The sequence below is a fragment of the Serinus canaria genome, chromosome 3 (assembly GCF_022539315.1).
Source record: "Serinus canaria isolate serCan28SL12 chromosome 3, serCan2020, whole genome shotgun sequence".
Taxonomy (NCBI): domain Eukaryota; kingdom Metazoa; phylum Chordata; class Aves; order Passeriformes; family Fringillidae; genus Serinus; species Serinus canaria.
Window position 1 is genome coordinate 106858857 of NC_066316.1, and position 144179 is coordinate 107003035.

The window sequence follows — 144179 nt, forward strand, 5'->3', positions numbered from 1 at the left end:
TTCCAGCCAAACATTCTTTGGCAGGTCTAAGTGAAAAAAGAAACAGTGAAGTTTTCAGAAACCTCCTTTAAAGAGAGATCTCTACCAGAAAAAAAGGAAAAAAAATTAAATTGCCTTAGCATATTAAAAAGCACTAAAAATTTTAGGAGTGAATCCTGACTTCATTGAACTCTCTGGCAAAATTCCAGCTTGTTTCAATGAGACAAAAGTATTTGTTGTAAACTCTCTGATCTTGGAAGATTTTGGCTGATGGAAGTAACTGCAGATGATCTAATTTGGACAAGGAACAATCAATTAAATCATGAGGGATGTCACAATGATCAGCTTCCCACTGAAGAAAACAGTCTTATCCTGAAAGATACCAAAAATCATTTGTTCTCCTAACTCAGGCCTCTTCTCTGAGCTTGTCAAGGCTGAGATTCAGCTCCAGCTTCAGACATCTCCATGTTGGCACAATTGGGTGGATTCCTGAAAGTGTTTAAATTGTTAAGAGGATCAGAGGGAGCCTGGTCAAGCAGCCTGCAAAGCAATTTGACTCATGCTACACTCAGTGTCATGATTCTGTTCCCAGTCACTCAGGGAGGAAAGCTGCTCCTCTGGAGGGAAATTTATCCCACTGATTTTCAGACAAGATGGGCTGTGCTCCCCATTTGACTCTTCATTGACCACAGAGGGGGCCCAGAAAATGAAAATAATTGGCTTAGACCTCCGAATTGTCTTTCAAATAAAAGAATTGTGTAACAGAAGGGCTTTTGCAAATGTTTGTAGCAGGCTGGTGTGTCAATCAAATTGATCCCAAATCATTACAGACATCTACTTTACTCCAGGAGCTTCTTGGAAGACAGAGGATGGTGATGGGATAAAACAGCCCAGGGAAAAAATTCTGGCTAGGAAAAGAAAAGTCAGAAAACAAGTGGCAATGAAACTTTGGGATCAATAATGATGCCCATGTACCATCAGCACCATGTAACATCAGATCCTTCAGCATAAAAATATACATTAAAGCATTTTCCCCTCTTGACATGAGGCACTTTTTTTGACTGACTCCTACTTAGGCATGAATTCTTAGTGTGCTTCAGAAGGGAAGGTGGCTGAAAATAGAATCATTGCTGTTTTAAAAATAGGAAAGCTCTTAAAAATAGGACGCTACAGCTTGAAAAAATAGTATTTTTATAAGTAAAGGCTACTGTGAGAAAGGCAATTCCAGGAGTCTAGCATTCACAAACTAGAAAAGGACAGGGATGTAGTGTAAAAAAGCTATTTTAGAACTGGAGATAAGGAAAAAAATGTAAATTAGATAAATGCTTAGCTCGCCATTGGAAAGCAGGACAGATATTTGTGTCCTTTTGGTGACTATACCTAAGTGTTGCCTGATATCCATCAGGAGCTGTGCACACTTGCCAGAGTCAGGCAGGACCACAATGCCCTTAGTGCCAAACTTTCCCCTTCTGAAGGTACAGTTAAGAAATTTGGAAGTTGTCAAATACCCTGAGGGACTGGAGAGTAGAAATTATGGAGGCAACATGGCAAGATTGGCACCTCTGCAAGCAGGAGCAGCATGAAACCCTAAAGAGAAGAGACTGTAAAGCTGCCAAATTATTATCCACAACCTCCTTACCAGGGCTGCACATCTCACACTAGAAATTCAGTCCCTCAGTGGGAAGGGAAGTCTTCTTGTTAAAACCAAAAATGTTACCTTCTAAATCCTAAAGGCAGAGCTAATGTTCCCTGGGTGAAAGCTCACAGGAAGCCTCTATGAGGGGTTACAGAAGCAGGAAATTTAGACTGAAGGTAAAACATAAATGCAGGTGGTCAAACTGGAGAAGGAGCAGCTTTGCAAATGTTGATGTCAGATGATGAAGAAGGAAGGAATTTCTGTATAGACACTGCCATGCATTTTATAAATGAAATTGAACTAGATGGTCAAAATGCTGCTACATGTACTCAGCACCCAAAAATTTATCAGCGTTCTACCCTGGGAACTGAGTCTGTGAATGTTATTAATTGGCTACAAATAGCTGTGGTCTCTGCTTTTCATGGATTCCTGCTTATTACAACAGGAGAAAGCATCAGTTAGGCTAATGAAAGGTATGGTCTTCAGGGGTCTCTGGATAGAGAAATTATCAATTCTTCTAAAACTGTACACCCTTGAGATACTGGAAAATCTTTGTAGTTTCTTCCAGGGAGAACATATTTCTTGAGTCATTAGCAAACTATAGACAGTGACTTTTCACAAGATCCACAATTTAAGAAAAGCTTGATAAAGGCTTTATTTTTTTTCTTCTTTTTTTTTTTTTTTTTTTTTTTTTTTTTTTTTTTTTTTATCGGAAACACTACAAAACATTGTGGCAAGAATGAATATAATTTGCCTGTTGCACTGGGTCAGTTTTTTGAGGAACCATATCTGACCAATCCCAGAACCTTGTGTCTTCATGAAGAAGTAAATTGATGCAAATTAACAGCGTGCTCTGTTTACATTCTATTTTAAAATTTCATTACTGGGCACGTGGTTAGGGTGATAATTCCCCATAAGATACCTGGTACTACCAGGTTGCTCTCTTATTTGTTCCCTGGCACAGCAGATGAATTATTAGCATCCACAGAGAGGCTGTAATTCTGCAGTGACATCTTGCTCCATGCCCTTCATGCATGTAGGAGGACATGCTCCAGAGCAAAGGAGGAAATAGATCCCCTGTCCTTCCAACTGCCAGGACTTTTCCCACTTCTTTACCCACTCTGATCCATCCATGAACCTTGCTGCAGCCCCATCACCTGTGTGCTCTAAGACCTGCCCTACTTTGTTTGGAGCCTGTGGTGGTGTGAGGCTGGGAATACCCACAGAACTGTAAATTCAGTACCAAAATTTGCCTAAGGGATAATGTCAGTGCAATACAGTGCTGTGACAGGATAATGGTCTCCTGGCACAATAAAACTGCCAAAAAGAAGCCAAGCAGTTTATGGATAATAAATGTCAAACGGAGGTAGATGTTTATTTTCAGAACATCACAAGCCTATTATCCTGTCAGACCCTCCTGTTTCGATTTCTTTATTTCTGTTACTGTAAATGAATAAAGAAAAGTAAGAAACAAGGTGTCCTGCAGGCCAATCACAAGCTGGTTCAGCCTGAAGTCTCCAATAAGACTTTGGTTTACTTCAACTTACATATTTTGATCAGCTGCCTTGCTCTGTTTCACTGACACGTGAGCTTCAGTCAGACAGGAATCCCCCCATCCCTTCCAGGGGTGTTTGTGTTTCAGTCTTGTATGTCTCAATAACTTTTAGTCCTGTTAATTTTCATTCCAGTGAAGGGGGGCACATGTGGCATTCACATTTTCTGGAAAAGTCCCTTTACCCGGGATTTTTCTCCTGGGAAGCTGAGAAGCCTCAGAGGAAAATTAAAACAATAATTATCTCATTTGCTTCTCCTCTGTTTTGCTCATGTGGAATGTGTTTGGAGATTGTTTGCCCACAGGTGATTGTTTCATTGGTTTCTGCTGTGAGTTGTTTTTACTCTTTGGCCAATCAGGATAAAGCTGTGTTGGGGTTCTGGAGAGAGTTATGAGTTTTCATTATTATCTTTTTAGCCTTCTGTAAGTATCCTTTCTGCATTCTTTAATATAGTATGGTTTAGTATTCTTTAATATTGTACAGTATCATAAAATAATAAATTAGCCTTCTGAGAACATGGAGTCAGATTCATTGTTCCTTCCTCTGTCGGGGGGGGAACGTGAATACAATAGGCACATAGAGGGGAAACAAGGAGAAAACATCTGTCCCCCTGTCACACTGCTGGCAGCTGAATCAGCTTGGCAGAGATGAGCATTAAATGGTCTTTAGAGGGGGTCGATGAGGGTTGTGGGCAGAGTCAAACAGGATGTGTTTATGTGGGTATGATCACCCTGAGCTTCTAGAAGTGGATAGTGAGTATCTCCACTTATGTCCATATTGAAAATAGATGTGGATTGAGGAAACCCAAAGTCATCTTTTATCATAGAATCACAGAAATCACAGAATGCTCTCAGTTGGAAGAGACCTTAAAATTCCAAATCCCCTGGTGGCAGGAAACCTTCCACTGGACCAGGTTGCTCCAAGCAATATCCAACCTGGCCTTGGACACTTCCAGGGATGGGGCACCCACAACTCTGGGCAACCTGTGCCAGTGCTTCACCACGCTCATAGTAAAGAATTTTTTTGACATATGTTCCTTCAGATGAGCATTTTGCACTCTTTACTCATTTTTGTTGTTGTTTTTATTGATGGTTACGCTAAAAATTTGTCAATTTTTAATTATCTGTGTATTAATATTTTATATTGGTGTTTACCAATTAAATAGTTACTACATTACTATTATTTTTTTATTATTATTAATCAATAAGTATGGTACTGGTAAAAACAATCTGTGCCCCAAAAGATGGCACAGTCTGTTGCTGAATAAAAAAAGGAAGTAGAAGAGGAGCTGGTTGTACTTTTATTTGCTGCTGCCTATAACAAAACTCAGGGCTGCTGTAGTGGGCAGGGTGTCATGAACAAGCCATGGCAGCGTGGGTCTGGAGAGTGAATATAAAGGCAAGCAAGCAGGAGTACCTGAAATGGGGTGAAAAGGGTGTTTCCAATGGAAAATACACTGAAGTAAAGACCATCATGCGAGAAGAATGCTGGGGTGACATTTGATCTCACAAACATTATTTATTTTGTGTGCAGCTTTCCATTCACCATCTAAGTAAAGTCAAAAGGCCTCCAGAAAAAAAAAGCAGCATGACTAAGGGAGCTCTTGGCAGTTTTCCTGTGCAGAGAATACCAAGGGCACAATATTAACCTTCAGACTTCACCCTGGTCCCTTTCTTTTCCTTCACTGGTTTTCCTGAGATTGTTCCACCTTCTCTTGGGGGAAGGGCACTGTGTTAAGCTTTTTTTACTCTCCTTCTTTCTTTATGGCTGACAGAAAAACATCCAAGACAAAATCCCTCCACAGAGTAGTGATCTGGACATAAGCCCTTATATTCCATGGACAGCAGTCTGGACTTCAGCACATGTATTGGCTAGGAATGACAGAACATCCAAGGATCAGTATTTGAAAACAGCACTTCCAGAGGCAAGGTGAATCTGGGCACCAAGGGAAAGGGAGGAGGGTCATGATAAGGCTGTTTCAGGATTATCTCATAGTAGATGGATGCAGTTCTTTGTGCTTGCTGTGACTCTTAATAGCATCTGTCCACAGAGCCTTGTTAATTAACATTGATACAGAAAGGGAACAGATTTACTGAAACATTCCATAATTTCTGCCCATGGGGACCCTTCTGTGTCCTTCCTGACTGGGTTTTTCTTCCCAGTTGCAGGGAGTGATGTCTTTGGTAAACAGCCTGGATGAATGATGGCACCTGGCAGCACGAGTGACACTTACACTCTCTAAGAGTGAGGTCCTCTCACCTGATTCAACCACCTTTACACAGGCACGTAGTGACAGGACAAGAGGGAAGAGCTTTAAGCATAGACGGCAGGTTTAGATTAGATTTTAGAAAAAACCTTTTACTGTAGAGGATGGCAGGGTGCCCAGTGAAGCTGTGGCTGCCTCTGGATCCCTGGAAGTGTGCAAGACCAGGTTGGATGGGGCTTGGAGCAACCTGGGATAGTGGAAGCTGTCTCTGCCCATGGCAGGGGGTGGAATGAGGTGAGCTCTAAGGTCCTTTCCAGCCCAAACCACTCTGTGATTCTCTGATCTGAAGGTCAGGGGTCTGGTCTAAACAAACCGTCAAGGAGCCATCAATAGTAACTGGGGGCAGAGAGTCACATCCAAAGGCTGCTTCCTCCCCACCTAAAAAGAGTTAAAAGCCTAAGATGAACCCTCTCGGTTGAAGATGTCTTTTTGATGATTATTAAGGGACCTACCTAAACTGGTAAGACTAGGCACATATTTTTAACAGCCAAAGTTATGTGAGCTGTAGCCCATCCCATAAATGAATTTCATGACTTCCTATCATGTATTATTTTAATACTGCAAGACAAAACACACTCTGCAAACTAAAATCAGAGGAAAAATGAATAGGTGATAAAATTATGAAAGTTAATGATATCAGATGAAATGATGGGATTTTCAATTATGTTTTTATTTCAACATTAACAGTCCTTAATATTTAATTTTAAATTCTGACACGTCTGTTAATCCACTTAAAATAAGTTGGGACTGATATATTATTACTTCCACTTATATAAATAATTTAAACTAATTTCAAGAAGTTTAGGGTTCTTACCAAAGTTATAAAAATGTGAAATCGTTTAAACTGTGAAAAGCACTGAGCAAGTAGCAGGAAGTTGGAATTTAGGAATCAAAAAAGTGGGAAATTCTTTATTTCTGTCTGGAAGGATGACATTTGTTATGGTGATGCTGTGATAGAATCTTATGGAGTTCTAAAATTATCTGTTCAATTTATTTGTACATATTAAAGTTTAGCTTCATCACAGATGCAAATCATGTCATTAAAAGCTCTCCAACCCTGCTTATGCATCTAGGACATAGAAGATAATTTTATTTAACTAATAAAAATGATTTTTAAAACCCTTGGTTTCTGTACTTTAATTAAATTCCTGGATTCATGTGTGAGTAATTTGGCACCTATTATGTAGAGGGAGGGGAAGTTAATTACATCTTTAGAAAAAAGAAAATCTATCATTCACACTTTTTTCAGCAAAACAGACACAAAAATACCCAGAGAACCCAAACAAGGATATTCTGTGTTATTCTGTATATTTTGTTATGTAAATGCATACAGATAAAAAATATCCAATATTTGCAAAAGTATGTCCCAGATTCTACCAACCACTGAAGGTGAACATAAGAATAGATAGATAGATAGATAGATAGATAGATAGATAGATAGATAGATAGATAGATAGATAGATAGATAGACAGACAGATAGATATGTTAAAAGTATTTATTCCTTTCTCTTTGTGCTTTCGGGAAAAAAACTCACCGTCCACGCTTTCCCTTTTTTCATCTCTGAGGAGGATAAGTTTGGAGAAATATGATCTGCTCCAAAGCTGAAGAGTTTTGCATCCACAGTTGAAGACAAGGAATATTAGGAATGTCATAGCAGGCTCCTAAAACCTTCTGCTGATGGAGGTTGGGCCCCTTCTCCACGTGGTTGGTGCCAGCACTTGCCTGTTCTGTGTTAGAAGGTCTTGGTGCAATGTCCAACAACCTGCTTAAAGAAGTTTTATGTTATCCCAGTCAGCAAGGTCTTCCAAACACACTAATTCTTTTTTTTATATCTGCTTTCCATGTAGTTGAAAAAGATCATTGTGTCCCCTTTGTTCATTGCTTTTGCATACATTTTCTGCAAGGAATATCCTCAGAGGGACCAGTGCTGTTCCAAGAAGATAGAAATTAGGTAAAGCATGAAGAACTGAGAAGTTTGCAAAGGGGAGATGGTTCTGGATTAGGGACAAACCCTTGGGAAGGAGGAGTGTGATTTTGGTGGTGAGACACAGCACAGGCTGCCCAGGGAAGCTGGGGATGCCTCATCCCTGGGAGTGCTCAAGCCCAGGCTGAACAGGGCTTGAAGAAGCCTGGGAGAGTGGAAGGTGTCCCTGCCCATGGCAGGAAGGTGGAACTGGATGATCTTTAAGGCCACTTCCAACCTAAACCTTTCATGGTTCTGTGATAATTCTGTGATTCTCAGAGTATCACATCAAATTCAGTAACTTGGTCCTAATATCCAAAGTGCTTCATGATCTTGGCATGGCATTCCTCAAAGACAAATTAATTCATCTCCTCTTGGCAAGACATAGCCATTTACAAAAAAAGACAGGGCAATCAGGTTGACTTATAGCAGAGCTCTGTGCAATTAGTTTACTGAAATTCTACTCCATAATCCCTCCCCATGGGAGAGTGTGTCACTGAAATCAGCTCAGCAAAGATAAAAGAGGTTCTTCATGGGTTTCATTGACCAATTCACCAGAGATACTTAATTTCGTGGGAGATAGAAACAGAAATATTTGAACAGAGGTAAATTTGCTTGTGAAAAATTTTGTTTATCTTTTATTGTAATTTAATTAAAAGCCATTGATAGCAAATCATGAGGTTTCTGCTGCAACAAGTTGCTCAGGCAATTGTTTTCCTGCTGATGATAAAAGAATATTGAAGTCAAATCCAATAATTAAACTCAGCAAAGAACATCAGAGGAAGATTATTTACTGAGGCATCAATTCATGGTTTGTTGAGGTATGACATCTCATGACAGAACTTGCTTGTTGTGAAGTCTGTCTGATGCATTTTGAGGCTGTTTCTTGGATAAATGGCATGAGAGAAGTGGGCACTGATTCCTGAAACTTGCTGTCATGCAGACAGGATTCTGCAAGGGAGACAGAAAGAGGATTGCAATGACAGAGTTCTCTACAGCTCAGGGAAAGTGCAGAGGCTGTGATTATTTATGGCCCCTTTGGGATGGGAGTAGAAGATGACAGTCACATTATACCAACCCTGACTTATCTTGTGTCCTTATGGCTTCTCATGAAGAAGCAATGGAAATGGTCCTTCAACAAATAAAGCAGAGGTGACCTTTTCAGTACAAAAATAGAAATCAAAGTTTAGAGTACACTATAACACAGCACCAAGGCAGGATCTTTCAAACAGCAACTTATCCTCGAGCTGCTCACTCAGAATTAAAATCTCAAATCTGGACCACACTTGCTGAAATCAAGTCTGTTTCTGGTTCATCTCTTTATAACTTCCAGCAACACTGATGTTAAACCAAATCAGGCCTTAAGGTGTAAGCAACAGGATTAAGTGACATGACTTGGAGACACATTCCATATGATGTTGGACTGTTTTGGAAAATACCCTAGTTTCGTTTTTGAAACATGCTCAAGTTGTGGTGAAGTGAAAACTCATTCTCCCTATTTGATCATAATCATAATTCAAACTACTTGGCTATACTAGACCAAAGAAGAGTCTTGACAAATCTGCCACAGTACATCCATTTGGAAAATGAGCCCATGCATGATAAGTACTTTCAGACAGTCATTTTCCAACCAGTTTTCCATCCATTTACTTTAGAATTATCATGACCATCTTTCTCTAGTTTGTTATTTATGATAAAATGGCATTAGACAATATTAGCACCACCCTATATTCTAATAGTTAGCAACTGCTTTTACATGTATTGAAGCCTGCTGCAGAAGCAACTGACCCTTTTTTTTCTTTACAAAACCACATTTCTGCTCATTTCCTTCTGTGAGCTTTCAGATAGCTATTGTTCCATTACCTCTGGTTGACTGGTCAGTGGCATTTGGCTTACTGTTCCTCCTTTTTCTTTTTAAAAACCTTTACTTTATTTGCTTTATCCTATCTTATGAGACCTCCATGACATCTTGGAGTTCACAGATACCAGACCAAAATTCCAAGATATTTTTTGATTTGCTATCTGGGAATCCAATTTAAATTCATCAAAGTGTTCTCAGAACCTCTTCTACTTTTGTTCTGCTTTAATTTGCATTCCTCTGCTTCTGGCATCACTTTTTTAGCCATGTGATTTGATCACACCTCAACCTCTTGTTGAAAATAGCAGCAAAAATGTTATCAAATATTTATAATACCCTGATGAAGAGTCAAGAGGATCCAGTCTAAAAAAAAGTTAATTAACGTGATGTAGCACAGTGTTCATTCCCTCATGGAATGACCTAAACCATCACACACCTGAGGTCTTTGGTGAGGGTTAGGATCCATCAAAGGCAGAAGAAATTGCTTAAAGGAGACAATTTTAGAGAACCACTAAATGGAAGTGGAGAAGGAGGGGCGAAAGCAGAGGGGGATTCATTTGTGTAATGGGGGAGGCTGCAGTGACAGTGTCAAACTTTCAAGGAATAGGTGAGGTTTGTGTCAGGTCAGAATTGCCTGATGATCTCCCTGTTCTGCACTAATTCTGACATTTCAAGGTTAACAGGTTCATTTGGAACTGGGGCTTTTTAATTCTGCAGTTGCTACCTCTCTCCTTTCCTCTGTATTCCTTCCATTCCTCCCATCAAAGCTGTCTGAAATTACACCTCTGACACAGTTACTGAACACAATCACAAAAAAAAAGAGAGGCTCTGTAAAATACAGGAAAATTTACATACAGGCCAAAGTATCTTGAGTGCCCAAGAGTTTCTAGAGGAATGCTTTCCAAAACACAGAATCCAGGGGACGTTCCAAAGGGTGGGAAGCCTTGTCAATAATATGTGTCAATAATAAACAACAAATAATATCTCCTGGGAAAGCCACAGCAGCATCAATAACTGAACTCATTGGGGGAGGGGGGAGGGAAGGCAAAATTAATGAAGTCTAAATAAGTAAGAGGGAATGTAATTAATTAATACTAGTCACCAATATTTTACAGAAAACATCTCACAAAACAAATACAATTTAAATTTTTGATGATTTTCCAAGGGTAGCTAATTAAGGTAATAACAAAGCTGTAATCTATTTAGAGTTCAGTCTGATGTTTGACGTTTTGCTGCATAACATTTAGATTAAAAAATTGGCTGCACATCATATTTATAAGGCAAATCATAGGAGATTAAGAAGAGGGTAATGCACAAACCTGCAAGAGGATTTGTCAAGATGGGAAACTGATGGAGAGAAGATGCTCTTAGTAGGGTTCTGCACAGGATCTTGCTTGGTCTGGTGCTATCCCGTGTTTCTGGAAGGCTGGTTGCAATTGCCATTGGCTGGACTCAATGATCTTAGTGGTTTTTTCAGTCTTAATGACTCTTTAATTGTTCTTACATATCTTTTCCTTAGGAGGGATCCAGTTTTCCTGGGTTGTCTCTCTAACCAACATTTTGGTATTTTTGGCTCCTGTCAGAGCAGCCCTACAGTAAGCACCTAAGTTCCCAGGCAAGATGTGATGACAGGTGACTTGAAACCCTTGTAACAATCCACTTTATTTTATTTAGGTGATTGAATCTAGGCAGGAAAGATTTCTCCTTGGAGGCCTCCAGAGCACCCTCTCTCCACCGACCCTTTCAGGAATTTCAGCTCCTCTTTTGGGAGGAGTTTGACCCTGAGTCAGATAAACTGGATCATGTCCCCCTGGATCACTTGGCCTATATAAATTTACAGTCCCAACTGACAGGGAAATCTGTATCATTCACTCAGCCTTTCTTGCTTTTAAATTCAGTAAATTAGTCCAGTGCAACAAAAACCCGATACCATGCACGGGAATCACCTTTACTCTCTGTAGAGCATGTGGTGTGTCAAGAGTTAAGTGCATCCAGAGTTTTCATTAAGGACAAAATATGACCTGAATTAAATTCTTGCTTTGCCAGGAATTTAGGGCATGAAAATTGAATTTCCAGCTGGTGTAAGTGGAGACAAAATCACAGTTCCTGGTTTTATGAAGAAATAACAGTCTTTCCTTTTTCTAACACTCTGCTTTTCTTTTCTCTTTACCTATGTCTTAGTTCCAGTCATTCATAATCCACTCTTCTATTTTTCTATTTTATAGCTATCCCACAGGAATAATGTAAAATATAACCAATCAGTATTTGTAAAGCACTTTGAGGCTATCAGGTGGAGGAAGTGTATAAATGCAAATTGTTACTATGCTCTTACATTGCTGCCAAGGGACCTGCAAACAGAATCAGGTCCCCATATATTCACATATACACAGGCTTAGTCACATCTGTGAAAGCCTCAGAAGATACAAGCTGAGGAAGCATAAGAGGATAGAAGTTTAATAAAATATGGGAAAAGGTCGTTCAGGGATTGTTTGTGAGTTCAAGACTGAATCACTCTTCTGTCACAGATTTTTGCTCCATTTTGCTCCTAGCATTGTCCTCAATACCTGCTTTTGGGATATTATTTCTGTGTTGTCTGTACTGGTGTAATCTCATACAGCTTTTATGAAGCAATCCTCGTGACTGTGGTTAGACATTCACTTAGTGAAAAGTAGATCTCACAGGATGAGACAAATTATGGCCAAGTGCTTCTTGTCACTGACTGTACATTGTGGGGGGCAGACCCAGACAACTCTCCCAGATGCTGGCATCGACATTTGATTAGGCAGATCCCATCCTATAATTACCTCTGTCAGTAGATTTAACACTGCCAGGGAACATTCCCAAGCACTGGAATGAAATCATGTCTATTCTTCAGTTTTAGAATGGTGCCTGGAATTATTCTGGCCTGAAACAACCAACACTTTCCCAATGCATTCCTGAGAGTGGCTCAGGATCCAGCACCATCCAGGGACCATTCCAAGTGGTTGGTTTGGATGCAGCTACCCTGTTCCAGAGACAGGGATATTTCATGGCTATAGACACTCACGGGCTGTGCCAGCTGGACCCAGAGTTAGAAACTGGACCCTGGCACTTGGTTTACTAGGGGAGTTGTACCCACAGCTCAACACAACTGTGACTGGGAGCATTCAGTGGTTCACAAAAATGTGTCCTGATGTCCAAAGCTAACAGAACATTTAGTGCCCTAGTGGATCAGAGCCTTTTCAGTACAACTCTATGGGAACAATGTGGCAAAGGCAGGAACAAGACCATATTCCCTGCAGGCAGCTTTCAAATGCTTCACGCTCCTGCAACCACAGTCACACTGGGTGTGGGTTGGTTTTTTGATTGCTTTCTTCTTTTCCTGTTTGTGTTCCTGGGGTTTTGTTTGTTGTTGTTGTTGCTTTTGGATTGTTTATTTGTTTGCTCTTTGTTAGTTTTGGCGTTGTTTAGTATTTTTGGTTTTGGTATGGGTTTGTTGATCTGGGTTTTTTTCAAATGATGCATTACTCTGTAAAAGACAGAAAGAAAGAAGCTGTGCTGATACATTTTGCACGGACTCATGACCATGTAGGTTTGCTATTCATTAAACAATTTCTCTGGCTCCCTGTTATAAATATCTTAAAGCAATGCAGCTTTTAGGAGTAATAAAGTACTTTAACTTCAGCCTCCTTTCCTAGGTAATAAGTTAATTAGTTTCCGTATTCTTTTTTACCTCTTAGTGAAACCTCATGATGTCTAATAGCTGACAATATCACAAGTTGAGTTATTGCATATCTCTTGATTTCATGTCAGTCTAAAGGAGAAAAGTCCTGGATCTGGCTGCTCTTTGCTCCTCCTCATCAGTTTCTCTCACCACACTCATCTCTGTCCTCACAGGGTTCACAGCAAAGGCCACCTCAGGCCACCTCCAAACAGCAGACTGAGAGGACAGAATTAGCAGAGGCAGCTGCAATAAAGGAGAAGCAAGAGGCCTCTTAGGAGGATGTTCTATGAAGGTGATCTCTTCTAGAAGAGCTGTGGTATTGCCTTTCAATCCTGATCCACTGTTGCAAACAGAAAATAACAGTGCTGTGATCAGGACATCACCCTCTGATCTGGGCTAAGGACAGCACTGCCCTCCATCCTCCATAAGGAGGTGAAATAGCTCAAGGCAAGCATCCAACATGTCAGACCAAGAATTAAATCCATCTATTTTCTTACTGGGATTCCTGTGCTTAGGAGAGGATTTCACCTTCCTCTGGATCCACAGCATTAAAAATACATTGCAGTACTTTCCCCAGCAGGTTTGACAACTCACAGCACAGATTTGGTGTCTGTGTAAAGCCCTCACAGAGGATGTGGGGAGCAGGAGTAATTGACAGAGCCACAGATCTCCATCTAGGGATGGGTTGTAGCAGACACTTTTGTCTTCAAAGTACTTTTCCAAATAGGCAGAGACATGAGAATCAAGTCATATGGTGACAGAAGAAATGAATATTCATTGTTTGCCTTTTATGATAGTAGGAAGCACAGCAGCAAGAGCTGAAAAGATGGGGTTTAATTGTTGCAGAAGTGATAAGGAACACACGTGGGAATGCATTCATTTGATTTTTTCACTCCTATGAGGGAGCTTCCTCAGTCATTTCCATTTTCTCCAGATGAATCAATATTTTCTCTCTAATAAAAGAAAACAAAGCCACAACTTAACCTCCCACCCACACAGAACATATTACTTAACTGCCTGCTGCTCCCAGCTATCTTCACAAGCTGTATTCCTGCAGCATTTTAATTTTTCAGTCCTCTTAAGAAATATCATAACATTACATTATGCATTTTATGGTGCTCTTACTTGTTACAGATCTTGCAGTTCTTTTCTAACACTGAGAGCTTTTATCAGGTTACAGGGTGAATTAGCTGTATAAGCTTAGAAAATGGCAAGATGGATTTGAAACTACAAAAAAATCTAAACAGCAGAAAAACCTGTCTATATCTTCCTAATAAATTTTCAAGATATCTTCTAATTTGTCATTAAAACCCTCAAATTTAATAAGATTTTCAGAATTAATCAAGGGGGGAAAATTACTCAAAGCATGCTCCCAAAAGCTGGATCGACAAGTTTTTCATTTCAGAACTAAATTTGTAGGAGGGACAAAACAATCATCTCAATGCAGAAAAAAGCACTGTGTTTGCACACAATATTTTTCAAAATGTGTTTCATATGTGAAAGAATTGGTCACCTTTATTCAACAAATATTAACCCTTTGAAACCCTGTCTTGACATTCTTTTCTTATGTGAGCAAGATGTTAGCAACTTCCCCAATCACTCTGCAGCTCTTTAAGGAAATAAAACCCAGCTGTGGGAATAAAATTTCCACAATAAATCTAAATACTTGAAAATATATCAATACATAATCCAGTACTTGTTTCCTCCCACACCAGAGATTCAAAGGCTCTTTAGCTTTTACCTATTACCACTACAGCCTCTGTGCCTCTTCTGACAGCCTGGCTGTCCAGACTATTCAGCAGAGTCTGTTGTTTCTGTATAAAATCTCCAGGGCCAATGGGTGCAGGTTTCTGCTCCTGCACGGACTGACATTCTCCCTAAAAGGCACCTCAGTGTTTCATTCCCTCCCCTTCTTCAGGTTTTCTCAGCTGTTTTCAAGACAAACACATAGCACAGAAACAAAACAGCCAATTCAACCACAGTACCCACAGGATTTGCTTTGAGTTATTTTCCCTGAAGGGTCACCCCTGTTCTTTCTCCTTTATCCCCTGCTCTCACCCCCAGTAGGATAAACAAATCTCCTCTGTCCCCCCCATCCCTGCTCTCCCTGAGCAGCACTGGCCCTGCTGTTCAATGAAGTTTAGAACTGAAACCAGGATTCCTAAGGGATTTTTTCTTATGATCCATATTTCTAAAACTAAACTCTATAGCACATAAGAGTTTTTCTTTCCCAGTTTGAGGTAGAAAATCATAAAAGTGTATGAGCATGAACTATTTGGTCTGAAGTATGTTTTACTTGCTCTAATGTTCACTGTCTCGAATGTTATTCTGAATTATCCCTTTGCAATATTTTTTCACTATTTAATGTCTTTTTATACCATTAATTTTTACTATATCCACCCAGCTATTAAACCATAACAACTTAAAATTACTATGTCAATAGGAACTTTTGTGCCTTAACCCGTTTTTGAATCTCCATATGGCAATCTGGCTCCTGGGCACCCAATATACCTTTTTTCAGGACCTAATCAGACCACTTTTGCCAACCCCTCAAGCCTGTTCATAATTCTTATTTAAACTATTGTGTCTCAGTAGCTCTTTGATCTGAACACAGTCCACCAGTGCAGCCCCATCAGAGAATCAGAGGGACTGTTCCAGTCCTCCTTGCTTTAGGTTACCCTGAAAATAAATTTGGTTTGCTTTGACTTTCTGCTCTTTTCCAAAGCTTTTTCCAAAACTATGTCTACTTTGCCTTGTGCTCTAATCCCATTATTTTCTTTGTGCTGGATCATTTGTTTCCAAAGTTGTCTCCTTTCTGGGAATAGGCAACTTCAATAATTTTCCTCAGACAGACCTGCACCTTTTCCAAGATGAATATTCTCAAATATTTTGGAGCATTTTTAGTTTCTCTCTGTGTTTTGCTATTTCTCTGAGCTCCAGACTCTGTGAACCATCACTCAGCTCCCCCAGCTAACATCCTGACATGTCTGTTATTCCATTTTAAAGAGGATTCATTGGATGACACCAGGGAGGATATAAATATCAGCATATCCCAGCACTGTTCTCAGAAAAGGTGCTGATGCCCTGCTTGTTTCTGAGACATACTTCAAGCTGACTTTTTAGATCCTCCATGGATTTTGCCATTTGGGATGACCAATATAATGCACTGTTCACTTCATCATCCACGTTACCTGCGAGGTAACACTTGCAGGCACCTTCATGTCAGCAGTATCTGGGCTTAAAACCAGCCTGAATTTGAAAGGCACAATGTGCTTTCAGCACCCATTCAAGTACCTAAAAATTAAGCCAGTTTTACTGGCACTAATGCTGGATACATGTTGTTACTGTGTACTCCCAGGGACAGGCAGGACCAGCTGGCAGTGCCCTTTGTCACTATTCTTAACCTTCCTGCTCAAGAAGGAAGCAGCACAGTCCCACCTGTCCCTGCACAGCTTTCTTTGCCCCCTCTTTGTCTGCTCTGTGTTTCAGCCATGCCATGCTGGAATGCTCCACTGCAGAATCCTGGCTATGATTGTCCTGGTCTTGTCCTGGTGTGGTTCAACACCTCGAGAAGCTGCAGTAAAAAATCATCCTTTGCCATATCTTATTCAGGCACTAGAGAGACATGCCTGTCCCAGGGTGGTCCAGTCAATTTGTGCTGGGTTCCTGAACTGTTCCTGTGGTCACTGCCTGTAATGAATCATCTCGACTGCTGCCTGCAACCTAACAGGTCAATGGGGAATGGCTTTTAGCTGAAAAGGTGCAGGCTTAGATTAGCTATTAGGAAGGAATTCTTTACTGTGGGGTGATGAGTCACTGGATCAAGTTGTTCAGAGATGTTGTAGATCCCCATCCCTGGAAGTTCAAGGCCAGGTTGGATGGGACTTTGAGCAACCTGATCTAGAGGAAGATGTCCCTACCCATGGCAAGGGGTTGGAACTGGATGTTCCTTAAGGTCCTTTAGAACCCAAACCATTCTGTCATTTTATGATCTGGCCAAGCTCCTGAGCTCCTCAGCTGTGTGAAGGACCCGCTGGACAAGGCCACAGCAACCAAGAGAAGAGATTCCAGGTTTCTCCCTGCCAGACCAGCTCCCAGCACTATCTCAGTCACAGGAGCAATAAGTGCCAAGGATCCAAAGGCTCCAGGCCCACAGCACCCAGGTATCTCTGCCACCCACAGCTAAGACATGGTCACAGTGCTTTGTCAAGGGCTGTTACAAGCCTGCATATGCAGAAATTAGGAATCAGGCTCTGGCTTCTCCCTCAAGATCTCCCTTCTGTGTTTAAGTACAAAGGCTCAGTAAAGCCTTTACATTTAGACTTAATTCTCTAGGAGTACTCAACCCCTGGCATAAGTACATCATAAAATAGACAAAGAGCTGTAATATGTACCAATGAAACTTAGCATTTCCTGGGGTTATTGAGGAAGGCAGTACCTTAAGATGTGCAGATAGATGGCTGACAGGGTCTTTTCTGCAGAACTTCCCACCTTAGACCTCTCCTTGTTGCCTGTAAAACCTGCAATCCACATTTGCAGATCAACTATATCTAGGCCAATAAATAAAAACAGCCTGAATTTGAAAGCCATGATGTACTTGCAGCACCCAATCAAATAACTAAACATTAAGCCAGCATTACCAATGCAGTTATTTCCAAACTTCTGAAAGGCTTCTAGCTCCTAAACTGAATCATTGCCTCTGCAACATAACACAGGCCCTCCAAAGCCATCTCAGTTTGGCTCCTTCTCCACCAGTCCTGTTCATCCACGCAGAGTCACAGAGCCATAGGATAATTAAGTTGGAAAAGACCTCAAAGGTCATCAAGTCCAACTGCTAGTAGCAGTAGAAGCATGTGTAAAAGGGGTGTAGAAGCATGAAAGGGACTGCTGAATGCGCTGTTTCTTCTCCAAAACACTGATAAGTACTTCAAGCTGAGTGCAGCCTGATGTTTGTCTAGTACTGAATGAGACAGAGGCTGCTAACTGACATTTTTTGAGCTCCCCAGTTTCCACTCACCCTCTTGTTTCTGTAGGGGTTTATTATGGAAGAGCCTTGTCCTCTCAGACTTTGCACTGTCCTTGGTCCCATCCCAAGATAAATAATTTCTGCTTCACAAAACTCACTAAAAGGGAGCAGAAATTTGGTGAAAGGGGAGACACCAAGAATAGAGTTGCATATTTTGGATTTTGCTTTTTAATTATTTTTCTGTGATTTAGAATTACAAGTTAAGTACAAAGCTCCTGCAAAGCCAGCCTGCCTTTCCTCCTTCCTTCCCTGCAAGGGGCTGTCAGCTCTGCTGGGGCTGGACCCAGCCAGTCCTGGTTTAGGCTCCCAGAGGAGCAGAGCTTTCTGTCTGGAGAGTTGGTGGGCAGCTCGCCTGCTGCAAATGCATTTCTCTGCTGCTCTCCTTTGGTCCAAAGGAGCTGCAGAATTCTCCTCCTCTTATGTAATGGTCTGCTGGTGTCTTTGCTTGGAAAACCTCTTTTTCAGCTGTAGAGTGTCAGGAGCCGTGTCCTACCTCTCTTGGGTCACTGCTGAGAGAGCAGCTGGCCGAGGGAGATGTGCCAGGGTGTGGGGCAGCAGAAAGGAGCAGCTCCTCTCCCCTTCCTTCCCTTGTGTCCAGCATTTCCCGGGGTCTCCCTGTTCCTCTCAGGAGCATAGGGCATCTCCATCTGAGCGACCCCAGGCAGTAAATGGGGGAAAGGGGGAATTTAGTCTGGGAGCTTTGCCTGGAGCAGTGTTTACGGTGTGTAGCGTGTACCCCCGCCCCCGAGAGCCACAGCGCGGATGGGGCAAAGACGAGTGCGAGGGTTGCGGTGGGACGGGGGCCGAGAGCGGAGCGCGGTGGGGGGATGCGGGTGGGATAGCGGGATGAGAGCAGAGCGTGGCGGAGGGGATGCGGTGGGATAGCGGGATGAGAACGGAGAGAGGCGGAGGGGATGCGGTGGGATAGCGGGATGAGAGCGGAGCGCGGTGGGGGGATGCGGTGGGATAGCGGGATGAGAGCGGAGCGCGGCGCGGAGATGCAGCAGCCGCCGGACCAGGGGATGGAGAGAGGAGTGCGGCGCGGGGATGCTGCAGCCGCGGGACCGCGGGACGAGAGTGGAGCTCGGCGGCTGCTGCTGCCTCTGCTGCTGCTGCTGTAGGAAGCGGATCGCCAAATCTCCGGGCCGAGCTCTCCCTCCTCCGGCAATCGGCGGGGATGGGGAGGGGGAGCGAGGGAGGGGCACGGAGGGGTCGGGGGACGTTAAAATGCAGCATCATCCTCCGGCCCCGGTGAATTCCGTGTGTGTGTGTGTGTGTGTGAAGGGGCGGAGGGGGAAGAGGCAGCGCTGCCCGCAGCTCCCGGAGCAGCGGGGCCGGACGCGGGGCTGCGCGGGGCGCGGAGCGGAGCTGGCACTGCGGAGCCGGCAGCGCTCCCGGTGCAGCGCCCGAGCCTCGCCGGAGAAAGGGGGGCACCGGGCGGGAGGGGAGGGAGGGGAAGGGGGGCGGCGATGCTGCCTTGCTTGGGGGAGGGAGGAGAGCAGGGGGGGAAAAAAAAAGGAGCGAAAGAGGGAAAAAAAGGCAAGGAACCCCCACCCCCCTTTCCTCCCTCCCCTGCCCGGTCCCTTCCATCTCCGGCACACACACACACACACACCCGCACGCACACACACACCCCATTGATCAATATTTGGCTGTCTTGCTGCAACTTGCTGCAGTCTTTTAAAGGAGTAGTAGAGAGAGAGGGGGAGAGAAAGGGAAACTGGCAGGAAGGGGTAAGGAGCTACACATGTCACATGTGCTTTCTAAGACGGCCAGGAGCATCTGCAGGCTGGATCTGGTGGAGGATGCTGCGGCAGGTGATACACAGAGGGCTCCAGTCGTTTTTCTACAAGCTGGGCTTATTCGTGAGCAGGCATCCGGTGTTTTTCCTCACTGTGCCCGCAGTCCTGACCATCATCTTCGGCTTCAGCCTGCTCAACCGCTTCCAGCCTGACACTGACCTGGAGAGCCTGGTAGCCCCCAGCCACAGCCTGGCCAAGATCGAGAGGAGCTTAGCCAGCAGCCTTTTCTCCCTCGATCAATCCAAAAGCCAGCTGTATTCGGACTTGCACACCCCGGGGAGGTATGGCAGGGTGATTCTCCTCTCCAAACCCGGAGGCAATATTTTGCATCAGGCTGATGTGATCCTGCAGATCCACCGAGCCGTGCTGGAAATGAAGGTGAACTACAAAGGCTATAATTATACTTTTTCCCATCTGTGTGTGTTGAGAAATCAGGATAAGAAATGCGTGCTGGATGATATTATTTCAGTGCTAGAGGATCTGAGGCAGGCTGCCCTCTCCAATAAGACAACAGCCAGGGTGCAAGTGAGCTATCCCAACACTAAATTAAAGGTATGCTCTTACTGCATGCTTTTGCCAATTAAAGAGGCAGCACTTCATTTCTTGTCCTAAACAGCAAAGAGAAATATAATCATATCTCTCTCTCTCTCTATGGAAATATGTGTGATCTGGGCTTTCCTCGTGAAGCAGCTGAATCTGGTGCCTTGCTTTGCTCTGGGCGAGGAGGGAGGGTGGGGAACCGGACGCTGCTGCCGGAGCAGGAGAAGAAGGGAGCGGAGGAGAGCCTGAGCACCAGCAGACCTTGCAATGCCTTGAAGGTTCAATTCATGGGGGGAAAGGGACATGAGGTCGGTGGGGGGTTGAGAGCTGGTTTGCACTATCACCTTTTCCAGCCTCCCTGCTGTAGTGGGATAATTTGTCTTTAATGTGGCCAGGAAAGGCTTTCCTCAAAGGCACAGTGAGGTCCTGTGTCTCCCTGCCCCTGCCAGAACTGTAAGAGCAGCAGGAGGTTTGGGTCAGAAGCAATTTCAGGTGTCCTGCCTTCTTTACCTGCATGCAAAGAAGGTGAAGGGAAGTGGGATTTTTTTTTTTTTCCTCTCAGTGTAAAAATTATTAACTCTGTCTCTGATGGATGGGCTGGAGTTTTGGGATGGATCCCAGCAGCTAGAGGCTTCCAACAAAGTTGAAACAAGGTGAAAGGTGAAAGAAGTTTCAGTCCTCTCAATTAAAAGAATAAGCAATTTGGCACAAATTACCTCAGGACTATTTCCCTGGCACACAAGCGCCCATCTGCTTTCCCTCCCATCTGGAGCAATTCTGCTCGCCAGGACTAACCTGCTGTGAGTAAATAAGGTACAAAGTTTGCAGGTAGCTCATGAAAGAAGTTTTTGTGGATTACAGTACATCTGCATGCTACCCTGGGCATTGCACCAGAGGCAGGATTTATTTAACAAAGTGTAACAAACTCCTTAGGACACTATTTACTCATGAGTCAGGTCACAGTCATGAGTAAATGCTCCTCCTTGTAAACCAGAGATCTCTGGGGTTACCTCTCCCCCTTTTTTAAAGAGTTCCTTGGGGATAAGGGACATTCTCTTGCAAGTACCAGCACTAAGATCCTGAAGTTACAAATTTTTTCTTACTGTACATTTACCAGAAAAAGATCCTATAAAGTCAGTGCCTGTTCCAAAATCTGAAGCAGAGACATAGATTGATTTTATTTGATTGTCTTTTTCCTTCAATAAAAGTGCCAGGTGGAACAGCTTGGATTTGGTCCCATGGCTGTAGATGTTACAGTAATTGCTTTGTACAGAGTTGTGGCTGCCTGAGTGGAGTGTGTGGAAATGAAAAGGTGTCCTTGTTACTGCTGGAAAGTCCCGAGTGCAAAGAGTGCTCAGAAAAACAAGTTATTCTGGATTAACTATCCCTGAACAAATTTTATCTAATAGTGTGCTGCAAAGACAATCCTGTTACTGGAGAATTAAAGTGAATTCTTTAAATTTTGTTTATTTTTAGAATTAAAATTAAGGTAGTTCAGTGGGGAACACTGATAATCTAGACTAACAGTGTTATAAAGCAGCTTTATACAGAAATAGTCACCCTACTCTCTCAATCCAGGTTAATTTTCTTCTCTAGACAAACCCGAACTGATCTTATCAAAACTAGAATGCAGTCACTTGCAATGTGTTTTTTTCATTAGAAGATTGCCTACAGCTCCTCCTTTTTTTAAAGATAAAAGCAAAGGGAAAGATAATGTGGTCTGGATTAGCTACACATTGGATTGCCAGATATTTCACACACAGAGAAAGGTTTTCCTAAAACACAGAAGTCTAACTCTGAGCACTGCCAAACACCATCCCAGCACCTTCAATGCCCCAATGAGTTGTTGTGTTTCATCTTCTGGGTGAGGAATTAAACACCCTTAAGTAACTCAGTTTAAAGCTGGACAGAGCAGGGAGCTTTTTGTCCTCTTGCCAGTGAAAGAAGGTAAAGCCACGAAAGCCTGTGACTGCACTAGGGAGAAAAGCCAGCAATTACAACCCATTTCTGTGGTTCTGCTTTTACTGAGAAAGAGAAACACACTTTGCCACAATTTTCCTTCTTCTTATATATTAAGGACTCTATTATGGATCTGTGGTCAGTCCTGAACCTGGGCTGGTCTTCACCAATGGTATGTCTGCAGAGACTCACCTTCTCTGGTCTCTTTGGCTCCAGCTGCCGGGATTAAATTACTGTTTTCTATAAAATAGTTCACTAGTTTATTTCTGTCATCTTTGCTGTCCCATCTACCAAGGGTTAGGAAGTTGTGGGCAACATCTCGTGAACTCCTTCAAACCATGGGCAAGATCTTGGTTTAATCCCGGCTCTCAGGTTGTTTACTGACCTCCCTCTCTTTGCACCTCTGAGCAAAGGCTGTGGAAACTCAGGCCTGTATTTCTTGTTCTGAGGTGTCTCATTGTGTTTAAACAGAAACATCTCGGATGCTGCACCCATTTGGGTAGATGAGTTTCTGGATGTTCAGCAAAGGGAAGCAACCCCTGTGGCTGTATCTGAGAGGTTTTGTATTTCTTCACACCTGAGTTGTGACATTAAGGAAAAGTTGTGGCTAAACCTCATGGCACTGCAAACAAGAGGGCCAAATCTGCCTGTTCTTATTCAGTGTGGGCCAGTGTTCATCACATTCACTGGTCCATGCCCCTGGGATTCTTCTCAGTTAAACTTTCCTGCACCATTAGGATCCACTAGGACCTTCTAGGTTGCCTCACTTTCCCAAAGGTCATGTTGCTTGGTTTCTGGTAGGTTTTGGTCTTTTAATAATGGCCTCAAATTAAACAAAATTCTTCTAAAAATATGGGGATTAACAAACCATGAAGGTGCCCCATATGTGTTTAGTTTACATCACAGTTTAGTTTGCTTGACATGGGTCAAGTGTCAAACTGGTGTGGGACATAATGACAGTGTTAAGCTACTCCACTCCTGCTCCATCTGGGAGCTGCAAAATCATCTTGCAGATTTTTATTTCCCTCAAGCCTTGTGAGAAGCTCTCACTTTGTCTCTCTTCTCATCTCCTGATGGAGGCCAAATCAGTTCAGACCTCTCCAGTGAGGCTGGCTGAAGGCTGACAGGGGGTGAGTTCTTGGCAGGTTTCCGACAGGACTTTGTGGGAACCACTCAAGCAGGTTTCAGCAAACTGCTCCAGTTTTGAAGCAGCTGTTATTGGGCTGCAAAATCTGATGAAACTGCTTGGCTTTTCCTGAGGAAATCTGGATAGGAAGGATAATTGTTTAACTGTTACTTGCTGTAGTGTTAGAAGAACTTACAACCCTAAATACTTCTAATTTACCTAAACCTCCATAAGGCAGGTCTCTCCACTCACCAGAGAAGGAGCAGAGACACAGCATTCACATTGAGAGCACAGACTGCAGGGTGGTTTCAAATGCCTGAGATGGGTTTAAAATCCACTCTGGCTACTTAGGGGTCATTGTAGGCAAGTGCAGATGAACCAGGCTGAAGGAAAATGCCAGCTCTGGTTGCTTTGGGGACACAGTAGCCTGCTCACTGCAGTCTGCAGCCCAGCCAGAGAGTGACTTGCCCAAGGTCATGCAGATAGACCATGGCAGAGCAGGAAAACAAAGCCGGATATATGAAGTCTTGATGAAGATTTTTGAGACACTTCCTGGAGAACATTGCTCATGCTTTCCTCAGTTCAGGACATAAAAAAGATGCCCTTCTGCTTGGGGTCTGGACTGTGCCCTAACTTGCACAAACTGAGCACTCAGCATCAGTCATCAAACTGTTAAATCTCAAGTTTTGGCAAATATCAGCTTTGTTTTTGTCAGCTGAGACTTCCAGAACAGTGACTGGGCCTGACTTGGGAGACAGCATGGGAAAGAGTCCACTCTGGCTCGGTAAATACGCTCCATACTGCTGATAACAGTGTGTGGTGTTCTTAGAAGTGAGCACATTGTGCCCCTGCCTCCAGGGTCAGAATGTGGTCTGAGGCACAGCTTATTTGTTGGTTTAAACAGAATTATTGATTACCTGAGGATTACTTCTTGTGTACCATGAAATATCAGGGAAGAGATTGCTTTTTGACCCTGATTCGCCTATAACCACAGGAAATTTGCTGTCCTGTTCCAGAAAAAGCCAAAAAAAAAAAATCCCAAACAAAAATAATGAAAGTTATTTCTGAACACAGCTTTTATATGGAAGGGAAAAAAAGAAAAACATAAAAACATTTTTTCAGGTATTTCATCTTTATTGTTTCTTTGTTGCTTTTCATGATTATTTGCTACTTTGTCTGAGAAAAGCTAATAACTGAGAACTTGCCTGTCTGAGATCAAAATAAATATGACAACTGCTGGTTTAAAGAAACCTTTGTCAGCAGATTGGTTCCTGTAATATTGCCTTCAATTAATTATGTATCAGTCATTTATGAATACTAGGCAAAATAACAGCCAATAAACCAGAAATCTCTATTACCACATTTGTGATAAACACATCAGCTGGATGTTGAGTCTGCTCTTGCTTCAGCTGAAGCATTACTTGCATTCACTTAACATCTTGAAACCTCTAATTGCAGATTTACTACTGGCCAGATTCTCAATTTTTCTCACATTAACAGCTGTACTTTTAAATGTCTTGCTCCATTGGCATTTTTGGAGTCTTTCTGACTGCTCTAAGATTAATCCCTCCTTAGATGTCCCTGAGGGGGACACCTCTATGGAACAGGGAAGATATGAAACCAGAGCCCACCTCCATCAGAGCAGGCATCTATGCACTGATAATATCCTCAGACTGATTATCCCTTCAGTAAAACCACTTAGAGTGTAAGATTGCCCTAACTCCAACAAGCAGATGCTTCCTCAGAAGCAGTGAGGCTCTGCACCCATTTGTGATACCACCTGTCCCAATCCAAGCATGTGGTTCAGGGTTTTGTGAAGTGCTCTGTGGCTGGAAAAAGCTACCAAGTCAAAGCAAAATAAGAAAACATGTGCAGGGAGAAGATCAGAAGAGGGAGGCTGGAGGCTGCAGATAGTTTTCATCTCAGCCTCGCAGATGAAGACAGGATGGGGCAGGCTGAGCTCAGAATAGCTGCTCAGTAGCATGAAAGCAAGTGGAAAATGTTTGAAGCTTAGGAGCATCTTCTGGCTCACAGACTGGGAATCTAATTTGGAGGAAAAAAGACATTTAACCTTCCAACTGTGTTTCCATACTGTCCAGCAGCACTGGGGAAGGCTCCTGACCCTCCTCACCTGGATGGGCTGGTGGAGCTGTGCCTTTGCTGGGAGATGTCTCTGCAGATATCAGCTTTTGAGGATGTGATCAGGCAGCCTGTCTGCTTAGTTTTGGCAAGAAAATAAGTGTTTCCTTGCATTTTTAGGAGAATTCTCCACTTCTCCCTTTGCTTAGTACATTAGGAAAGGTCTCTGCCTTGGCTCTGATACACCAAGCATTAAGATAACACTCTCCTCCTGTAAAGCAAGGCCAGACTATGAGCCCTGACTGCACCAGGAACATGAAATTGGGTTAACATGTACCAGGATAAGCCACTCCAAAGTAAACAAACAGCAGAAAGGCAGCAGAGACCAAGCAAAGCAAGAATGTGTGTTTGGGTGCTCTTTTTCAATTGTTCTTCAGTTCAGAACTTAGTTCCTTCTCAGTCTCTGAGGGACATTCCACCTTCAGCTCACCAGGGGTGTAGAGACCAAGTTCCTTGGGTGTGAAGCTCATTCCTTCCCATCCAGCAGCTGAGAGCTCTGGCCATGTAGAAGACTGCAAAGTATGCTCCATTGACCTTTTGGATGACCTTGGTTGTCTGCTTCCTGCCTTTCCCTCCCAACTATTCCACTTTTACTTTTGTCAGCACTTGCAGGGGGGCATGGCCTTTTGTGCAGTGCCAGGCCTTGATGTGAATAATAATAAAGAAGCAATTGGAAGGTTGTTTAGGAGGAGAGAAGAGCAAGATGCAATTATAAACCCCTTCTGCCAGTGATAATGGCTCATCCCTGGGGATCTGGGATGGATGTCATCTGCTTGCCGAAGGGAGAAAGCCCAGCAGAACTTTGCCATTTTCCTAAAAAAGACAGTCCTCTGTGGACACAAAGAACCCATTTATTTCCTTTACTAAATATTTCGTTAAGACTTGCCAATGTTTCTACACTGACATTGTATCTTCTTATAACAGTCATCTCTATGTTTTCCCAAAGGATCTTTGTAGCCCTCTACTGTACTGGATGTGTGAGCTCTTGGAGGGATCTGAACTTCTCTTTTCAGACTTACAACAGATGGGTATTCTTAGTATCTGTAACAAGAATTAAAACAAATTCAGGTACCACTCAGCAAGGCAGGAGAATAAAATTTATTAGCATTAGTATGAAAACATGACATATTCCCAGAGAAAGAGAGAGGAGAGGAGAGGAGAGGAGAGGAGAGGAGAGGAGAGGATGAGGCCGAGGAGAGGAGAGGTGAGCGAGGAGAGGACGGAGGAGAAGGAGAGGACGAGGAGAGGAGGGAGGAGAGGAGGACGAGGAGAGGAGGAGGGAGGAGAGAGGAGAGGAGAGGAGAGGAGAGGAGAGGAGAGGAGGGAGAGAGAGGAGAGGAGAGGAGAGGACGAGGAGAGGAGAGGAGAGGAGGAGGGAGCAGAGGGAGAGGAGAGGAGAGGAGAGGAGAGGAGAGGAGAGGAGAGGAGAGGAGAGGAGAGGAGAGGAGAGGAGGAGGAGGGAGAGGAGGAGGAGGAGGGAGGAGAGGAGAGGAGAGGAGAGGAGAGGAGAGGAGAGGAGAGGAGAGGAGAGAGGAGAGGAAGAGGAGAGGAGAGGAGAGGAGAGGAGAGGAGAGGAGAGGAGAGGGAGATCTTAATATATGGTAGAAGTGAGAAGAACCTTGTAAGGACAAAATTAGACTGATAAATATGGCCAAAAAGAAGTTCTTACATTATTTAACATCCTTTATGCATATGTGTTTACAGGCATATCTTAGTGGGCAAACAATGATGTAGGTAAGGCTGGGGTAGGTGTTTGGAAAACAGTAATCTAAGAGTAAAACCCATAATAAATCTCTTCAGACATTGAGGTAAAAGACCTCTATGTTGTGGTTATTACTAAAGAACCCCCTGACTGGTTTTCCAAGAGAAGTGAATTGAGTTGGGGAAACCGTGATCTCGCATTTGTATTGAAAGCTTTTAATTTATGCAGGCCCCACATCCACTGCCCCTTCACAGTGCAAACAGTGAGACGTGGCTGGGACTTGAGCTGTTAAACAGCTTTAAACACAAATGAAATTCTTCAACAATGTAGGAAAGCAGATACCCTGAGTGATGGAAAGGAGAGGGCAAGACGACGTGAGGCTGAAGGAGCAAGCTATGAAGTCTTTTATACCTCTTTTTCTCACTGCATTTGTCCTGTTCTCTGTTTTCCTACCTGCCAAGGGGTGAGGTGCTCATGTGGGAAAGAGGCAGTAAAGGAAGCTCTTGGAAGTGAGGATGTGAAGCATCCTACAAAGGGAGAGAGCAGTGACCGAGCTCCTGAGCACTGTAGAGATGATGACATGCAGTGACACGTGTCATTGCCCTAGCCCTGGACTCACTGGGGGTGAATTGGCCTCACTTTTACACTGGTCAGGCCACTCGAGAGCAGGAGCTTAAGGTGAAGTGCTGGAGATCTCTGATGACACCAGCAAGGGTGAGCTGGTGGCAGCGGGAAGATTTCCATCTAAAAGGATTTACTGTGGGATCAGCTCAAGGGCAAACTGGCAATAATTTTTTTGGTGGCAGCTCTGGTATGAAATTTTGCTGAGGTTCTTTTTCTTCTCCTTAGCACCACTCATACATTGGTAGGCAATTCCTACACAACAACATTCCTGCATGCCCAGCAGCAGCTCTGCAAGACACCAGACAGCCTTCGCATCTGTGAGCTGGCCAGATCAGCTTTTCTCCTGGTTTTATGTTTTGCCATCAAACACACCCTCCTCCAGTCCACTCTTGCCAGCAAACTGACATCACAGACATGGAACTGCTGGGTGAGCATGCGTTGTGAGACTGGCATGTCTCTAGCTGGCTAATTTGCAGAAAGTTTTGGCCTGATAATGATCTACAGCTAAAAAATTAGTTGTCAATACATGTGTGTAACTTTTCCTGAGTACATATGATGGCAAATATTTTGGTGTCTTGCAGACCAATTCTTCTTTAGAAATTACACAAGCCCTAAAGCCTGCTTGTCTGTGCTGAGGGCATCTGAGAAGGTAAAGGGCAGTCCTGTCTTCCTGCCCCACACCTTTGAAGGCAACAGACACCACTGAGACCCCCAATGCAAGGCAGTGCAAGAAAAGAGGATTAAAGATCTACCTCCAGCCTGCCACAGTTATTTCTTTGTGCTAATGGTGGGAGGCCCCATTAAATACTTCCTCAGGGAAGCCCAAACACCTGGCATGTATCTCTCACAACATGTAAGGATAAACACCACCTACAGGGCTGGTTCTGGGGCACTGAACCCTCGTGCCCAAGTTTGGCACTGAAACAAGAAAGAAAAGCTTCTCTTACACTTTGTGTGATTGTTTCCACCAGTGCCACAAGGGTGTTGTCAGCCTGATGGGCAGGGGTTATTCTTGCCACATGCATGATGCATTTTTGCACACATGTTAACATCTTCCTAAAGGTGGCCATGGAGGGTTTTGGTACTTCTGTTATAAATGCTGAATTACCTGGACTAAATTATGCATGACCTGGGTGGCCCAAAAATCTTCAGCTGCATCTTTTTCTATCTGAAGTTACAGTACTCTTGAAAGCAAAAGCATCTTTGAAACAATGTCCATCCTGCACCTAATTTCCTTTTGAAGGATGGAAGGATAAGGACAGGTTCCCACAGTTTCATTTTGACATGCCCCTAACAAAATGTTCCTTTTTTTTTTTGTATTAAAAGGGTCTTCAAGGTAGTTTCAAAATTATTCCAAAAATATTTTTCTCTCACATTACACTTTAGACTAGAAAATAAAGGAAGAAAAAAACCAAAGTCACTTTAAAAGGATTTTTTTTCCTATATTCAAACTTTAGGGAAGGAAAATCACAGCAAAATAAAGTCACCCAGCTGGCTGAGGACACAGCCCAGTGCCCCTGCACACAAATTTACCCACCAGGAGGGTGCTCTGGCTCTCATTAATGCAGTTTTGCACTGAAGACCAAGGCACTGTATTGATGGGACAAGTAATCCTGGTTTCCACTTTTCCAAGCCAGTCTAATTTGTAAAAAATTGTGCGGTTCATTAAGAAGAAAGATGTTGTTAGCAGTATTTCATTATGCAATTCCATCTCTTTGACAGAATCTGTGACTTAAATATAAATCACTTTTTCCCTAATCATTTTCCAGGATGATTTCTTAGTGCAGATTTTAATACATTAAACAAATACATTAATAAATTCCGTGCCGAGTAGATGCAACATGGAAATATTCATGTGCACTTTTCCCCTAAATTCACAGTTTGGTTTGTTCATGTTGTTGACTCTTTGAGTGAGGTTTTATTCACAGATAAGCACAAAACATCCCCCAAAAGAGATTTCATCATGTAAACTTTTGCATCCAGATGACAAACCCACTTCTCTTTGGGAATGCCTGGAATATTCTGGTAACAAATATTCTTACAGTGGTGTTTCTTTGTTAACTGACCTTAGTTTTCCTGTCCACAGCTGATTTCCCAGCTGCATGTAGAAAATACTGGTCACCCAGTTGGTGCACAACAGATTTGTCATTGCAAATGGCATAGAAATTTGGGACACCCGCAGAGAAATGCGAACGTTTCTGAAGATTTACAAATGTCTCTCCACTCTTTTCTATCCCCAGGCTTCAAGATTAGCACAAGCATTAGGCTTTAGGTATATGCCCTAAAATAAATTTCACAAGCTTGACAAGCTTAAGAGCTCCCCTGGTCTCATAAAGCATTTCATTTTTGGTTTTGAGAATTCAATTTTAAAGAAAAGGGTGGCTTTTTTTTTTTTTTTTATATACTTCTAAAAGAAGAAAGCCTGTATCCTTACAACTTTTGCCATCTTCTTGCCTTAATTGTCAGATTTTGGAAGTGGGAGAAGGAGGACATCCTTGAAGGGAAATTTGTTTCATATAAATGTCAAATGCTGTAATTGCATATGATCCATGGTTTTTTCATCACAACATTCACCTCAAAAGGCAAGTTAAAACAGGTCATTTGTCACTACTTAACAGATCTGAACAAAGCTCCTCTAGAAGCTATTCTGATACTTCCATTGTGGAAAACCCTATTACATTTTAAAATAGTAAAAATAACAAAGAAAAATAAGGCAGAATGGGACGTGTTTTCATTTCCTTTAGAGCAGCTAAAGAAAAGATAACCAGGACAGGGAATAGCCCAGGATGAAGCTCAAAAATCTCTGGTTCATGCCTAAACAATTTAAATTGGCTTTTCCCACAACCTCTTCCATGAGGATACAGCAAACACAAAGGACAGCATTCCAGATGTTTGGTAAAGGAGCAGTTTGGGGTGTGGGATGGTGGTTTTGGTGCAGGGCTATGCATTCAAGAATTCATATTTTGCTGTGACTTCTCCTTTACATTGATTTTTCCTATCATAAAGGAGAGCTGTGGTGCCGCTGGAGAAATTCAGAGCTGTTGGAGTTTTATGAGACTCTTCCATGTAACATCAAGAGGTTAAACACATAAAAGGTTTATAAGGTCAGTCTAACCCATTCCCTGGCCTGTGCAGGATTATGAGGAAACCCTAATAGAGAAATTAATTCAGATTGGCTTGGATGGGAAATCAGTCATGTGGGTTGGATACTGGTTGAAAGATTGTAAACGAGGAATCATGATAAATGATAATGTAACAAGTTTATGGAAGGTATCTTGCAGGGTATCTGGAGAATTTGTGTTAGGTCTGGTCTCATCTAACATCTCTATTAATTATCAGGAAATGGAATTGAATTGCACAGGAGTGAAGTTCACAGATAATATTAAGCAAGGAGGACATGTCAGCAGCAGCTGAGTCACGGAATTTACACAGAGATCTAGAGCAGTTAGAAAACTGAGCAGAAAATAATACCATATTCTGAAGAGCTTTGCTTGCATTCTGGTGCCTAAAGGGCAACATAGGGTCCTCCCTTGGAACTGATTCATGTTAGCTGCAAAGTGAGGGTGCAGCACTTAAATGACACGACCAAGGTCAAAGACAAAGTTGATGTTGAAGTTGGAGTTTTGCAGCCCCCAGAGAAAAGGCACTTTTACCTCTGACTCCGGCATTGCTTTGCAAGCAGGGACATGTCAGTACTCGATGTTCTCCTTCCTCCTTCACCTTCTTGCAGATCAACTCAGCAGGACACACACAGTTCCCTGTGTAGAGCTTGAACAGTGCTTTGGAGGCTGCAGAGGATGTGTGAAATTGTCAGGGAAGCCTTGGTGGAATTTTGCTTCTCTTTGTTCCTTTTGTTTTGTTCCTTTCTAGAATGAAACAAATCCTCTTCTGGAGTTTGTGCTGACTGTGGATTTTGATGGGTGATTTGCTTTGGGTTTGGATGATTTGTAAAAGTCCTTTTACCATGTTGTGCATTGTTTGATTGTTCCCCAGCACTTCAAATTTGAAAATCCTCATACCCCTAATGTCACAAATTGGCTTAATTTTCTCCCTGTTGAATTTTGTCATTTCTTAATTGTATTCTGGTTGTGCCAGGGGAAAATTATGGTAGCAGACAGTCCTAAAACTTAGCTGAACAGGGTAGGTATGAAATATTCAGCTGGATCATATCCTATTTCTTGTCCAACTGGAGCATGATTGCAGAACGATTGTCTAGGAAATGGCTGGTGATGTTTGTGAAAAGAATTGTGGGGTCAGGCCATTTTTTTTTCCTCTTTGTCCACAACATCAGGGCCTTTGCTGCATTGAATGGGACCTGGTCTGGTCTTCAGAGTCAGGCTGGGACCCTTCCAATGAGGGTCTGTGATGGAGCAATTTGTGGGTGCTCATGCCGAGAGTCATGATAGCAACACGTCTGTTTCCTCTAATATGAGCCCTTTCCTATTCAGCATCTGAGCTAAAGTGAGCCCAGTGTGCAACCAGAGGATAGAAAGGTGAACCTACAGGAGTAATTAATTTCAGTTTCTCTAAACATCTACATTAGGACAAGAGAAATTCACAATTCAAAGACATTATGGACCAGAGAAATAATGTTCATATTATGCATCAACTTTCAGATGGTTAAAATTAGGTGAGATGAATGAATGCCATATATTTTTATTTCAAATCACCCAATAAAAAAGTTCCATGAAATTTCTGTAAGGATGAGGATATGCTGAATCTAGAGATCTTAACAGAAGGGGTTCATGTCAGATGAAGATTTTCCAAAAATCCTAGGGGATAATCTGTGTTTACATTGACATGAGAAAAAACCTACCAGAATAATTTCACAGGGAAAATCCAGGCTCCTTCTCAAGTCCATTGCAACTTTTTCTCACTCCAAATCTCTGACAGGGCTTTGAAAACTCTTTTTGGAAATTATTATTAGACAGTTGCAAAAGAACTAAAATACATTAATCTGAATAAGGAATTAGCTCTCACTGAAGGAACTGGAATTAAATGCCATCCTCATCCAAAATAGATTGCCAGATATTGGCAGTTTATTGCAGCAGGGAGACAGAGATTTTGCAGAGTGCTCAGAAGACAAATGCTGAAATTCCATCATCTGGAAGTGCTTTACCATCTGATTACTCTTTGGCTTACACTATCAGAATTTTTCCCTAAATATTTGCTTGAAATCCAAAGGTGGCTAGATACCACAAGGTCCCACCATCTGCAACATTTTTGTTTTAGAATTGAAAGTCCAATCCTTCCTGTTCTGCCAGAACCAAAACCTTTCCAAATAGACTATACTAATATAAAATTAGTATAGTCTATTTGGAAAATCACTTTGCAGCAGGTAATTTTGAAAAACCTTTTTTGTTTTTTAACACTTAAGGCATTACAGTAATTGTAAACTGTATTTGGGGAGAAAAGCTTTGATGTATTGCAAGGAAACATCTGAAATAAGTGGAGAAGGTGGTTGTTAATACTAATATTATTTACAGAGAATTTCTACATTTCTCCAGAAGTGCTTATACACAGTAATTAGATATTAATCTCCCTTTGTATCTTGAGCTCATTCTTAACAGCTGCACTACATTAATTTATACATCTAGGAACACACATTACCTAACTTCAAGCATTTTATGAAGGTACATAAACTAGGCTTTGCGGCATTGTAGGCTTTAGGAGGACTAAAATCCCTAAAAATGAGATTCAGTCCATTCAAGATAAAAGTTGCCCTCCAGAGGTGCCCTGTTTTCCTGTAGCAGCCAGTGAAGTAGTCCTGACATTTTCACAGTAGTCCTGACATTCCCAACCTGGTGCCTTGGTTAGGCAGCCTGGCTCAGGACCTCAGAGCCTTCATTGTGGCTTCTCATGTTTTGTTCTGGCTGAAGAGGCACATCCAAATCAGAAACTCTCCTTGAAGACAATAGGGATTGTGTATCCAGAGTAAGGACAAATACTCAGCTGTGAAATACAGCCACCTTCAGGTGCAGCACAGCTGATATCACCACCAGACTGGGGGGGTTTGAGCAGAGAAAATTAAAGAAAGCTTCTGCCAGATGGCAGCAAGGAGGAGATGAGGGGATTAAATCTTTGATTTTCCATTTATTTTCTTTTTCTTTTCCCCCTCCTGTTCAGTTTGCATAAACCTGGATTATTTCTCCAATCCATTTCACCACACACCACATGAGCAGCTGCTCCCAAGCTTGGCAGGGATGAGATGCAAGCTTAGGACAGAGAGGAAGGGACCTCTCCTTTGGCAGCATCACAGCTCACACTGAGAAATACAGCTGCTAAAGAAAGTCCAGCACCAGAATGGGAGGAGCTGTGGAGCATGGGCAGCTTCTCCAGCTGTGTGTTTGCACAGCAGGGTCCTGGGCCCTGCCAGAACCTCACTGGTGACCAATGATTATGGTCTGAACCGAAACCTCAGCATCTGCTGGACTTTCTTTGTGTCATCCCAGCCCTCCACAGCACAGAGGCTGCACTGAGATAATTTTCCAGGCATGCAGACCTTGTCCAGTGGCACCCCCTGCAATGTCTAGGTGAAGGGTTTGGGATGATGTAAAATTTCCTGATTGTCTCACGCTGTTGTGTAACACTGGTATATCACTGCAATGTGCCCTGTGCTGATACAGTGCAACACACCCTCTCCCACAGAGACTGAGAAAATACAGAAATCCAACCCTCCTAGTGTCAGTGAACTTCCAGTGTAAGAGCTCTGCAGTGATGAGAGGCAATGGGAAGCCCAAAGTGGAGAGTCATAGAATTATTTAGGTTGGAAAGAACATCAAGTCCAACAATTAACCCAACACTGCCAAGTCCATCACTAAAACATGTCCCCAGACATCACACCTGCATGTTTTTGAACAATTCCACATTGATGCCATGGCATGATGTGGAATTCCATGCCATGACACCATGGGCTTTCCTTTTTTAACTGGGATAAGAATTAAAGACCTGTTAGAGGATTGCACATGACACCACATTCATCTCTATAGACTATTGAGAACATAAAATTTTACCATGAAGGGAACACATTACAAGGTGATAGAGATATAGATTGAGATAGAATTGAGATAAAATTGAGATAGAATTTAAAAATATAAAAGCTACCTGCTGATATTCAAATGTGGGTGTCAAAAATCTCTATGAATGTACTGAATTCAAAAGTACCTTGGGTGGGAGTTAGCAGAACCCCAGCTTTAGTTAGATTTTAATGCATAAACACAGACCTACTTAAATGCCTCATTCCCACTTCCCCTGCCCAGATCCTCATCCAGCACCACGAAAAAAAATTAAAAAAGAATAAAAAAGGAAAGCATCTGAAAGTAGACATTTTTTTGGCTCTCTCCAGCTAACAAATGGCCAAACTCATTAAAACCCAGTGTGTGCTGGAGAGAAGGGAGGGATGCTTCAGGGCAGAGAAATTGCTGCACAATGCCAAATTTGAGAATAATAAAAAAAAGAGGGGAAACTGATTAATTATCTCTAAGAAAAGAGGAATTTTCAGCTAGAAGTGTTAAGTGTCCTCAACTGTAACTCCTTTGTGCAGTGCCTTGTTATATCTTACTGAGCATTGTGAGAGTAGAAGTCCCTGCTAGGACTGGGATAAGAGCACAGCAGAATCTTGTATTCAAAGGCTGGGTTTAGCTAATCCAGCTACCTGTAAATTAACCTCAAAACCATTCTAGCCTCAAAATCTTGCCACATCACACTTGGCTCTGTCTGATTCTCAGTTACTTCTTTTCTTCCTGCCTTTGATAGAACATTTTTGCAGTGTTTCAGTACTTTGGCTGCTGGTCCCTGGAGAAAAGAGGATGAGCGGAGACAGATAAAATTAAAGAGATGTTTGCCAACATAAAACATAATTTAAAAAGAAAAAAGCACCCTTTTCTGTGTCATTATTGAAACTTCAGATTTTAAAAGCTTAAATGATTCCTGTGGATCTGCTTTACTGCTCACTTTTTTATTCTCTGCTGTTTGTTTTTTAACATTTCCTTTAAATGAAGTAATAAAACCAGGCAAATCCAATCCCTTTCACTTTCTGGCAGGTTTCCTTCCTATTTCTTATGTGTATTAGACTTCAAGTGGTGTAAGGAAAACAATTAGAAGAGGCACACAGGGGGATGCTCACAAAGCAAGAGGACCCACAAATATGTCAGTGAAAATCTGTATCCTCTCTTCAGAATCTCCTGTTAGGGACAGTCACTGGATCCCATTCTCATACCCCCAAATCTCTTTAGCTTGGGATATGGAGTATGGGATGAAGTTCTTCAAGCAGTTTTATGTATTTTACTTTTGTTGATATAGAAAGAAAACAAGAAAAAAGACTTTCTATATTTCTGGTGTATTCTGCTGTATTTTTAATTTTAGTAATTAGGATCTTGTTTAACCTATATCTCCATGGACCTCAAGAAATCTTAAGATTAAATATTCCCAAGAAATAGAAAGAATCTGGGTCGAATGTTGTCCTGTTTACTCCATTTGGAGAAATGCAAGACCCTCTTGAGATAACAAAACTGTTGAATTTCACTGGGGTACAATGATAGCTTTAATTCATTCATTCATCCACTTACTTTTTGTTGCTAATATAATTCAGATCACTGCATTTATGAGAAGAGTTTATCTATTTAAAAAATTGAACAGTTCTATTCTTCCTCCTCCTTCCAAGCAGCTCATTTAATTCCTTTATTTTGTTGAAGAGCTGGAAAATCTACAATACTCTGAGACTCCCAAAAGGCATCTTCCGTCTGTGTCATAGAAGACACTGTCTTGGTGCACCATAGTTTAGAAATGGACAGACAGTGAAAATTGGGCTAGATGGACCAGTGGTCTGCACTGAAAAAACACTTCTTATTTTTTTAACACTCGTTGCAGTTTTCTTCCTTTCCTTTGAACATTTTTAATATTGAGCTTAAGCTTTGGAGGAAATTAGAATTAATATAGAGTATTCATTGATTAAAATTACTCATGATATAGATTCATAGAGACTGCCAAATATGAGAGACAGTAAATGCATTCTCCAGACACATTCCTGCATATGTCAGTGAGAGTGTTTAACTGTATATATCCAAATATTGGTGTTTTATGCAATTCCCTCAAGGCATTGCTGTCAATGATTCATTCCTGTGTTTCTCCTTGGCACAAACAAAATCCTTTGGGATGAAGTGTAGCTGTGGGCAAGACCACAGAGACTAGGATATTTTTCTTTTTTTAATTGTACCTGGGCAGTTTTCATGGCTTAGCAACTGGCAGAGGCTTAAATGTTTTCTCAGTTTGCATAGGTGGAGAGTCACAGCTCTCTACCAGGCAATGCAGGAGCTTGGATTTCCCCCACCTGGCCTCTCCTTGCAAAATTTCTGATCTGCACTGACTACTTTTATCACCATCCTTCATCCTGGAGGATTTAGGGGCCAGATGCAGCCATACCTTTGCCCTGTGGTTCCTCCACTAGCAGGGACAGGCTGTGAAAAGCAGAGGCTGATCCCAAGGTTCTGCCTTGAGGGCTTGTGATCCTGGGCAGGACAGAGCACAAACTCCAAGGTCAGTGAGTGGTGAGGGGGGAGCAGGAGCTCTGTGCCTGCTGGAAACAAGAGGACAGTCATGTTTTAATACCTGACCTGGTAGATTTGCACACCCAGGGTAACCTACGATTTCATAGGTCCTGCTGACACGGATCTTCTGTGAAAGGTGAACTTGTGTCACCTACAAGCCTTTCTGAGTCACCCACCTTCCTCCTGAGCAAGCCATCCCAGTGTCCCCAACCTGCTGGGCATCCAAAGAAAGCTGTGCCTTTCACTCCTGCACCCATCTCGTGGGACTGGGGTGCTGACACCAGCTCACCTGCCTGAACAGTCCGTGCCAAAGCTGTTTCACTGCTGTGCCTGTGTCCTGCTCCTGATGGAGGGCAGAGAAGAAAAAGGCAGAGACACCAGCTGCAGCCCAAAATTATCCCCCAGTGCCTGCAGTTCTCTTTGTGCTGTCTGTGACCCTCCCATCTTCCAGCACCCTTCCCACCTAGGGAGATGAATGATCACAGCCCACGTGGGTATTGCTCATCAGCTTCAAGGACACCACTGTGTCCTTGGGTGCATGGGTGCTGTTCAGGACAGCTGGGGACAAAGCTCTGCTGGGCACTTAATCTATTCCTCTTTTCCAAAAGGAACTGGGATGGGATCTGAGATGGACTGAATGGGAATCTGACTTTGTGGTGAAGGGATCAGTTGAGCAACAAAGAGCTATAAGATAGGACTAAGAATGAAGGGGGGTTGCAGAGGTTGTAAAGATGAAATGTAGTTTAGGAGAGAAGTGGAGTGAAGCTGGTGTAGGAGGGAGAGAGCTTATCTTGTATTTTCTTCCCAGAGGGATGTGCAAGGGAAGCAGAAGGTGAAGTCAGAGCCCTTTTTCCTTCCCTTCTGTCCTTCCCTTGCCTTGACAGAGATGCCTGTTGAGGGTAATAGGACACAGGGACAGCTTGTCCAAAGGGCATGGTGGATGCCCCATCCCTGGAAACATTCAGGTCCGGGTTGGACGTGGCTGAGCAACCTGACCTAGATGAAGATGTTCCTGCTCATTTCAGGGGCTTAGACCAGGTGACCTTCAAAGGTCCCTTGCAGCCCTAACCACACTATGATTCTTAGGAAACCTGACAGGGTGACACTGAAGGAACAAGGTGAGGAGCACCACTCAGAAACAGCCTGTGCACTGCCAGAAGCTCCTCCAAAGAGAAAAGCTCTCTAATGGCTGTCACATTTTGCTATTGCACCCTTATGAATTTTTCCATATTTTGATTTACTTCTAGGGACATTTCTCTTATTCTCTGTTATTAACACTACAATATATGTCTCTTGAAACACTTTTCATCTGTTCTTGCTTCTTTTATTAAAAACTGGAAACCGAAAGCTGTTGAGGGTAGGGGTACAGGCCCAGAGTCATCAGAAAGAGGTGCCAGATGGTTCTGGCTCCCTTTTGAGTGCTCTGTGTTCTTCTCTCTCAATTAAAAATCACCCTAGAATCCCATGATTTCCCTGGGAAGGGGCTAAGGGCTCTGAGTTTGTTAACCAGCAGGACACGTCTGAGAAGGGACCGGTGTGAGCCAGGAATGACAAAACAGGTCAGGCAGTTTTTAGCATGATAAAATCTGGGGTCAAGTCTCAAGTAATCTCATGCCTCTGCTTTAAGGGGAGAGACAGGCAACTGCAGAGAGCAAATCTGCTTCTGACCTGTACCTCAGGATGGAGCAGATCATCCTTTAGATGTGCCTGACTCTGCACAGTGACTATAAACCAAATTTACTTGGCCAGCTGGTGAGCTGAGCCTCATCATTGCTGGGTAGCCTGAAATAAATGAATTCTCCTTTATTGCAACAGAGAGTTAGACAATTCTTTCCTGGATAACTTCTCATAGCCACTTTCATACAATTTGTTTGTGGTGTGTGAACAGTGCAGATCCCTAGGCCATGGCTCTGTCCCTGTTCCCAACCAGACAAGGTGCAGCTCTACCTCAAATGTGCTGCCCTCAGTGTTCACCTGCTCCCTCCATCCTTCATCCCTACAGAACAGCTGCACAGCAAACAGAGCAGGAGCACCTACACAGCTGCAAGGGCAGGAAAACTGCTACATAAAAACATGGGGAAATGCTGACATGAATCAGCATTATGTGCTGTGCTCTCGAAAGGAATGTTGCAAGAATTTTTGGTAATGGGTGGCTGTGTTACAGGGATCGACTGGTACAAGGTCTCCATGCATAACTGTACTAGGGACTGAAAGAGAAAAATCAGTTTGATTGAGGAGAAAAAAACCTTCCTCCAAAGTTTTACAGTGAGGGTGAAAGGAACATGAGAAGCGCAATATGTTAAACCCTAAATGAAATGGGATTTAAATTTTTTATTACTTTTTTACCTTGAAAACTGGCAGCTGGCTGAAAAGCAACTTACTTTATCCTAACTTCTGTATAATACTTTCTGTGACCTACAGTAGAGTAAGAATGTCCTTATCAGAGGGAGAAACAACTGCATTGATTTCATTAGGATGTTTATCACACAATGTATTTCAGCAGACATTCCTGGTTGCCCTCTGTCAAACAGTTTAAGCTTTTAAGATAAAATAGCATGCAAGCAGGATGGCATGCTTTATCCTAGCATTTCTATAATGCAGCTTGATAATGATCTATCACTCCAGCTGATGAAAGGAAGCAGTTAAAGAAAAATAAAAATAGAGATAAGTTTGCTGGCTAAGGTCCTGTAGGTGTACTTGAATGAGAGTGATCAAGCAGTAGGGAACAAGGTCTCCTTTCCTCATTGCCAGAGATCTGAAAAGAGTTTTAAAACCCTCACCAGCCCAACCTCTGCTGAGCAAGGTGCTAAGGAGGTAGAAGCCACGTCCTCTCAAAAATAGCTCAAACCCTCCCTTTTTCCTGTGAGAGGAAAGCCAGAGGAGGCTGATGCCATTCGGAGCAGAGATGAATGATGGAATAATTTGTGTTCAAAAAGACCTCTAAGATCACCAATTCCAACCACTGAGTTGCCACTGCCAGAACCACCACTAAACCCCATCACTCAGTGCCAACACCCACAGTTGGCCCTCCCTGCCATTCTCTGCACTGACTACAGCCCCTTTCTTCCTGACTTGGAGTGATTTTGGACAAAGAAAACCCCCAGCCGAGGGCGAGGCCCTGCCGAGGGCTGGTGCCGCAGTGACCACACAGAGCCCTCAGCGGGAGCTGGGCCTGCAGCAGCTGCGCCGAGAATATCAAGGAAACAAAAAAAAGGCCCCAGGTAATTTTAGTAGGGAGGGAGTATTTCTAGTGTCCCTCTGGGCTGCGTGCTGAGAGGATCTGTGCCTACTACTATTATCACTAGCAGAAGATATTTAGCTCAGTAGGAGCAGCCAGTTTCCTTTAAACTGAGAGGCCCTCAGCTCTGGAGCAAGTCAAACTTCCCATGCCACTTACATATCTGCTTAGGAAATTAAGGGTCCAAGCATCATTTACAGATAAGTTTCCAGCCTGAAACATCACAGGGGTTTGTTCTGTACCCATTCATTCAAAATTAGTGAATCTTACTTCTGAACAAACAAGGGGTTTGGATTTTCAACCACAAGCAGGGCCAGGTCTGCATCGACACAGGTGGCAAAGTCCATCGTGCTGGGGGAAAGGAGGTGAAGCTGTTCATGTCTGGCATCTTAGTTCTCATTCTCCTCCCTTTCAGTGCCTAAATATATCAAATGGCTTTGAGGCAACTCGAAAAAGAGAAGGGAGAACACAAAAAACAATTTAATAATGTCTATTGAAGCAAAGAATTTTGCTTGCCCCCTGTTCTAGATGAAATATCATATGCCCCAGCAGGTGATCTATATTTCATTGCACCTTTAAAGATGCTCAGGTCTGGAGAGAATTACCTGCCATCAGAATCTGGAAGAACAGACACTGTAACGACTTCACCAAATATTTTTAAAAAATTGAAAAAGAGAAAGACACATAGACACAGCCTGGGAATTTGAAAGAAGATTCCAGCCATGCAAGTGACCTTGCTAAAGTCAATTAGCATCTTCTGTTGTAGATACATGGGTTTAAAATGATGTACAACCAATAATTATTATTGGTACTTATTTTGGGGGTTTGTTTTTCTGTATATAGTATCAAAGAGTAGCAGCAGATGTAGGTAAAAGTGTAAGGGGTCTGTAGTCTGAAACATCAAAATATGCTATCAAATTAAAAATAGCAGCGTGTAGGCATACGCCAGGAAGGACTCACTAATTAGCAGAAAGCACCTTTTTCATGAAGAACTATGTGGAGTCTTATTCAAAACCTGCCTGGCTCTTCAGGCATCACTTACACAAGTCATTGTGGGCACATTTTGTTTCCCAGACCTTAGGCTTGGTTCAGGAGTTTAGCCCTTCATGCCTTGTTCTTTCACTCAGTTGGTCCTGGAGGACAACAGAGAACTTGGGGCAGTGAATAACTCCTCTGAAGCTCCCACGAGACTCCAAGAACAGGTAGGTCCCTGTCTTGGACTCTGGGAGGTGCTGAAATTCATGTTAGCAGCACTGGATCTCCATTTTCCGACACATCAGTTGTCGTCCATAAAATGGGGTGAACAAAAGACTGTTCTCCCCCACATTCCTTCTGCTTTCCTCTCTAAGATTGTAACCGCAGCAGAAAAGCTGTGGCTGCCCTGACCCTGGACTTGTTCAAGGACAGGTTGGACAGGGTCTGTAGCAATCTGGACTAGTGGAAGGTGTCCCTGCCCCTGGCAGGAGACTTGGAAAGAGATGGTTTTTAAGGTCCCTTCCAATCCAAGCTGTTCTTTGATTCTGTTGTTCTCCTATTATGAGGGAAAAGCCCCATTTTCCAAGGGGCTGTGGTGCCATGTTCGTGTTTAACTGGAGGAAAGGCAAAACCCTTGCTTAGGTAGGAAACAGTTTGCCTCCAGAAAGAAGGGAACAGACAAAATGTCCTCACAGCAATCCAGTGCCTGTGATTTCCTCGATTCCATCTGAAAGCTTGCTCTCTGTTTTGCTGACATACGAGCTGGGTGCCCTATTGTACATCAGTGTAAAAAATAGCTGTTATCTGCTGGTTCACAGGAGATACAGCAGAACATGACTTATTTGTGCCTGCTCTGCTGCCTCCTTTGAAATGTTGCCGTCGCTCGCTGCACCCTTCGCAGGGGAAGGCAGATGGTCATCACAAAGTTTCCCATAACCTTGCTGTGCCTGCTGCATAGTGAATCAATGAAATCTGAATTACAGTGCTCTGCCTGGGCTGGGAGCTGTGCTGCTACAGAATCCTGCAGCTCCTGCAAGCCTCTGAATGTCAGCTCTGCCCAGACACTGAGGAAATGGGAAATTTCTCTCCAAAATGTCCAAGCGGTGCCAAGTGGGGATTTTTAGCTGCAAAGTTGCATCCAATGTGAGCCAGGACTGCATTGCTCAAGCCTTAATTACCAGCTTGGAAATGCACTTTTTGTGAGTGTTTGAGTGTTAGGTGTGACCTCTCCTTAGAAAGAACAGAAATAAAAAATCCAAACAGGACTGGAGCATGAAATGCTGGGGATGAGGATTTTTTGGAGTCCGAACTGCAGCAGCTGCCCCTCTGTGATAGCTGTCTCTGCTTATGTGACATTTGCAATGAGGCTCCAGGTGATTTGGGAAGCTGGCACTAGGCTGCGGTTCACCTTTTGTGTCAGCTCATGCCAGGATACCCTTGCCAGAAGCACTATTTTGGTGGGAATAACAACTGGGAATAGGGAAAAAAATGAACTTCTGAAAAGCACTTTGTCACGTTCCCTGGGCTCTGGCAGGCAAAGCCGGGAACAGTGTGAGCTCCTGCCATGAAAATAGGCATAGGGAGAAATTTCTCAGTGGGAGGATTACCTCCTTTACATACCTGATTGAAGTCAAGGTGAGTACATAAAACATTTTAAACAGTCTCCCAATTTCTGATATTTATTTTCTCTATGAGTCAACATGCTGGAAGACATCTAAATTTTATAAAGCCTCATTTTGCTGATTTTTCCTTAGGATGGGGATCATTGCTATGAGCAGGTCTGGCAATTTCAGATAATGCACCTGCATGCAGCACAGGTGCTTCTAGAAATGGGTAATGCTGGATGCAGTACATGTTAAAGTGTCTCCCCCACATGGTTCTGGCCTTTTGCAGACGACTGCTTCCTTGTGTGTGTTTGTGGAAGGCAGACCCTCTTCCAAATTCAAGCTTTCAGCTCATTCCAGTAGTGTGCCTGGGCAAAGGATGTTATCTCATATGAGATAACACTGCTGCAAAGTAGTTTAGACATCAATGCCTTGATTATTTTATGTTTATATTAAATACAAGACAAAAAAATCTAAAAACTTATAATTTATGTTGGAAAGAAAGCAAAATATTATTTGGTGTGCAAAAGACAATCCCTCGATTTAGAATTTCTGCTCAAGGAGATTACTTGTGCTGGGACAACTTTATCATTGAGTCTTATTCCTCAGTTTGCAACTGGATTTGTTTTCTAAATCAACAGAGGCTTCCCCTGTCTTGGGAGGAGCACATACAATTATCCTACAACCAGTGGCTACAGACAGAGGACCTTTCTTACATGACCTTTCTTATTAAATCCTTCCAACAATAAAAGAAAAAAAAATGTGAAACAAATATTTAAATGCAGCCAAATAACTTTACAGAAAAAAAAACAGGTCTGGTTAACAGGCAGAGGCTGAGTGGACTTGATGTGCCCTTTACTGACTGTCATGGAGTTTTGTATGTCATAGCATTTACTAAAATAAGTGAGACCAGAGTAAGGTTTATACTCTTGAAATGTATAAAAAAACCAAATCCTGGTTAAATTTAGGTTTAAGGTAGATCATTTTCTCTGTGCCACTAATATAAATCCATGACATCTCAAATTAACAATTCAAAAAGTCTGATTTTAATTATATTTTTCTGGAGACAGAATAGCTATTAAACTTTGTGGAGCTGTCTATATTCTGAGGAATCAGGATTCATTTTCTGTACATTTCCAACTTCTAAAAATCATTTCCAAAGTGTCAAGAAATCACAAATCATCCAGAAATTATTCTTCTTCTCAAACTTTTTGTTGTAATTGGAGATTTGTCATTGTCCATCAGTTAAAAGTGGAAGGTTATCCTCTCCCATGGGGTGAGGAGGTTGCATGCAACATTTTGGTCCTGGGTATCCCTGAGACTGCAATGAATATCTGAGCAGTCACTCAACTGCAGCACAGAAATGCAAATGAGCCTCTAATGAGTGAGACGGAGTTGTGGCAGGGAGCAGGGACAGATCCCAAAGCCCAGTGAGGTGAATGGCAAGGCTCCTGTTAAGTGCAGTGGTGTCTGAGCAGAGCTCTTGGCACGTCTGTGAGAGGAGACAGAGTTTATCTCTGCATCACGTCACAAGCATGATAACCACACCCTCATCTTTTCTACTTTCTCTCCCAGGATGGAAGGAGCAGTTTCATTGGCCACCAGCTTGGAGGGGTAATGGAAGTGCCAAACAGCAAGGACCAGAGAGTCAAATCAGCCAGAGCCATCCAAATCACTTACTACCTCCAAACGTATGGCTCTGCCACCCAGGACCTCATTGGGGAGAAGTGGGAGAGCGAATTCTGTAAACTGATGCACAAGATGCAGCTGGATCACCAGGATCTGCAGCTCTACTCACTAGCATCCTTTAGCCTCTGGAAGGACTTCCACCAGACCAGTCTCTTGGCCAGGGGCAAGATTTTGGTGAGCCTGATGCTGATTCTCCTGACTGCTACCCTCTCGAGCTCCATGAAGGACTGCCTGCGTAGCAAACCTTTCCTGGGACTCCTGGGAGTGCTCACTATCTGTATTTCCAGTGTCACTGCGGCAGGGATATTTTTCATTACTGATGGAAAATATAATTCTACTCTGTTGGGAATCCCTTTCTTCGCTATGGGTAATTATTTATCTTCATAATAATAGGATTAACAGAGTTTAATGACAGAATTGTAAATTACATCCTGGGTTATAAAGTGTAGATTTTACTTTGAGTGAAAGTCTAAGTAATTTTCATCTTTCTAAATTGATCTGTGCCTTGGCAAAAAAAAAAAAAAAAAAAAAAAAAAAAAAAAGGAAAAAAAAGGGGAAAAAAAGAAAGAAAAATGGAAACAAAATAAAACAGTAGCAACAATAAAAAGGAAATTACATTCCTGGAATCTCAGCCAACATGAGAGAGGGGCAGTTCTATTGATCTCTGTTACAGAATGAAGGAGAAATTGTTATTGAAAACTAGTCAGCTCAGCAGACAAAGTGGGTATGTGTTGACCCAACTTTGATGGGAGGCCAGCCAAAGAAGTAAGTTAAACAGGAGGGTACCAAGGAAGGGCAGATTTTAACATCCTTCCCAAGAAAGGCTTTTCTTCAAGCTCTGCCTGAAGGGCAGAGTGGGAGAGGTTGGTGTAAGAATAAGATTGATGGACTTTATCTCAGAGAGGAGATTACAGTTGTGGTGTTTGCCAGGATGTGAGCACAGAGGCCTGTCAGGATCTGTGGCACATAATCCCCTGGTTTGTGAAAACCCAGATCAGCTGCACAGATTTCCTCTGTGTTGCACCCAGACAGGGGAAGTTGTGGAAGAAGAACAAATATAATACCCTCCTTAGCTCTTTAGGCAGAAGAATTGCTTTCAATCAATTGCTTTCTGGTACTGTTTGGTTCCAAGCACTTCCAGTGCATCCATGTGGTTGATGAGTTTGCTGGGAAGTTGCATTGGAAAGGCAGAGGGGAGGTGCCCAGCTCAGCTCTGGAGGCAGTGTTGTTTGGTGCCCTCACACCTAAGTTTGCCATACCATGAGTCTGAACCCCAGTGATGACTCTGTGCAAAATCTCAGTGGTGGCAGCCCAGAACTAAACGTTTTCATGCTTGTTTTCAGATGGCAGAGAATCTTCCCTGTAGCCAGAGTTCTGCATTTTTACAGCCAATGTCTTAAGTGCCGTTCATGCTTCTAGTCCTCAAACCAAGTACTGTCTTATGGTAAGAGTCAACTAAATATGCAAAGTCACAAGCCAGAGTCTGGGTTTGAAAAAGAGTCTTATACTTTCCTTAAAACCTCAATCTCCCAAAAGACCATATTTTCTTATCTTCGTCTAAGAAAACTCCCATGGGCGTATGCATCCGCAGTCCCAACCTTCTGTTTAATCTAGACCCTAATAATGCATCAGTGTCACTAAACAGAAGGGCAGAGCCGTGGCCTCATCAGTCCTGCTCTCAAAATCTCTGGAATAGCTACTTGAGGTAGAAAGGAGTGGAATGAAGGGATTGGTCAAGATTCCAGAAGGGAAAGAGAGGAATGAGGCGAAAGACCCCAAGGAATTGCACGTTTGGTTCAGCCTCATTAATAGTGATAAACAAGGCTGTGCCAAAGCCTCAAATTCAGTTGTCTGTACTGTGGCAATGGCCCCTGACATGGACTGCCCTGTGCCAGCTCTTCAGATGTTGTGCATGGCTCTGTGTTGCCAGAGGCGTTGATGGAAAGAAGGTGCTGAGATGGGGAAAGGGAAGAAAGCCAGCAGAGAATGTGCCAGGTTGTGACGGATGGATTCTGACCTGTGCTGGGGGGTAGGTTTAGGAAACAAAGAATGGAGAAAGGCATGAAGTGAAGTGGGGGTCATGCTTGTTATCAGATTTTGGCAACCTTTTCTTTGTGTGTCAGGAGGTGCATATCAAAGGAGGAACTAAAAGGCACTGCCTTGCTTGTGAAAGTAAAGGTGAAAAACCCTGCGGTGATGAAAAGCACCTTCCCAAATTGTGCATTCCTCTGTCGGTGTCTCTTTTCAGATGGTTGGAGAGATTCTCTTTTCTTGACAGGTCCCAGACTTGTCACTCCCAAAGAAGCTCCTCACTTTAAACCTTCTCTGCAGCCCCAGGGTGAGACACAGGTCAGAGTGTCTGAAAGCAGAGTGCCTCAGTTTCTCACCTCAGTAGTCCATGACTCTGTTTGCTGTCTTAGGAAAAGTAACATTTATAACTTTCTGTTGTGTTTTGCTCTGTCATTCTTGTCACAGCCACTGCCAAGAGCAAAAGGAAAAGAAAAAACAACCTCTCTTGAAGTGAGATGTTTGGAAGGATTGTTTCTATAATATTATATTGAATGCAACTCAGGTTGAAAAAGAAAGCCTTTATGTAACTTCTTCAGAAATTTCATTCAGGAGTCTCAGACTGAATTGAAAATATCATTACAGAACAGGTTGCAATGCTTGGGAACTGCTGGTTATAAATATTAGACCACACTTTTACAGTTTAGTGGAGGAAAAGACAGGCAGAATGTCTTACCAAAGTCTAACTGGGTTACAATCTGCAAAGTACCATGTGCCTTTAGTCCCTTAAGGGACACTGCCACCTAATGAGACTTTGCTCTGCCCAGAATACCCCCAGGACCTCACTCACCTGGGCCCTTACTGGGCAGGGTTTTCTGCTGTACTGGCTGTCATGGACTGATCTGACAGCCCAGAGCAGAAACAGTGAAGACCCCCAGACTGTTGATTCTGTGGGTCAATAAATCACCCTGGCCCATGCTGTACCAGTGTCCCTTGCTCCTGGCACAGCAGAAAGCAAACAGCACATCAAATAGTAATTGAGTGAATGTAGAACAAAAGGTGTGCAAGGTGGGGTTTCCCTGAACTGCAAATGCCAGATTTGCAAGTCAAACTTTCAAAGTCAAGTTACTTAGATTAAAAAAAATAAAACCAGGCAATAACAGTGACAAAGACCCTGCAAGTAAATGCAGAGTACGCAGGCAGCATTAATTCTGGCAGCTCCCAACTTTGGAACACTTCAACCTGACATTTGCAAACCATCCATTTAAAGTACATTTGTTTGGTCAAAAATATGCAGTTTTTTTCGAGCATTCACTTTTCAAAGGATCAATTTTAATGGAAATTTTGTGATATTCTGGGCTTGTCCTTTTCCCTGCAAGGGTGGCAGGATGCTGCCATCTGAATGAGCCTGGATATTTAGATCCACAATTCCTCTTGCAGTGCAGAGCTTCTGTAGGTTTCAGTAGGTGACAGAAGCCTATAGAAAAGTGGAATGTTTAATATTTTTCTAAATTTAGAGTGAGTGACCTCCACCATAATTATTTACTTTAGTCCTGCTGTGAGGGAATGGTCTGCTGGGATAAAGCACATCTCTGCTCTACTGGAGGAAGAGTGTTAGCTCAGATTGGCTTTTCTTTATCCTTGAAGGTGAAAAATTTCAATCTTCAGTTAGGCATGAGGACAGTGGTGGAAAATCCTGTTTTCTTTGACTCCCTCTTCCCAACCACAGTTTCCTCAGAGAGCAGCCTTGGAAGTTTTCTCAGTACAGTGTCTCCACTGCATTTGTGCAGTCATTCATGAGAAAGTCTTCAGGAATTTCTCCTGCAAATAATTCTCTGGCTGCCAGGATCTCCTGCAAACAAGAGCAAGGGAGGCTGATTTTTAGCTGTTCATATCCCAGGTAAATGGATAAATGTTGTGAGTTAATGCAAAGGTGCTTCTTTAGTTTCAGAGCTTCCTAGTTTATTAACTGAATTGGGCCTAAATGTATTATTTGTCTTTTTTTAGTCAGAATTTTATAACCTGCATGTGAAATCAGAATATGAGACTGTTCTACCTTGCATTTCTCTTCTGGGACAGATAAAACTTGCAATTTCTTCTACAAATTTAACATCAGCAGAGCTGTCATGACTGGCTGTGTTTCAGACACAGATAGAGGGTCATACAATTCAGTTTCAGTTGTTCTAGCCCTGGTTAGATGCTCACATCTGCCTTTTGTGTTTAGATTCATATGCGATTTCAAAGGGGTGTTATGTACTTCACATAATTATGGTTTCCCATGCCTAATCATCACTAATTAATATAACCAGAAGGTTAACTTCATAATTGAGATATTATTGCTCCCATGATCTGCTTTTTAATGCACAGGAACCAGATTGATATCATCAGGGAGATAATGATTTAACTCAGCTGAGGTCCTGACTGTGTATTTTTAAATGCAGGTGTACCAATTACACCATTTTACATTGCAATTATTTTTGGCTAGTCCATGAAGAACTTCATTATATGGATTAGTGGAAATCTTATGATTAAAAAAACACCTACAATATAATTATAGTGTAATTATGCTTTTTGTACTGTAAAGTCTAGGTGTTTCTAGAAATCTGGGTTCACAGTAGATGTGAGAAATATTTCCTGTCATTTGTAAGGCAGACAATGGAGTCCAGAGGATATTTGTGGGAACAGCTGATTGTGGCTGACACTTTAGAGAAGATTAATTTCACTGAGTGTCCTACCACACATTGCAGTATTGCTGCCACTCTGCCAGTAACCACACTGCTGGTAGAGATGTAGTAAAGAGATACAAAAGCTTTAAGATCCAAGAGGCTGCCTGCATCCAGCAGTAGCCCCATGCCTGTTTTATGAGCTCAAGATGGATGGCAGAGATAGCACTTTCAGTGCAGAATTCTGTTAAAATTTCTCTTTATTCCTTCCCCAGAGTTGTTAAAATGGGAAGAGGAATCAAGGCAATAGCAGACAAGACTCCAGGCAGTTATTAGCATTTCAGATGGAAGCCATCTAACCTCTTTCAGATGGTAGTTGTTGAAATAATGATTGGTGATCATCTTTCAGTAAATTTGAGATGTCACAGTATTATATTAGCAGCAGAGTCATGGAAAATTGCAAAAAAAGTCCTAGTTCAGATGACAAATTTTTTCTTTCAAATCTCAGAAGACAAATGTGAGAGCCAAAGTACAGGCTGTCACTAGTTTACCTGAACATGAGGTATCACAGTATTCTAACCTTTGCTTCAAGCAATGGACTTTCTGATTGCAAATGTGACAGAAACATTTCAACAGTGACTCAGACTATGGGTTTGTCATTTTGACGCAGCAGTAAAGCAAATCCCATATGAATCTCATGTTGCACCATCACCTCCTCTCTGGATGAGAAGCAAAAGAACAACCCTTTAGAGAAAAGAGACCTCATGACATAAATCCCCACCCCTCCATGCCTTAAAAATTCAGTGAATCTGCTGTTTAGATGTAACATCAGTTCCTTTCTCCACTCATTCCCCAGATCTTTAAGGGCTTGGAAGTACCTTGTTCTTAATTATAAAATTTCTGGTTTTGACTTTTACAGAGGAAAATGGGAATAACAAAAAAAAAAAAAAAAAAAACCAAAACAAAACAAAACAAAAAAAAAAACTCAAAAAAAGCAACCAAACCAAAAGAAAAAACCACGGTCTAAAGAAATTACAAGATTTTAAAATGTTTAAGATTACTTATTTGGATGGGCATCTAACACAAATAATTCGTATGAATGGGTTTAGAAATTTGCCATATTTGTATATTTGTAAAGTTGATTTCCCCATAACATGGTACGTTTCCTGACAAGTCTATTTCCTGCTGCAGTAGGTGGGATTTTTTCATTTCAATAGGAAAGAAATTTCACCCAAGAAGAATCTTTCCTGGAATTTGAGTAGAAGACTAAAGCCTTCCTGAGATAATCTGCTGCACTTGCCCCATGCAGCCTCATCCTGCAACTGTGTCCTGAAGTGGTGATGGTTAGGGAGAGGCCACTGGACTGGGACTGTCCTTTCCTCAAACACATGAGGGGAGATTATCTCTGAGCCAGTCCTTTGGGCCTTCTCTCACCCAGCAGAAAGGATGCACGAAGCAGCCCAGCCAGCCTCAGTACCAGCATCAGGGTTTGTAGCACCCAATCCGTGTCCCAGATGTTCCCCCCTCAATCTCAATTTCCTTTGCAAGCAATAGAGAGAAATAGGAAAGCCCAGAGCTATTTGGAAAATTGCTTAGTAGATGTTTGGGATGAGCTGTATTAGTCTCTGGAAGGTTTTATCCAACTCTGAAAAAGACTGACATTTTAGGCTTTAGCACCTGAGATTTTGTTGTGGGGTTTGGGTGGTAAAATAGACTCTTTCCTAGACTGGCTTATTTAAAGTTCTTCATTGGATGCACTTTTTCTGTGTGTTGATCTCATTGAGGTTGGACATTTGGTTTGGAAACGAGAACAAATTCCTTCACAGAAAGGGTGATGAAACATTGGAACAGGCTGGACAAGGAGGTGGTGGAGTCACCATCCTGGAGGTGTTTAAGGAATAACTGGATGAGGCACTCAGGTCTACTCAGCATGGTGGTGTTGAGTCACAGGCTGGACCCAATAATCTCAGAGATCTTTTCCAACTTCATTGACTCTGTGAATCTGTGTTTCTGTGATTCTGTGATACACATAAGCTCTAATACATAGACACATGGATACAGCAGATATGCACAGACTGCCTTGAATCCCTTAGAGGTGGAATTCTAGCCCTTCTTTTCCTGTAGAGACCTTCAGAAGGTTTCTTATCAACCCAAATGTCATTGTTCAGGGTTGGTGGGGCTGCAGGGCTGCAGGTCAGTGCTTCTGCGGCTCAGCACAGGTTGAGGCATTCACCTGTGGACCACAGCCCAAGTACAGGACATCACTGCCAGATCTGTAATGACTGAGCAAATACAAAATACATTTTCTGTGTTTGTTGCTTGAGAAAAGACAGGTAAAGTCTGGCTTCTTCTGTCTCTAGCTGGAGCTCAAGAGAAGTCTCTAAAAACGTTGTCTGTTATTGCTAATATTATTAAAACACCTTCCTCAGCTCTCCACCTGCAGCCAACAGATTGGTAGCTGTCATTTGAACTGCTCCTAATTTGCTGCAAGCATTTCTAAGTCCTTTGTAAAAAGTGAATTGATAGAAGAAGAGACCATGATTTAAGCTAAAAAAGTCAAAAGCTGAAAAGAATTATTTGCATTTGCACTTCAAATACATGATTATTACTCAAGCAATACACCAATTCAGTTCTCATAGAAAAATATATTTCCTCTTCAGATGCTTCACACATTTGTCTGAACAGTTCTTGCTTTCTACCTTATTTTTCTACCTTTTCATGGCCATGCTCATTCTTGCGACTGGGTTTTTTAAGGTTCTTTATTGGATGCACATTTTCTGTGTGTTGATCTCATTAAAGCAGGAGTTTAATTCCTTGTGCTTAGTATGTATTGATGCACATCACATTTACCTTTGGCTAATTTGTGCTGGAAAGGAGCTGCCTCATGGCAAAAACTATTTAGCTCTATGTATATCATCCTTGATAGAGCCCTGACAAATCCATCCTCAAATAGCACCAATAGCAATTCCACAACCTGCCTTGACAGCTTGGTCCAGGGCTCAAAAAGCCATACATTTATAAAGGGTATTTCTTAAGATTTCCATTGCTGCAGTTTGCACCTATAAACTCCAGGGTCTGTCTGGCTCAACTGTGGAGTGTAATCTTTCACAGTAACTATGTATATGCAAATACTTTTATGATATTTTATATGTAGGGCTGTGCTTATTTCAAATTGGATATAATTCCCTGCCAGATCTTTTTCTCACAGATATTTTACTATTAGCTTACACTTTCCTGTGAGCTCCATACACGCAGGAAGATTGATGATGGCTTCTGGTCTCTGCAGGAGAACAGTGGATTTGCAGGAAAGAACAGATGTGGGGTAGGCTGAGGATGTGTCCTGTGTTCCTTGGTGTGTTGTGGAAATATTCAGCCTTGCCCTGCTGCTTCTTTTGATCTGGGAAGGAAAGCTGGTCTCTGTTACTCAAGGCAGCACAGAGTGAATGTTCTAGGCTCCATCAAGCAGGCTGTCTGCTTGCCTTAGATACCATGATCTTCTGCAGGGAAATCCAAAATTGTGCCTCTGGGTTTTGAGCAAAAAACTAAAGCCAGCAAATGTATTTGTTTTTCTCCTGTAACACATTTAGTGTGCAAATCATCACTGTAGTGAGATGTGGTTGTAGCTCAAAATTCGGCATGATGAAGGTTGGATTTTTACACAGCTAGCTAAAACATCTTCATTATTTTGAATAATATTGCAAGATTAAACCATAACCATAAGGAAAACGCATAAAAATTAATGACCATGCTAAAAACCTGGTTCAAAAATTGGTACAAAGAAATTTCACTTGTGAAGAAATTTTCCCATAGCTTCCTTCTTTTAACCTGATGATTTTCCCCTGAAGAGTTTGAAAAAGGATATTCAATAGACCACTTGCCAAATGTTCTAAATCAATATTTATCTGCTATATTCATCTGCAATGTTAAAAACTTTGCATAGAATCAAAGGCTTAAGGAGTCTATTGCAAATACCAAATGAACAAAAAAGACTTCTCTCAATATTGTATCATTTATATGTCCTTTGTGAAGCCACTAGCTAGTTGAGCTTTTAATAATTCAGTTTTATCTTTCCATTCTGGAGCCTTTTTCACTCCATTTCCTTCCCATGAAGTGACTTCTCCTCTCTGGTGGGATAACTGCCTGCAGTCACATCCAGCATGCAGGACCCACACTGGCTCAGGGCTCACTGCTCCATGAGCTGCAACAAACGATAGCAGCAGCCCATGTTACTCATGCCAGCATCATGTGCCTGTGTTCCTGGCCCTCAGGGAAAGGTATTCCCAGGTATAACAGCTGACTTTCCATGTGTTGGTCCTGGATGTGTACAAACAGGTCGTGTTTCATCCATACTCATCTGATGGTGAGATGAGGAAGAAGATGTTATTTTGGATGCCCTAAGTGGCAGGGAGAGCTGCAGCAGCTGAAGATGCAGGCACAGGGCTGAACAGGGTGAAAACCTCAGGCCTTTGCAGCTGTGGATCACTAAAAATGCTCTTCAGTTTTTGTTCTGCAAGAGTGAGCACACTGTCCTCACTGTCTTGGCTGGTTTTCAGTGAGGATAATTGCATTTGTCTCTTCCTCTGATCCCTGCTGCTGTGCAGGTCAGATGCAGTGCTGCTGAGCCCTGCCTGGCTCCAAGCACTCTGCAGGTGCTGCTCTGGGAAGCAGATGCTGGTTTTTACCCGGACGTGGCCGAATTTCACTGGTGAATACAATGGCCACATTACGTGGCTCAGCAGCCTCTAAAATAATTCTGAGTTCCCTGAGAACACCCAGCTGTGCCTCAGCATGTTGTCCTTGCATTTTCCTGCAGTCATCCCAGGCATTTCAACAATTGGAAATTTTTTGCTCATAGTCTATATTTCTAAAGTCCAAGGAAGAAAAGCATTCCTCTACAGCCTGATATGACACTTAGACCTGCCCCACACACATATCCCAACATATATTCAAATGCAAATTTGCCCTGGAAATGTTAAATATCATAACTTTTCCTGGTGCTATGAACTCCATTGCTGTTGATATCCTACTTTTAAAGAAAACTGTTGTACTAGCATTGCCATGAAACCATTCATTATCATAGCATTTTGCAAACTTTCCAGAAACTCAGAAACCACAGGCACAATCTACTAGAGGGAACACCTGCATTGTTTCATAAAAGGGGACCTAAGAGCAGATTAGTGCACCTGGTGATGCCCTAGAGGGTGAAAAAAATCTATATTTCCTTAAGTTTCTAGCTGATATTTTTGCTGCTGCTCTTGAGAAATTATTATCCTGCAGGGAAGACATAGCATTGCAAGAAGCTGAGGGTGGGGAGGTGCTCTGCATGCTGAATGCAGGGCAATGAAACCTTCTGTCCTTCTACCATAACTGGAAACTGTTTAACACAAAGCTCTCTGTTAATGCAATTTAAACCTTCTAAAACTAGGCTGGGAGACTTGGGAACAAAAAGCCTGTTTGTGCCTAGAGTAGATATCCCTGGAAAAGAAAACTGCATAGAGTAAAACCCAAACCCTTTTAATGCACAATCTTCTTATGAGAGCAGCTGAAAGAGGAGGCTCCAAACCAGAGATGTTGATTGCTCTCTTGAAAGTATTACCAGAAAGTGTCATGTTGGAGCTGTATAAAAGCTGAGTATTTTGGAAAACAACCCACCAGTACAAATAACTCTCCCATCACACTCCCAGTCAATTTCAAGATGCCATTTTTTGGAGTGATAACTGCTGGGCTCACCTCATCTTCTACTGCAAAAGTAGAATCATAGAATCCCAGAATGGCTTGGATTGGAAGGAATCTGAAGCATTATCCAGTTCAAATTCCTCTGCCATGGACAGGGACACCTTCCACTAGACCAGCCTGCTTCAAGCCCTGTCCAACCCAGCCTTAACACTTGCTGGGATGGGCATCCCCAGCTTCTCTGGGCAACCTGTTCCAGGCCCTCCCCACCCTCACAGGGAAGAATTTCTTCCTACCATTTAAGCTAACCCCACCCTGTTCCAAGCCATTCCCCCTTGTCCTGTCACTACATGCCCTTGTCAAAGTCCCTCTCTGAGCAGCTCAGTGCCTTTTGTATTCCTTTATTTAGACTTTCAGTGTCTCTCCCATCAGAGCTGAGAAACAGCAAGAACTTTATTGTGCAGTTAGCCTTCTTTTAAATGAATAACCTTGGTAGGATATTGAAGCAGGGCAGGCTTTAATAATCATAGATGGAGATGTTCTAACACTTTCGTAGGTTATTTGGAGTCAGACAACACAGTTAATGAAGCAAGTTTCAAAAGATCTCTCTTACATGGATTTTGACCTCTAATATACTGATTCTTTCCCTGAAGGAAAAGTAATAGAATCCCTTTATGGACTATTTTTTTTTTTTTAAAGCTGTAGAAATTTATGATAATTTTAAAATTGGTCAGGAGGTGTTAAAGTAATTGGTGGTCAAGGATGGACAAACAAGACCAAATGCATAAAGTGGGGAAAACAAGGCAAAAGTGTCAATCAATTTATTTAATATTTTTTAAAATAAAAAACTGTTATGTGGTTCAGTTTTATAGCACTGAAATTGATAACCAGTCGGGAGTTTTGTTCACAAGCAGAAAAAGACACTTGTCAGCTCTTAAATTTCTAGAACATTGTCAGTGACCCAGGAGACCTTTTCTTGTCTTTTGTGGCCTCCTCTACCTGACCATGTCTAGTTTGTATTCCACTTCCCTAGGACCTGCCACTGTATTGCCAAATGCACAGCAAATAATGCATTCCTTAGGAAATCTTATATTTTAGCTATTGAGAAAGTCTCTATGGACTTCACTCGAAGTTTATTTGAAAAGAAAAACATACTTTTAATTTCTTCAATCAATGACACAAATATCAATTTCATTGTCTTTTCCTGGAGCACATTGCAAGGTTTTTAATTCCCAGAGGGGATTATTTTACCTGACATGAGTAAGGAAAAGTGAAAGCATTATGAAAATTGTTGAAAAATAGAGACTGATTTTAACCTGCAGACCCGGTTCTTTCACTTTTCCCTCCACAGTGTGTAGAACAGTGAACTGTTCCCCTATTAGATTAAACAGGCAAATGGAGTACACTGCTCATATTGGCAAGCCCTCAGCCCCAGGTGCTCCTCAAAAGAGGTGCCTTCCAGCTTTTCAGAAGCTTTTTCCACCATCTCCTCTGAATTAATTCAAGTACCCTAAAGTTTTCAATTCAAATATCACTAAGTTCCAGCAAAATTAGACAGGTATTTCTCACAAATTCAATTGAAAAGAAATGGTGAAGAATTATGTCAGTAGTTCACAAGCAGGAAACCTTTTATTTCCTGAGCAGAAAAAAAGTGATAACTTTCTAATTTTCATAATTTTTCAAATTATTTACTTTTCAATATAAAACCTCATTTTACTTTTCCTTTGAGGAAAAAAAAAACAGAGAAAAAAAACAGAAAAAAAATCAGGGTGCCAGGAAGTAAACAAAAGGAAACATACAGTAATTCCTTTCATTTTGTAAATTGTAAACACAAAGGAAAAACCCCCTACATTTGGTTAGATAAAAGATTTAAGAACGAAAATTTCAACAACTTTATTTTCAAAAAACCTAATGTACAATATGTTGGTAACAGATGTTTTGACACCATAAATCAGGCATCTATCTCAAAAAAATCAGTGTCTATTATGCCATAAAATGATTTTTAAATGTGCATGATATTATGGAAAATACATCTTATTAGATAAACCTGATTTTTAAAAATTAATCTCCATGCTTACAGGAGAAGAGAAACCATGCTGGTATAGTCTATTTAAATAATGGCAATTTGACTCACTCTTGCACAATATTTTGATACATGCAAGTATTTGTACTACATTAAATCATTGTAGCTTATATTAAATATAATAATGAAATATTCAATTGTAAATGCACTCTCTTCCTGCTGGAAAGACATAAATAACTGGAAAAAAATATTTTATTGTATTCAACATCTTTCTCCATGTTCTGGAATGAAAAAGAAATCAATAGTAGTAAACTTCTTGGATAATGCAGGGTTTGGCAGATAAAAAATAATGAAACGCAGCCCAAGCACATCGTTAGGCAGCTCATTTTGTCAACATGTGCTCCATCACAGTTAAGTGCTGGATTATGCATCTAGAAACAAAGACTGTATTCACATTTGCAAGATGAGCAATTGCATCCCCAGAACAAAAAGCAATGAGATCACAGTAGATAACGTAATCAATATGAATTCCCAGTGTGCTGCTGCTGTTAACATGGGAGGAAGAAATGGGAAAAGTCTGTGAGTGAAAGAAGGGAAGGTGGCATCAGTGAGCAGAATGACTTCAGGAAGATGCTGGTTGGCATATTGGGTGGACTCACCCAATAAAATGCAGATGTCTATCAGGTATGCAGCATCTCTGTGGCACTGCTGAGCTTTTCCTAGTGAACATTTCAAACCAGACTGGAAAACTGGAATCCACTGGGAGGAAAGGGATGTTGATGTAGCACTCAACAACTGTGCAGGGCAGGTGGAGATGGCATAACGGGACCCCCATGTCTGGGGTTGGCAGGAAAACCACTTAATATGAGAATAAAGACACAATTCTTTCACAGGGGAAGCAATTCATCACTGGGTCCATTCTCCAGGGCTTAATGGACCCTATGATTAAAAAAAAATAAAGACTAAGACTTCACTTTGTAGTGTACAGGTTAGACCTCAGAACTGTGATGTTGATGCAGAAATTAATGGCTGCAGTGATTTGGCATGTGATGGAAACAGTTTTCCCTAGGCTCAAAATGCATGAAGTTTCTGTTACAGAAGAACATAAATTTTGTCTTCTGTCTGTGTAACAAATCAGATTTGCTAATGCTCAACCTAAATTTTCAGCTGCTCAGTTTTATCACACTATTCCCATTTTATACCTGCCTTTAGGGAACTTCAGATAATTGTCTTTAGTCACCAGCCTCCTACAAATATTCTTTCAGAATAATCTTATATCTCTGTTGCATATCCATTATTCTGCAAGACTGATAATAAAATCCAGTCTGCTATTTAATGGTATTTTGTAAGACATTACAACCAAAATCCAAAATCCAAAATAACTTCCAAAACCCTTCTTCTTAGAAAGTTTTGATGCATGCACAAGGTCATCTGGCCACTCGATATACAAAAATGTTTTGGTGTTTTGCTTCATTTGTTCTCAAAAATTTCTATCTTTTAGTCAGAGCAGCTGTGACTCACACAACAAACTCTTCCAGGCCTACATGGTTTTTGCTCATGTGAGTTCAACATGTGCAGAAAATACTGGAAAGCTTTTATTGTTCATATGGCTCTCTGGCTTTTGATCACACTTTGCCTAACTCATGCAACAGTAGGACTCCATGAGAGGCTGTATCACAAGGATTTTCTCTGATGAAGGCATACTCCATCTCTTCTACTGGTTTCTGTTTTCATATCACTTCCTGCTACACACTGATCTTAAAAACTTTGCTCTTCCATAAACACTTCCAGTCTTTCTACCTTGTGGCTGTCCTAGCAGAGAACTGGTGAGTGCTCATGTGTCCAACAAACCATGAATTGCCTCTCAACACAGAGATTAATTTCAGCTACTCCCCTTAACTAGTACCTTGCTAATGATATTGCTCTTTAGTAACATAATATTTGCTTTTTCCTAGACATGAAAGCTGGTTTTTGTGGTCAGTGATGGCTGCACTTTATCTCTTAGGGTCAGCAGCAGGATTAGCTCTTCACATCTTCTGTTCTGTGGCATCCTTTTTATGTCTTTCCAGTACAAACTGGCAGTGATTCAGTGAAGCTGGTCACAACATTCCCTTCACACTGGTATGGTACCTGAGAAGGCTGAGTATTTTGGATTTATGAAACACAGTGAAGCAATAAGTCTCAGTAAGAGTTCAAATTCAAAATCTTCTTCATGGGAATTCTAGCATTTGCTTCTTAATACACTTGCTGGTTCTATGATCCTCACAACCTGGATTTCACAACAGATTAGAGCCTGTATACAGAGGCTCAGATTCTAACACAGGGCAGGAATAGGCTGCTGAAAGTTTTCTCTCATCACAGCTCTCCCTTTATGGCTTTCTTTCGGTAGCTTGCATTCCTCAGATCAATGCTGGGTACTGGATTTACAGGATAACAGATTAAGTCAGTATCCAAACCATTTGGGAACCTAGTACTTTCTGGAAATCAGAAACTGCTTCGTAGTGCAGTCTATCTTTAGAACTACTAGCAGCAGAGAGCAATTTTAAAGGGAAATAGAAATAAAACAGTGATATTGCTTTTTTTTTTTTACTTTTTATCCCTGTTATGGCAATTTTACTTGCTGCTGATCTCCTAGAGATATAGTCACATTATTTTCCTCCTTCCACAGATTCCTCTAGTCATACCTTTTTTTTCCACACTTTATTTTTGCCTTCTGTCCTCCAGGCTTCCCCTGGTCAATGTAGTCCATAAAATATTCTTCCTTTACCCTTTCTTCCCACAACCTTAAATGCCCTTGGCTCTTCAGAATGAAACTGTGGTCTTTCTTTTTCTCTGTTTTCAGTTACAGCATTTGATTCCTCTTTGCATCAAGTCTATGGCAGGTGACCATGAGCCTGCTCAAACCACTCTACACATCTCTTCTTTGGTTCCTAAGGAATTCAGGATAACAGTGTTTCCCCACTTCTTACAGGCAGCATCCTTGTAAATCCCTCTGTGCCAGATGCCTGCTGCCTGCACCAGTAATCCTCCCAAGAGGTGACATTGTCAAACCATAATCCACAGTCTCCTTGTTGCCTCTTCCTATTTGCTAACACTGTTCTTTTAATAGTCAAACACAATAATCTTCCAAGTGACAGCTAAGGCCTCAGCTTATCTGCATGGAGCAGCAGAGGATCCTAGCAGTCAGTAAGGCTGGAAGGCGAATTTGCTTCCAGCCCTATCCCAGCAATCCTGGAATTTGTGCTGCTTGCTCACCCAGGGGCGGGTTTGTGGTGTCTGCCCACAGCAGCTCCCAGGGTCTGGGAAAACTCAGTTTCATGTGAGAAGTGGGAGTAGGACCATTGTGAGGAGCACTGAAGGACCTGAGTGGCCAGAAGGTACTTGGTTCTCCACTTCCTGACTGCCTTTCCTACACCCTTTTGAAATTTCCTCATTGCTCTTCAGATGATCTAGTTGGTAAAATGAGCCTGGCTATGCCTTTCATCTGCACTTTCATTTTTGGGCCTTGAAGGGTCAAAACCTGCCATGAGCTGAAGTAGTTGTGTTCCTGATTGCCCTAGTGGAGTCTGTTCCTGCTCCTTCAGGCAAAGCCCAGCTCATAGGTTTTACCTGCCTTTTAGACCCCCATCTCCTCTGACCACAGGCAAATAAGTGTCTAAAGGAAGGTACTCTGCTGGCTGGACTGAGCTCTGAAGAGCTCCATGATGGCTATGTCAGAAAAGACTTGTCAGTTTGGTCCTGGTAAGAGCAGAGAAATGGGAGCATCATGAAATAGGAAAGCTCCTTGTACAAGAGACTTCAAAATACTTGATTAAAATGTATCTGCATTTTTTTGCATTAGAAAAAAAAAAGATATATTGCTGGCTTTGTAGTCAGGCAAAATATGTATATGGTGTACCTGAGAAGGGGTTCTTCTACTTCACCCTTCATCAATCTTCCACCTTCCCAAAGTTCTGCTCAATAAATCAGAGTGGAAATCACAGAAATCATGCCAATTTTGCTCTGGCTTCTCATTGTTATGGTTGAATTCGCAGGATAAGTCCATCAAAGTCAGTGGAATTGCCTCAGAAATTAATTTGTCTGGGATATCTTGCAACAGATGTGCTGCTAGCTTCTGCTTTTATAATTGTTGTGCTTGTAGCATGGCCCTATTTTGTGAGATCCTTCCCAGGTTCTGAGGACCCTGCAACATAAAATCATTCCAGAGACTGAGAGAAAGGAAAACAGAAAGATTTCATCAATGCCACAGCAGAGACCAGGCTTTAGAAATTTAACGTGTCCCTTGTGGCTGCCTTGTGTGGTCTGGACTGGGACCACCCCACCCAAGTGTTACAGAACCCAGGTGGGAGTAGCCAAGGAGGAGGCCAGATGTCTGCCACCACTGCATAAAATGAGACAAGAAGCCACTAAAACTACTTCTTAATTTGATTTACTTGTGGTTGAAATATTTTCTCTCACTACACAGTGTTTGTTTGCATTAGATGCAGCTTAATTAGGCTGTAATGAGGCCATGGGTTACTTGGCTGAGGAGGGTGTTGCTGCAGAGGTGGAGGTGCATTGCACCACTGAGGAAGAGCTGTTTCCTTCATGTCTGGCTGTGAGCCACCACCAAAACTCTGTCAGGAGGACTGAGACAGCTGCTCTAAGGCTATATATGTCTATACTATGCACTCTGGGACCTCCATTCAAGGGCAGATTAACATTTAAAGAGGATAACAAAGAGTAGCAGCTGGCTCATCTGCTCATCTACACCCAGACACACTCACCCAAAGAGCTACAAGCAAGAAGGAATAACCATATTCACTTTGGAGAGCCATAATGTTATTGGGAAGGTCAGAGTCTTGCTGGAAATGCCTCAGACACACACTGGCTGATAAAGGGCAGTAGAGGAAAATTCTTTTGCTCAATGAAAAGATATACACGAGCAAGAGATAGCCCTGGTGCCAGCAGAACTGCTACAGGGACCAGCTTCGCCAGAAAAGTACCAACAGCAATGGCAAATGGCTTTAAAATCCCTAGCTGATATCAACATCCTTCTGCTCAAGTCTCTAACTGAAGTCACAGAATAATTAACCTTGGCTGGGTTATAAGATCAGCAATATCCTGAAGAGGCTTGCACTGAAGAAATATTTACTGTCACGTATTTGGGCAGGAAAATCACATTAAATTCTCACTAGAAAGTTGACATATGGCATTTCACAGATAAATGAGCATTTATAGGAATGGAATATGCTCAAGGTGAGATAAAAGGGCTGAGCCTTTGTAAGAGAACTCCCTTTTCATCTCAGGGATAGGTGCAAAGTGCATCCAGAGTCTCCAGTGGGATGAGGTCCCCAAGGGAGTAGCATACTATGGAACTCTATCTATCCAGGTACCACAGATTTGTTGTATTTTACCTTAAAATACACAGTTCCACTGCCATGTGCCTTCACACCAGGCAAGGCACTGCTGCCCCAGGAAACACCAGCAGGCAGTTTTGCACAACTGTTCCTGCCTCATGGAGTGATTTTATGAAGAGACTCTCATTTTTTTGGCTTAGTGGCTGCCAGCACATCTGGGACAGACAAACAGCAGCCGTCATTGCAAGACTATTGATAAGGCTTTATCCTATTTCATCCTCCAGCATTGCAATGTATTTAAGTAAGAAAAGCCTCCAAAGTTACCACTTTAAGATGGATTAATTCTTAAGCACGTTTTTTTCAGTAGATAAGGAGGATAAAACTTCTGGGTTTTTGATCTGAGAACTGAGCCTGAGACACAGGGCAAGAAACTATAAGGTCCTTTATGCTCCTCTGCCAGAAAAACCTCCTTGAATGAAAATGAAGCATCTACCTAATAGGGAGAAAGTGTGGTGAAAAATAGTTTAGCTGAAATTGTGTCCTTGAATGGGTGAAGATAGTCAAGATGGAGATCAGGATAGGAGAAAAAAAAAAAAAAAAAAAAAAAAAGAAAAAAAAATTATCCCAAAAGATACAACTTGAAACTTTTATCTATTCTGATGTCTTAAATTTCTTCTTTGTGTTAGCTGAAATATTTTAAACATCTTTCTATAGAAATAAATTCCTACTCTGGCAGAAGAAAAGGCAAAAGTGATAAATTCTCAGGAGCAGCCATTATGATCACACTGTAGTTATGATGAGACAATAGCATTGCAGTAAACTTTAAGACGATTTTCATGCCCAAATTTCACATAACTGGAAGTTCACTTACATAATGGAGTTATCACATTTTTTGTTATTTATTTCTTGCTTAGTAAGCCCAGTTTGTGGCATAGAAGAAGTAACAAAAGCATTTCAGTCTAAAATACAAGTATATGGAAACACCTTAAAAATTACAACATAATTGAAATGCTATTACCCTCTACAAGCAGTTTCATATAATGAAGTGTACAGCCATATTTGGAAACTTTTGAAGTGATCATAGTTATGAAGTGGTCACATATACTGGCAGATCTGATGGGAAACCAAAGCTAGATATCTTAAATATTATTGGGTCTTCCTTCAGATGGAATTTCAGCTCCATGGGAGGGCCTGTGCTCAAAAGCTACAATTCATTCATTCTTATTTATTCTAAATAAAATATTCAGAAAATACAGATTATTATATGGAATTTTGCTACTTTGCTCATCTGAGGGTTTATTATAATTTGAGCTTTAGCTTTCTGTCCTTCCAACATACCCTTTACTCCAGTATAAAAAGGAACAAGCTGAAAGTAGGAATCTTTGACTTATGATTTAAAATGTGAGCCTGATAATTAACAAATTACAATAGAAACATTGCTGTCTATTTTAAGCCAAATGAAATAAAGAAGCTAGGGGGATCCTTTAATAACAATAAACATGGAACTCTAATTTCTTTTTATGCTCTGTGATCACATAAAAAAGATCTAATATAAATAATTGCATTAGATGTCTTATTTTTGGAAAAATGCACAGCTAGTATTTAGGAAGACTTTTATTGCTCTGATTTATCTATTAACGAAGCAAAACCCAGTTAATTACCTAATTTGCATGATATTTTGTATCCATATATATGCTGGGATCAGCGCTGGGGAGAGGTTTTGCATCAATCCATTTTTAATAAGCTAATGAAGTTGGCTGGGCTGACACTGCAGATCCAATCGCTGGATGTTTTCTTTTTGCTGGACTGAGAATTTGTGAATGGTACAGATCAAATGAGCTTGTGAGCTGAGGAAGGCAAGACCTTTCCTCCTCCAAGGCACAGATCCCGTCACTGCACTGGATCTGTGAATCTCAGGAACCTGTTTGATGTCCCACACTCTTGTCCCATGGCCTTGAGTGAGGAGCATATTGTAGCTTGTAGATTCCTTTGTAGATTCCTGTCCCTCACCTTCTTCCCTGTTTGCTCCTCTGCTCCATTGCTCTGAGGCAGGACAGGACCCAGAACTGCCAGTCAGAGTCACTCAAATTGAGGTAGAAAGTGGCAGGTCTGCTGTTGCTTTTGTACCCTTTTTATATCTCACCTCCATGCTCTGAGGTGTTTCTCCCCACTCTTTGTCTGTCCGTACTCTTTTTCAACCTGTCTGTCCCTCCATGATCATGTGCTTGCTGTTGTTGCATCCCATGTGTCCATCAGGAGCTGCTGCCTAAGGGAAAAAGAGACTTAGTTTTCCCTGAGGCCTTCCCAAGCCCTGTGCAGCAGAGGCTCTGATTTGCCATGTAAAGCAGATTTGTACAAGAATGCATCTTCCTCTGGCCTTAACTATTTAAAAGCCAAGCATTTGGTTCTAAACCAGCTGTTTGGCCAGGCAGAGCAGTACCCCCAGGGAGTAGGGGCTTCTTCCCACACCCAGGTGAGAGTTGGAAATAGTTTTGAGTCCCCATTGATCTTCTCTTCTCTTCTCTTCTCTTCTCTTCTCTTCTCTTCTCTTCTCTTCTCATTATATTCTCTTCTCTATCTCTTTTCTCTTCTTTCTCTTCTCTTCTCTCTCTTCTCTTCTCTTCTCTCTCTCTCTTCTCTTCTCTTCTCTTCGTCTTCTTTCTCTTCTCTTCTCGTCTCTTCTTCTCTTCTCTTCTCTTCTCTTCTCTTCTCTTCTCGTCTCTTCTCTTCTCTTCTCTTCTCTTCTCTCTCTTCGTGTTTTGGACAAGAGAGGGAGTTAAGGACAAGTTTTGTGTACAAACTGAATTCTGCATGGCTAAAGTTGAGAGAGATTAATTTCATCTTCGGGGCACCTGAAATACTCTCCTGAGCTCTATGAGATAAAGTGCTCATTCTGGAGACTCAGCTGCAGCATCAAAGTTACAACCAGCAAAAAAAAATATCATCCTAATTACACTGGGTCCTATATCAAAATATGGTAATTTGAGTGCTGAGTCACTAAGACTGCTGAGGAAAAAGAAGTTTTTACTATTAAAAATAATTGGTGAAGTCTGTGTTTTCTGGTTTTAAATCCATCATTGGGAATAAGATAAATAAAACTACGTTGTTTTTTTATTTAGTCAATGCAATTTTGCTTGATTTTAATCCACAATTTAAAAAATACTCTTGGAGTTTTATTCAGATTTTTTACCTTTGTGTGTAAGATGAATTTTAACAACTAACATGAGGATTGAACCTCAAAGAGCAATTTGATCTCCTTAGTATTCAGGAGAGAAAGATTGTAGACCCAGTGGTAAATGCTTTCATATAAGTTCATCTTAGCTATTCCAAACTTAGTTTTATAGACCAGTTAATTGTCTTAACTTTTTTTATAATTTCTAGCAACAATCAGTTGCCTTAGAAAGTGATAAATATAGTGTATTTTACCTACCCAGTGTTATGGTGAGGTGCCTGTCTCTATCAACCTTAGACTCTGCACACTGATCTACAACTTGAAAGATGCACAACTTTCAGATCTGAAAAAATAGTGAAATTAATCCTACCTAGACTGATACAGTAGATACATTTCCACATGCTCCTAAATTTAAAACTGCATTGTGTTTAGACCTGGAAAAGAATATATTTTCACTCCAATATTCTAAAGCACTCCATTCAAAGCTGAGGGGGGAAAGGGAAGAGTGATTTGTTTGAAATATTGTACAGGAAGAATTATGAAATCACAGCTTGGCAATACATTGACATTTCTATCTTGTTGATATTAAACACAAATGTCATTTAAAGATAACACCTGCCTGAAAAAATCTTGCAAATGGTGTTGTTTAATACCAGTGAAAGCAAGCAGAAAACCTATTACCTTCAATCAGTTTTTACATCAGGACACCCATAATTCAGTGAAATTCCTCCCTTAATGAAAGTCTTTAATAATCATGTTAAATATGACAAAAGTCTCCTGAAGAAGAACGGGCTCAGCACACATTTAATGGTTGTGCTGAATTAAGGTGTTTTGGACAACACTAGAGGACAGGAACACAATGAAATAACCATTCTCATCAAGAGCTCATTTAACAGACCAGGCATATGCTTGAAATGCCTCCATGGAGACTTGCTTTTACAGTCAGTGGGGAGAAGGACACAGCTACAAAGGTCAGTCATCCCTCTGTGGTCTCAAGAGGATTCAGAGCATCTGCTGCTCCTTTGCTGCAAAGGAGAAGGCTGTCCTCAGCTTGGACACCTCACCCAGGGGTACCTGAGAGGACAGGGTACCACCTCCACCAGAAAATGTCTGTGCTAACATCCCTATCAGAAACATCTGGCCTCATTTTCCTGTTTGGATGGAGAGATCCTCCCTCAACATTTTTACCTGAACATTTTTCTGGGTTTTACCTCCAGCAGTGTGTATCCTGAATCTGGTTTGTACCAGATCATTGTTCTGCAACTTCTCTGAGAATGATGTGAGATCTGTGTAGCTTTGATGCTCATGATACCACCCTCTCATGCCATGCCATGTAAACATTTTAAGAGATAAAGATACTTCCAAATACAGCCTTTAAATAGATCTTGGCTGCATTCAAAAATGTTCTGCCAGCCTTGGTCTCCCTTGCACTTTGCCAGCTGACAACAAAGAAAGAATACAAGATGATAAAAGTCTCAACTCAATTCTAAGAATAATTACAAATTTCCTCTATTTTCTAAATGCCTTCCTGAGCTTAGTCCAATTATTGCCTGTGGGCACTTTTGATATTTTGATCCAAATTTCCTAGTTGCCAGACAGACAATGAAGCAGGGCTAGATCATGACAAAAAGGAAAATGTAATCCAAAGGATTTCACTATCAGCTTAACTACTATTATAATAACATTGAATGAATAACACAACATGGAGACATAAAATTCCACAGCAATGCTTCCCTACTGTCCTTCTTATTTTAAATTCCAATGCTCTTGAGAAACAACACAAAAATTTCCAGATCTCTGAGGCTGGAATTTCCAGTTTAAAGTAGCATAGATGTGGGGGGGGGGGGGGAGTTAACATCAATCACTCTTGGTTTGACAAAGATTACCTTGAATTCATCTCTGCTCTTTTACCCAAGAGCATTATTTTCAGCCCTGGATGATTCTCTGGGGGAGGCCATTGCCTCCCAAAGCACAGGCTCATGGATCTGATCACATATATCAGCACTGTGTCCATATATGCACCAGGATAGCAGCACTACCAAGTATGGTGGGCTCAGTTTTCTAACTACAATGCTGGAAAATTACACTGAAAAAAGCAGGTCATAGAGAAACAGTCTGTTCTAGAATTTAATAAGGAATCAGCTGGTGATTTAAGAAACTTACTTTCAGGAAACAGATATATAAGAACAGAAATTAATCCCTTAAACCTCCTCTCCCTCTCCTCTTCCCTCCCCCCAAATATGTTTCTCTGTTATCTTAGAAATCACTGTAAAAATCACCTCTAGGAATAACAGCCCAGGCATTCCAGAGCTTAAGCTCTGATCAAGAGCAAAACAATGGGATTCATCTTTAATTGCCATGGGCAGCGCCCTTAGTGGAACTAGATGTCAAAATTTTAAATTCCCTAATCAGACTGGAATTTAGTTACTTTATCCAATGAGATGGATAAAAAGACCTTAAAATAGAACTAACTATCCAAATACATATTTTTATTTTTGAAGATAGAATTAAGAAGTTTTGTTTCATTTCTGAGAGCTTTGCATTTTTTTTTTTCTGCCGCTGAATCTGAGCTCTGACAAAGTAGGAACCTGCTCTCTGGGCTGATTAAACCCAGCAAATTTCACAGCATTGGCAGAGTGGGGCCAAAGGTCTCCTGATGCAGTAATGGGGCTTGCTCCACTCCCAAGAGGTGGAAGAGTATTATTTCAGATTTGCTGGAGGCTGGGTATTTTGTGAAGGTTTTTAATGCCACATTGCAATGTTGTGTGCTGAGAGTTCCTTCCTCCATGAGGAAAAGCAGCTGACACTGGCAGTTTTCAAGCAAAACTCTTTGTAGGGCAGAATACCAAAAGCATCATTGTGTTTTTCTGATGTGACCTCCCTATAAGGACTGACAAATTCTTGCATTTTTGGAACCAAGTGAATAAAGCAGGAAAATAATTAAAGACAGAATTTTCTCATCCTCCTTGTGCCATTTCTTACCTTAATTCAATTGAATCTGGTGTGAGCCCTCAATTCACAGCCCTTTCCAAAAGCACAAAAAAAGATTTTTTTCAAGATAGTACCCAAAAATAAGTGAAAACATCTGAAAATGTGGACTGCAATCTTATTATTCCCCAAGGACACTGCATTGGGTCCAAGAGAAGGAAAACAGTAAACAGGCAGAGAGTAGCTGGGAAGGAATGTGACTATGAGGAATAAACATACTCATGAGGACGGGATGGGAGCAAGGAGAAGCCCTGGCAGCAGGTAGAGTTCCTGTGAGTTTGTCAGAAATGAAACCCTAAAGGAAACTTGGCTCTTGCTTAGAGGGAAAAAAAAAAAAAACAAAGCAAAACAAAATAGAGAAGGAGCTTGTATAAAGAGGAGAAGCACTAAGCCAAAGGGAAAGGAAGAGTTTATTTAAGAGCAGGCTATGATGCTTGAACAGATAGAGGTGGAGGTGATGACAATGAGGAAAACACTTCCCAGGCTTCTCACCTCCTCGGAGCCTGTAACACTGACAATCAGCTGACACATCCTGAAAACCTGAATCCCACTGTTGTCATCACTGCTTGGATGTTTCCTCACCTCCAGCACCTGTTGGTACAACCAACCCCCCTGCAGACCTTGGGCTGCAGGGCATGGCTGAGGCTGCAGGACATCCCTGTCATTGCTGGGAAATGCATTTCTTCTTTCTGCTCTGAGATCATTTCTCATTCACTCCTACTTGCACGGCATTACACCCCGTAACTCTAGTGATTAGAGTCCTTACTCAAAGAGAAAGGCAACTCTTAGGTACTCCATCTTTGCACAGGGAAAAAAAAAAAAACAAAAAAAAAGATAAAGTTGACGTGACCAAATAATGTTCCTTCCCTAGTGCACATACTCTTCTGATATTTGATATTGCATTCCCTTTGCCTCATTCTTTATTTTCCTCAGAGCATGATACAGAAACTTCCTCTTTCACTGCGTTTTGAAGACAGAAACCCAGCAGAAACAAGTCAGGCCCATTTTTTCAGCTCATGGCTGGTTTCCATGAGATGGAAATGTATCATATGTATTCAACACCTTCCTCTGGTGCACCCGGAGGCTCCACCTGCTCTCTCTTCAGACTTTCATCTGAGATTTCTCCTTGCCCAAGGCTCTCTACAGCCAAAAGCAAAAAGGGATCCCCTGCAGGTGTTCCTGATCTCAGTAACCACTCTTCCCAGTGATTACAAAGAAGAACCAGTGCAAAAAAATACTAACACTAATATAGGTGCCTCTTAATTGCCTAAAATGGTGTGGGGTTAGGCGAGGAAGCAGCCTGTAAACTGAAAGCAGATGTTGTATAGATACTGCCCCCTCCCCATCTCTCGGCTGGTGCTGACCTAACCTGAATGAGCCTTCCTTTGAAACCAGCAATCTTCCTTTGAACACAGCAATCACCTGCTAGATCTGGTCTCTTTCAGCATTAACCATCACTTCCTTTTTGCTATTGGATTGCTATTTTCATAACTATTTCCATTGTGACTTCTTTTTTCAATGAAAATAATTCTGTTGAGTTTTGCTTGTGGCATTTTTCAGAGACAGTCAGCTCAGGCCTGGAGAAAATAAGCAGAAAAGAGATGATCTCCTTCACAGTGTGACAGAGCCCCTACCATTCCTGGCAAACTGAATGTGGTTTCTTATTATTTAGTCTCTCTAAAAAGTTTTTTCCTCTACTTTTGAATTAATGAATTGTGTACAACTCTGAGCAATGAAGCTGGAATCCACAAGACTAAAATATGAAAGAAAAGTCTCATATAGGCTCTTCTGCAGAATTCTGTGATAATTGCACTCAGCATCTTTCACCACTACCCAGGAATATTCCATAATTTGTCACTTTAATCTATTTCTTTGTTGACAGTTTTTGCCAAAAGGAAAAAAAAAAAAAGTGGATAATTTATTTGACTGGCTTAAGTAGGAATACTTCTAGTTAACTCTGCAGGGTTCAGTCCTCAAACACCCTGTGAGGGATCTGGTGCTCTATATCTCTCATGGAATAATGTGTAAATACAATGGATAAAAAATACCTCAAGACATCTGTGGTCTTGCAAAACAACTATTTGACTGCCATACAGTCAAATAACAATATTGGCACAATATTAGTACAATCCTTTATGTAGTAGGTACTATTTATATCCAATTTTTTTTAAAATTTTTTATTTTTATTTATTTATGCCATACTTTGAGGGGCCAGGCAAAAATTTTGCTTTTGTTGAGCTGAAAATTGCGATGGGAGTAATCACATAACCTTAGCTGGCCTCACAAGGGAAATTATCTTCTCTCTGTGTAGTGCTAGTGAGAACTTGCCTCATTTGATTGTATTGTGCTAATTGAGGAAACCTAATTTAAGAAAACTGGTCTGTAAAATCCTGCTACTTTCTTTTAACTTCAAGGTGTTGATGTTTCTCCTAAGAATGAAGCGGGTACATAAATTTATGCTGTTGTAATTTTATAACGGATGTCTCTGGCAGGTGGCACATTTTAACAAGGTTGAAAAATCCCCATGGGCTCAAAAGAAGAACTGAGAACATAACAAACATTTCATAAGGAAGCTAAATTCAATATACTTAAAAACAGAGGAAGGCTTTTTCCAGTAGCCAACTTATATATTAAATGCTTTTATTCTCAGAGGTTTTTAAAACAAAACAAAGCCCAGCCATTTTAAATGTACTTAAAAATCTTCTTTGTTCTCCTTCTATGCTGTTTTTCATCAATGTTTTTACCTCTGGTTTCCACCATAGACATACTCAAAGAGTTCTGTACAAAATTACTAAAAATGGCAGATTATTTATATTGCCTAAGGGATGTGACAGAAGAAAATCACCCCTTCCCTAATTTCCATCAGAACAGACTCATCCTTGGTACTGCTTTTTCTATGACTGGAGACCAACTTTGGATAAAATGAAGCTGAACCAATGGAGGTCTTTTGCACAGGAGCGAATCCAAAGCAATTTAAGAAATTGTAGCAGATGTACTTGGGTTTAAGACAGTATAATTGAAATGACAATTCAGAAAAGTATTTAAGCACAGACATAACTCCATCTCTGCTCATGCTTAGCTTTAAACATGCATTAAAATCCAATCACTTAAACACATGCTTAAATATTTCCCTACAGGATTCTTTCTTGAATCCCATCCTAGACTCTGAAGCAATGTTCACAGTTTATGATGTGCAATATATTTAAGTAATGTCACACTCAGAGGCATTCAGAATGGGAAACTTAAACTGGTTAGTGATATTTTAGAACAACCTTCCTGTTTATTATGCAGACTTGACTTGTGTCTCTATGATTAAGACCATTTTAACTTTTCTACTAAAAATATAATTCAAATCCCTTATTTTCTCTCAGACAGCTTCAATTACTTCAGCACTGGATTTTGAACTCTTAGGTCTGAACAGCACCATGAAAATGGTGAGGAAAATCAGGGCCCATAAAAAAAGATGGGGTAAATATTTTATGATTGAACAAGGAGTAATGGTTTGAACAGAAAGAGGGCAGATTTAGATTAGATATAATGAAGATGTTTTATCACAGTGAGGGTGGTAAAACACCAGAACTGGTTGCACAGGGATGTTGTGGATGCTCCATTCTTGCAAATATTCAAGGTGAGGTTGGACAAGGCTCTGAACAGCTTGATGGAGTTGAAGATGTCCCTGCTCATGGCAGGGAGGTAGATTAGACAACCCTTAAAGATCCCATCCAACCCAAATGATGCTGCATGGGAAACAATGTACATGGAATTTCAAAGCTGTGTTGGAATACTTTTTCTAGTCCAAAATGTTATCTCTTGAGGTTGGCCACTTTTGTTCAACATCCAAACATTTACAAAGGTCTCTCTTGAAGCATACACTAACTCAATCTATTTTTTCTTAGACTCTGAACCACAAGATTTGTGATACTTTTAGATTTCAGATCTTGCCTACACATCAGTCTCCACAAAAACCTTTTTAACAGATTAAGCTCTTTAAGGTCACCCATTACAGGGAAGACAGTGTGGAAAAATAATCTATACCCTGTGTACTGTCTAACATGATTAAGGCTTTGGACATTATTTTGAAGTAACTAAACCATAATAATTATAAAACCATTTCCTAATATTTCTCAATGAAAAGATGTCCTTGTATCCACAATTTGGAGGGTCTCCTTTTTTCTCCAGTGCCCAAAGAGAGAGCAGAGGTGATAATTTGGAACTAGATTTCCTCTTTCCTTGACTGAAGATAGGGAAAATGACCCAACACCCTTGATGTTACCTTTTCTATGGATTGATCCATTACTGCAGTAGAGGCATTTCCAGCTGAGAAAGTGTGACACGAAGTCAGGCTTCACTATAGCACTTCTGCAAGGCAGTTTGGGGGATTTGCATTTATGTTTCCTCACTTTTTTTCTTTCAAAAGCCTCAGTGGTAAGAATATAATTTGTTCAAGACATTCCCAGCTAAAGAATTTCTACATGACAACACAGGCTTTTCCCTTCAAGGGTAATGCTTGTTTGACAAAAACTAAAGAAAACAATTGACTCTGCTTTTCAGCAAACATTTGATTTTGGACAAACAAAAAAAAAAAACAAACAAAAACCCCATTTTGATTGCTAGATATCTGAAATCTTAACCAATCTGAGATTAGTTAAAAGTTCCAGCTACCTGAAACTAGAAACCATAAAAGAATTAGGGTTTCCCTTGAAAAGCTTAAACCAAAATATGAATTTTATGATGGAAAAGAGCTTTTTTTTTCTCCCTGACTCTGATAGTCAGAGCTGTTATTTTTAAACACAGCTTCTTGAAATACTGTGCAGTTTTATTCTGAATGAGATTTGCTGTGGGTGTGCAGCTGATTTTGTGGAAACACATCTACTGTGTTCACCTACATGAGTTTAGAGATAAGTTGTGTAAGACAAGAAAGTGGGATGATATTTCTTCATGCTTCAGGCTCTTCTACACCCTCACATTTCTGAACTGATGGCACTGCTGGTGCCACTACCACAACACTGCAGCTGAATACTCCTGGCTATTTTTGCAAATTAGATTTTTGTTTAGCTTAACATCAGAGAAGAGAATTTCTTCCTTCCCCCGCATTTGATTCTCTTCAGAAAACACACATTATAGTCTTTGAGCTATAAAGAACCTATGCTAATGTATCTCTAATCCTGACAGATGTCTTGGGACAATATTTCAGTAAAATATATTTACTGCCAAATGGCTTTTCAAAGGTAATGGTCCGTTGTTAAAAATGGTATTTCGTGGTAATTTGAGTTTTTCTGAATTTAGGACACTTCACCATACAAGAATATAACCTCATCAGAAAGAAAAATGAATTGCTGTGAGTGGTATGCTGCTTTAGTTTCCATTTTCTACCTTCTTGTCCATTACAGCTTGATCTGGTTTGCAGGAGAATCATACAGTGAAACAAATGTTGATTAAATCTGAGCGTTTCCCAAACCCCTTTTTATTAAAACTTGCAATGTGTTTTACTGGCATTATATCTGAAAGAGAAAAGCTTTGGGGTTCCTCTGTCTCCTCTTTTGAAAACAAATATTGGCAATCTGATCCAAGAGAGTGGGAAAAGGGAAAAGCACAAGAGAGGCCCCAAAGGTTTTCTTGCCACATGTGACACCAGTCATACAGGATTTGTCCATTGGTATTGGCAGGACGTCCTTTGTCACCTCTGCTTCTCTCAGATGACAACCCCCCCAGTAAATGTACAACCTTTTATGATTTTGAACTCATCCTAAGCACACAACCACTCTAAGATGCTGTAAATTTGTCGGCAAGATGAAATTCTAGTTTAGATCAAAGTAAAGACTTGCAGAAAATATGAAAAATTATGTTCCTTCACATCTCCACCTCATTTTTTGAAAGATTGAAAGGAGAACAAAAAAACATTCTTTTATCTCCTTTTCCACAGCTACAAATTGAGCAAAGTCTGAGATTTCTGAATTAAACTTTTCAATTTATATTTACTTTTTTGTTCTTCCTGATATATACAAGACTCTGCCAATGTTTGCTGACCTGACAGAAATGCTTTGCTGAATACTGATTGAAAACTTGACTTCCAGACATTTTAATTAAGATGGAGACTTCTTTTATTATAAGGCATACACTACTTTAGAAAAAAAACACTTTGGGGCAGTGGCATCTTGAACCAAGAACTTTCTATTGTGATGACAGCTTGTTCTTCCTGAGAATGTGTTGCAGTAAAAAAAATAAATTAGGCAATGTGATGTGCAAGATGCAGGAGGAAAGAGGTGGAGAATCTTCTTGCCTTTTGAGGAAACAGGCCAAATGTGTTAATTTTCTCTGAACTGCAATAGTGGAGAGAGGCAGGCAGCAGAGGGGAACATCACCCATAAGTGAATAGGCTAAAGAAACATCACTTATGGTGGTTCCTGGTGCCTTGTCATGCTGCTAAGGGTGACTTCCAAACATGTTCCCATAGTCCCACAAACCAGTGAGCCTTTGGATTATTCCAGTCTCCTGGAACAGAAGATCCAGTTCTTGCCTCCACAACTTTTTTATGTGGTATAAAAAAGATCATGACATGACAAAAAACCCAACTGCACTTACTTGGATTTCCTACTTGACAACTGCTGCTGTCAATATTAACTTATCTACTTTATCTGCTTCTGCTCCTGCTTTCCCTAGTCATTGTCAAATACTAAGTTTGCATATTTTCCTCTTCCTAAGTAGTAAATCTACACATGGAGGGCATCTGAATCCCTCTCCTGTGTCAAGTCTGTCATGGTAGCCCTTTCAAGGAAGCTCAAACTTCAAGTTGGCTCTTCCAAGAAGAAAGATTTTATTTCTGTGAATGGTTTCCAATTGTTGAACAATTCAAACAGCTCATCAATTTGAAATGATTCAGCCTAGTGCCAGGCCTGGGAATGAAAACATTCCAGGACTCTTAACACCAAGCTGATTGTTGGAATGCATGAGTGTAAGTTGGAAATTTCACCTGGCAGGGAAAGAACTTCGTATGGGGCTTCTGCTCCAGAAGAGTACCTGATGATGGGGAACTGGAGAGGGATGGGGGTTGTCTGACACCCCATGCAAAAGTTGCACAGGACATCATTGCCAGACCATGGTATCTGTATGAAACAATTGACATAGTCCATTTGCAATCAATGAAAGGGAATCATGACCAACAAGGGAGGAGAAAAAGATGAGAAAATCAGATTAATGAACCAGAGGAAAGAAAGTGTGGTATTAAATGAGATTTACATCTTCCCCCTCTATTTTAAAGGATAACAGGCAACTCCATCCAGAGAGGCTGCAGGATATTGCAGCCTCTCTGAAGAAGGGTTAATTTTTCTTTCTTTAAATTCTGCAAAGGGGTAGTTTATCAGCAAAGATGTTTATGGTTTGCCCATCCAGCAACATGAAAGCAAAACCCATGAATAAAACAAACATCCTCTCTAGACCTTCAAGTCAGAGAGGAAATCATTCTCAGCCCAGGAAAGGCAATTGGACATAAAGAAAACATAAAACCTCAAATGTATTTGGATATCTCAGCCCACTGATAGGTGAGGGTTAAGTTTCTCTGTACCTTAGAAGATTTAGGAAAACAATCAGAGCCTTTTTTATTCCCAAAACATCTCTACCAATCAGTTACAGGGAGGAAAAAGCGCAGGACCACTGAACTGAATTAATTATTTATTCTGACAGTCTGAACAAGCAATTGAATTGAGATAGCTTGGATGTCTCTGTTGACTAATAGGGGAGAAATATTCCAGAGTTTAAAGGCAAGGAGTGAATTGAGAGTGAGTGTTTGTTAATACATGGTTGAATTTACTACTCCAAGGAGAAGTTTATGTTATAGCTCTTTGGTTCTCATCTACAGAAAAGAATAATTTGAGAAGGCCTTAGAGTTGTTACACAGGCTCTGAAACATAAAATGCTAAGATAGTAAAAAGTTAGTGGGGAGCTCCTGAAGGTGGATAGATAAGAAGTACCTTGATCATAATTCCTATAAAAAGTACAAACTAGAGAAAAACAGGAAGAAATAAGGTAACTGGATAAAGGAACATTTTTAATGAAGACTAAAAAATAATTACACAGCATAAATCATTTATTATCACAGAAAACCTGAAAGACAACAGACTTATCCTGAGCTTGTTTTATTCTGTTTTTGTCTCTTAGTTTCAGTATTATGATGCCAACTAATTCTTGCCGAGCAGCAAAAGCTTTGAAAAAAAAATAGGCAAAATTGAAATTCTGAAATTCACAGAAGGCTGAAGAAATAAAGGATCAGCTATACACAGTACAGCAGTCTGAGGTGGTTCCCTCAGCAGGTCATTGTAGGTTCTTTCTGTAGTCAATGATGAAATATGCACTGTTGAGTCATAATTCATCTGTCCTGATTTAGAAGCCTTACTGCACTGAAATGAAAGCATTCCTCTTTTGTGGATAAAAAGTGTCTAAACAGCTCACAGTTCGTCTGGAGCTGTTCATTTGGATTACCTCACTCCACATGTTTTGTAAATGCATGAAATTCCAGGGAAGAAAATTGAGTCGATTCAATCCTAAGTAGAACTTATATGTAGCAAGGAAGCAAAAAAAATATTAGCAATAATTTGTAGCTTGGATTCCCATTCTCTTAGATTTATTTATCTCCCATCTCTGGGAGCAATGGCTGTATCCATAGCAGTTAGCAAGATTGTGCCACTGTTTATTCTTTATCCTGGAGGCCAGCTGGCATTATCTGACAACATCCATATGTTTCAATTCTCCTAGCCTTCAAAAGAGAGTGGCCATATCCAAATTTCCTATTGGGAACAGTTCCTGGCCTATAATAAATCCTCAACTGTGCCTGGGAATGATTTATGAGAGTGTTACTTGGCCCAGATGAAACCTCTCTGCCAATCAGAAATATGGCAAATAATTTTGAGGCATCCATTCCAGGGCATTTTTTAATGTAATGATATAAAGGTACCCACTGAAAATGACTGCATAGGACAGCTTTGAAAATTCAGGCTACAATGACCTGCAATATATTTCAATAGAGACAGTGGAAAAAAATACCTCAGTGCATGTTGGATTCAGCTCTGTGTTATCTTGTCTCCATTTTCAATAAAATATAAGAAGATAGTTGGGAGCTACAAGGAAGCTGATAATATAGTGAGAATGACTGACTGCTGGTGCTGATAAAGGGGAATATGTGCTGGATAACCCGAGTATATATGAATATAGGAGATACAATCAGTGGGAAATGGGCATTAAAGTGATCACTGTCAAAAACCTGAAATCAAAGCAGGCTGGAAGAACAGAAAATGACTATATGATTTATTTCTGATCTCTTTAAATAAGACATGAATCAATCACAACAACACAGAGCTACACTTATTTTTATTAGTTTATTTTTTATGTCAAGAAGAGGATAAATCTGGAGTTCTACAGTATTGTACATTGGCAGATGAGCAGTGAGGAGTCCAGTCTAGCAATGGGTGTGTCCTGACAACTCAGGCCCAGCCTCATTGGGTGTAGGTGGGAATAAGAATGTCACCATAACATGAACTAAGTATCTTGATCAATCTGGAAAAATAGACTTTCAAGGAGAGTGCCAAGGAGATTAAAATCCAGACTGGGGAGCAGTTACCACCCATCTTTCCTTAACATCATCAAGATTTTTAATCATACAGTAGTATTATTGCAAAATATAAAGTTTCTTTATAGAGGAATAGCATTAGAGTAGAAATTGCATTTGAAAATTTAAAAAAAAAAAAGGAAAAATTAGTTTTACTCTGGAACTCCAGATATGTGTATGTCTTGCGTGACAGAATTTGATTCAGCTTCTTAAACAACTTGATTCAAGATAAGGCTTTCTTGGTTCCCATTGTATCAACAGAGGCCAAAGCTGGGATTCAGCTGCTTATTGCAAATATCTTGTGCAGTTAAAGAAGCCCTGGGATATATTCTGTCTGGCCTCCTGCTGCCAAACAAAAGGACATGAAGAAACATGTATCAAAGTATCTAAACTATTAGTGACCATCTGCGTTCCCACCACTGGATTTCATCACTAGTAAACAAACACAGTCAAACACAGCTTTTCAGTTGATCCAATGTATTTAGCTTTTCCACAAATGCATTCCACTTTCAGGACTCAGTATAATTTTCCAAGAGTATGAATTTTCTAAGAGTATGAATCTAAAAGTCATGTTTGGATACCTTGAATGCTACAGCCCTGGACACCTATAGCTGGGCACGTGAATGGAGTCCCTGCTGATTTTGTGTAACCATATGCTGCCAAGCAAGAAAATGTCTCCAACCCAGCAGAGCCTGCTGAAAAAGAATTTCCAAAGGTTTGAAAGAAAATAATCTTGTAAACATTAGCAATTTTGCCCTAGAACTTGTGGAGGCAGGCCCCAGATGATGGGACTAAGAAAACATGGTACTTACCTTTAAATAGCAGCATAGTCTGAAGGATCCAGAAACTTGTAGACTGGCCAGCCTAACTGTGAAAGCCACAAAGACAGAGAGGAAGGTTGTTGAACAATCAGTTTGCAAACTCTGGTGGGATAACAAAGTAATAAGAAAGAGTTAACATGAATTTGTCAGGAGCAGGTCACATCCAATAAATCTGATATCCTTCCCTGATGAAGAATGTGATATCATATCATATATTTTCATTTTCCCATAAATAATGGGTGCCAGATCATTAGTTCATCTTCATGTGCTTTTTATGTCTTGCCTGTGTCAATTGCCTCTCTTTAATGTGTGGAACATTTCCCAGGAATATGTCATATTTTTAATTGACACCCTGCAGTAATTGCCATACCTTGGCAAGAACAAAACAAGACAATCAGATGTGATGGAAGTGATGGAAGTATTGCCACCATAAGAAATTGCTCATATCTTTGAGGCATTCCCCCTTCTTGAATGACAGTTCTACACCTGTGTCTATCGTGGGTAATATTTCCCAAGTAATAAAGAACTGCTGCAGTCAGTCATTGATGTTATCAGCCAGATTTCCTCAACACCTAGACTGGTATTCAGAATGCTGTGATCACTAAACTACACTGATATCAAAGGGGTACAGAGGAAAAAACAAAAATTCTTGATTTACAGAAAAAAAACAACAACATTCAAAAGCCCCATTTAGAGCAAAAAGAACTGTTCAGTAAAATGACTCATGAAGAGCCAAAATCCTGAGGATTTACTATGAAAGTTATTGACTAGAATTTGTGAAAGCCCAAAGCCTCACTCTTAGTGCTTTTCTGTTAGAGGTATTATAAGATAAATGTCTACAATGTTCAGTGGTTTTTCCCACCTCAGAATTATCATGGTGGACTTTTCAGGATGGGCTTCTAATCTATTCTCTTACATGAAACCTGCAGCAAATTATAGGTTGGCTTGCAGCAAATTTTTAAGGAGATAAAAAGATGCTTAAATATTAAATTAGCTTGGTGCACACATCTTTCTCTGCATATAGCCTGCCAGTGCTTCTTCAGCAGTTTTAGTTTAAAGAAATTCTCAAGAAAATTGTTAAGGTGACATTTGTGAAGTTGAGTGTAATAAATTTTCATAAGTTTCTGAGTGAAAATTGTCAAATGTCAATACATCTACATAGGCATACATAGAGGAATTTTCAAAATTGTCTTTGAGCTAGAAGGAGAAATTACTTAGATGTCTATCAGTCAGTTCAGATGTCTACATGCATTTTTAATTACCTCTTTAATGTTAAGAGTGACTAAAATGTCATCTCACCTAGAGTTATCAGCTCGAAAATTAAACTTCTAGACTCCCCCAACAGTTGGTGATGTGAAGTAGGTGTCCCCAGAGAATCCATCCCACCTATTTTAAGATCCAATTAATCATTTCTTTGTCTAAAGAGGAAGCTCAGGTGCCTATCCTTGTCTCAATGCCTTTGAAGACTAAACAACAAATATCAGGACATACCATGTTCATCCTTGCAGAGAAATCAGCTGGGGACAGGAGCTGAGGGACCATTGAGCTGGGTCCTTCCTGTTTTACTTAATTATGGACTGAAAAATGAAAGTGAACAAGCTGAGCATGTCAGATGTTGGAGCAGGAGTGTGTGTACTAAAGTACCTAGAATTCATTTGGAAGGGTTTACTGAGGCTGTTCTCTTGCAAAGAAATGCCTAGGTTCTTCTCACAACTCTCTCCACATTTCTTTGAAAAGTCTACCAACTTACATTTAATCACCCAGGGATTTTCTTTAGAAGTTCTTCATGCATTTGTAAAATTCAGGCTCAAGTTGAAGCATCTCAGTTGGAGCGTCTCAACTTTGAAAAACTTGCATCCAACTCTCCTTCCCTTTCTTGCCAGAAAAAGACAAAATAAAAAGAGAATGGCTTTGACATAAAATGTTCAATTTGGCCTGAATCCCTTTTTTAGAGTCTTGGGGAAAAAAAAACAGCAAAAGAAATGAAAGAAAGCCCAACAATAACAAATGATGAAAAGTATCTCCTTCCTGTCAGTAGGCCAATGGAAGGAGCACCTACACTTGCTTAGATCCAGTTCCAGCATTAATTCTCTGTCTACCTGAGAGAATTAGTGCCCACTTGGTTCACAGTCCAGCACAGTCTCTTCATCACCATGCAGCAGAAGCATTCTGGGGGATGCTGTGCCTATCCAGGCACTGTTATTCAGTCCTGGCAATATTCCTTAAATCAGCTATTGATTTGGGATGTCACTGGGTTTAGTCCCGGATGAGTGACATAGTCCTCAAATGAGACCTCAAATTCTCTGCTCTCTTACTTTGTCTCATCTGCCTTGATTTAGGCATTTAAAGGCACTTTTAAAGCCAACTCCTAAGAACGTGAAAGGAAAGTGTTATGTGTTTCTATAAAACAAAAAAAAAAACAACAAAACAACCTGGCATATTTGAACTCTGTAAATTTATTGCAAACCAAACTTTATGGTGCAAGACAGTAACTTGTACCAGCAATAGCATGGCCAGCATGACCAGGGCAGTGACTGTCCCCTGTGCTGGGCACTGGTGAGGCCACACCTCAAATCCTGTGTTCAGTTTTGGGCTCCTCATGACACGAAAGACATTGAGGGGCTGGAGTGTGTCCAGGGAAGGGAACTGGAGCACAGGTCTGATGAGGAGCAGCTGAGGGAGCTGGGAAAGGGGCTCAGCCTGGAGAAAAGGAGGCTCAGGGGGGACCTTCTCACCCTCTACAACTCCCTGACAGGAGGGTGCAGCCAAGTGGGGGTCAGCAATAAGGCAAGAGAAAACAGCTTCAAGTTTCACCAGGGGAAGTTTAGATTGGATATTAAGAAAAATTCCTTCACTGAAAGAATGGCCAGGCATTGGAACAGGCTGCCAAGGGAAATGATGGGGCCATGTTCCCCAGAAGCGTACAGAAATGTGTGGATCCAATGTTAGAGACATGGTTTAATAGTAGACATTGCAGTGCTGATTTAATGGTTGGACAATCTGAGATGTCTTTCCCAACCTCAACAAGAGGTTATTCCAGAGTCAGACATAAAGGCAACAATTCAATCCTGAAAGAACAAAGATAAAAAAAAATTCCACCAAGATTTTTTATAGTTCTATATCTACTCTCAAATAAGACTAAGACACTCTTTTCAATGCTGAATACTTACCAACAAGGCTAAAGAAATTCTTTCACTTTAATATAAAAAGAGAGGTAGGTGGGAAGAAGACATGAAGAGCAGAGATAGAAATTGATGCATATAAACACAATAAAAAGGTTTGCAGTTATATAATTTTATAACCTGCTTCTTCTAGTGAATATTCAAGTGAAATTGTACCTGTGCAGGTTAGAGCCTCTCCAAAGTCCATTTTCAAGGGATAGTGTTTGTGGTGTGAAAGTGTAAACAAGTACCCTGGCTAAGTAACCTGAGAGAATAGGCCAAAAAGGACCCTTGACTTAAGTATCTTCTATACCCTCATTTTTTAGTTTAGATTCTTCATTCTTGTGGTTCAAGAACTTAATAGTGCTGCTTTCCTTGAATGAAAGCTTGTGATTTCCATCAGAAGTTTGCCTTCTGTTTGAGGCAAGCTCTGGGCTAACTGACCAGCGTTAATTATTTTGCTCTTGGAGAAAAAAAGGGTGACAGAGAAGTGAGATCATTCACAGCAAGGCTGGGTTAAGTTTTCTAACAAGCTGCAAGAACCAGGGGAAGTCACCAAGTGCCAGGGGACACCTTTCAACTAGGGATTGGACCCTGGAGAAGAAGAAAATTACACCTGAACAAACTAATCTGCACAAAGAAATTGAGAAAGTTCTGCCAACCACCTAAGCTAGAAGAAAAAAGGAGAAAAAAGGTCAATATAGGAGAATGAGCATTTTAGGTCTTATTCTTCTTAGTTCATATCTGGGAGCTCAGAAAACAGACAAAGAGGAGATATATGAATCCATCCTGCCTACATCTGGGCTGCTGACAAGTCTACCTGGACACACCAACTCCCAGTCTGCTGTTCCAGAAGTGATAAAATCTGCCATCATCGTCGTTCTGTTAGTGATAAAGGCAAAGAAGCATTTTCTGCAGAATTGTTTGTGAGAAAATTAATTGACAGCAGGCTTCTTGGCAGTTTGCAACCATAACATTTGTATGATCTGCTGATGCCACAGTTTTATTCCCTGCTAATCAGATATTGCTCTCTTTACTGTGCAAGGGCATCTCTTGTAGCCATTGTTGGCATGCAGAAGGCAGACCTCGTAACAGCAATAATTCCACAACATCTTTCTGTCTATATGGGCACATATTGTCTCAGAACACTCCATGGAGACAACCCCAACACACCACAGCCAAAATGTGACCATCTGCTTGATCACTTCATGATGTGGAAATTCAGCTTTGCCAACCATTTCCTTGGATCCAGTACAAATCCCTACCTCACCAAAGGAGCCAGTTCCTCAGAGATAATTGTGGACTTTATTTATACACACCTGGATTGATCCCACCTGGCATAAATGAGTTGCCAACATCTGAAGCTCCGTCTCCTTGAGCTTCCTCTGGGTCAGTAGAAAGAGACAGACACCTGTAGATTTCCAGATAGACAAGATATCTAGGTTGTCCTAGATTTGAAGGGCAAGGGGGATAATACCTTCCCTGCACATGACAAGCTGTGGGATGGTACACCAGGATTAGAGGGATCCAGTGCTATCCAGGACCCTCAGCTTGCTGCTCTGAGATAAGCTGGGTACACTGGAGAGTACTTACAGAAAATCTGAAATCATACAGAAACAAGCCAGTCTCCTGAGGTAACAGAAGCCAAAAGGGAAATATCAGGGAAATATTTCTAAGGAATTAAGAGGTGTTCCTTTAGAAGCCCAGCTAAAGTGCCTCTACATGAATGCCTTTACACCCAGCATAAGTAACAAAATGGAGAAGTTGGAAGCCACCATGCTTTCAGAAAGCTGTGACCTAGAAGCCATTCCTGAAACTTGGTGGGATGAATCCCATGACCAGAGCATGGCTATCAGTGGCTAAAGGCTGTTCAGAAGAGACAGAAGAGGAAGCAGAGATGGAGGAGATGTGGGTCACGTGAAGAGACAAGATAAGCCCCTGAACTTTAGGCAGATAAATTTCCAGCTGTTCAAGAAGCTCATCCATACAACCCCGCAGGAAACTGTCCTTAGGGAGCAGAACAGAGCTAGAGGATCTTTAAGGATATCTTCCACAGAGCACAAGACCTGGCACTCCCAAGGAGCAAGAAATTAGGAAAGGAAGGCAAGAGACGAGCATGGCTGAGTGGGGTCACACTAAAGGCAAAAAGAAAATCTACAGGCAGTGGGAGCAGGGCCAGGTGCCCTGGAAAGATTATGGGACACACTCAGTTGTGTAAGGGTGGGGTGAGGAAGACCAAGGGAGCTGTGCTTGGCTAATGGCACAAAGACTAACAGGAAGGGCTTCCACAGACATGTTGGCCAGAAAAAGAAGGTCAAATAAGGCATAACCCCTTGACAAAAAATGCTGGCAAACTGGTAACACCAGGCCAGGAGAAGGCTGAGGCACTCAGCAGCATTTCTGCCTGAGAAAACAGCACAGGACTGCAGTGATCTGGTGCTAGAACAGCAGAACTCCATGTCCATGGCTATGTGAAGCTTTTATCTTCCCATTTAAAATGAAAATATACTTATCATTAGCATTTCATATGAAAAAACAACTTTAAATCTAAAATGATATTACAAACATGCAGATTGTGCAGCAATTTTTTCAGTGGGAACATTTTATGGGAACATTTGCTGTTTTCATTACTGCTTTTCTTGAAAAAAATACATTTCAAAATCATAGAAACAAAAAATGGTTTGGGTTGGAAGGGACCTTAAAGATCAGCTAGTTCCAACACCCTGCCAGGGCCAGGGGCACCTTCCACTTTCCACACAGGGGATATTTTACAGACTGCAGATAAAACTGTTTTAAGAAAAAGAATTTTAATATTCCTTGCTGAGAAGTTTTTGTATTTTGCCAGAGTATTCTGGTTTGTATTTAGCAATCTTTTAAGCTTGCACTGTGCAGTTGGAGCCTTATGAATGAAAAGACCATTATAACAACCATTTATCAGCTTGAGAGATATAGACTGAAACGGTACAAATTTCTGGCTCAGTCTTATAATGATAACTCATGACAATATCTAAAATCATTTTTAGTTCTTTAAAACTGAAGGGAAAGAGCAATTTGCTATGTCATCGCTGGGATGAATGGGCAACATTCTCAGAAGCAATCAACTAAAATAAACTGATATATAGGTTCCTGTAGGAGGCAAGCAATCTTAAAATCTCTTTCTAAAACAAAACATAACTTTCCATTCTGTTCCACACTTAAATTGCAGTGATTTACAAATATAGTTCATTTTATATTTATTATTATTTGCCTTTCTGAGTAAATTCAGGGTAGTGAGAGCACATAGTGAAGTGCTTCTCACAGTGCTTTGCTGACATAAAATTAATGAAACTAAGCATTCCATAAGATCAGTGATTCATTGGGAACAGCCAGCACCTTGCTCCTGGCATAGATTATAATTTTCTTCCTTCTGAGCTTTGCAAGCAAAATCTTTTTTGGAAGCAGACTTATGAGGCTGCTTCTTTCCAGATTTTTTACATCTCTCAGTTCCTGTACCAAGCTATTGAATGGAATTTGGGATCTGGGTTTGGGAAATCTCTGCCTTACTCCCATTGCAATGACAATGCAACATTTTAAAATGTATCAAAAGCACTGAAAAGTAAGGGTTTGAAGTAGTTTGATCCAGTAGTTTCCTCATTCCCCCTTTCTCTTTCACAGTGTTGAGCATTCTTTAGGGGGGTAATCAGACTTTTTAGAGATGAAGGACAGCTGGAGCAGTGTCTCAGATGGAAAGAGAGGCAGAGATCACCTCCCCAGTTCCTGTTGCCATGCTGCTTTTAATGGTCAGAGAAATCAATGAATGCACACAGTGAAGGCAAGTGGGAGTGATGGGCTCAAAACAGCAGAGGGTTTGGTCCTAAAGCAGCAGGGACACCCTGTTGTGTCAGTCACCCTATAAAGTAAAGCAGCCCCTGGCCCTACCACCAGCCGAGGCTGTTTTCAACCAGTGAAGCCATTGCTATAAAAATCTGATAAACTGAAATAGCACACTGTGCTTTCTGACATGTCCATGGCTATGTGAAACTTTCATCTCCCCATTTAAAATGAAAATAAACTTATCATTACCACTTCATATGAAATAACAATGATAAATCTAAAATTTAAGTTTTTAGACACCTCCCCCCCCAAATTTATAGATATAAACATGGTACTTCAACAGAACTCAGAAATTCAACATCAATGTGATTTTTTGCACTTGCAGTGGCAGAACAGCATCACCCTTTGGCCACAGCCTTTACTAGAAAACAGAACAGAGCCAGGGCTGTGACTTTCTGTACAATATTAAATTTTTTGCATGCTCCCTGGCATGCTTTTTCTCTGTCCATGGCACTTTCCCAAATAATTCCCAGGTGCAAATTAAGGTTTGTGCATGGCCACTCTGTTCTAAAGGATAAAGGAGTAACACACCATAGTTTACATGCTTAAATTGCACCAGCTGGACTCTGTGACAGAAAATTAACCCTAGAAATAATTAATTCATTAGAATGGATGCAGATTAGGAATCTCCAGTGACCTCCATAGGGATGTTTGCGCAACAAAAGGTTAATCAATGAAAGCACTACTTCTCCTGACTCCTTGATGTGCTAGGGGAACACTAGCAAATGTTCAAACTATTCTTATGTTCAAATTTTTTCCCATCTGAAACTATGGATGTTCAAAATAATAATGGGAAAAGGGAGGGCAGCCAGCTGACTCTCTGCTCTTAGTATTCTAAACAAAAACAACTCTCCCCAAAACAGAAAGGTGTCTCATATATCTTGTAGCAGGACTAAAATTTAGCCTTAAATTCTCAGAGTTTAGCTAGAATAATAATTAAGTGAAAAGCTTAATGATCATCCAGCTGGGATGGACTGCTAAAGGTCAGGTTTCAGACACATTAATGAGCTGCTAAATGCTGCTAACTGGAAGAGGCTTTTTTTTAAGTCCTGCACAAGCCAACACACTCATGTTTTTGATGGCAACACTGAGCATATCAGATGGCTATGGGAGTTTTGCCATGAAATGAAAGCTCCTCTTGTGCTTTATTTGCAACCATTTCAGCAGAGTTTATGAGAAGCAGCTTGAAGGTGAGGCCATGTCCTACAAAACTGAGAAAGAGCTTTTTTGGTCTAATTCCATCTTGTCATGGAGTCCTCTGGTCAGTGATTTTGGGAATGAATCAGAGCCTTGTAGGGTAGGAGTTCTTCACTGGTGACAGCCCTGACTCTTGGAAAGGCTGAAAAACGACATGGTAAGGAGTCAAGGGCTCACAGGAAAAGCAGCTGTCATGTGCTATCTTAAAAATTGGGAAAGCAACATATTTTAATAAATGTCTATGAGTCTGCATGGTTTACTTCTTCTATGTCTTGGTCCAACACCAAAGGTATGAATTTCCAAAGTAAGACATATACATTGATTGATTGATTGATTGATTGATTGATTGATTGATATCAGGTTTTAAGCATATAAATACCAATAAAAATCCTTGATACATGAGAACAGCAAGGCTTAGCAATGCCAAGGGCTTGCTGTTGGATCCTTCTGATGGTTCAAAACTAGACAGTTTAAAGCTAGATTAAAACCGGATTTCTTTTTGCCTCAATTTCCCTGCCATAAAATTGGTCTAATACCCACAACAATCTGACAGAGGTCATGGTATTCATTCATAGATATAGTGCATAAGGGAATCAATGCATGCACTGCTATGTCATCCTACAGCAAAATAATCAATTTTTAATCACTGCTGTGCACAGGTGCCAAGGGTAAATGGGACCTGAGACAGAGGCAGGTATTTGTATCAATTCAAAGCTAGGTTTCTAAATGGTATTGCTACAATACTAAAATTAGTAAAGTAAACAACTTAAACACCAGATTTAAGGGCCCGATGAGCTGCACAACTTTAAGTCATGCTTCTCATGCATTTGGATTTTAATGCAGTCAGCCCCATGACTACAAAAGAACATAAATAAAATCATTCAGACTGATTCGGGCCAAAGGGTTTATCTAGCTCAGCATCCTATTTCTGATAGCAAGTGCTTTAAAAATGGGAATTTCAACAGATCAAGCATCAAGTCATATTCTCCCAAAACACTCCCCAAGGCTCCTGCTGCTTCTTGGTTCATTGACTTGTATGTCCAAATAAGTTATCTCTGACTTTAATGACCCTTTCTGTGCAATTTTCCTCCATGAATGTGTGCAAGTTTTTTTAACTTGCTGAATGGTCCATATTAGTGTTACAGGGGTTTGAACCAATTTGACACAAATGTAGCTGCAAGCTGTGGAGCAGCAGGCAGAGCATCAATGTGTGTTGCAGTTTTCATTTTTCAATGAAACTGCATAAAGAAATTTAAGGAGAATGATTTTATTCCAGTTGTCAGATAAATAATTTCTTCTCTCTTTGGTTCATTTTGCTTTTAACCCCTTGTCTAACGAGAGAAAACCCTTAGGTCCAAGGAAAGTTTTTTGTCTGTGAAGAGATGTGCTGAGCACCTTTATAACCATTTGGTAGCTTGTCTAAATGAATTCTTGCCTCTACTGCATTGCCTGTCACTGCTGTCTGATAAATAGTAGATAGGTAACCTACACATCCTGTATTGGCAACCTGGCTAAATTTATAGGGACACACTGGGAATGTGGGGGAGGGCTGCTGCACCCCCAGAGCGCTGCTGTGTGAGCAGCTCAGTTTGTGTTCAACAGAGCAGGGCAGCAACCACGTTGCTGCATCAGCTGCTTGGCAGCTGCCTGTGATCTGGAGCAGCCAGATGTGAGGATGTGGGGATGTGGGGATGTGAGGATGTGGGGATGTGGGGATGTGAGGATGTGGGGATGTGGGGATGTGGGGATGTGGGGATGTGAGGATGTGGGAATGTGGGGATGTGAGGATGTGAGGATGCTTCCCAGCCTGAGCAGTCCCACTGGTGGAACAGCCTGAGCCCGAGCCCTGGTGCTGCAGTGATCCCAGTGCTGCCCCAGGCTTGGCAAGGGCAGCAGAGCAGCCTTCTCCCATGCTCCTGTGCAGTGCAGGAACGGGGCTTTTTAGGAAGGGAAAGGGAGATTTAATACCTATTTTTCAAGTTGCTGAGTCAGTCCCTGTATTTCCTTCACTCCCAGCAAACAGAAGCAAAAGGTCCATGTCACCTCCCACTCTGCCTTCCCGTCCCTTTTCTGAAGTAAACAAATGTCAGCAAATCCTGCACTAACAACAGTGTTAAAAATACCACCCTGTCAGCAGACAGGTTCATTCCCTTTGTCTGAAGCTCTCTCTTCATTGCAGTAAAGGTGTGCTGTTACATCAAGATAAGCAGTCTAGGTGGAAATCTCCGTGTCCAGGGGAGGAACAGAGATGCTGTGCTCTGCACCACAGTAATCACCAGCTGGAGTAATTTCCAAGTAGGAATTATTAGTGTAGGAATTTTGACAGGATTTGACCAGATAACTATCAAGGTAGAGGCTAGCCCTGCTTTACTCAGCTGGAACTTGTCCCTGGGGTAGCAATTGAAAATGAGCTACTTCAGCCAAGATGCAGCACTCACTCTCTTTTAGTGTGTTTCAAACCAAGATAACCCCAAAACCAGCTCCACACTCAGTGAAAAGATGATGCCCCATTTGATTTTGGGGATGTATGGAAAATATTCGTGATTAGAGTGATTATATCCCTTTCAAAGGGATATAATCACTCTAAACCCCTCACAAAGCCTTTCCCAGGTGATTTTCCCTCTGTTCCAGGAAGGGGATCTTGGTTGTTACAATGAATAACTTCACTGGGAAAAGTTGAAGAATGAACTTTTTCTGCTCATTGCTTGTTATGTCAGGAATCTTGCAGTTCAGAGACTTCAGATTGTGCAGACAAAGGGATCTTGTCACTGAAAGGTAAAAATTTCCTCCTTTCACAATTGGGTCCTACCACTGATAACATTATACACTTACCTCATGGATAAAACTCCAGGAATTTGTGCCTACAATCAGTGCTTCACTCTCTTCATTTGCTCAAATTTACAAAGGCACAGGTCATTTTTTGGACATGTATTTTTTTCACATCTATTTATTTCTCTGGTTATTTAACCATTTTTCTTTGAAGAAGCTATTATTGCTCCATCTTTGCCAGAAAGCAGAAAATGATCAAATGCATAATTTCTATAATGATTCAAGATTACTTTTTTTGGATTCCAGAATCTACACTCAATTGAAGCAGTTTTCTGTCCTGAGTCTCACTGGTACCTTATTCTTTTGGATGTTACTGGATTATCAAATCCAGGTGATAAAATGTTCCGATCAGTGCCACAAATTCATCCTATGCTTTCAGCCTAAATAAGTGCATAATAAATTCATTTAAGACTTGATCTAAATTCATTACCTTTTCTTCTATATATGTCACTTAGATGCTCATCAATAAATAGCTGTTTCCATATGTGCAGTTCTTGCTTACAATGTTCATTAAAAGGCTTAAATGAGAAACAGCAAAAGCATTTTAATTCATTGCTAAGCACAGCAGAAAACTAAGCAGGATTCCAACTTTATGTACAATTTGCAAGCCATATATATTAGCTCAAACGTAAATCTCCCTTAATGAGATGTGCAGCCCGATTATTAACCACATCCATTGAAACATTCCACATGTTCAGCTCTATTTCAGTGCAGGGGGGTGCTACTTAATATTTCTGTTCCTTCAAAAAAGAACACTCTTGGCATGAAAAATTGTAAAATTCTACCTTAAAATGAGCTGCAGCAACCTTGAATACAAAGAAGTGTCATTACAATTTAGTTAGAAACATGTTTGTGTCTGGACTAACAGGTCTTTGGCTTATCTCCAGGGCTCATCCTGGGCTTCTACCCAGGGATGCTTATGGAGAAGCTCTGGAAATGTCTTTTGAATAAGGAAGATCCAAAACTGGATGAGATTCAAAATCAGAGATGCCAAATTCTTGTTAGCTTTAATTATTCTTAATTTAAGTCAAGATCAAGGTCCCACTATGGTGGTCTCTGTGTAAACTGGGATAACAGTGTTTGCCTCCAAAACGAAAGACAGAAACTGATGAAATATCAAGGATGTGCCAGAGGGATGTGATGTGTAAGTAAATGATCTCCATGTGATTTAGCTCAGTTCCCATAGTTGCTTGCTTATGTTTGGGCTTCTGTGTGTAGTCTGGGACATTTATTTTAAGTTGGATTGGAAAGGGTAGAATAAGGGGGCTGTTGAGGTCTGTGGACTGAATTACCTGAAGAGGGAACATATCAGAAAGGAGATTAAAGAGCATGAACCACCACTTGTAATCTGTGTTTCCAACAGATGAGTGTTCATCTAATTTATATCTTGGTGTTTCTTAGGAGGTTGGAAGGCAAGGGAGGAACTACAGCTGTGACTGCTACATCCTTACACCATTTTCTTCCTGTACAGGTGTCTACAGCTGGGCTGTGGTTGGGAAGTTGGCAGCATTTAATGGGAACAGCGCTAGTCTGATACTGATCTTTTCTGAAATGCAATTATACAGCCAACTGCAGACAGAATCAAATGTTTGCCTCTCTCCTCACTGCTCCTCAGCCTCAAACAGTCATGGGGTTGCTCTCTGCCAGGCTTCCCCAAAATGTCTGTGAAGAGACCAAAGTTTTTATGTTTTGTCTCATTGGAAATTCTCAGAATTATAAAAAGGCTTTCAGAAGTGCTCATGCAAGCAGAGATAAATACAATTACTCAAAGTACACGTGAAGAAACAGGATATTTATTTCTGTATATTTAACAGAAGTGCCCCATGATGCACTGCTACTTTTTGAATGAGGTTTATATTGTAATGGGGATACATCAAAATTTGGAAGCTGGAAGAATTGATGTGTTCAGTCATATGGCAAAGTGGCCATAGTCTGGTAGAAATATTTTTAAGGAAATAAAAGTATCTATTATATAAAACTGACTTTGCTGCTGATATTTGTGGTGGATTTAAGTGCATTTTCTGTGTTTATCAGAAGTGGTAATATCTAGCAATAATGAAATCTCTTGTGCAGCACTGGAGATTTCCCTGAGGCTTCTGTCACTAAAGATGAGGGTCAGCTGGCTGAGGTTTCATTGCACTTGGTTAAATAGTCTTTCTATAAAACCCAGCTTTTTAAATTAGAGAATTTATTATGATAGAGGTCTGTTACTTAAAAGAAGAATTCTACCCAGAATACTTTTCAAGACAGAAAGGCACAGCAGGGTGTAAAACCCCTCTGTCAGCATTTCTGCATAATCTGGTTAGAGAAGAAATGTGCATGTAGTGACCTCACAGGAGAATGGACCTAGAAAAGATTTAATTTCTCTGTTTAAATGCTTTTAATTATCATCAAATGTCATGTACAAAATGAAATAAAGTATAACATTAGTGAAAACAAAATATCTGCAGGAGCTTCAGCTGGAGACCTTGACTGAACTTCATTTTTTTGCTGCAGTTGCTGAAAGCGCTGTGAAGATATAAATACTGTGATACCACTGAAAATTCCTGTTGCTCAAGGAGACTCCTCCCTTTGGACAATGCTACTCATCAGTGCATCACTGCCACAGTTAGACCTCTATCCCCAAAGCCTGAACCATTCCAGGCATTTTACTGGCAGGATGAGGTTGGAGTTCACCTCCAGTAGGAGCAAACCAGTGACCACCATGAGAGTGGTTTAGTTCCTCAGCTGCCTCATCAGACCCTCCCAGTTACCGCTAAAGCAGCACAACAGCCAAAGCAAAACTGAGTAAAGAAGAAATAGTCAACAACCCAACTGTGTGAATAACTCAATTACAATCATTTTGCAAGTACCTAGAGAGATGTAAAATTAAAACCATTTTTTTCCTGCCTACATTTTAGATTAGTTTGAAAACATACTCTCTATCTTTTCCTTCTCCTTAATCAAGCTGGGAATTACTCAGTGTTGTGATTAGGGTCCACAACACTGAGTTAGCTGGATGCATTGTGCTGAGATTTACCTTTATGGAATGGGGTCTAGATTAAGGTACACATTTCCTACTGCTACCTAAAGTATGACCAAGCTTCAAATTTTCTCTGCCTTCTACATCAAAATCCCTAAAGATTTACTGACTTTTCATAAAGAAGTGGTTTAATAATTTTTTTTCTATTGCTTCTTCCCTCCCTGAGATGCAGAGAGTCCTTGGTGACCGTGATTAATTTTCTTAATCTCTGTGCTTCAGTTTTTAAATGTAAGTGGGGATACCAATATTAATGATACTAATATTAGTGATTTAGCAGAAGAACAAATGCATCCTACACTGCACTGTGTTGAGATGCAAAGTTGTTCCTCTGTAAAAAAATGATGATGCGAACCTAAACTCACTAAAATGGGGTGCATTTTCAAAGAAATAAACCTGGATAAGAATCCAAAGAGCCAGCAACCTGGTCTAGTAGAAGATGTCCTTGTCTATGGCATAGAGTTGGAATTAAATGGTCTTTAATGTCCCTTTCAACCCAAGCCATTCAAAGAATCAATGATTCTGCTCTTCAATATGCTCTTAATGGTCATGGCCCATGCTATTATGGGGCATTGATAGATAAAGCAAGTTTTTCTAGGACAAGTTTTTCTAGACAGGTTTTTCTAGGACATTAATTGCCTATCCCCTGGGGAAAAGAAAGAGGGGAAAAAAAAGGTGTTTTTCCCCTAGGTAAAATAATGTAAAGCTTATTTCCATAGGATCACAGCATAGAATTATAGTGTAAAAATATACTTCCTGCCCACCACTATGATTTAAAAGAAAGCTTCCTCCTCATCTCTTGTATACATTACAAGTTACATGAGTAGCTGTTAATTAAAAGTGAGTACAATACTTGGATTTCTCAGTGCAGAAATGCTGAGTAATCTGTGCTACGGCATTTCTAAGGCTTTTTTGTTTGTTTGAAATATAATGTACAGGCCAAGGTTATCACCACATTGACTACTGTCACCTATTGCAGCAAACAATCTTCTTTATGCCTTGATTCAAAAAAAAAGTGCAGAGTCATCCTGATCTCCCTTCCTAGAAAGTTTACAAAAGCTGGCAGCAGCCAGCAGCTCTCCTTCCAGCTCTCCTCATGGCCTCAGACTGGGGTACCAGTGGCTGTCATGAGGAATGATAAATGCACATCAAACTGCTGTCCAAAGAATCTGACTGATTGTGGCAGAAGCAACAGCTAAATGCTGAATGGGCATGATTTGGTTAAGAAAACACTGAAGACAGATTGTTTTTCATGCTTTAAAAGTCCTAAGCATTCTAAGCAGTGATAGGTGTGATGGTACAAAAGAGACCTCAGGAATGTGGAGAGAATCTGCCTTGCAGCAAAGACAGGATGTACCCAGCACCTACATTAACATTTATTAATCTAACCTTTAGACTTGCAATGAAGAAGACTTTATCACTTCCTAGATTGTGTATGCCAGAGTTTAATGAAGCTTAAAGAAAGAAAGAAAGCTTTGTTTTTTCTGATATCTAATTTAATGCTTTGGGGGGATTTTTTTTCCAAATGAAACCAATGACTTCTCCTTGTCCAAGTAGAAATGAGAAAGACTTGTCCTAATTACACCTTTTTTTTTTATGTTGAATGTTGTTGAGTCCTCACTGGCACTCCAGTCTATGAGGGGAAAAAAAATCCAACTCACTCAGTTTTTCTTTGATTTTCATGTATAAATAACAGGCTATTTTTTATTCTCCAGGACATTCAGCCTATTATGTCCAATTTTTTTTAAATGCCATCCACAGAAGAGGTCAAGAACTAGGTGATTTTAAAGGTCCTTTCCAAACCAAATCTTTCTATGATTCAGTAAAAAAAATCATAACCCAGTTCAAAACAGTGCTCCAGTCCTCCTCTTTGAAAATGGATACTTTGCTTCTTCTTTCCATTTTTCTTGGACCCTCCTATCTACATTTATCCCCTGAAATGATCTCTATCTGTTCAGAGATTGCTTTGACTTAACTTTTAATTGATTCATTTCTCCAGGTTGATTGAATTTAACTCAACCAAGTTGTCTTTAATCTCTCACTTCACTCTTTTTGTTTCTATCCCTACTCTCTTCCAACGTAGTTTAAATATCTGCTCATAATTAATCTTTTGGTCTTAAATTTGAGGCAGAAAATGCATTATTTATTTTCATCTTCTCTGTGTCCTCCCTCTCTTGCTCTCCTCCCCTCACAAATAATGGACTAAAAATTTCTTGTCTCCTTTCCTTTAAAGTAGTCATAGGCCATTGCCTGTCCAGCAAATAAAAAATTGCTGTACTTCATTCATGTCATGTTAGTACCAGAGAAACTTGGCAGTTTTGACCCAGAGCCAAAGACCCTCTGAACCTTCCCAGAACTGCTCAGTGAACTTAACTCCTCTGTCAGTGTTGTTGTGGCATTAGGAATGAAGCTGAAGGAAAAGAATTTTATAGAGTGACTATGTCGTCTGAATCTTGAGAACTGTCAGAAAACATTCAGGAAAAATGGATTTGTATCCTTGTTGGGAGAAGGGAACAGACCTGCTTATCTGGGGACAGCAACAGAGGCTGACTAGAAAACTTGGTATCAGAGTAATGACATGGGCAAACCAGTCAGGCAAAGATTTCCTCTCGTGTCAGCAAGGGAATTACTGCTCTGTATTCCCCAACACCTGTGTTTGTGTGATAGAAATGAAGATACTTGTAAAAGGGGAAGAAGAGAAAATTTAACTTTTGTATAATTAAAATCATAAGAAAATCAGTGCCAATTTTGATACTCAAAGAACTTACAAATATCAATAATTTTTTTCCTTAAGATAATATTTGTTCTATTTGCAAAAAACAAAACCCCTGGAGTTAAATTACAGTGTTTTAATTTTGAACATTATCACAAGTTTGGGCACACATTAATGCATAATCTTGCATAGCTCTTCACAGAAATGTTTGACAATAAAGCCCCTCTCTATTATTTATTGTGTAGCTACCCCAAGGTTAAATGCATCCAGGTACTCATCACTGAGAATGTGCTATGTTAACACTTATAAATTAATAACAATAAAAACATGGCAAAGATACAACTGTGAACCCAAACTTGCAGGAGGGCAGATAAGTGAGATTTTGGAAAAAGGAGAGAAAAGTCCATGTTGTTGTTAATTGCTGATACAACTGGTAGAGCATTGCTTCACCCATTCCAGTGCTGAAGTGTATCCAGAGAAGGGCAATGGAGCTGTGGAAGGGTCTGGAGCACAGGCCTGATGAGGAGAAGCTGAGGGAGCTGGGAAAGGGGCTCAGCCTGGAGAAAAGGAGGCTCAGGGGGGACCTTCTGGCTTTCCATAACTCTCTGACAGGAAGGGACAGCCAGGTGGGGTTTTGTCTCTTCTCTCAGGTGATAAGCAATAGGACCAGGGGAAATGGCCTGGAGTTGCTCCTGGGGAGGTTTAGGTGAATATCGTGACAATTTTCTTCACTGAAAGGGTCGTCAAGAAGTGGAACAGACTGCCCAGGGAAGTGGTGGAATCACTGTCCCTGAAGGCATTCAGAAGATGTGCAGATGTGGCACTGAGAGCCATGGTTTAGTGCTGGGCGTGGCAGTGCTGGGTTAATGGTTGGACTCAATGATCTTAAAGGTCATTTCCAACCTAAATGGTTCTGTGGTTCCTGGACCAATAAATTAAGCCATGCCAGGACACGTGCCCTTGAAGTGGTGACCAGCCAGCCAGGTCCACAACCTGCAGGAGACTTAAACACTTGCTACAGTCATATAAAAATTGCATTCAAGTCACTTGATTCTGCAGATTTATTCAGCTGAAGGAGACACTTCTTTCTGCTTGATGACTCAAAACTGACAGTGGCAAGGCAGCTGTGTCTTGAGAATTTGAACAACTCACCCTGAACTTACCAGGGAATTCAAGGTCCCTCCTGAACTGAGATGCTGGTTCCTAAGAGAGCAGCATTTCCTCACAGGCTTTTTGCTAACTGCAAGACTTCTGTACTACTGTATGTTTATCTTTCACTGGGGACACTGAGCTGCAGTAGAGCAGGTAACATTCACAGAACTTGACAGTTTATGCTGTAATTTTCCCTGCCTAGAACGGCTGTCAGGAGTCAGCTTTGGGCAACATAAGCAGCTGTATGAATCCAAACAATTTAAATCTAAAGATAAACTTAACAGACCTTTCATTGCACACACTTGGTTATTTGCAAGTCTCCTGTTGTCATATTTCTGGATTTGAGTTGAGAAAATTTGCTTTGAGCCTGCTTTGGTTCATGCAGTTCTTCTACTACGGAGAGTGAAGGCCCATAAACAGAGGCAGAAACATCAGCAATCTACTCCTGCTTCTTTTCTTTATCATACCCCTAAAACACTTAGGAATGGAATACAGAGTCAGAACTTGTCATGGAATACTGACCACATCTGACTTTTCTGAATGTCCTCTCACATGAGCTAAGAGAACTCCTGGTCACCAGGAGGAGCTCTGGATAGCAGAAAGAGACACAGAAATAAACATAGAAAATAAACCCATACATTTTCTAGACAATGAATGTGGACCAATGGCTCAGCCAGTTCCATCATTACCACCAGCATGTCAATTTTCATAGTGTGCAAACTTGCATGCTATCATTGAGAGTTCCAATTTCACTCACTAGGCAGAGAATCATGATACAAATTCCTCTGTTTATTTGTACTCACAGCATAATCTTTCCTTTATCATCTTCAAAGAAACAAGGGGTCCCATTCTTGGTCACAACCACTAATTTCTCAAATAATCCCTTTAGTTTATACTCTTTGGAAGAAAATCTTATGTGTATCTTCAAGTTTTTCAAGTTGAATCCCTTAAAACTTGAAAGATGTAATAGGATGACAAAAGAAATTTTTAGAATGAACCCCAGACTTGAACCAATCTTCACATTCTCCTGTATTTGCAGTCTATTTGGGAAGTAATTCAATGTCCATTAAAATCAATTAGTGTCTTCATTTTTATCTGAGCATGGAGAGTCTTAGAATGTCAGGGCTGTTAATTTAAGCACCTGCAGGTGAATGTGGAATTCAACTTTAGACAGACACCTAAGAGTTTTCCATTTGTTTAACAGGTGACAAAAACATGACAAAATTTAGCTGACAAAATTTTTTTACTGCTGGAGGATATAACACCTGGGGGATGATTGGACTCCCTATATTTATGCACGAATACAATCTTTGTTTTCTTATTTCAGGTCACGGAACCAAAGGAGTGTTTGAACTTCTTTCAGGATGGCGTCGGACCAGGGAGAATCTGCCCTTCAAGGACCGAGTAGCAGATGCCTACTCAGATGTCATGGTCTCCTACACCATGACAAGCTCCTTGTATTTCATAGCCTTCGGCATGGGGGCAAGCCCCTTCACCAACATCGAAGCTGTAAAAGTCTTCTGCCAGAACATGTGTGTCTCCATCCTGTTGAACTACTTCTACATCTTCTCTTTCTTTGGCTCCTGCCTGGTCTTTGCTGGCCAGCTGGAGCAGAACCGGTACCACAGCATCTTCTGCTGTAAAATCCCCTCGGCAGAATACCTGGACCGGAAACCTGTGTGGTTCCAGACCATGATGAACGACGGCCATCAGCACACTTCCCACCACGAGACCAACCCGTACCAGCACCACTTTATCCAGCACTTCCTCCGAGAGCACTACAACGAGTGGATTACCAACATCTACGTCAAGCCATTTGTGGTGATACTGTATCTCATCTATGCCTCTTTCTCCTTTATGGGGTGCTTACAGATTAATGACGGAGCCAACATCATCAACCTTCTTGCCAGTGAGTCCCCAAGTGTCTCCTATGCCCTCATACAGCAAAAGTATTTCAGCAACTACAGCCCCGTGATAGGCTTCTACATCTATGAACCTCTGGAGTACTGGAATGGTACTGTGCAGGAAGACCTAAAAACACTCAGCCAGGGGTTCAACACCGTGTCCTGGATTGAGCAGTATTACCAATACCTTCGAGTGGGTAACATCAGTGCAACCAACAAAAGTGACTTTATCAGCATCCTCCAGAGCTCCTTTTTAAAAAAGCCAGAATTCCAGCACTTCAAAAATGACATCATTTTCTCCAAAGCTGGAGATGAGAACAACATAATTGCTTCTCGTCTGTACCTTGTGGCCAGGACTAGTGAAAACACACAGAGGGAAGCGGTGGAACTGCTGGAGAAGCTGAGGCCACTTTCTCTTATACAGAGCATCAAGTTCATTGTGTTCAACCCTACTTTTGTTTTCATGGACCACTATGGTTTATCAGTAACTATGCCTGTCCTGATTTCTGGTTTTGGCATCCTGCTGGTGTTAATACTGACCTTTTTCCTGGTTATCCACCCTCTGGGAAATTTCTGGTTAATCCTCAGCGTCACCTCAATAGAGCTGGGTGTCCTTGGCTTGATGACCTTGTGGAATGTAGACATGGATTGCATTTCTATACTGTGCCTTATCTACACTTTGAATTTTGCCATAGATCACTGTGCACCCCTGCTTTATACATTTGTATTAGCTACTGAGCACACCCGAACTCAGTGTATAAAGAACTCCCTCCAAGAGCATGGGACAGCCATTTTGCAGAACGTTTCTTCCTTTCTTATCGGGTTGGTCCCCCTTCTCTTTGTGCCTTCAAACTTGACCTTCACACTGTTCAAATGCTTGCTGCTTGCCGGCAGTTGCACACTTCTGCACTGTTTTGTTATTTTGCCCGTCTTTCTAACCTTTTTCCCACCTTCCAAAAAGCACCACAAGAAAAAGAAACGGGCCAAAAGGAAGGAACGAGAAGAGATCGAATGCATAGAGATTCAGGAGAATCCTGATCATGTTACAGCAGTCTGAAAGGCTTAGAAAAATATAATAGTATATTCTCTTTTTAAAAAAGCGTTGCACAGAGATGCAGGGAAAATAGAGCAAAGATCTCAGCTGCTTGTGCTGGCCAGGTCTGACAAGGCAAAGGAAGATCAAGAAGGGGTATTCATGACACCTCAAGGTGCAAACTTTTTTTAACAAAAATAATGAAAGTGAAATAATCTCAAATGTTTCATTTGAATCCTCATTCTTCACCAGGGAAGAGTCTGTTGGCCATTAAGTGTTCCTGAGTCTCAAACTGTAGCTCTAATGGGAATTGCTTAATATGTCATATGTAGGACTAAAGCTTAGGTGAAAAAAAGAGTTACCATTAAGTAAACACTTGGGAAAAAGGCAGATTTGTTTGAAAAAATTGTCCATGGAAGAGAAATAAACAATATTTCAAATGAGAAAAGGTTACAAGACCAAGAGAGATTGAAAATGCCATGGTAATTTTTTATTTTCTTGAGCAAGTTAGTTAAGATGAAACCTATGCACATGGGAAGTAAATGTTTAAAACTGTCTAAGCCAAAGTACTTCCCAAATCCTTGTCTATCTGTAACAACACAATTAGAGCATTATTGCAAATATGGATGGCAAAGGGATAGAAGTACTATTTATACAGGACAAGAAATAATCATAGCCATTTAGAAGTCTAACATGTAGTTCCTTTAAATACGACATATCACTGTTATCCCAAGAGGTCACAGCTGGTAGTTAATACCATACACCTATTTCGGTAATTATGAATTTCCCCTTGAATTAACAGATCTCACAAAACTAACCCAGGCCACCATCACTGCAGCACTGTTTGCAGTTCCTGCAGTGTAACACTTCTGAATCCTAATTTATCAGTGTTGACATTAAATATTGAATATTAATCAAGCAGGCGCTACAAACGCAATGATGGATTGCATTTCACAGGTACAATGTGACCGTTCAGCAGCTGAGTCAGCTCTGGAGCACCTGCACAGTCTTAGCATCAAATATTTGGTCCAAGGGATGAAGGGATATGTTTGCTGGTCCCTGCAATATGCTGCAGGAAGTGGGATTTTCCCCTTCTTTAAGCAAAACATTATACAAAAAAACTTGCCACACACTGGAAAAAAAAAACCACCTTGTAAACGTTTGCATGGGGCCAGATCAACCCCTAGTTGTAAGAAGACAGACTGGTCCCCTGTGGGAAGGGGAGGGGAGGGTGAAATGTCTTTTTTACTGTTATTATTATTCCTAAATATTTGAGTGTTGATCATCTGCAACATAAAGCTTTGTTATGGCAGTTAAAATTTCACAGGAGAGCGCAGTAAATCCTCAGTTACTATGTGGCACTAGAAGTTGTACTGTAAAGGACTATGAATGACTTTCTCTGCTTTGTAAACTATTCAGCTCAGTAGCCCAAGGGAAGGGATGAAAACAGATCTAGCCATTTCAGTTTGCTCTGGGCCCACTTCTGCACTGGAGCTTGCCATGTCAATTTCTCCTTTCAGTATTTTAAAAGGGCTTGCTTTCTACTTTCTGGAATATGGTATAGCATCTCCTCCATGAGCAATGTCTTCCTGAACCTATAGTATCCATGAGGACACTATGTAAAGATATCACTATATGAAGTGTCTATGTCTACTTTGTATTACTTGTGGGTACCTTTAAAAGATAATCTGGAAGCTGTTTGCCTTCCAAAATGTGTATACATGTCTATTTGTGGCTGATAACTCAGTCTCAAACCTGCAGAGTTTGCTGACGAGGAAGTGTACATATGTCTTACTAAAAAGCTCTCTGCAAGATGTTAATTCTTTGCTATGTGACATGTCTCACCTCTTCCTACTGTTTTATGGTTAGGAAGAGACAGAAAAAAATCACCTGCAGTACAAAAAAAAAAAAAGCCATTTGAATGCCAGTTCTAATGTTCATGAGCTGCTTCTGCTTCCAAGGAATGCAATTTCACCTCTTCTCTACATTTTCTGTACTTTGCTGTTATTTGCCAAAAATGACCTCTGTGTTTTAGGAGTGGTCAAAGATCTTGATTGTTTGAGGAAACTTTTGAGTGCAACATGTCTTAGAGAGGAAGAAACTTTCTAGACAGGAAAAGCTTCCAGTGTTTGAATCTAGATCGAAAATTCAGGTGTAGCTAGATCAAGGTTACTGATTTGACCCAAAATGTTCAAGGGCCAGACATGGAACTAAGATCTAAATAGTTCAGTAAGGTTTAGAAGCTGGGGTTGTTTTAGTGTTGGGTTATGGGTCAGATGTGTCTCCAGTTGGGAAGTTTTTACTGACCTTGATTCGCATCTTGATGACATTGTGCAATATCCATCCTATTTTTGTGGATGTCAATCTTCCCAATCTTTTTAGATTTTCTCCACTGCCCACACAAAACCTGTATTGTTGCAGCACTGTGACCCTTGGTTTTCACTTCTGGAGGTGTCACCAGAACACCTGGTTCTGGGAAATTCCTGGTCTTCTCCAGCACTGCCCAGATGTATCCCAGGGATGTCTGTCATGCATTGTGTTGAGGAAATAGCACTTTCCAAAGCCATCAAAGCCAGGATTCATCTCATCTAACTTCAGATATTAGCAGTGTAGATATTTATATCTGAACTTCCTTTATGGCCATAAGAGAGTGACAGACACTTCTGATCCATTTTACAGCTGTATATTAGGAGCAAATGAATCACATTTTTTGAAATGCAGATTTCTGTCCACCAGTGATCAAGGAAGCTCAGCAATCAGCAGGCTCATCCAGGCTTGGGAAGATTAACCCCACTTGAAACAACAAAATATCAAGAGAAAGAGAAAAGATTACAAGCATGCCTCCCAAGCTTCAATTTTAGGCAAAAATTCAGCCCAAGTTTTGCTTATGAAGTTTTATGCACGACAAAATGTTTAAAAAATGGAATTCCCATAGCAGAGTACAGTAAGCCAAGATACGAGAAAATGTCAATATTAAAGGTGGGCTCACACAAATGAGCAAGAATCTGATGAGGTGTCAAACCAGCTCCTCTCAGTGTCATGTATGTGCACTAGCACTTGTATAACAGGTACCAAATATATAGACCACACACTGGGACTAGAAAGTTTTTATTTCTCTGTTGATGCAGGAGTGAAGCAGAAAACAAACCACATCTCTCATGGATGTAATTTTGTTATTTTTTTCAACCAATTTCCACATCCACCAAAAAAGGACCAGTGCAGCCTTTACTTCTGCAAATACATCAGTTTCTGTGGAACAAGGAAAACTGGAACAATTTGGGGATGCAGAGTCTGTTTTTTTTAATTCTTTCTACTTGTTTTTGTTTATTCTCTTGAAATTTTTTTCAGAACATTATACCTTTTTCTACAGCACCTTTTCAGCTTAACTGGAGCTGCATAGCACCTGTGAAGAAAGCACATAGCTCATGCCAAGCAATTTGACACTCTGAAAACATGCTGCATGCTGTATCTTCATTACACACCTTTTTTCCCCAGTTACCATAAATCCCCTGCAATACTGTGCATATACCTTTAATGTCTGATTTTATATATGATCTAGATAATCTTCCAAAAACCTTGTGTGCATCTCTTGCTTGGTTTGGTTTTATTCCCTCAAAGTATATCACTTTGAATTCATTGTTGAGATAGCTCTGTTGAAGTCAACAGATTTATTGCCATGATATATTTGACTTTGCATGTCTTCTATCTGGTAAGAAGTGATACCATGACAAATGAGCCTCTTACACTGTTGGTGTGCTTGTTGCACAATATATCTGTCTGTACTCTATAGCCATGGTTGCATGCTGCACTTGGGGGGCTGCAGTGAAGTTCTATTTCTTTAGACTTTGTTCTGTGGGCTATTTTAACCTCAATCCAATATTCTGTCTTTATTTCTTTCTCTCTTTTTTTAAATTAGAGTTAAGTCTTTACCTCTGTAGTCCAGTATTTGGTGTAGTCTGTAGTCCAGTATTTGGTGTAGCTTTAAATTAAATTTTAGGAAGAAATTAATTACTGTGAGGGTAGGGAGGCCCTGGCACAGGTTGCCCAGAGAAGCTGTGGCTGCCCCATCCCTGGCTGTGTCCCAGGCCAAGCTGGACAGGGCTTGGAGCAGTGCAAAGTGGGCTGCCCACTGCAGGTGGCTGGAACTAGATGGTCTTTATGGTCCCTTCCAACTTAAACCATTCTATGTTTCATAAATTTATTGCCTAACAAAGTAAAGCCCTCTTTAAGGTCAAGGTATACATGGATGCATGACACCTTGCATGCACAATTTAAAGAGATTATCTTCAGGGTTATCACCCTCAACTTTTTACTTCAAACAATTCCTATTTAGAATGTAACCTGCCACATGTTAATGTCTATTCAAGTTCCTTGAACAACTCTAGTTTTGGATGGGAAGGAAAAGAACCAGGGGGGAAGGAAGAATATGCAGTTAAGTGGTTGTGTAATCAGTGTTCTTTTTTTCCCCAAAGGCTTTCACTGCTCTACTCCTAATTAAGTCACACTGAGTAGCAACTCTAGCATAATTAAGATTTATTTCAACGTAGTTATTCCATATTTCACTATGACAAGAGCTTGGCTTATTGTCTTTATGCAAGTACCATGCTAAGTCTCTGATTAATTTTTCAGTAATTATAAACTTTAATAAGTTATTTTTCATTGCAACACTAGGTTTTTGAGTACTTCAAGCTCCCATTTGATCTCCTAGGAAACACTGTAAGGAAGCAAAGCCAGGCAGTCAGTGAGCAAGAGATGTGTTGTAGTGTTGGGAAAATTGGATTCTTCACAAAGAGGCAACATCTCCTCCCACAGGCTTTAAACAAATAGGGGTACTCAGGATATCTGAGAAAATTAAGGTGAAGTGGAAACCAAGTGAAATATTGTTTGAAGTATAACCAAATTACTATAGACAGATAAAGCTTTGATTCTTCTTTCAGAACTTCTTACAGAGGCAAAAGGCATTTGAACAGGAAAGGAAACTGGATATGGAAAGCACCTCATCCATCACCTAAAAAGATTCTTTTCACTGTAGTCTTGCATAAACAATGTCACACACCAGGTTAGTTCTGGTTGTTCCACCTCAGCATGGGCCTCCCTGTGGCCTGTTTTCCATGGAAACAAAGGAAGGGATTCCATGTTTGTTTTCACAAACCCTTGGGGAGGAGATTGATAACTGCTTCCTTGCCTGAGAGAACTTTTGTGGGGGAGAGCTGAGAGATGCAAGTACAGGTTATTTCATGCCCCACTTGCTCTCTCTTTGCCTCCTCAAGAGCAGCAATACAATCAACCCCTGGTACCGACCCAAGCTGAGTGCAGGAATTCATAACTTCTCCAGGAGTAACTTGGAATTTGTGACCACAGCAGCTCACAGGCTGACACAAGCTGATACACCTCTGACCAAGACTTCAAGGGCTTTTTTAGAGATGTTCTTTGAGAGATTCACACTTGTCACTACAGAGCCCCACACAACACCTCATCTGCCCAACACTGGAGTGGTGTAAATCCTTCTTCTGATATGATAGTCAGGTAAAAGAATTTTCTGGAAGCTTTTATTTTTAATCCTAGAGGCTTTTCCCAAATGCAATCTTTTTTTTTTTTTTTTTTTTTTTTCCCTCAACCATTTCTACATCTCTTTCTACCTCCTTCATGGTTTAAAAGCAAAGGATCCAATGTGAAACTCAGATGCTCATCCTACCCATAGCCACACAAAACATGATTATCCACAAATTTGAGGTGGGTTATGGATGTTCAGGCCAAACACAAGGATCTGGCTTTCTTGTCCACACTGGCAGTCAAAATCCTGCTGAAAACAAGTAAATGTGAAGCAGTTCATCTTTCCTAGCTCTCTTTGTTTCCTCTCTGACATACCAGTGTGTCCACAAAACTATTCTCACTTTTTTCCTGCTTCCTCATTAAAACAGAGTTTCTTTTTCCTGCTCCCTGAGGCTATCTTCTTCTTGCAGCTCAACTTATTTCACACTTTATTCTTCTCTGGGTGCTCTCAACCTCTTCAAAATTTCCCTATTTATTTTTGAAAATTCTGAGAGCATAACTCTGTTGAAATAAATAGAAGATATTTCTATGCTTCAAAGTGCAGCCTGTGGTACAGACCTAACTAATTTATAACAAAGCTCAAATAGCAAAATACTTTTTTCAGACAGAAAAGTGTCTGTAAGAAAACTCAGGAAAAAATTAAGCCTAAATTTCCATTTTTATGAGGTTTTTATCTCATAAACTTCTACTTTTGATTACTTTACTGTAGGCATTTATTTTTCAGCATACTTTTATCATAGAAATGCCTAGTTTTTCTCTGCTTTTCTGTCTCAGCAAGAAAAATAAGTGGACATTTCTTCATGACCTCTAAAAGAAATTATTGCCCCTGCATGGAACATTTTTTTCATTGAGTTTCTGTCCAGAGCACATTTTCCAGCACATTAATTGTACAAACCACTGGAAAGAAGTATTTTAGTGGAAATGCTGATACAGCCTTAACTACAGAGAAATGATTGGTACTTCAACAGTGTCCTGCTTAATTCCTACCCCTCTGCATCAGCCTGCTGGGTTCTCCAGGCAGTATTCCTTACATGGGTTGATAATCATCTCCTTCACCATGTGGGCAATATCAGCACATCAGAGTCTACTCTGCTTACACAGCAAAATCATGAACAGATAAGCACAGCTTTTGCTGGAGAAGGGAAATATCCCAAGGTAAGGGAGAGTGGCAGCCTTCTACTCTGAGAGAGCTTCTCACTTTCCCATCTGTGAGTTTGATTTTGCACTGAGCTCCTCTGCAAAGGACAAGAAGCTTCACTTTTTTATCCATAAGCCATTTGAGAATAGGACGTGAAATATTTTAGATTTAGTCATGGATAGACATTTTTTACATGGGAATTTGAAAAGGGATGTCAATCAAATAGAGTAAAAGTCCCCATGAATAGAGAAATCTGAGTCCACAAATTCTTGCAGTTCTGACATGATACTTCTCTGATCTTATTTTCTTTCATCAATAAGGACTGAACTTTTTTCCCACTTACCACATTGAAGATAATCCCTGACCTACAAAAACATCCTGTTTGCCAGAAGCAGACATTTTCTTGGAGGAAATCCCATTGGTTTCAGCTCCATGTCAAGGGAGATTTTGCAGAATTTGGACAGCAGTGGTTAGTGTGTACCTCCCCAGGCATAAGCCCTCATTCCCAACATGCAGACCCAAATACTAAATATGTAGGATTAGTAGGATGTGTGATTTTGCCTCTAGAGAAAAAGGAGGGGTCATTGCAAAATCCAGTTCTGAATCCACCATAGGTAGAAAAGCAGAGTGGTCAAGGAGTCAGCCTTTGCTATTATTGTACTTGTGTGAGAATTTCATCCAGCTGTGAAAGCCTAAACAGGGACAGCATCATGCCCTGAACAAGAATTTGTTCTTTACTCACTACCTCAGAGAGCCACACTGCTCCTGAACAGCATCATGGAGCCTGTCCTAAGTCCTAGGTATGATAAAGTTGACGCACAGAACTTAGGGCGAGTCTTTTTAAAACCAGGTGATTCCAGGTTTTGTAATGACACAGGTACTGGAATTTAATCTTCAAAGCTATTAAACATCTAGAGAAGTCCCTGGCACGGCTTTGCTCCAGAAAACCACCTCTCTCCCCAGCAACCCTGGCACAGTCTGGGTGCTGGCATGGCCCAGGGACAATTCCCACCAGACAATTTACTTCCAGTCACCCAATTCTTAGACTGGGACTGTTTTACTGTTTTACAGTATGGACACTGACAGATCACATCAGCCTCCTTCAGGGCTGCAGAGCAATCCTGACATTGTTTGATTTATTCTCAAAGTTATAACTATAGACAGCAATGCAGCCTATGTTCATCGTGGTATTTTACATCTGAAGATTTCATCTGGCAAAATACTCAAGTAAATGATTTAGTTTAATCAAATTCTAAAGTCTCATGAACTGGCACATCTTTAAATTTAAGCATGTGTTTAAATACTGAGCTAAATAAGGATGCACTTATCTCTGTGCTTCAAGTTAAACAGGAGCTTTGCATAAATAGAGGTCTCAAAAGAAAAGGCCTTTTTTCCCATAATATACTAAACTCTACAATTATAGTAGCAATTTCACAATATGTAGAAAAACTGTGCCAAGCACATATATTTTTCAGGGTTTCAATTTCCCTGATGTAAGACATCTCAGGGACATTTTAGTGATTTGTTACAGTCATACAACACTCAGGCAAGAACAAAGACTTGCTGAGCACTTTTTCTGGAAATAAAATAGCAAGATATTTGACTCAGAATGAGAGTACAGTATCTTGTGATGTTAAAGTTCATTTCTAAAAGAAAAAATGAAACTTTTCATTTGATTTAATTCATTATTTCTTTCAAGTGACTCGCTAGAGACATGCTGGATATTTCTTTATTATGAATAAGACAGGAATTGTTCAATGAAGCTAAATTCAGCTTTGCCAATAAAACTATATTAACACCCCTCATAAAAAAAAATTAAAAATAAAAATAAAAAAGGCTTGTGCCTAGTGTAAAATTTGTCATGGCATCATCTATTGCTTTTGAGTTAAATGAAATAGGAATGGTGACCTAAATAGGACAGAAGTGGAGAATCACATGTCCTGGGGCTGCAGCTGGTAAGGAACATTTACATACACTGAGAGAAATCAAGTCCCCACTTGTGCAAAAACAAATGCAACTGCCAAGCCATAAACATGGTGAATAATCCCATTGGCTTCAGTGGAGCCATCAGGATGCATATGGAGATATGCACAAAAGTCTTTGTCAGTCTGAGGGCTGGGGTGAACTGATATTCTAATCTGAAAAGGAAACAGAACTTCTTACGCCAAACATTTTCTCAAAACCCTTAGAAAGGTTCAGTGTAACTAAACTCTGTCTCTTCCAAAAGCAAAGCTTTTTGAAAAACTTTGCCTGAAAACACAAACTCAGTAGGTTCACAGGCTCCATAAGCATTTAAGAGTTTAATGAAAACCATGGAGTAACTCCTCCTTTGGCATGCCTGGAGACAATACTTTGTGGAAGCATGAATGGAAAGGAACGTGCAAAAATCAGATATTAGAGATGTCCCCTCCCAGGCTACACTCAAAGGAGAGAAATATGCACTGCAATTCCTTGAGCTAGATGGATCTTTAGGATGAGGGTCCTTGCACGAGTCTGGCAGCAGCTGCCAGAGCTGAGGAATAGTCTGGGATAAGCAGTTCATAAACCTGAGGGCATCTGCATAAAATGAGGTCAGGCTGATGCCTCTGAGGCATCTCTGTGCATTGTGACTGCAATGAAAACGCTGAGAAGAGGCTCTGGGGTGATGGGCAGTACCAGTGTGCCTGTTCTCTTTGCTTGGTGAGGGTTAGGGAGGGCCATGAGGAGTCCACGAGGGCAGCTCAGTGACTGGAGCAGCACAAACAAGGCAGCTGTGAGCAGCCAAGAGCTACCAAAACAGAGGCTGAATTAAGCAGGTTCTGTAAGGAAAATACAGGTAATTATTTCCATTTGCCCCTTCTTTCAACACAATGCTTGGTTTTTGGGGTTTTTTTAAGCCCATAATGGTCAGATTTTCTACCTCCCTTTAAGTTGCAGAATTTCCTTAATGCTTTTTTTTTGTTTTGTTTTGCTTTGTTTTTGTATGAATGTAGATTAGATGTTTAATTACAGGGATTTCTCAGGTGTAGGCAACTTTACTATGCTACAGATAAATAGCATAAGTCAATATTGATTTTCCTCCCTTGTAAAGCTCCTTTGTTGCAGAAAACTGTTAACATTTTTCAAGATCCAACCATGACCATATTTGTATAACAGCCTTTTACTGAGCTTGAAATTCTATACCAAACACTTATGTCTTTTAAAGACTGAAATCTTCAATAAAATATGTTACACTTAAATGTTAGCATTTCCCCTTTCTTCAATAGAAAGATATTCAGTATTAATCCATGTTACAGTACCATTTTGTCAGGTGCCTGTTGCCTTACCTTTAGATTTAGAGGAAATGAACAGGGCTTTTTTGAAGAGCAAATGTGGAGCTAAGATGTTGGGCAGCAGCAGGAACTGGCACCTCCGTCCTCACAAGAGGTACAGGGCATTTCAGGACTTGGGAAGAGTGGGTCAGAGCCAGGGAATTGGCAGCCCTGAGCTGGCATATGGTCCCTCACTGATTATCTGCAGATAGGCAATTTACAGGTGCCCTGAAGCTGTGTGAAATGCAACCAAATGTTTCAATTTCCCAGACAGAGCTGGCTATACAATGGCCTCCACTGAACACAAGCCAGTTCCATTCCTCACCAAACACTCCTGCCAGTGGATCCTTTCTCCCCAGGTTTCCTCCTGGTTTCTTGTTCAGCCTTCTCCTCACAACCCTGGCAGCTCTCAGCTCCTCTTCCCACTCTGGTAGAGTTGGTATTTCAAGCCCTCCCAGTGCAAAGGCATGGGGCAATCTTTCCCAGGACTTCTTGCCCACTCTGGGAAGACCAAGGAGATCTGCCCACATTGCGCCCACGGCCGCCCCATGGCTCAGAGATCTGTCCCTGCCTCTGCTACCTCTTCTCTTGCTCTCAGTAGTGCAGGTACCAGCATGAGCATCCTCAGACCCTGCAGTTTACAGCGAGCTTCTAAGGACTCATTAAATCATTCACACATTCACTCACATTCCTCCATCCAGTGCAAATGGGAATATTTGTGCTTCTCCTTCAAGTCTCTTCTGCATCCTGAAGTCCTGGTCTGTGGCGCCCTGACTAGAGGGAATGCACTGAACTCAGATTATGTGCCTGGTTTCCTTTCAAATGAAAACAGGCAGAAAACACAACACAGCAATTTTCACCTGAATGTGAGGAAGAACTTATCAGCTGTAAGGATGATTGGGCACTGGAACACATTGCCAAGAGAGGTTTGGGAATCTCTTTGTCTGGAGATACTCCAAAATCATCTGAACTCGATCCTGAGTTATACACTTTAAGGGACCCTGAGTGAGGGAGGTTGAACTAGATGTCCCCCAGTTGTCCTTTCCAACCTGAAGCATTTTTAGATGAGTAAAAAGTAGAAAATCCCTGTTCTTCCTCTAATAGATTGATTTTAGGGGGGAAAAGAATTTTCCTCTATTACATCTTAGCTACTAATACAGCTTTATTTGGGAGAAGGTGTTGACACCTGCCAAGGTGAATGAAGCAGAGAGCTAGTGATGCCTCAAGACCAGGTTGAATGGGGTTTGAAGCAATCTGGTCTAGTGAAAGGTGTCCCTGCCCATGGCTGGGAGGGTGGAACTAGGTGATTTTTAAGGTCTCTCTCACCCAACCCATTCCATGATTCGATAATTCTATTTCTCCTCACCTGTGCTAGGTCCTGCTGTTTCTGCTTGTGCTGATTCTGTGCTAGTTTCATCTCCATGAGGGAGGATGCAGATTTGACCCAAAGTTACAGAAGAAGCCTAGAGAACTAAAAGGGTTTTTTCACTCTATTTCAAGGAATAGTTCAAAAACTCCCTAAATTGTTATGAATAAGAAAAGGTAGCCTAGAACTGTGGCATGAATTTCTCCTCTTCATTGCCAAGGACATAGAAAACATTGACCAAGTTTTCTGTGCTTGTTGCAAATAGAACAATTAGAAACTCATTTCAACCAGCAAGGCCCTAAACCTGCTGAGCTCCTAGAAACAGGGTAATTTATGTCTGGCTGTAAGAGAGAGATCCCAAAGGGTTGAGACTGCATGCAGCTTTGGTAGTAGCCATAATATGACGAGAGTTTGGCAAATATGTTTGCTATTAAAATTAAGGATGGGGGGAGATTTTATAGGAATTTTGCAAACAAATTCTCTTCCCTCCCAGCCTGGGTTTGGTCTGGGAACTTACAACAACAAAGTAAAATTAATGACAACAAATCTGTCTTTCAGAGGCAGGTCGGACCTGCTGGCTGCAGCATCTCTTGTTTGCAGCTGGCCACTATAAAGAAGCAGCAATTGCTGTTCTGGCATATAAATTAGCAGCTGAAAATACTGGAGTTTTGCTATTTTAGCTTATATTGGTACTTATGCTGCCCTCCAGTGATAAAAACAGTTGTTCCAACCTGGATTCTAGACTTCTGTAGCATTTTATTTCTGGTCTGCTCAATTTGCACTGAAAACTGCAGTACTCGTTCCAGAATTTTAGCAGGTTCTTGTCTAAAAGTAATAAAAATAGTTCCAGTTAATTTTATTTGAGGGGTTTTTTTAAACCAAAAGAAAATTTAGATCAATTTAATGTGAGAAATAAAATAGGTGACATGGATTTAGATATGGAAAAAACACACAAATACATACCTTTGGATCTACTAAAGTATCACAGTTAATAAGAGTTTCAATTAAGGAATTTTTTTTATACAGATTGACATTTTAGTTTTAGTTCTGCAAAAAAAGAAAAAAAGTCCATGTTCATTGCTGTTATTAGCAAACAGTTCCCTTGTACTTTCAGTACTGAATTTTGGTAGTGTTTTGGTGGATGGATCTTAAATCTCTCTGAGTTCCTGGTTCTCTCCCATGCAGCTCTGAAATCCATGAATAGTGTGAAAGCCAAGTGGCACCTTCCTGGCAGCACACAGACAGACAAAGGTTTGGTAGCATTGAAGTTTTTGTGAGCTCATGGTGCAACAAAAGAGATTTATATGTTCTTCAACTCAAAGGATTGGCACAGCTTCTCACAGCAAATTGAGTGTTCCAGAGGTATTATTGGTGCTGTTAGAACCCATCACCTGCCAAGAACTGACCTGTATTTTGGCTGATTGCAGTACCTGTAGAAATATGAGAGAGTGGAAAAGTTTGAGCATATTTTACCCTGCTGTTTCATTCATGACCACTTTTGGTTTTCTAGCTGAAATTTACATTTCACTTGGGAATGATGCAGTGGTGAAGGTTGCTTTTTCTCTGTTTCTCCTTTACTTAGTGCTTTTTCTTGCATGTATCTCAGATATATGGCTGCAGCTCACACAGACATTTCTGAGTTTTAGAGTATGGGATACAAACAAAATATTTATGAGAAGCTGAGTAACTGCCTGAATGAATGGCTTGTGCAGAAACCCCTGTTGCTCTCATTGTCAGTGGTAACTTTTCTATTGCTCTTAAAACTAAATGAACCTTTGGCTCCCACCCCCATTGCAGCAGCCTGGGTTTGTGCATTGGTCAGCAGGACAGGTGAGAACAGAATTCTGTTCTGGACCTGAAGGAGTTTGCATGATCTCCCCTTGACAATTGAAAGTTTAACCACCATTGTCAGTTTAAAGACCATTCACTTCTCCAATGAGAAGCAGCCACAGAATTTTTGAGGTGTAGGATCAATCCAGGCTCAGCAGTTTTTCAGCTACAATGAGCAGAGCCCCACTGTGAGGTGGTGTGTCCACAAGATTCCCCTATAAAGAAAGAAATGGTTTCTTGCTTTTTATTCTGGGGTAGTAATTTTACCAATCCTCCTAGTCTAGACTTCCCTAAAATAGCATTGAACAAGAACTTGAACGAGTGTGTGTAGCATCCAGGCAGAAAGCTTGCTGAACAGATAATACTCACTGAAAGAGTTAATAACCAAAAGGCTTTGCAGAGTATCCTCAGGGCTTGCTGGATGTAGGTCTGGTTTTCAGCAGCCAGCTCAGGAAACAATTTTGTGTAAACAGATGATGTGCCTGAAGGTATCACTGAAGAACAGGCCCAGGGATGGAAAAATACAAGACCTCATACCACACCAGAAGTACTTCATTCTTTACACAATTGGAGCTGCCCTCTTAATTATCCCAATCTGGGCTAAGGTTAATTGGAGCCTTCCCTGACGTGAGTCAGTCTCACACATTTTCTGCATCTTTGCTAATTAAGACAATTTTCACCTTTTATAGTTGCTTTAGTATTCAGAGCAGTTTGCCATAGGCTATTTATAATTATTGAGTGACGGCTTTAAAATTTCAGGTTTGTGATGACATTTTATCACATTAAATTGGAATCCCATCATCCTTCTTACTCTATGATAGACAAGGAGGTCATCTCCACTCTGGAAATTATCCACTGTGTGATACTCTGCTGACATTGGCCATTTTCAGTCAGAACCCACTGCAATCTCTTCTACTCTTCTACTGAAGACATTCAGCATCCAGCTGATTCCAAAGGAATACAAAAACTCTGAGTTCAGGATCCAGGGCACAATCCTTTTGCTTTCATCCTATAGATGCCCTTGCTATGTGATTTGGGAGAACTGAGGCACAGGAAGGTAGAAGCCAAGGCAACACATCATTGCTCCTCTGAGTACAAATCCATGGCATTTTAAGAGCACAGTCACTGATGCAGAGTGGAAAGTCTTCCCTCGAGATTTTCAAGGTTCCCTTGAGCTGGAGGAGCAAGAAGAAGAGCTCAGTCTCATCAAGCAGTCATTGCTGCTTGCAGTCAGTGCTGTATCACAGCCCACAGCAGCTTTTCCCCACCACTTTGTGAAGGTGAAGGCTCCTGCAGATGTTCTCAGGGGTTTTCCAGAACTCACACTTCCCGGGAGTAATTCTGAACAGTTCAAGGCTTGACAGCAAAGTCCCAAAACACCCTCTTTGCTTCATGGCCATGGCTTTGCTGCTTATCACTCTAGCTGCAGTCCCTTGTGTTTTGGTGCAAGTTGAAAATGCTGTAAATAGCAAAATCAGGGCATAAAGTGGAAGAAATTTCCTGACTGACATAAGCATAGTTTACTTGGATTCATCTTATAGTGTGCAAGGGAATTTACTTACTGAATTCCAAATCTGTGCCAACCTACAGGGATTTTCTACACTGAGTGGTGCTGGTGAGAGACAGAGCAGTTTGCAAGCAGTGGCAGAGCAGTGTCAGCACAGCCCCAGGCTGGAGCTCGTCCCTCCTGTGCTGAAACAAGGCTGTCCTGTGGGTAACACACACCAGCACAATCACACCATTGCCAAAATCACACCAGTACCTTTGCTCAGATCCTCTACAGCTAACCCTGGTATCCATAGCCTGGAGTGGCTTTACAAGCACAGACATTCCCACTTTCATCCAAAACTTCCAAGCACATGCTCCCATCCCATTGGTCTGTGGAGAGAACATGTGCTTATGAGCTTTGTTCATTTTGTTCACACAGGATTTGAAGACTTTATTGAACTGTAAGTAGCTGGATGTTTAATTCCTTCTAAGGCAGGAATAAAGACAAGTTCAAATGGGATTTGCTTTGTTCTTGGTTGAGGAAAAGAAGCTACAAATTAAAAAATTAAATTTGGTGATGCAGAGAAGCTACCATAGCATGACCATGTTGTTGCTTCTTCTTGTCTTCATGTTAAAATACTAAATGTTTCTGTTTGATAAAGTGCCATCTTTTCATCTCACCTGATGCTGTAGCCTGGTTTACCAGAATTTCAAATAGACTTGAAAACTTGTATTTATAGTGGGTTTTTTTGCTGAAGAAATTATGTCAGGTATAATTAATGAGTGATGATGACTGCAAATTTGAAGCTTATGATTTGTGACTGATTATATAGATAAGGTTGTTATTTCTTCAGATAAGGTAAATCAGGCTCTTATCTCTCTGTTCTATGTTGCTTTGCAGATCAGCCTCTTCTAAGTAGGTAACAAAATATAGTCCCTTGAATGTGTGTAGACCACCTCAAATTTTACCTGATTTCTTCAGTCTTTGGTCAAAGCATTATGAGATTTTGGAAAGGTAATGGTGTCAGCAGAGGTAAGCAGAAACAGATTTGAAACTCAGTCCTGAAAAATACTGCTAAACATCTGGTTTTTTAGGACTACCCAATAAACTGTGCACCTGTGGCAATACAGAATTCTATTCTAGAAAATCTCTCCAGACTTCTGTGTTATCAGAATAGTTTCAGATTCATACAGAATTTTCGTTCAAAGATGCTTGCGTATATTTCTTAACAAACGGTTGGAAGTTCAGAGTCCTAATATTTTCTCAGAGTACATCTTAAAAGAGAGTATCTCTGAAGGAGTCCACAGCCCTTGGAGTATAAGTAAATCTGCAGCAGCAGAAGGCAAGGGAAAATTCACTCCCTTACTACATTTTTAATGTCTAACACCAGTCAAAAAAAAAAAAGTTAATAGAAATTGAGATAGAAATAAATCTATTTTTAGAGCTTAAATTTTTTTTTTCTTTCTCTTCCCATCAAATATCCATATTTTGGAGGTTGTAGTAATTTCTGTTGGCAGGAGAAATCAATAAAGAATTCAGCTATTTCTTCAGCATCCTCCTCTTTCACCTACAAAGCCTGTGAAAGGCACAGCCTCCAGGCAGGAGGGAGCAGTTTCTCTGGCTCAAAGAAAGTCCCCTCTTCTCCCCAGATTCAAACCGAAAGCATCCCACAGGAATTTTCAGAACTATATTCCCACTCTGACAGTAGTGTGGATTTTTATATCTCCACTTTCCTGGCATCCTCTACATCTTATGGGTCCTTCTGACTCAGAGGTTCAAGCACCCCAAACTTGTTGAGTCACCCTTTCCCACACAGACCCCACACCCTCTGGATGGCACCACAGGCCTGTGATGGATGGAGAGGTGAAGCTCCTGTTTCCAGGGGTGAGCTGCATATTCCATTTACCTCTCTCAGCCTTCTTTCCCCTTCCTTCCAAGGCATCTCCTGGAATCACAGAATGGTTTGGGTTGGAAGGGACCTTCAAGATCATCCAGTTCCAGTCCCCTGCCATGGGCAGGGACACCTTCCACTATCCCAAGCTGCTACAAGCCCCATCCAACCCAGCTTGGAACATTCCAGGGATGAGGCAGCCACAGCTTCTCTGGGCACCCTGTGCCAGGGCCTCACCTCCCTCCCTGCCAAGGATTTCTTCCTAATGACAGTTCTGAAATATGACTGGGGGTCAGTAATGTCTAATGGTGCACAGCAGCTCTAATGCTCTCACCAGTGGTGCTCGTGCTCAGCTACACTGCACTGGGCTTCTAAATCAGGGTTTGACCTCTGAGAGCTCCAAATGAAGCTAAATTCACATTTTTATATTTGCAGGCAGTTCAGACCAAGTATTGTGCTACATCCACAGAGCAAAATAATTAGTCATTCACTGAAATCCTTTTTCCTGCTATCAGCAATGTTTCAGCCTTTGCTGTAAATTAAGATTATAACTGTGATCATAAAAATGCAGCTACACTGGAACAAATTCTCTATCCATATTCAGCCATGGAGATGACAGGCACCTTTCTAAGTAGAAATGTATCCATTTCTGCACTGTAGCATTAAATCTCTTCCCCAAATGAATTAGTACTTGGATGGAATACAAATCAGTTTATCTCATCATCACTTTTTTTGACATCCCTATAATGGAAAAGCCTCAGTTTAAAGAAGTGTAGTTGGTAGCAACTGACAGCTTGGCAGCATATAAATTTTGTGTATTTCTGTATGCTATTTTTCTCTCATTTTTCAAGCATTTAATCCAATAGCTGACACTCAAACAATGGTGTTTTTCATTAAGACTCCATTGTGACATTATAGAGCAAGCTCTCTAAATAGTTTTACCACATCATTTTGGCCATCCTGTTATAAATAGTTCCTCAGCATAAATTTCCACTTATGTTCTCAATCAGACAACTTTCTATTTTTAATTCTTCAGAGGAATTCCCAGAGGAATAGCTCTTTCAAGACCACAGAACTGTAAGGGATCTCTTGCTCATAAAATCTAACAAGAAATCCCTTGGTTGGTTCCTGAAAAATGTGATTCATGTGCTGACTTGCTAAAAATAGATGTGGCTGAACCAAAATAAAAGTTCCAATGTAACAGAAACCCCCTTGAAACACTGCCAAAAGCATAAGCAGCCTCCACAAAGCATTAATGACCCACGGTGGCCAATGTCTACAAAAGTCAGGAAACAAGGTAGAATTTTTTAGAGATTCCCAAAGCTGGTGTCTGGCTCCCATTGAGGCTCAGTGCTTAGGAGTTTTTTAAAATCTGGTAGAAATGTACTTTTATCATTGCAAAGGCTTTGAAAAGCCTGGCTGTACAGCAGCTTTGAGATTGCCTTGTTAGTGGAGCTGCCCAGATGAAGAACCTTAAGAAGCCCATTTTTCTGAGCTTGTACTTTCATCACTTTTGTACCCAGTAAGGGATATCTAATCAAGGACTCAAAAAACCCTTAGATGTGATCAAATATCCTGGCCATCCTAGTGTTAATGTGAGAACCCAAAAAATGTGAAATTGCCTGGAAATAAAACTGAAATAGAGCAAATAAATTTCACTGCTTTTGAAGAGTGTATTGCAGAAGGAAATAGGAACCAAAGCCAGTTAAAAATGCATTAATCTTTTAAAAAGTCATTCATTTTTAATAATGTAAGGTATAGGTTCCATTATTCATGCAGGTAAGTCAACTTAAAGCAGCTTTTGCTAAAATACTGACAGAATCCCTTTGATGCCTCAACCCTCAACTTTCATCAACAGGAAGGAAAAGGTCAATTCTGTTCCCTAGATCCAGACAGAGACTCAGTGAAATCAGTCACATTGCACAGAGCCCTCCCCAAGCTGACCCACTTGCATGATCAGCTCCTCAAAAACAAAAAGTCTGTGTTCTGGGAGATAAATCCAAGCAAAACAAAAAAAAAAATCCTGATTACATCTCAGTTTAAATGCTCAAAAAGAAAACACTTCGAAAAACGTGCTGGACACTTCTGTGGAAATTGGATGTAGGTGGAGCAGAGGCAAGGGACACAGCTGTAAATGAAGCAGAGAACCTTTACAGACAAGAAGTTTTTAACATTGAGGCAGCATATTGCCCTCCTCCCTTCTGTTCTGCAGGTGGCCAGCACTGTCCTGATGGGTCTCAGGTCATCTGGAATTGTTTCAGAGATCTCACTGCTGACTTGAGAGCATTCAGCATGAGCCACAGTCTTTGGATTACACCTTGAAATGACAGAGTTCCTTATCTGAGAAATTATTCGTACACACACTGTCATTTTAGGTCATTCCTAAGTGGACACAATCTGGACTTGGGAATTTGGTTTCATTCTCTACAGCATTTGGGATTTGATATAAAACCATGCCCTGATATGGTTTGTACCTCTGCCTTCTGTTTGGAGGTTTGGGAACAGCTGACCTGAACGCTTTTAGTCAAAAACTGAAAAACACATAAATAAGAGCAGAACAAAGATTGTCAAGTCACTGGGTACCTTTTAGCTGAGTAAGCAAAGAAATGGAGCAAGTTTTTCACTGTGACCCAAAACTCAATAAACTTTAAGTAGAGCAAAGCAAAATGGGAACTTTTTAATTAGATAAAGAAGGCAGAAGAAACAAAATATTTTTACAGCAAGGGCCACTCTCAAGAAGATATTTTTCTGGCATGTCTGGTATAATTAACATCCTAAATGAAAGCTTTTGAAAATTGAGGGCACTGTGCAGACCACATGGAACAGAGAAACCTGATGCCACAATAAATACATCCATGGTGTCATGAGGAATGGCAGAGAGAAAATTTGCTGTGTGTATTACTCTTGGATTATTATGCCCAGACAACATTAATTTTTCTAAGATCAATAGGAACAAAAGATTTCAAAATTTCTAGAGTGTCTGAGGAGCCAGATCTGAGGCTTTAGACAACGGAATATCAGAAATTTCTTTTTATGTCATCTTAGCAGCTGACAGACTGATATTCCTAGAAACATAATTCCTTGACAAGAGAGAGAGATAAAGTGTGGAATGCAAGATAACACAGTGGAGAGTGTATTGAGGAGGTGAAGGGAGATACAGTAGATAAGAGGAGAATAAGAGGACATTTTTAATGTTTTAATCTGCATGAGCAGCTTCTTGAAGGCATTCTAAGGCATTGTGCTAAAGCACACGGAAATATTTTGTCCTGTCCGAGATTATGTCTTTGAAAGATATTTGTGTGTGAATATCAGAGTGCACATCCCTCTGCTCTTACACCTTGCCCATGGTGTTACCTTTGTGTGAAAGCTTTTGCATAGCTGTAAGTACATGAATACTCTGCCTAACTCTGAAACAAGCTTCTCCTGGACAAGGCAGGTTTGCTTGGCGCCCATTGAAAATTCTTTTCCTGCACAGAAGGATGCAGTTATTTACCTGCTGGCAGAGGGTATATCTCTTGTCCTGAGAGGGGCATGTGAATGTTTTGTGTGTTTGTGTGTGTGTGTGTGTGTTTGCACATGGTCAAAGTCAATTCTTTGTGTAAAGAGGTGCTGAGAGCTCAGGTTTTTGTGTATGATAAGTTTATTATCATGTCCCTTCCAACCCAAGCCATAGGATCCTACTGCACTCAGCAACAAAACCTACCAAGTTTTCTCTATGTCAATTTTGAAAAAAAATTCAAGCAACTGAGTAGCCAAAGGTGGGAAAACTTGGTTGAGATGTTGTCAAGTTCTCAAGGACACAGTGGAGTTTCTGCCCCCCACAAAGCTGTTAACCATGAGCTGGGAAGATTTCCCAAATCACATGCCATAAACTGACTCCTCAGCATCAGCCCATTAAACCCCAGCTGCTGATGACTTTCAGTACCCCAAGGAGCTGTTGTTCAAAGTTCTATCTCTCCACCATGTGCTGGTCAGGTTCTACAGCCAAATACCTCCTCCCATGGGCTGCCAAGGTGGGGGAATCTATAAACCTCCCTAAGAAAGGGGCTCTAGGAGCATCAGATCCCATGGGAATTGTGTTGGCATTGAGAGGTAGTCCAGCTTTGAGCCAGCCAGAAGGCTGAAACTCTGGTGTCTAAGAGGAGACAGTGAAGCAATGACAGGGAAATATAGTTTTATTCCCCAAGGACAGGGACCGAAGGAATTTAAGTTCATCAAACAAAACATAATATTTTCAGGAAAAATATTGAAATACTTGATTCCATTTCAAATACATGAAAATGAATAATTTATAAATCCATCTCTTTCAGGATTTAGGAATAAAATTAATAATAAATGATAATAATCACTAAATAGTCAAAACCAATAGTAAAACCAAACTTTTCATGCCATCTGTAAGAAAAGAAAGTATTGATAAAACAGCACTTTCCAAGGACAAGGGCAGGGCAGAACTCACAGGGCTCTGATATCTAGGGTCTCTTGAAACAAAAATATTCAAAGATTGCACCAAGGCAGCTAAAACTCTTGGGAGGGGAGGTGGGAAAAGACACACAAATTTAGGTCCAAAAACCAATGAGAAAGTCCTGGTAATAGCTGCCTATGAAAATTCCTACACTATCTTACTTATGTAATATTGCTCCACTATTGGTAAAATTTAGCAGTTTTGGATTTAAGAGCAATGGATTTATTGTGTCAAAAATAAGCAGGAATTCAGCCCTCATCTTCCTATTACCTTCCTAATTATCTTAGGTTTTCTCTTGTGGCAGGTGAAAATAGATTATTCTTAACAAAAATAAAACAAAGAACACCCGAAAAGATAGCAAAAGTAAAGGAGAAAGATGCCATTTCTTCTATGCTTGAAAGCCTGGGCAAGGAGTACCATGTGTTTCCCCATCTGTGCAGAAGTTTTGCTTATTGTTCTGGATCCAAATTTAAGGGAGAAAAGACTCATGGGATTTTAGTTCAGAATGAAATGTTGTACAGCACAAGCAAGAAAAGTTTCAGTGAAATTTTGCATCCCCACTCTTGTTTTCCACTGCAGGGATAAATAATGGATGAGCAACCTCATGTTTTATTGCCAAATGTAAATAAATGATTAATTTATATGTGTGTATATATGCATATTTTTTTTAAGTTGCTTGTAATCAAATGATAAATTTTACTAGCTCATGACCCAGAGTTTAGTTCATGGTCTGTGAGGATGAAAATTCACAGTATGAATCAGCAAAAGGTTCTGCTTTCTCAGCACATGCATTGCAAAGGGTGATGTCTTGTGTACATTTCAAACAGAGAATTCCTCATTTTCTGTACCTGTGCTCCAGCATTTTCCAGTATTAGTTACCATGAACATTAAATTGTCCAGCATTTTAGTGAAAGCATTTAAATTATGCTCTCCTAGGGGCAGTGTGTCTGGTGTTTGCTGCAGAGCTGTTTGAGACCCTCTTGGCATGCTGTGTGCCATGGCCTTCACTAGAGCAGATGAACACCAAACATTTTGAGTCCTGAAAAAGCCTAAGAGAGGATTTGTTACCTGGAAGCTTTAGAGACTTGAGTCTCAAAAAGGAGATAGAGGCTTTTGGAGCCTCTTTTGGATAGAGGCTTCCACTTGGGCTCATCCTGCATTTCCCTTCCTTGCACTGAGGATTGCTCCACAGCCTCCTGGAACCGTTGGAAATGCTTCCTTTGACTTCTGCAGGGTTTTGCTTCAGTTTGTAGTGCAACAAGAGAAGGCTGTGTCCAAAACTGTTGGTATAACTGGACTGGAACACAAGAGAATGCAGCCTTTTATAGAGAGGTCGATGGACTGAGCAGTACTACAAGAACAGATGCTTAAACAACACCCAGGGTAGCATCAATCTTATATTTTTAGTCCAAGTCTGTCCTAGGATCCATTCAGTTATTAATGATATTTTCAGGACAAAGAGGAGATAATGCCATGCTTTCCGAGCTATTTCATTTTGACCTTTTCTTGTTGTTTTGAATTTCAGGACATAAATTAGGAAGGGAGACTGTGTTGCATTTGTTACACAAAGTTACCTTCTGAACTTAATTTCATATTTGAAATTGAGCAGCAGATCAATGAAGTCCAAACTTCAGTCTCATTAACATCAGAAGTTTGAATATGAATTTTTTTTTTTTTAGTATACAGTACTTGCAGTTATGAAACCTTTAGCATTTTGAAACATGTGGAAAATGCATTCATGTGTTCAGCCAAGCCACCTGCACATCATGATGATGTTTCTTTTGATGATAATTAGTGACAAAAAAATAAAGATACCTCAATTCCATTCTATTTTTTTGATAGAAGCTCTGATCCAGCTGTGTTTTCTTAACTAAGACAAATTCATCCTCCAGCAAAACACATGGTTAGGAACCTCTGTGCAATTTCAAGGTGGCAGTTTCCTGTAAAGTGTCAAAATCAGACTTTTCAGTATGGTTGAGATAAATAACCTCATGGCTTCTGCAGTTAAACTTTGTCTGACCTTGATCAGTGCTGACAAGTAAATGACTGCTTTTAAAACTTCCAAGCCAAGCATACAAGCGTGAACCAAGACTCCAGCATGAGAGCTGGGGTTTTTCTGGCCAAAATAGGGACATTTCTAGACTCCATGTTTGGCCCAAAGACAGAAGCAGGCATTTCCTGGGCAAAATCCATTGTGTCATGACAAAGGTGAAAAAAAACAGGAGAAATGAATTGTGCCTTGAAAATACCTACTTCTTTCTGCTGAAGAGGAAGGAAGCTTGGGAACTCCAGCTCATGGCCAGATGAATTATCAGATGTTCTAGTTATGCATGGATATAGAGGGGAGGTGAAGTGAGTGCAATTCTGAAGGGATTTCTTTTGGAGTAAACCTCCTCTGATGACAGCCAACAGTGGGAACACCAGGTACAGCCAAATATCAGCAAATGAATTCCAGGGAACCACAGGAAAACTACAAACACCAAGTGAGACACATCCTGAGACTTGCCTGAAGCCAAGAAACAAGAGTATTTTTATGACCATTAGTGGGCTTTAGAACAAGCCTCCTGAGAGAGCAGTCTGACAAACTGTGTTGACAAATGCATCTCAGAAGAAGTCTGGATACATACAGGGGAATCAGCAATGAGGTGTCTACCAAGAAAAGCTGCATTATTGTTATGTTCATTGCTGATCCCAACTTTGGGATGACAACAAATAATTCTTTTCAGTGGGGCTTCCATTACAACCCAGACTTAAAACTGTATGTGTATTTGTAGCCTGGGGGGAGGGGGGTAAAATCATGGAAAATTTTCTAGATAGTGTCTAAAAGTTGGTAATTTTACAGTGACTCTTTCAGACAGTGCAATATACTTGCTCAGTGTAGTAATAAATTATGTGCAGTTTGCCAAGTAATTCACCCAGCCCTCTTTTCATCATTTCAGCTTCAAAATGCTTTAAATAAACTGTGACATTATGTAAATGACTGTGTATTCATTTAACTGTTTCTCTTAGACTTTAATCATGCAAGTGAGAAAATACCGGGTATTAAACGGACTATGCAAAATAGATACAAAATCCCAGACTTTAGACTCTGTTCTATTAATTAGATATGAATGATAAACTGTTCATCATTTTAATGAGGAACATAAGGCAATGTAGATATTGTATATTCATTTTTCATATGAGATTTCATTCCACCGCTCGGAATTCCTCTTTCCAGGGAAGCAGCTGCTTTGTAAACATGCTGTAAAGAAACTTTGGGCCATTTCCAAGTGCCCTTGCATGTCGGTGCATGGGTCAACTCAGCAGTGTTCACATCATTTGATGCAGGTCTATAAAAATGTCCAGGTCACAGTCCTGCACCTTCAGTCAAAGCTTCTTTGTGCCGGTCCCATGTGAGTTCACCTGGAGCATCCTGATCCATAGGCATGCCCACAGCTCCTGGGCAGCCCTGCACACCAGCACCATGTTAGCAGCACCCCAGTCAGGTGCCAAACCTGTAATCTAAAACTGCAAGCTCGACTGTGTCATCATCGATTCAATGTTTTCATGCTAATCAGCGCTTGGAGTTTTCTTTTTGAAAAGACAGTGTTAAAATCATCAAGTTCACCGTGTGCTCCCCTGCAGGTTGTTGTTTTGCTGAGTTTAGAACATTAAAATTCCATGTATGGGTTAAGAACTAAGCCTGCTGTGTTTCCACTCCTGCCATTTAGTCACAGAAAATGATTAATAAATCATCAAATATTAATATCATCCCTTCGAGTCATAAAAAGCTGCAATATACATCTATGGTTTTTAAATAAAAATTGATGACTCTAAGTTTTTTTGTAATTGGGAACATAGTGGGAGGGGGGAGAGATAATCTGATGAATGCTGTTATTTATTTTAACTTTTATATTAGCTTCATGAAAAAATATTCTCTCTATAACCTACCAAGATTTATCAGCCTGTGAAATTTTATAATAAAGAAAAGACTGATTTTCTAATTAAAGATTTGTCAAATAAAGAAAATAAGTGTGCATGTATTTTTTGACTTTGGGGGAAAGTCATGTGAAATGAAATCATTGAGTTGGGTTTGCAAAGTGCTGTGACAATGCATTCCCTTGCTCTGTGCATATCCATTCCTGCTGCCCTGCACTGGAAGTGGTGGTCAGTGCATGTGTGTTAAACACAGAAAAGGGCCATCTCTCTAAATTATTAACATGGCATTAAATTCAAATTTAGCCTACCCAATATTTGATGCATGTGCCTGATGCTCTGAAAGCAGCAGAGCTGTGCCAGGGGATTATGCCACTGTTACACTGGTCCATGGCAGATTATCCCATCCTTATCTCCCTCCACCAACTGCCCAGAGAAACCAGAGACGAGGTCTGTGCTTCAAATTTTGCTCTATAAGAGATGGGATGAATCCAAATTCAGGATTTCCTTGAGTGAGGTGAAATTCCTTATCAAATCCTACTGAAAACACAGAGGTGCCACATAAGATTTTTCCTGTGGGAGGGACTTGTAAATGCCATCCCGAGTGAATTCCCAGAAGGTACAAATTAAATGTCTGGAAGACAAGGTTAAAACCCTTGACAAAGGCAAGGGGTGTTTTGTTCTTATTTATTAGAATTTCTCTTGCCATTCTTGTTATCCTTGCAATAACTCACTCCCTCTTTGAAGGTCACTATGGTCCATATAGCACTGCTGAGAGCAGGAATTCCACAGACCATAAATCATCTGAAAAAAATATCCTATTCCAGGGTGTGAAATTTGCCACTGCTTGATTTCAATGACAATCTTGTTGTCCTTGTGCTGTAGATTTCTCTTTTGCTACCCTGAAATCAGTCACTGACAACCCATGTCAGAAACTCAGCCTTCCAATGGGATCATGTTAATCAAAAAAACCCTCAAATTCCTATTCTTTTCTTTCCTTTCACAAGGACAGAAAATTCACTCCAGCGGCTCCTGAGACAGAAATGCAATTTTCAGAAGGATCTGTTTATTTTGAGACTATTGGACACATTGGCACTTTTGGCCTTTCAGAGAAAGGTTAATCCCACTTTCTATTTTTTGTTTCACTTTTCCTACATCTCTCTGCTCTTGCTTATTTCATCTTTGAAATGCACGGGATCAGCCTCTTGTGAAAGGCATATCTTTGCAGGCACAAATGTCCATTTACCCCACTTTGGAACACCTGCTATCCCTTGTCTCTGTAAAAGCAGCACAGCTCCATAAACAGCCAGGCAGGCATCTCAAAGGAGATGATTTCCCCACACAAAGTTTGGTGTGATGAATTCCCAAAGATGGTCTCTAAATCAAGGGAACTGGTTCCCATCTGTGTAATCATGGGGGAAAGTACCCAAATAGAGTCATATCTGAATCATTTGAAGTTTTTTAGCTCACTTTGCACCATGGTAAGTGAGGAAGGATTTTGCAGTGGTTGCAATCCTGCATCTGTAATCTGCGTTGGACACGAGGCCAAGGGGACAACCAGACAGACACAGCCACTGCCCAGACTCCCCTGCCAGCTGAGACACTGATGGAAATGTATGTTCTTCAAAAATGGGATTCTCTTCTCATACAGTGCTCTGCTGTCTGCATTTATTAGTGTCAGCATTAGTAAATGTAGGGAAAATTGATAACAGAGCATTTGTTTTCAGCACACCAAATCACACTGCCTCCAGTAATAAGGGCTGCAAATGAAAAACTGGTTCAATGAGACTGCTCAGCACAGCTTTGGTGTGATGACTAAATTCTCTAGGATCTCCAAAGGACCCTAAAATCCACATTTTCTGCTATGCATTATGTATAAATATGAATTTCTAATCAAGATATGCACTCTCCTCCTGGTATATATAGAATAGTCCTGAGTTAGTAAGAAATAGCTTTCTGCTCTCTTAAAAAAATGAGAGTCTTCTCTAGTGTGTCTTTAAATCTTTGTTCCAGGAATTGATCATCCTGTTTTGACGTCAATGGCCCATACTGAGGTTATTGAGTACAGCAATTTTACAGCCAGCTCCTCTCTTTTCCTTCATGTTTTACAATTAGCCCAAGTTTTAGCAGAAATATCAGCTGGGAAGAGAGCCTCTTGTCATTTCAGATTCATCAGCTACAGAAGCACCAACAAAGGTCAAAACCAAAAGCAAACACGTGTCTTCATATTTACATTTAAAGCAGGCAGCCCAAAGAGCAGAGAGCTCTTTGCCTTTGTGAAGCACAAACAAAACCTTCTCAAGTAGTGAGGTGTGAAGGTGACTGGTAAATCAACCAATATTTTTTCTTAAGTGTTTACAAAAACAATAATTTAGGATGGAAAACACCACTTCTCCCTGAGAGTACACTGTTCATGACTCCACTTTGAAAACGGCTCCACTTTAAGAAGAAGAAGAAATTAACCACAGAATTTCTTTGCTTCTATTGTTTATCTAGGTGCCAATGTTTCCTTTTATTCCCTATTTTTACCTCTGAAGATGAACCTTCTTTCCAGATTGTTACCTTTTTTTTTTCACTTACACATTCTTTTCCTTCTGCCCCAATACATAGAGCTACACGGTTGATAAACCAGAGCTATTTTAACCTATTTACCTATTGTTTTATTTTTGTAATTTTTTTAATCTATTGATTTATTTATTTACCTATATCTTTGTCATAAAAAATCACCCCCAAGATAAATTTCATAATTCTTCTGTTCACATGAAAAAATTGTGCATACTTTTCATAGTCTGGGATTAAACTTGCTGACATTCTACAGTGGCCCAAATTTTAACTGAAAAAATATTTCCATTTTTTTTTCTTTGTAGTAGCAGAGCCTATTGCCTGAACCAGTTGTACCATGAGAGTTTTATGGCTGTACACTGTGGTGGGTATAAGGTGGGCTCAGGCTTGCAGCACAGTAAGAGACAAAAATGTGATGCATTTGGTCCAGATTTTATTGTGTAACATGGAATTATATATCTCCCACTAAAATAAGGTCATTGCCAAACTGGGGGTGTTCCAGCAGAATGTCACTGAGATGTTCAGGGGAGCAGGGATGCATTTGACATACAGAGATAAACTGAAGGAATGGGGTTTATTCAGATTATTATAAAGAAAACTATATGGCAGGTGTCACAGGAGACTTCCACGGCCTAATTTGGGTTAAGCAGTTTAGATAAAGTCTGAATATCCAGAGAAGTAAAAGGAGAGCACAAGTGACACTGGGCATAAAATTCTACAATGGAAATTTTGATGAGACACAAGGTAAAAATAGTTTCACCATGAGAATAGTTAAATACAAAATCAGGTTGCTCAGGGAAGTCATGGAATTGCCATCTTGAGAGACAATCAAGATCCACTGGACATGGAACTGCCCTGTGAAACACAACTGGCCCTGAAGACAACCCTATCTGAGGTTTGGACCACCTGACTTCCACCTTACTGCCCTCCACAGCTCCCTGGAAGGAGGGCATAGCCAGCTGGGAGCTGTCCCAAGCAACAAGAGTGAGAGGACACAGCCTCAGACTGTGCCAGGGGAGTGTCAGGATGGACATCAGGAGGAATTTCTTCATGTCAGGGGTTATTTAACATTGAAATGGGCTGCTCAAGGAAGTGGTAGAGTCACCATCCCTGGAGGTGTTCAAGAAATGACTGGGTGTGGCACTAAGTTGACAAGGTGGTGGTCAGTCAAAGGTTGGACATGATCTTGAAGGTCTTTACTGACTTAAAAGATTCTGTGATTCTGTGTGGCTCTGTGGTCTCCAAAGGTAACTCAGCTGAAAATAAAGACATAGCTACACACATATAGCTTGTTCATTAACCTACACTGGCACATTATTGGATTCCTCTCCTCAGCTCTTGAGCCATGAGGGAGAGAACTTCTCTGGGAGGGGCTTGGAGCTCTCTTTCCCTTACCACATGGCCTGCAAGTCAAAGGATCCACTGCAAGAGATCTTAGAATACTCAAGTCCCAAAAAGTACTTTGTGTACAACATGGAAACAGAGTACAGGAAAGCTCTGTTATAACGTGGAATTATTCTATGTTTATTATCATTGAAATATTTTTGTTGGATATTCCATAATTTATTGACACCAATTAGCTCGACCTTGGAATTATTCTATGTTAATTATCATTGAGATATTATTTGTTGGATATACCACAATTTATTGACACCAATTAGCTGACCTTGATTCAGTTAAAACTGGAATTACAGAAACATAGTATAGAGCTTTCATGGCTTTTTCTAAATGAGGAGTTGGTCACATACATTGAATATTCAAGAACATGATAGTGTGAGATTCTGGTTTTTTCATTCTTTTTAACTTTTCCTAAAATAGAAAGCAGCATTTATGAAAGCCTTTGTGGTTTTTTTCTTTTATCTTTTAATCGTGACCAAAAGTTTTCAGCAGGAAATAAAAATAGAAAGACCCTTGCCTAATAATGTAAAAATCCCTTCCTGTTCCACAAAAAGCCTTATTGATGCAGATTTATGCTTTATATATGTATATAGTTCCATCTATAGGCATTGTGAATAGTCACACAAGATATAGAAGGAAAAAATAGTGTTTTGGCACCCAGTGCCTATTTTTTTGAGCGGAAAGTCTCCATCAAGGATTAAATAGTGCTAGGAACCATTTTCTACTGCAGAAGTCAGCACAATCTGAACAGATCTGTGATATTAAAACAAAGTATTAAAACATAATATTGATGTAGGATGACCCCCAGCCAGGGAGTAACGTGCAGTGACTCCAATGATTTCAGAAGGCTGCTCAATTGCTTTATTAAGCTATACTATATTACACTACATACTATCCTATACTACACTATACTAAACTAAAGAAAAACCCATGACCCCTTACAGACAGTCACAACACACCTTTGACCTAACAGGTCAATCAATCAAAATGACCATCACCAATTAACAAATAACTTTTGGTAAACAATCTCTATAACACATTCCACATGTGCCAAACAACAGGAGCAGCAAATAAGAGATAAGAATTGTTTTCTCTTCTTTCTCTGAGCTTTCTCACTGCCTTCCACAGGAGAAATCCTGGGAAGGTTGTGCCTGCTGCTCTCTGTGAAGAGAGCTGCAGCCACAACATAAAGTCAACACTCCCTGACCACTCATGCTCCAGAGCCTTCCCCAGCTCCACTGTCTCTCTCTGGACTCACTCCAGCCTCTCAATGCCTTTCTTGAAGTGAGAGGCCAAGGACTGGCCACAGTACTTGAGGTGCTGCCCCCAGTTCTGAGTACAGATGGCCATGGTAAAGTGCTTGTCCCAACTTCCTCTTTGTTTTCCTCTTTGCTCTTATTGAGATCATTGCTAAATTATCATTGGCTTTCCCAGAGGGAGAGCTGGATCTACCACAGCTGGATCTACCACAGCTGGATCTACCACAGCTGCATCATCTCCCATGTGTACAACACCTTCAGTGCTTGAAGAATCTGTGAACTCTCTCATAGGTATATGAAGACACACATCCAAGTGACCATTCAAGTCTTTCCCTTCCTGATTAAGACCTGAATCACTGAGGTAGTTAATGTATACAATAACCTCTGTACAGTGCCTCTATGCCCAAGACTGTGACTTGATTCATAAGGTCCTTTATGTGCTGCATTTGGCACATTGTCAACAGGGCTCCCTTTTCGAGAGCCAAGATAAAGGGTAATGGAATGGAAAAATTTCCTTTTATCCCATTGCTGGGTTAGTCTGGGTGTATCCCAGGTATTAACTTGCAGCCAAGAGGCAGAGTGTGTGTCTTCAAATCACATGCCCATTGGGAATTCCTGAAGGGAATACTACTCACACAAAGGGAAAGGAAACAAAGTAATGTTCAGCAACTTGAAAGAATTCTTTTCTTTTCTTTCCATCTTCTTTTCAGTTGGCCTTTCCAAGTTCTTAATAAAAGCATAATTCAGTCAGAGGCTGTCTTCCTTTTTAATGCTAAATGTCTGGGTTGAAAAGCACATTTTGCCTGGAATTTGGGGTTTATCATGAAAACCATTCACCTTCCTTGGACAATGCAATCAGTGCCTGGCAATAGAACTTGGGCTGATTTTAAAAAAGACTGTAAGAATTGTTTTTGAAAAATACACCAAAACCAAAGAGCATTTTTTATTTAATCCTGAATTTTCAGTCCATCCAAGCCAGTATTGCCATATCTCAGTTATTATCTATTTTTATCTCAGACCTGGCAAACCTCTTTCCCAAATTGCCTGTTTACCCTGTCATGCAAGGCAGTCCAACATCTTTGCCATCTACAACATCACACCTGCAAGCTTGGGTTCCGTGATCAGTTGTTGCTTCCCAGGATTCAGCTTAAGACAGAAAACTTAGAACATCTGAGAATGTTCTAAAAATAAGCATTTTCAGCAATTTAACGTTTTATACAAACTGCACATTTGCCACTGCTGCATCTTTAAAGATGGAGCTGTGTTGTGGTGTGTTTTCAGTTCCCAACTGAGTTATCTTCCCTGTTTTGTATTGTTTTGTGATGCTTCCCCCAGTTACACCCCTATACCCAGTTCGATGGTTCAGTCCTGGTTCCCCCTTTCCCTCCAATGGTGTCCTCCCTGTCTGGGCTGGCTGCCAAGCCCTTGTCTCCACCCCCGTTTCCCTGGCAACTGCCCCTTTCCCCTCCTCCAGAGCCCCGTTCATCTCCTGAAACCCCCCCATCCTTCCAGAAACTTCTCCCTTCCACAGGGGGTGATTGGGCAGGTGCCCTGAGCCCCTCCTTCGTTCGTGTATCACTTGTTGCCACCGGTGTCAGTCATGTTGAATTCCCCTCCTCAGTTTCTCCCGATTGGTTCTTGTACACCCCTTTATATACTGCTTCTCCCCCTTTTGTGACGTCTTTTCCGCCTGACGTGTCTTTCCCGCCTGGAGGCGGTGGAGGAATGATACATTAAAACCACTGGGCTACACCGGGCGTGTTAAGACCCTCTTTTCTCTCGGCTTCTCCGCCATGCCGCTTCTTTTCGATACTGTTGCTGCTGTCCTGCCGAGGAAGGCGCAGCCCAGACGTCCCTGACGGATCTGGGTAGTGCCCCCTTAGCTGCTAGCTGCTGCTGTGCTCCGAGCTAGCCCCGGCCGCCTTCCCCCCCCCCGCTCGGACGGGAGGGAAGTGCTTTTGACACAGCAGGCGCGGCAGAGCTGAAGGCAGTATGGATGCACTGGTTGTTGAACAGTCACACCAGCAGGTTAATTTCAAGAATTTTTCACAAAATAAACCGTGATGAACACTGATGCCTCTGTGGCAGAAAACAACTAGAAAAAAAAAATACCCCAACATTTTGAAGGGTCTCCTCCTGTCAATACTGTGGCATTGTGTGTTTTTAGAATCGGTTATTCCTTTTGTAACTCAATAATGGTTCAGTCCTCGGTTCCCCCCATGTACTTCCCTCACAATGGTTTCTCCCTATTGGAGCTGCCCCACCCCCTCCCCTGCCTGTCATGGTAACCACCCCCCTTATCTCGAGAATTCTCTGTGTCAGTCACTCCTTAATTTGATGTATGATTTGCCCCTGGGGTTTTTTCCCTCCCCTGTGTGATCCTCAGTGGCTCAGCTGTAACCCACGCTCCTCCCTGGGTCCTTGCTATTGGTAAGCTTTGTGTCTCCTTCTATCACACCCACTCCCTGTATCAGCGCCCCCGCTTTCGGACTCCCTTTGTCCCCTGTCCCTGACACCACGGCAGAAGACGATTAAAAGATCCTTGGTATTTATACGGGCGTCCCTCCTCCTTCCTTTGCTTCAGTACCTCTTAGCCAAGATCCACCTGCGCCACCCATGCCACAGGTGGTAACCACTGCCCAGGGTTCCGGAGGGAATCTGGGAGTGGCACTTGGTGTGGCATCTTCGGCCGGACCGGGGGCTCCCAGCCGGGCACCTGCACAGCCCCGCGGCCGCAGGAGAGAGGCTGCATCAATGCTTCTATTTTAGCAACCAGCTATTTCACATCAGGGAAAACGTCATCCAAGATCTTGCCCTTGTGATTTTTCCTTTTCGTTTTGTTGCATTTGCTACAGGCAGAAGCAATTTCACATTCAGTCCTTGGAAAATGCTGTTCCCTTGCCCTTTCTTGAGCTTTGTGGTAAATTCTCTCCTCTGTCTTTCTAAAATAATGTGCATGGCCTTAGGAATGCCTTTGTCTCATTCCTACTTCATGCTAGGCTATATTCCATTCAGTTGGCCTGATCCACATGCATTTCTATTTTCCAGATAATTAAATTGTTCTACTTGTATCATTAGTTTTATTGTTGCTTTTTCTAAGAGGCTTTTCCTACCTAACTGATTTCCAGGTTTTCTTTTTTGAATTTCTGTGAGATACTGAGTTAGAGAAGGCAGCAAACCTCTTCCGTTCCTAATCATAATCCCCAGTCTCTGAAACCTTGAGGCTTTCTCATTACTATTACTAACAAAAAGATTTAAAAGTCATTATTTCCCTTCTTGATGCATTGTAGCAAAAAGTGGCTTTCCCCATATAAAAATTCCAGGTTTGAACTAAGGTCATCAAGGAATGGGGAATCCACCCCTTCCCGCCATTATTTCTTTCAACTCATAGTCAATATTTGTGCCTAAAGCAGACTATCCTAGTTTTTATTTTTAATTATAGTTATAATTTATGCTCCCTATTTGTATACTGCAAACTCAGTCTTCTCTGAAACATCTGCCAGACTCCATAGCTGGACACAGTGGCTTTTTGTTCTGTTCTTCCTGTCTGGAGGAAAAATGCTCACACCCAGCTGCTCCTGGAAAAATTGTTGTGGCCACCCTGTCCTAAAGTTAGGAGCCAGCTGCCACTGCTTAACCTGCTGGTGTGTGTTGGTGTCTCCCCAGGCCAGAGCTCAGACTGGCTGGGGGTTGGTGTGCCCAGGACATGCCCATGGCCTCCTCTATCAGTGGTGGATCCAGCCCTGGAAGGAGCTGACACACAGCTCCAGTAGCATGGCACTTTTCTGGCTTTGTGGCTCTTGCAACAAAACCTCCAAAAGCAGAAATGGCATTTTCATGGAGACTTGAGAACGTCTTCTGGGGTCACCTGTCACTTCAATCTGATATTAGTCCAAATTTCTAGCTAGCATCCTACAGGGGCTACTGTTGGTAATCACATGCACATTGGGTATGGGTATGGGATGGGTATTCCCATCTTTGGGAATGATCAAAATTCAGCTAGAAGTAGATCCCGTCTACTTGGCAGCATTTTAACATCAATGCTTGAATGAACACGGTGCTCCCTGTGGTATTCCTCCAAGTTTATTGGTGCTTCCTTTGCTGCTGGCACACACATGGTGCCCATTAATGGCAGAGGTGAAAGGAAATCTAGTTGTGACTAGCAGAGGGGTTTTTCTCTGACAATAACTTTCCATTCTTAAGCACTTCCATAGGCTTGGGAGTCTAGATTTTTCCCTTGCAGAAAGACTTTGCCAAGTATCTTTCTTTTAATAATACAAATCTATCAGAGGTGTCACACCATTCTTAGCTTGAGCTGAACCTGACCTTGCAGGAATACAAGGCTCATTTGGGTATTTGGAGACAGAACAACACCCTGTCCTTCACTAGTTGCCCCACAACTTCCTTTCATCCAGTTGCCATCCTTTTATAAGTAAAGGAACTTCACATGAAGGCAAACAAATATAATAAACCAATATCTTTGAAGATTAATTGTGCCTTCTTTTTATTTTTTCTTCCTGTAAGTCTTCAAGGCTGAAATTCTAATAAACAGCTCCTCATAAGATATCTCCTGTCACTTTTTATTTGTCTGGAACATTTTTTCCCCTTTGGTATATCTTTCAGCATTTACCCAAGCCAGAAAAATGCTACTTACTGACATTAACAGGCTTGCAATATTTAAGTAAAGCAGATAAGCTATTTACAAAAACCAGGTTGACAGCAGCATTTCAAAAATGAGACTATAATGTAATAAAAACATTATCCTGGCTTGTGTCTGATCAGGGAATAAGAAAATGAATGAAATATTGCCACAAATGAGAACTGGGAGAATTTTCCAGAGAAGGGAAAAATAAAAGTAGAGCTACAAAAAATCAAGGCAAAACCTTCTGAAAAGGCCATTTTTGACTACAAGAATTTATGGCTTCTCTTCTTATCTCAGTGCACCCTCTGTGAAAGCACTCCCCATAACAAACCTGAATGATTTGTCAGCTGCCCACTAAACCCTTTTTCTTCAAAGGGCTTAACCACAGTTACATGTCCACTGTATTTCCACAGAATGGTGCATCCATGTTTCAAACAGCAGAGCTTAATACATTCCTGAAAGTGTCCCTGCCACTGATGTTAGCAGTAATAAATGTGGCAGACTGAGGTTATATTCCCAGCAGTGACAGTGCTTAATATAGGTCCCCATATGCCCGCCTGTGTGGAAACAAGTCTGTTGCTGGATGATGCCTCTTTCTGTTCAGCCATTCAGGTACAAGCCTTCCTCTTGCTGTCATTCCTTGGTGAGATTTTCTGTAAAGTGCACCATAGGCTGATTTCTTCCTTCTGCTCTTTCAAGTCCTGAAGCAAAATCTCTGGAAGCAAGCAGGCTCTGGCACCAAAAGCGGGTGAAGTTTCTGATACTCAACATGACTTTTATTATGCTATGCCATACCTTGGTGCCATGGAACCCTTTCTGGCATCAATCCCAGCAGCATCCCTGGAGAGCTGTGTGTCTTAACCCAATCTCTTTATATGCATGGAAAAGAAATGAGAGATAGGGATCTGCACAGTTACCTAACAACATAGCCAGTGGACTGTTCCCCAGACTAGCTGTACAGACAAGTCAAACTGACACTGAAACTGAGAAGAACCTTTGGAATAAAGGCAGATCCGTGAGGAGATGGAGAAAATGGCAGCCAATAAAAAAATGGGGGTGTTGGAGTACAGCTGGAATATTGATGTGCTTCAGATATTTTTGTTTGCCTGTCTTTGAGAGTCACTGGGACCTTGGAAGAGTTTGCAATGACAGGAAGCTGTTCCACCCTTCTATGCACAGGGCAAGAATAAACAGATGCTAAACCAGCCTAGTGTGTTTTTATTTCTGCTCATCAGAGTTCAGCCAAAGCATACCCCGGTTTCTCTGTGCAGTGCCCCAGCAGTGGGGCATCAGGGAAAAGAGGGGGGTGGTGAGTGTGCAGCTCCTGCACATGCACTCCTGCCCCACTGGCAGACCATGAAAGATAGACCAGTAGATAAGGAATTTCATTTTGCTATTTTAAGCCTCAAGTCTAACTCAACACTCCATTGGATTGGGCATCATCATTTTCTAACTCTTTTCTCCCATGAGACTTGGCTCACTGTCTGCTCAAAGATGACTGAGATTCATTAGAGCACTAATGCCTACCAATTTCTATGCAAATCTCCACATGACTAAAATCCAGTGCATATTTCACACCTCTGGAAGATTATGAATTGGATGAGAATGGAGCAGGAAGAGAAAACTTCAAAGCTACAAAACTTCAAACTCTCTTATTTAAAGCTGGCAATTTTATCTCTGTCATTCATGATGCCTTTAGCCTTTATTCCACTTCCTTTCAATAATCAAGACTTTAATTTTTTTTTCTGTTATTCCCCAAGTCTACCTTGCTGTACATGTGGACAGAGCAGCAAACTGCTTGTAAGTAGAGTATCATTTTCATCTTTTTTCCCCCTCTTCATTCTTCTTTCTTTTTCCTGCTGATTTTTTCTTTTTATAGTAGGTAGTTCATGTGAGTTCCTGAGATAGGCACAAAAGTACATCCTGTGGCTATTGATTTATACAAAACCCTAAACCCCTTTCCAGGCACTCCACTATGGGATTTCAAAACCTACACAGTTATTCCAGGAGAAATTCTAAGTATTGCAAGATTCATCTCTATTTAAATTAATTAATCCCTTGCTAAAAGACTTTTCTTTCACCTTGATAAGGAAGAACTGTTCTAGGAAATAATTCCAGCAAAGACTGATCTCATAGTTCAAGACACTGACCATTAAAGTGAATCTGGCAAAAAGAACATTCAGAGAACTAGAAACTGAGCCTCACAACCATGTGAAAAGAGTTTACCTGTGGTTTTGGGGCAGTGGTTTCAAGTCTAGTTTCTTGGACAAGAACCCTCCTGGCAAAAGAATAGTTATTGGAAAGGCGTGGATGTGCATCTCAATTTCTCCTTCTCAGTCTCTTCAGGAAGGCAACTCACTTTGTCTAAACAGTTAAATAGCAACTGGGCCAGAGAAAAATAGAGAAACTAATGTCACAGGCATGTGACCAAGAGTCTTTGAAATACAGTAAATCCTGATTAACATCCTTTTTCCCAAGAGGAGAAAAAGGAACTTGGACCTCCATCATCCCCTTCCTCTGTGTGCACCCCTCACTACTCAGCACTCTGGATCCTGAGTGAAGCTTTCAAAAGTCATAATAGAAAATGGGGGAAACATCATTAATAAACTTGGTGTTTAGATGAGGTATTTAGACTAAAGTCTGACATTTGACTCCCACTGGATGTGTGCAGCCTTGAAGTCCGTCACAACTTTCTTTCTGGCTTTCATATTTTATGAAGGAAAAAATTCTGAAAAGTTATTTTTAACCAGTATCACTGGAATCAAAAGATGTCCCTATCCATCAGCACAAAATCAAAATTAAAAAAGTCAAAAATATAAAATATAACCACCCAGAGGAACAAGATCAGTGCCTAACCAACTTCAAACTTTGTCCAATTGAGTCATTCCACTTTCTGATTTAATTTTTGGATTTTTTTACTGTTAAAACTAAAGAGAAAGAATTGAGGGGGAAAAAACTAACACAAAACTTAATTGCTGTTGATCACCCAGAAACATCCTAAAAGGGAATTACCTTCCACAAGGTGAATATCCATCTGCTTTAAATATTAGGTCCCTAGGAGAAAACTTGCATTACCACACCACCATCCTTTCTACATGCTCAACACCTGGAAAAATGGCAGTAAAACTAAAGATGCATTTGCACAAACCTCTTTTCTTGTTACACAGCAATTTTATGAGCTTATTTCTGGCCCAGACTGATTCCCACAAACCACAGCCCTGCACCATAGCCAAGCTGGGCTTTTAAAATCTCAGGGGTTGCCCAAACCACTGACCCTGTGAGACTTAGGGCTGCTCCAGCACCACAGCATAGAAGCACTCATGGTTCACAGTATTTTGTACCTGAAAATCAAAATCAGATAAAGAACAAGTTTCAGTTTAATACAGCAGTGAAACCAGTAATTCATATTGAGATTTAAACCCCTGTTTCATTTCTAACTGCAAACCCTGGCTCTTTTAACATTCACATGTAGGTGTTAGATGCACCAGAACCACTTCTTTTTTTTTAATCCTCATTTAATTCTTTTCTTTTCAGCTTCAACTGCAGAAAAAGCTTACCATAAGCAGAAAGCTCCTCATTAATCTCCAAATCTCCATGGAGAGTGCATCTGTTATGGTGCTCCCTCTGATCTTATAGTTTTCTTACTGATCTAAAAATAAATATTTGCTCATAATTTATTTTAAAAAACCAGTTTCTTTTTCAGGATATCAGAGTAGTGTCTATGAAAGAAAGAGAAAAAAATCTGTTCTTTTATTCTGGCTTTGAAGAAAGCTAATAGAAATAACACCTGATTCACTCAGAGAGCTATTTTAAAGTCATTTATAAGCACGACCTTCAAAGAAAGACAAAATTCCTTCTTCAGTGCCTGTCATTGGATCTAAACCTGCCTCAATGAAATCAAAGTGCTCTGTTTTGCTGGACCCATAGGATGTGGGCATGACCATCCCTCCCTGGGGTCATTAAAACCAGTCTGTTTGAGCATCCTCGCCTGCTTTTTCAGGTGACTCTTTATGTCACCTCTGTGGGACAAGACCGTGCCAGGAAGAACTCCTGTGGCTCCTGCAGAAAAGTCACTTTGTGCCTTTGCCTTTGTGTGATCACAAAGTGCCTCTGTACAGTCAGCCAGCAGCCCAAATTCCACTGCTGGATGAATGCTCCCTCACCACTTAATGATGTGCTGCCAGGACAAAGCACATCCTCCCCTTTCCCCCTTGCCTGATGTTTTACACTGGGATGTTTTATTTGGTGCCTTCCAACTCCTGCTTCACCAAGAAATCTGTAAATATGATCCTTTCATCTTCTCCATGCTACTTGTGGGCCCTGCTATATCCCATCAGATTCCCCCTCTTTCAAGGTGAGTCTATTTAACCTCCCCTTGAACAGAAGCTGTTCCATGATTTCCACTGGGTTTTGCTGCCCTTAAGCAGTTCTTTCCCTCTTCTGCCATTTCCTGGGACAGTGTGCTGGAGCTGTGCATGACTGGTGCAGGTGTGGTGTGCCAGGACTCCTAGCACTCTCTCCCAGCTCAATCCCAGTTCCTCCTACCAAGTTTTTTACTTTAGCCGAGCTCACTGTGTGGGCAGAGTAAAATGGGATTGAAACGCTGCCAGTTCCAGTCAATGCCACTGAGCACTCAGGTTTGCACTGATGGAATCTGCACTTTCTGAGCCTTGGCTGGTCAGATTTACAGGCAGGTTACTGCTGAGGGGGGCAGGATGAGTCTGGGAGGAAAAGCCTCTACCTGCCTTTATCTCTGCACCTGCTGCCAGCACTGCCTGGCAAGGCTCTCCACTGTGCACCTGTTGTCAGATGAACAGAGAAAAGAGGATGAATCCTTCTCCCCAGTTTCCAACTCTCCTCAGGTGTCTCTGAGGATAACAGGACAAAGCTACCAGTAAGGAGAACATCTCACTTTGGTGTCCTCTCAGGCAAGAGCAGGTTAAAAGCCTGTCCAGGTAGCACTCCACTGGGTCAGGATGCCCAAACCACGGCAACTCCCAAACTTTGATTTGTAGGATAATTTGCCAGAGCTGCCAACTGTCTTTTGGGGTTGGGGAGAAAATAGGTGGAGACAGTATTTTTTCCTTAATTTAGAGAATCATTTTGATAAGAATCATTTTATCTGCAAATAACTCCTCAAGTGGATGTTTTGTTTGTTTCTCATTAGACTGAAAAAGGTCCCCACACACGTTTTGCAGCCACTCAAGACACAGAATCATAGAATGGCTTGGGTTGGAAGGGATCTTAAAGATCATCCTGTTTTAAATCCCCTGCCCTGGGCAGGGATATCTTCCACTATCCCAGGTTGCTCCAAGCCCCATCCAGCCTGGCCTTGAACACTTCCAGGGATCCAGGGGCAGCCACAGCTTCTCTGGACAACCTGTGCCAGGGCCTCACCACCCTCAGAGGGAGGAATTTCTTCCTATTCTCTGATCTAAACCTACCCACAGTGAGAGCAAAAAATTTTACTACAGACAAGTGCAGGTTAAGGATTGCAGTTAAATGGCACCAAAAACAGCCTTGATGTAAAAACATACAATTTTGAGATCAAAACCCAAGACAAAACCACAGGTAACAGCATTGATCCATTCTCTTGCTTTATTTGAAAGCACATTCAGATAACAAAGTGCAGAAAATAAAGTCTGCCCATGATGTCATCCATCTGGTTGTGTGTTTAGGGGAATAAAAAGGGCAGAGAAAAATTAAAATTACCCCTGTTATACCACCACAGTGACAGTAAAGTGTCCCCTGATGTTAAGTGCAGCCTGTAAGTGAAGTTATTTACTGCTTCATAACACAGTGTTATATATTAACATATTAACTCAGCAACACCACTTGAGAACTTACACAGTTATTTACAGGCTCGCTTCATAAATTTTCTCTTACATTGGTGATTGCAGTTCCAGGACATTGAACTGACACACAGTGTGTTGGAAACATTGATGGACACAAACAATTTAATTTTATACCATGAGTTACAAAATTATAGTAGCTAATGAACTCTCCCACTGCTCTGACCTCTGAGGTTCATTAATCACCATACTCACATCCTCCATTACACTTTGAGCTCCAACCTGCTGAAAAAATTCAGTAATAAATATTCCAGGAAGTTTTATATTAGTTTAATACAGTTTTGAATGTTGCTTGCAACAGCAGCATGCTATGACTGACACTTCAGCTGTGTTCTCCAGTGGGTCATTGGGAAGGTCAAGTGCCTCTCTTAAAGACTATAATGAAGCAGAACATGAAGGAAGCCAAAATCACTCAAAGCCCGGTGCAAAGTGGCCTTCAGCCTTCATCACCTTAGTGCTACCAGCCAAGTTAAATTTTTAGTGCAGACCTACTGGTCCCCTTAGCAAAAAGGACCATCTCAGCTCAAGGTCTAGTTGTTTACAACAAAGTTGGAGAACCAGCTCCCACAGAGTGGTCAGTACATCTAGCATTGCTTGGGCCCCATAAAACTGAAAAGATAGTTTCTCCTTTCATTTCTATCACAGTTTCAGAGAAGAACCCTGATTTCTTTCGTCTTTAACTGAGAAAGGAGCACACATTTTCCCTACTTTGCCTTTTCCCTATGGACCAGACACCCTGTTGTGGGTTTTGTTAACCAGGTGTAAGTCCAGAAAGGCTGCTGAGGCTGCTGTGGTGGGAGATGAGCAAGGCAAAGGAAACACAAAATCCTTTTTTACATTAGAAACTGGAAAGAGATGTAGGCAAGGACTTCCAAGCAGGTGTGCATGTATTTTCAGCAGGAAGGAGTCTGATCCCCTAAAAGAACAGAAATCTATCTAATACATGTCTGTGATTTCTTGCTCTATAATATTAAGCATAGACCAGTATCAGGACATTAAATGTGAATACAATCCTACTGCCAACAAACTGAAACAATAAATACAGCACATTTACACAAAAAATTACACTTCAAATTATTTCTGAATAGGACACACCTTCAATAGCAGAAATATTTTTCTATACAATGAATACAACTAAGCTTTGAGATAACAATCATGTAGTTATTTCTGGATCAGTAACACTAAAAGTCTCTTGGTATCTTTGTAAATTTAACTCTATTAGAAATATAATTCCTAAGAATGAAAATGTAGATCACAAACCACTAATATATGTTTTGCTGAAGGTAATTTTCTCATGTAATTTCCCTGTGGTTGTTTGGTGTATTTTAATGACTCTGGGATTCCAGATTTATTATCATGTGCTCAAAAGCTAAATAGCACAGCTGAAAATATTTTATTCCAACAAATTGTCCATGGCAGCAATTACAGCACTTTATTTCAGCTTGAACTGCAAGTGTTGCAGAATGATACCTCTCTGAGAAGCTCATCTAATAACTGTGAAAGCAAAGCTTCTTCTTTCATAATAAAGTTTAACTCTGCAACTGCACATGACACTGCATTGCACCAACTTTGGATTTTGAAATCACTTCATCAGAAGTGAAGTTTCACGTTGTGAGGGACCTTTTGAAGCCAGTTCTTGTGTAAACATCCAGCTGTCTGTACAGCAAGGTCAGCACTCATTGCTTCAGCAACACAGACAACTCCCAAGGTGAGCTCCTACTAGTGTTTAAATTAGGGAAATGCTCAGAAATTCACATATCAGGACTAAAAATGACTGTTCAGAAATATTGCCAATTGTTAACAATTTTTGTTACTAGATTAAATAATCTATTCTTGAGTATCTAGTTAATCATGTCCCAACTTTTCCCCTTCAGATCTCTTCCAAGGCCTGAATGCTCCTGTAGTTCAGAGTCCCATTCCAGCTTTTCTTGCCTCAGCTTCCAGCTTTGATTTCTCATTGTATCACCTGAGATTGCAAATAAGTTCCTTCTTTCATTTACATTATTATTTCCTCCAAGTTATTTATAGTCTGATATAATTTTCTCTGACCTTTCCTCTTTCAGACTACTTTGCTTAACCCTGCCACTCCCTCACCTCAGTTTCTGCGGCTTACACATTATCAATTTTCTCTCCTCCCTGTTACACTTTCTCTAAAGCTTCCCTTAGCTCTGGGGACCAGAACTGCAGACAGACAGGCAGGTTCTCCACCCACTGATAAATCCCAGATAATGGTTTGTACTTCAGGAATGAAGATCTTCAGGTGCTCCAGGGAAACACTTTTTGGTGTTGCAGACTGCCTCCATGAATGCAAAGCCCTCAGGTAAGATCCCTCCTTTGACACATTTTGCAAGATTTGTTCAGAAAGAGCAAGACTTTCACCCCAGCCTCTGATTTTAGGATGGGGCCTCCGTGTAGCCCCTTTTAGAAACCAAAAACCTCTTCCCATCTCTGTTTTTTCGATGTACCTATTTTCTACACATACCTATTTTCTAAATGTTTCATATTTTCACTAATGTAAGATTATGCTTGATGCAATGTAAACATTATTTATCACTTAAAATGTATTTGTAGCACACATGTATCCACTATCTATACCTGAAATAGTTCAGGTTTTGGTCAGTGCAATGTTCACTTGTTATTTTACAAATTTATTAGCTATATTCCACAAAGATTTGGAGATCTACTCCCAAAATTCCTTTCAGGTGTTGTCTTCAAAATACAGACCAATGGCCACCTTACTGACCCCGGGAAACTTTTATCAGGAGCTTTCATTCATTTGTTGCAGTCGCCTGACTTGATACTGAATGTGTCTCTCAGAACAGATCTCTACCAAACCTGGTGGGTTTTCTTTTCTACCCAGCTGAGACACAAAACTGCAGTCAGTGACTGAAAAAGGTTCTTTATTTAAAACTAACGAAGCCTCCTGTAAGTTCAGAAGTAATGAGAGCATGAAAATCTGTAGCTCCACCTTGTATTTCAACAGGTTTTGCTCTGGTTTGTATGTGCAAGACCCTCTCCCCCAGCTGCAAAGTGAAACGTGTAACTGGGGAAGGGCAGATCATTCCAGACAGTTACAAAAACAGCCCTCACCATGTGCACCGTGCTCCAAGTGAAGGAGAATAGGAGCCATCCTGAAAAGTAAAGCATGTAGATTAGAAAAATGTCATTATGGGATGCACCAGAGCTCCAGAACACTTGTACACATGGTGATGATAATGGTGGTGCTCATCAGCAGCTCTCCAGAGAATCTAATTTCAGATAAATGAATGTTCTAAATGTTCTTCCTTGGGCCCAAAGACCTGCAAAGGCCTGTGGGACTTGGGAAAATACAGATGTGGAGGGAACCAACGAAACCTTCCCTGAGAAGAGGGAAGAGGAGAAATTGGTGTTATGGTGAACGTCATTTGTCAAGAGCTTCTTACCCAGGGGGAGACTCATG

At 41.0% G+C, this 144179-nt stretch overlaps 1 protein-coding gene across 2 annotated transcripts; it reads left to right on the top strand.

Annotated features, from left to right (window-relative positions):
* The first annotated feature begins 19739 nt into the window (after window positions 1-19739).
* PTCHD4 (patched domain containing 4) lies at window positions 19740-100117 on the top strand. 2 transcript variants are annotated; one of them, XM_030236068.2, is made up of 3 exons: window positions 19740-20339; window positions 44815-45295; window positions 98484-100117. In XM_030236068.2, the coding sequence occupies exons 1-3, from the start codon at window positions 19740-19742 to the stop codon at window positions 100115-100117; spliced, it is 2715 nt and encodes a 904-aa protein (XP_030091928.1). The 2 variants fall into 2 exon arrangements, with proteins under 2 accessions (XP_030091928.1, XP_018777016.2); XM_018921471.3 differs by having other exon boundaries at window positions 19740-20165.
* Window positions 100118-144179: the final 44062 nt, after the last annotated feature.

Coding starts and splice junctions, on each gene's coding strand:
- PTCHD4 (XM_030236068.2), top strand. CDS start 19,740: ATGTGCTTTCTAAGACGGCCAGGAGCATCTGCAGGCTGGATCTGGTGG. Junction 20,340..44,814: donor ATCCCAACACTAAATTAAAG/GTATGCTCTTAC, acceptor TTTCTCTCCCAG/GATGGAAGGAGCAGTTTCAT. Junction 45,296..98,483: donor AATCCCTTTCTTCGCTATGG/GTAATTATTTAT, acceptor TTCTTATTTCAG/GTCACGGAACCAAAGGAGTG.